Here is a 144,179-nt window from a genome sequence, read left to right as displayed (position 1 = left end):
TGTGAGTCACTGTGAATCACGCTATTATCAAAATTCAGTGTATAGTGTGCGGGAGGGGACGGGGTTTAGATCAGTGCTGCTGCTGAGTGCTGAAAGAATACCGATCGCCATATATATATTTTTTTCCCTAACTGCGCGTACAATGGGGCGGGCCAGGCTGTCAGCAAATTACAGAGACACACAATGCAAAGTGGATTTTTGCCAGATAAGCAAGGGAATGCGTCATAGGCTGTCCATGTCACATGTCTTTGCTCTATAAGATCCGGCCATTTTCCCCGTCGCCGCCATTATCTCTCTGCTGTGGGTGGGTGACAGTCACTGCTCCCGCTCCTGCTGCTGCTGTGTGCGCTAAAGCCATACAGTGCAATTTTCACAGCGCTTTAGGGATTAGGGACTCCTTGTAATTTTAGCCCTTTTCAGGGCTGCATTACAGCCGTTCATAGGCATTGTTGCTAGTAGTGATAGGCAGTCTGGCTCTTTTTGGTGATCCGGTTACCAAAAAGAGCCGGATCTTTCAGATCGTTCTTGGCTCCTTATTAAATATGTGTTCACCGCATATTTAAGATTATAGTAGCGCTGCAAAAAACCCGCCCACCCGCAGCTAAGCCCCGCCCACTTAGAAGTGCCCAATTAGATTATTGAGTAGGCGGCGGAGTTTAGCCGCAGGTGGGCGGGGTTTCAGAGGCACAAAGAGTCGTTTAGTGATTTTAGTGGCTCACACTGGTGATCCGGCTCCTGTCGGTCACTGCAGGGAGCCGGATCTTTGTGTCGGATCGTTCGCGACTGACACATCACTAGTTGCTAGGCAGGTCCGTGCATACGCTGTGCAGGGCTTTAGATAACAGCGTCTGGCTACATCAGCTCTGGCAAGTCCTTGCTGCATTTTTTTCATTGGCAGGGATAGAAACTGAGGCTTCCTTTGCAGTCCTGCTACCTACAGCACCTGTGAATTCTACCCTCCTGTCCCATTTTTGCTACGCTATTTTTATAGCAAACAGTGCTGACACTTAGTGGCATCCAAAAAGTGTCTGCTATACTAATTTAGTTTCCCACTGGTGCCAAGCAAGGTACACCACCTCTGCATTCTACGCTCCTGCCCATTTTTGCTATGGTATTTTAATAGCAAACAGTGCTGACACTTAGTGGCATCCAAAAAGTGTCTGCTATACTAACTTAGTGTCCCACTGGTGCTAAGCAAGGTACACCACCTCTGCATTCTACCCTCTTGGCCATATTTGCTATGCTATTTTTATAGCAAACAGTGCTGCCAGTTTTAGGGCCATAGTTGCATTGTCAGGGATAGTCAGTGTTGGTTCTTCAGCTGTCAATAAAGCTAGACCACCTCTGCATTGTACACCACTTCTCAATTTTTGCTACGACATTTTAAGTGTCCAATCTGGTCACAAACAAAATGAGTGGCAAAAGGACAGATGTGTTGGAAAGGGAAAAAAAGTTTGTGTCCTTGGGGGAGGTGGTAAAGCTACAGTAACATCTGCTGAAGAAAGGCCATCTGCAAGCAAAAGTAAGATGTCTACTACTTTCCGTGTACAATCCGATGTGCTCCCTTTTTTACGGAACAGAACTACTGTAACAAAGGTAAATGATGCTCAAAAAAAGAACATGCTTGAATGGATCGAAAGTGCTCCAACAAGTGACCTCTCCTTCACCTCAACTTCAACATCCAAAAAACAACAGTCCTCTGAGTTGTCACCCCAATAGCACTTGCTTTCTCCCAGCTCTCAAATCTCCACCCGCCCTGCAGAGTATGGTGTAACAGAGATGGGTGAGTCTGCAGAGCTGTTCAGTCACACTATAGCCTGGGAATCAGAGGTCTGCTCCCAAACTATAGTGAGTACAGACCAGGAAATGGTCTGCAGTGATGCCCAGAAGCTTTGTGAGTCTGATTCAGGCCCTGATGACCAGGTTTCTGAGCATAATGTAGACCCTCAATCACAAACTGTAACACCTCTTTGTGGAGACAATGAGGAACATACTGATGACAATGAGACTCAGATACCTGATTGGAATAACAACTTAACTATTTAGTCAGGGCAGGAAGAGGTTAGGTCTGAGGGCGAGGGGAGTGCAAACACAACGGTTGATGATGAAGTTCTAGATTCCACTTACTGTCAACCCACAGTCAGGCACTCGAGGAGGTCAGCAGAGGCGGTGGAGGAGGATGAGACTGACAACGAGGTTAGCTTGCGTCTTCCTGGACAAAGATGGAGTACTGGAAGCACGTCAACAACTGCATCCTCAGCCACAACTCTGCCTCTGAGCACAAGTCGGGGTGGCTCTGCAGGTTGCATGGGCTCTAATAGTTGCATTGCCTGGTCCTTTTTGACATCGCAAAGGATCACCCAACTCATGTGATCTGTAGGCTTTGTCGGCAATCTGTAAGTAGAGGCCAAAAACTCACTAGTTTGATTAATTCGTCCATTAACCATCACATGAATAACAAGCATAAGTCCCAGTGGGAAGCTCACTGTGCTACAATGCAGCCTAGAGGAGTGGGCCAACCACCATCTTCCCCTTCAACTGCATCCGCGCACTCTTCATTCTCTATGACTGTGGGGACAGCTGTCACACATGTTTTTCTACGCAGACCTTCCACCTCTTTAACCGCAACAGGCAGTTTGCTTGGCAGGTCATCATCAGTAGTTTTGGGAGGGGAAACAAGTGCTGTTGTACAGCTCTCTCAGACATCGAGAGCACCAACTTTGGATGAAGGCAATATCATGTATCCGCCTGCACTTTCCTCACAGACCAGCAATTTTCCAGGGACACCGTACTCCCCACCGTCTCCTCACAGCAGCCAGATCTCGGTCCCTTAGATGTGGAAAATTAAAAGGCCATTTCCTCCAAGCCATGACAAAGCTAAGAGGTTGACTTTCACCCTCTGCAAGCTGTTGGCTACAGAAATGCTGCCTTTCTGCCTGGTGGACACAGAGGATTTTCGAGACCTTATGTCCATCATAGTGCCCCAGTACCAGATGCCCAGTTGCCACTACTTCTCCAAGAAAGGTGTGCCTGCACTACACCAGCATGTTGCACACAATATCACCGCTTCCTTAAGAAACTCTGTGTGTGACAGGGTGCATTTCACCACCGATACTTGGGCCAGTAAGCATGGGCAGGGGCGTTACATGTCGCTGACTGGCCACTGGTTAACTATGGTGCGAGATGGAGAAGGGTCTGCTGTACAAGTCTTGCCGTCCCCACGACTTGTGCGTCAATCGTCTGTATGTGGAAGTTCCTCCACTGCTTCTGCCTCCTCAACCTTGTCTGTGTCCTCCACCTCTGCCCCAAGCCTGCCTGGTCAGGCCACCCGCGTTTTAACTGTGCACAAGGAATCCCGCACACCTCCTTACTATGCTGGCAGCAGAGCTTAATAGCATCAGGCGGTCTTTACCTTGAAATGTCTGGGAAATAAGAGTCACAACGCTGAGGAGTTGTGGTCAGCCCTTGCGAGCGAGTTTAGTAAATGGTTGTCTCCACTCAACCTGCAGCCAGAGAAGTCCGTGTGTGACAATGCTGCAAACCTGGGTGCAGCCCTACACTGGGGCAAGGTGACACACATGCCTTGTATGGCTCACGTGTTGAACTTTGTTGTACAGCAATTTTTAACCCTCTATCCCGGCCTAGATGAGCTTCTGCCCAAGGCACGGTCACTCTCTGCTCACTTCCGCCATTCAACCGGCGCAGCTGACCGACTTGCATCGCTCCAGAAGTCTTTCGGCCTGCCGGTTCATCGCCTGAAATGTGATGTGGCGACATGCTGGAATTTGACTCTCCACATGTTGCAGCGACTGTGGCAGGACCACCGAGCCCTGGTGAAGTACGTTATGACGTATAGCCTGGGTCAACGAGATGCAGAGGTGAGGCAGATCAAGCTGCTGGAGTGGTCTCAGATCAAGGACCTATGCACCCTTCTGCACAGTTTCGACATGGCGACGAATATGTTTAGCGCTGACAATGCCATTATCAGCATGACAATTCCAGTCATTTAGATGCTGGAACACACTCTAAACACTATTCAGAGTCAGGGGGTGGGACAAGAGGAAGGGGAGGAAGTACAGGAGGATTCATATGCGCAAGGGATACCAACATCTACAAAGTCCAGACGTTCAGCATCACCAAGGCGGCAGGCATGGGATGGTGGGGGAGAGGGATTAACAAGGGCGCATGGTAGCAGCCAAAATGTTGAGGAAGGTGCAGGAGACCAGGAAGAAATGGAGGATGAACTGTCAATGGGCATGGAAGACTCAGCAGATGAGGGAGACCTTGGTCAAATTTCGGTTGAACGAGGTTGGGGGGAGATGTCAGAGGAAGGAAGCACGGTTATCACTTTGTCGCCACAAACACAGCAAGGACTTGGTCCGCATGGATGCGCAAGACACATGAGCGCCTTCTTGCTGCACTACCTACAACTGACCCTCGGATTGTCCGAATTAGAAGTAATGATGACTACTGGGTTGCCACACTATTAGATCCCCGGTACAAGTCCAAATTTGGCAAAATATTTCCTGCCATAGAAAGGGACGCATGTATGCAGGAGCATCAGCAGAAGCTGTTACTCAAGCTTAGCTCGGCTTTTCCACAAAACACCAGTGGTGCACGGAGTGAATCTCCCAGTTGTAACTTGCGAAGCATGGGACTGTCTCGTCATCATCAGTCAAACCATACCAGCAACACCGTATCTGGTGCTGGTAACAGCAATTTTATGGAATCGTTTCATAATTTTTTTAGACCTTCCAGTGCAAGGCCACAAGAGACAAGAAGTCTGACACATAGTCAACGGCTGGAGTGGATGATACAGGAGTATCTCCAAATAAACATCGATGCCATGACTTTGCAACTGGAGCCTTGCTCATTTTGTGCTTCAAATCTTAAAAAATGGCCTGAGCTCGCCACTTACGCCTTGGAGATTTTGTCGTGTCCCGCAGCCAGCGTTGTCTCGGAACGTGTCTTTAGTGCTGCTGGGTGTGTGCTGACAGATAAGCGCATGCGTCTGTCCAGTGACAATGTTGACAGACTAACGTTCATCAAGATAAAGTCATGGATCCGCAAGGACTTTACTACCCCCGTGTCATCCTGGGGAGAGTAAAGGCTGGCGTATTTTGGAATGTGCTTGATGCAAATCAACCTGTCAAGTTTTCAACTGGGGGACAACTGATGCCACTGAAGGGGTGTCTGCGTGGCCCAATTTTTGGGAAAAAGGAGACTCTGCTTGGAGTCCCCTTGCGGTGTTTTTAAAAATGAGCCAAGATGAGCAAGTCATGGTTCAGCAAAGACTTTGCTACCTACCCCAGTGTCATCCTGAGGACAGTTAAGGCTGGCGTATTTTTGAATGTGCTTGATACAAATAAAACTGTCAAGTTTGCAACTGGGGGTCAACTGAGGCCACTGAAGTGGTGTGTGTGGCCCAATTTTTGGAAATTAGGGAGACTCTGCTTGGAGTCCCTTTGTGGTGTTTTTAATAATGAGCCAAGATGAACAAGTCATGGTTCAGCAAGAACTTTGCTACCTACCCCAGTGTCATCCTGGGGACAGTGAAGGCTGGCGTATTTTTGAATGTGCTTGATGCAAATCAACCTGTCAAGTTTGCAACTGGGGGACAACTGATGCCACTGAAGTGGTGTGTGGCCCAATTTTTGGAAAAAAGGGAGACTCTGCTTGGAGTCCCCTTGCGGTGTTTTACATGATTTTAGAAGGGCATGACATGCCTATATCTGTGTCTCCTCCTCTTTTTACTCATCCAGCTATTTTGTTTTCGCATGAGTATATGTCCCTGTTACTTTCCCATGTGTTTGTGGTGTCTTGGGAGTTGTTTGTCACCTTTTGGACACCTTTGAAGGTGTTTTCTATGTGTTTTTATGTGTTTTCCTCCCATTGTTTTCAATGGGGTTCGAGTGGTTCGTCGAACGGTTCTTCGAATGTTCCACGAACCGAACCAAACTTGAACGCCAGGGGGGTGGCTCATCTCTACTCCTGACCTCCCCTTAACCAATCCCCCAAGTGGGCGACCCTATTCCCTTCAGGTCAGCCACTGGTGTGTCTGGTGGGTGTGGTGTAGAGTGTTCCTAGGATTTTGATTAGCTTGTTCTTATCAACACCAAAGGTCAGGAATTTGTAACCAAGGAGGAGGTGGATATTGTACAGGTGGGCAGATTGCACAATACCCTATGATGATCTGATAGGCCAGGGCGTCACATATCCACATAACTCCCTGTCGGAGCAGCACCAATAGGAGTAGGAATTCAACAGAATGAGTTGCCTGCAACAAAAGTGTGGTGCTTCCTTGTGAGCAAAATAGAAAAATAAGAGACATGCATTGGCCTGGATGTTACAGGATGTACTAAGGGAAAGAGGTTGCCCTTTTAATGCATGGAGATATTGCATTTGCCAGTGAGTCATTTCTTGATAGTTTATGAGACATTTCGAGCAACAGCAATTTTCCTATATGTAGCATGGCTTAAGCAAATTTACAGCTTGTCAATGAACCAAATTTTTTTTTTTGCACTCATCCATATGTTCTTCAAAAGACACTAGATACATCTGAATAAAAAACACTGCTTATGCTGGCTCTTATTCTGATTGCTTTGTTCATTGTTCCGGCTCTTGGTCACAGACTTTACATACTTGGATGACTCAGTAATATATTTTAGAGTCTGATGGAATTTAATTAAATTTGGCTCTGAGTTTGCATCATGTCTACAGCCTATGAAGTGGACACTAAAATATTTTTAAAGTATCTTTTTAAACTTCAGATTTTCTATATTTTGACAACTTTTTCTCTATTTTCAATCTGATTACTAACAATCTTTCTGTTACAATAGGCTGAAATATATGATGTATATGCTATTGAAATTATTAAGGGTGTTTGTGATTTGTAATTAAATTAATTCACTGATTTCTTAGATTTTTTTTCACAAATGTAATTTTGGGTTCTGTAATTGCAGTATGATTCTTATTTAGCAACTACAGTTTTTTTTCATAGATCAATACTGCAGACAAATATATAAGACACTTTGTATTGCATTTATTTTACAGATAAATATCCCTTTCCACACTTATCAGTCTTCTCTCCACGGATAGTGTCACACGGCCATAGATTCTCTCATCCAAGAGAATGAGGTCAATCAGTTTGATCTGAGTCTAAGCATAGTCTGGTCCGAGTCTTCACCATTCCACTAATCCGCGGAAACCAGACCTCACTTGAGTTCAGTCCAATGATTTCCTATAGACTTGAAGAATGAGTCTCATCTGTTCTCATGCTGCAATTTCTTTCACTAACAGATCTTGTCAGGGAAAAAAATCAGGTCATCAGCATTGCCCCTCTGAATAACATTGGTCTGAGTGCTGTCCAATATAATATTGGAGAAAACGTATTGATTTATATGGTGGTGTGAGCGAGTCCTTAGACTGATCACTCTCAAAAATTGCTGAAATCTGTATACAAATCTGTCTTCAATGAGGAATCAAAGTACTCCTGATGCACATAGAGGTCTATGGAGTGTGGGGGGATAAGCTGAAGAGGGACAGAAGTAGACAGAATCAAAGTGAAAGTGTTACAGTTTCAATTAACTAAAGCCTGCAAAAGAGACCAATGAAAAATGCAGGATACACATTATAGTCAGGGGTAGACACAGACAGAAGAGGGCTCCTAACCATGAACAGTATATGGGCCCTTGTAGTCCTATAGTTCATCGTGATGCACCTTTTATGTATCTGTGACAAAAGATGGTTTTAGTTTTCAGAGGTAAAACTGCCCCCCTTGTGAGCATCAGGTTCCACAGGTTGCACCAATGGTATGTCTGCCTCTGAGTTAATTACAAAACACATACAGCTGCACACTGAAATGCTAACAATGAATAAGGGAACTGTGGTATTGCATTACTGCTATACGAATATTTGAAAAAAAGAGATACTTTAGCTTATGTATTGTCCAATGCATGTGAGGCTGGTCACCATGGCAAGGTATATCTCTGTAAACCAGGAACTTAACTTGAAATGCCATTATCTGGGTTAAAAACCTCGATGTCTGGGCAGGTAGACAAAAAACCTAACTTGAAGTGCCACTATCTAAGTTAGGCCTATGATACACGGTGAGAAAATCGGTGCGAGTGGAGTGCGATAAAACATCGCATTCGACTCGGACCAATATTAGCCTGTGTGTCAGCACACATGAGCAATTATTTTCTCAGACCTAATATCACCGAGAAAACAATCGCAGCATGCTGCAGGTGCAATGTGAGACTCTTTTCTCTCGCACCCATTCAAGTGAATGGGGCGAGGGAAAAAACGCACTGCACTCGCGGTACACCGGTGTACCACGCGTGCAGAGCGAGAATCGCAATAGCCGACTACTGAGGAGAGAGGGAGATAAATCCCTCCCTCCCCTCCTCTGTGCCGGCCCGCCCCTCCTCAGCACCGGCCCGCCCCCCTCAGCACCGGCCCGCCCCCCGCAGCTGAGGTCCGCATGCACAGTCGAACCTCAGATGAAGGGATACTAGCATGACACTCGGCTCCTACTGTACTGCCAGTGTGAGCCGAGCGTCCTGCAAGCATCGCAGTAGTGCCCCGTTTGGCCCCGGCCTCAAAACCTCCATGTCTGGGCATCTATATTCCAGCTAGAAAGGGAAATGAACACAGCCTTGTTATAGGGCAGAGTGCTCAATCAGAAAGAAATGCACTAAAAATATATATGTATAAAAAAAAAGATTTTTAACCCAGATAGAGGTATTTCAAGTAAGGCGGGCTTTGCACGTTGCAACATCGGTAACAATGTGTTACCGATGCTGCAGCGATAGTCCCGCCCCCGTCGCACGTTCGATATATAGTGAAAGCTGCCGTAGCGATTATTATCGCTACGGCAGCTTTACACGCACATACCTGTCATGCGACGTCCCTCTGGCCGGCGACCCGCCTCCTTCCTTAGGGGGCGGGTCGTGCGGCGTCACAGTGACGTCACACGGCAGGCGGCCAATTGAAGTGGAGGGGCGGAGATGAGCAGGATGTAAACATCCCGCCCACCTCCGTCCTTCTCATTGCAGCCGGGAGGCAGGTAAGGTGAAGTTCCTCGCTCCTGCGGCTTCACACACAGCGATGTGTGCTGCCGCAGGAGCGAGGAACTACATCGTACCTGTCGCTCCCCTGGCATTATGGAAATGTCGGAGGCTGCAGCGATGATACGATGACGACGATTTTGCGCTCGTTCATCGTATCATCTAGGATTTACACACTACGACATCGCAAGTGACGCCGGATGTGCGTCACTTTCGATTTGACCCCACCGACATCGCACCTGCGATGTCGTAGTGTGCAAAGCCCGCCTAAGGTTCCTGGTGTACAGGATATTACCTTTCTGTAGTACCAGGCTCACATGCACTAGCCAATATATAAACTAAATATCTCTTTTTTTTCAAATATTCCTATAGCAGTAATACAATACCAGAGTTCCATTAATCATTGTTAGCATTTTAGTGTGCAGCTGTATATGTTTTGTAGTTATAATGTGTTTTCAGCTAGCACCTGTTTACACCTGTTGGATGTGCAGGTCAGTCTTTAAATATATTTATAGTGCCTCTGATTTAATGGCACAAATAGTGTAATTCTTCATAATAACTTATTTTGAAAAGTTAAATGAATGGTCAGTTACACTTAACTGTACCATTAGTGAAAGCGAAAATCATTGAAACATTGTGTAATATAGTTGACTAAACAGAACCAGAAAGTGTTTATTCTTTCTGCCATTATTTTTGACATATTGGGGGTTACATAATTCTACAATGTAGTTTAATTCTGCGTTTATTATGATTTGTAAAGTGAGAGGTATGTAAGATACCACTAGTACACTTGTGCCAATAATACATCTACATCCCCTACAGCTAAAATACTGACTAAAGTACCATAGGGAATAAAGTATAATTCTGACACAATACTGAACCCAATACAGACAACTGGATTCATTTTGATAAAGTCAGTATTTAAATCTATATTTCAATTTCTTGCACTTGGTACAAGAAACCAATTTATTGAAAGAGCTCAGAAGTGCAGAAATTCATTGTGAATGTTCTTAGTATGATGAGAGAAAAAAGTGAAGAGTCTTATTGTTAGTAATAATGTATTTTAAATAGAACAAGATATTGAGGATCCTCGCTGCTGTTCTTGGCAAATGATGTTCTTGGCAATTCTGCCTGTTCCGTTGGGACGCATTTACCACATGGATGGAAAAACCTGCACTTAGTCCTATGAACTTGTAATAGTCTCTGAGTTCTGGTGGAAATCTCAAGAGTGCTATTAGCAAAGCAGTCATTTATGAATAACGAACTGGCTGCCTTATAAATCCTGGAACAATCCCCTCTATGCAGAAAAGTCATAGTCATTTACATTTTCTCTTTATAGGAATTAGGACAAGTCTATAGACTAAGAGAATACAATTTATGCTGTATATGACGTCTCAGACTGGATAGTTACAATAAAAAATCTTTATGTGATATACAGTGCCTACAAGTAGTATTCAACCGCCTGCAGATTTAGCAGGTTTGATAAGATGCAAATAAGTTAGAGCCTGCAAACTTCAAACAAGAGCAGGATTTATTAACAGATGCATAAATCTTACAAACCAACAAGTTATGTTGCTCAGTTAAATTTTAATAAATTTTCAACATAAAAGTGTGGGTCAATTATTATTCAACCCCTAGGTTTAATATTTTGTGGAATAACCCTTGTTTGCAATTACAGCTAATAATCATCTTTTATAAGACCTGATCAGGCCGGCACAGGTCTCTGGAGTTATCTTGGCCCACTCCTCCATGCAGATCTTCTCCAAGTTATCTAGGTTCTTTGGGTGTCTCATGTGGACTTTAATCTTGAGCTCCTTCCACAAGTTTTCAATTGGGTTAAGGTCAGGAGACTGACTAGGCCACTGCAACACCTTGATTTTTTTCCTCTTGAACCAGGCCTTGGTTTTCTTGGCTGTGTGCTTTGGGTTGTTGTATTGTTGGAAGATGAAATAATGACCCATCTTAAAATCCTTGATGGAGGAGCAGAGGTTCTTGGCCAAAATCTCCAGGTAGGCCGTGCTATCCATCTTCCCATGGATGCGGACCAGATGGCCAGGCCCCTTGGCTGAGAAACAGCCCCACAGCATGATGCTGCCACCACCATGCTTGACTGTAGGGATGGTATTCTTGGGGTCGTATGCAGTGCCATCCAGTCTCCAAACGTCACGTGTGTGGTTGGCACCAAAGATCTCAATCTTGGTCTCATCAGACCAGAGAACCTTGAACCAGTCTGTCTCAGAGTCCTCCAAGTGATCATGAGCAAACTGTAGACAAACCTTGAGATGACGCTTTGAAAGTAAAGGTACCTTACGGGCTCGTCTGGAACGGAGACCATTGCGGTGGAGTACGTTACTTATGGTATTGACTGAAACCAATGTCCCCACTGCCATGAGATCTTCCCGGAGCTCCTTCCTTGTTGTCTTTGGGTTAGCCTTGACTCTTCGGACAAGCCTGGCCTCGGCACGGGTGGAAACTTTCAAAGGCTGTCCAGGCCGTGGAAGGCTAACAGTAGTTCCATAAGCCTTCCACTTCCGGATGATACTCCCAACAGTGGAGACAGGTAGGCCCAACTCCTTGGAAAGGGTTTTGTACCCCTTGCCAGCCTTGTGACCCTCCACGATCTTGTCTCTGATGGCCTTGGAATGCTCCTTTTGTCTTTTCCCATGTTGACAAAGTATGAGTGCTGTTCACAAGTTTGGGTAGGGTCTTAATTAGTCAGAAAAGGCTGGAAAAAGAGATAATTAATCCAAACATGTGAAGCTCATTGTTCTTTGTGCCTGAAATACTTCTTAATACTTTAGGGGAACCAAACAGAATTCTGGTGGTTTGAGGGGTTGAATAATAAATGACCCTCATAAACTTTTCACAATTTCAAAAAAAAAAAAAAAAAAGAAACATTCTTTTTTGCTGCAGTGCATTTCACACTTCCAGGCTGATCTACAGTCCATATGTCACAATGCCAAGTTAATTCCGAATGTGTAAACCTTCTAAATCTGCAGGGGGTTGAATACTACTTGTAGGCACTGTATGTCTACCTAATCCATAAATTGTGCTGATTTACTAACTCCTTAGTGATGGAGAGAATTTTGACTTTAATGACCAGGCCAAATTTTGGAAATCTAACCAATGTCATTTTATGATGTAATAACTCTAGAATAACTCTAATTGTCTCGCCAGTAAAGGAGACAAACTCTAGCACAGCGCCACCTATTGGAAGTAGCGATCCTAAAAGTCACAAGTGGATTTTCAACAATCCTTTGCAATATGACTCAGGATATATAAACCAGATCAGAATCCCAATTTGCAGACACGGTGTTTCGGGGTGCTTGCCCCTCGTCAGTGCAAAGTATGGGGGTGTCTGATCTGGCTCATGAGAAAGCTATGTGGGGACCATGGGGGAACACTATTCTCCTTAAGGAGACTTTGCAAGCCAGTCTGGCTGCCAGGTAAGGGGACTTATAGCTGTCACGCCCCTCTAGGAAATATTCAAATTGTCTCTCCAGTAAAGGAGACAAACTCTAGCACAGCGCCACCTATTGGAAGTAGCGATCCTAAAAGTCACAAGTGGATTTTCAACAATCCTTTGCAATATGACTCAGGATATATAAGCCAGATCAGAATCCCAATTTGCAGACACGGTGTTTCGGGGTGCTTGCCCCTCGTCAGTGCAAAGTATGGGGGTGTCTGATCTGGCTCATGAGAAAGCTATGTGGGGACCACGGGGGAACACTATTCTCCTTAAGGAGACTTTGCAAGCCAGTCTGGCTGCCAGGTAAGGGGACTTATAGCTGTCATGCCCCTCTAGGAAATATTCAAATTGTCTCTCCTAATTCCACAAAGCCAAGTGATTCCAAGATTATTTCTCATGACATATTGTACTTCATGTTAAGGGTAAATTTAGAATTATATTTTTGGGGTTTATTTGTGGGGAAAAACACAGAAATTTCATGAAAAAAAATAAATTTAGCAAATTTTAAATTGAATTTTTATGCCTTTAAATCAGAGTTACAGCAAATTGGAGTTAATAAATAATATTTACCAAATGTCTACTTTTACATCAGCACTAGAGATGAGCGAACCGGCTGTGGTTCGGCTCGAGTTCGGTTCGGCGAACGTTCGACGAACCACTCGAACCGCATAGGAAACAATGGCAGGCAATCACAAACACATAAAAACACCTAGAAAACACCCTCAAAGGTGTCCAAAAGGTGACAAACAACTCACAACACAACACAAACACATGGGAAAGTGACAAGGACATATACTCATGCGAAAACAAAGGAGCTGGACAAGGAAAAAGAGGAGGAGACACAGATATGAGTATATGCAAGGGAACGTCGATGCCATTACTGTGCAACTTGAGCCCTGCTCATTTTAGGCTTCCAATCTGGATAAATTGCCTGAGCTCACCACATATGCCTTGGGGATCTTGTTGTGTCCCGCAGCCAGCGTTTTCTTGGAACGTGTCTTCAGTGCTGCTGGGAGTGTGCTGACAGCTAAGCACACGCATCTGTCCACTGACAATGTGGACAGACTAATGTTCACCAAGATGAACAAGTCATGGCTCTCAGAGGACTTTTCTTCCCCTGGCTCAGCCAGGGGAGGCGAAAGGCACGCGTATTTTTGAGAGTGCTTCATGCAAAGGATCTTTTTCATCTTGAAAATGGGGTCAACTGATGCCAGTCAAGTGGGGTGTGGGTGGCCCAATTAGTGGAAATGAGGGAGACTGTGGTTGGAGTCCCCTCGCTTTTGAAAAAGAACCAAGATGAACAAGTCATGGCTCTCAGAGGACTTTTCTTCACCTGGATCATCCAGGGGAGGTGAAAGGCACGCGTATTTTTGAGAGTGCTTCATGCAAAGCATCTTTTTCATCTTGAAAATGGGGGTCAACTGATGCCAGTCAAGTGGGGTGTGGGTGGCCCAATTAGTGGAAATGAGGGAGACTGTGGTTGGAGTCCCCTCGCTTTTGAAAAAAGAACCAAGATGAACAAGTCATGGCTCTCAGAGGACTTTTCTTCACCTGGGTCATCCAGGGGAGGTGAAAGGCACGCGTATTTTTGAGAGTGCTTCATGCAAAGCATCTTTTTCATCTTGAAAATGGGGGTCAACTGATGCCAGTCAAGTGGGGGGTGTGGGTGGCCCAATTAGTGGAAACGAGGGAGACTGTGGTTGGAGTCCCCTTGCTGTGTTTTACATGCTTTTAGAAGGGCATGACATGGCTTAGAGCTTGACTTTCAGCATCTGCAAACTGTTGGCTACCAAAATGCTTCCTTTCCAACCTTTTTAACCGAGGATTTTCGAGACCTTATGCCCATCGCAGTGCCCCAAGAGCCGATGCCCAGGCGCCACTCCTTCTCCAACAAAGGCGTGCACGTGCTACACCAGCATGTCGCACCAAACATCACCGCTTCTTTGAGAAACTGTGTGACAGGGTGCATTTCACCACAGATACTTGGCCCAGTAAGCATGGACAGGGGCGTTACATGTCGCTGACTGGGCAATGGGTTACTATGGGGAGAGATGGAGAAGGGTCTTCTGTACAAGTCTTGCTGTCCCCACGAGTTGTATCAATCCTTCCTCTGTATGTAGAAGTTAATACACTGCTTCTGCCTCCTCAACCTCGTGTGGGTCCTTCACCTCGGCCCAAACCCTGTGTGGTCAGGGCACCCTTCCTTGTAACTGCGCACAAGGAAAACCACACACCTCCTTACTATGCTGGCAGCAGAGCTCAAGGCCATCATGCGGTCAAATGTTTACTTTGAAATGTATGGGAAATGTGAGTCACACCGCTGAGAAGTTGTGGACGGTTAGCTCTGGAGACCAAGTTTCATCAATGGTTGTCTCCCCACAACCAGCAGCCAGGGAAGGCCGGGTGTGACAATGATGCAAACATGGGTGCGGCCCTTCGCCGTGACAATGTGACACACGTGCCTTGTGTGGCTTACGTGTTGAATCTAATTCTCCAGCAATTTTTAAAACACCATCCCGGCCTACATGGCCTTGTGCTCACTTCCATCGTTCACACACAGCAGCTCAACAACTTTCGTCGCTCCAGAAGTCTTTAGGTCTGGTGGTTAAACGCCTGAAATACGATGTGCCGACACGCAGGAATTTGAATCTGCACATGTTGCAGCGTTTGTGGCAGCACCGCCGAACCCTGCTGCAATACGTTATGACATATAGCCTGGCCTAACTTGATCCAGAGGTGGTGCAGATCACGCTGCTGGAGTGGTGTCAGATCAAGGACCTATGCACCCTTCTACACAGTTTACAAATGTCGACGAAGATGTTTAGCACTGGCAATGCCATTCTCAGCGTGACAATTCTGGTCATCTACATGATGGAGCACACTGTAAGCATTATTCGGAGTCAGGTGTTGGGACAAGAGGAAGGGGAGGAAGTACAGGAGGAGTCATATGCGGAAAGGATAACAAGATCTACGAGGTCCAGATGGTCAGCGGCACCTAGGCGGCAGTCATGGTGGGGGAAAGGGATTAACAAGGGCGCATAGTATCAGGAAAAAGTGTTGAGGAAGGTGCAGGAGCCCATGAAGAAATGGAGGACGAACTGGTGATCGGCATGGAAGACTCAGCAGATGAGTGAGAGCTTGCTCACATTTCGGTTGTGCGAGGTTGGGGAACGAGGGCAGAGGAAGGAGGCACAATTCTCACCTCTCTGCCACCAACACACCAAGGACTTGGTCCTCCTGGATGCACAAGACACATGAGCGCCTTCTTGCTGTACTACCTACAACATGACCCTCGGATTGTACGAATTCGAAGTAATGCTAACTACTGGGTTGCTACACTGTTAGATCCCCGGTACAAGACAAAATTTGGCGAAATAATTCCAGCCATAGAGAGGGACGCACGTATACAGGAGTATCTGCAGAAAGTGGTACGCAATCTTAGGGGCACTTTGCACACTACGACATCGCAGGCCGATGCTGCGATGCCGAGTGCGATAGTGGCCGCCCCCGTCGCAGCAGCGATATGTGGTGATAGCTGGCGTAGCGAAAGTTATCGCTACGCCAGCTTCACACACACACTCACCTGCCGTGCGACGTCCCTGTGGCCGGCGACCCGCCTCCTTGTTAAGGGGGCGGGTCGTGCGGCGTCACTGCGACGTCACACGGCAGGCGGCCAATCAGAGCGGAGGGGCGGAGATGAGCAGGATGTAAACATCCTGCCCACCTCCTTGCTTCCGCATATCCTACGGAAGCCGCAGTGAGGCCGGTAGGAGACGTTCCTCGCTCCTGCGACTTCACACACAGCGATGTGTGCGGCCGCAGGAGCGAGGAACAACATCGGACCATTGCGTCAGCGTAATTATGAATTACGCCGACGCTGCACCGATGATACGATTACGACGCTTTTGCGCTCGTTAATCGTATCATCCAGCCTTTACACACTACGATGTCGCATGCGATGCCGGAAGTGCGTCATTTTCAATTTGACCCCACCGACATCGCACCTGCGATGTCGCAGTGTGCAAAGTGCCCCTTAGATCTGATATTCCACTAAACACCAGTGCTGCACAGAGTGAATCTCAATGCTTTGTCATGGATAGGAGGAAATGGTCTTTTACTTGTCCACATCTGAGGGACCGAGGGCTGGCTGCTGTGCTGAGATGGCATTGAGTACGGTGTCCCTGCAGAGTTGCACTTTTGGTCATATACAAAATGAGTTGAAAAAGGACAGATGCTGGTGGAAAGGGGAACAGTTGTGTTGGAAAGGGGAAAAAAGTTTTTGTCCATGGGTTTGGTGGTTAAGCAAAAGTAACATTTGCTGAAGAAACACCATCTGTTACGGTGGGACTGGCAGATTTGGATAAGGTGGTATATACTATGTTACCGCTATATAACGAAAATTAATAAGAAAAGAAAGAGAAAGGTATATATCCCCATCAGCAGTCAGTGTCCACCGTGCTCCCAGATGGAAAAGGAGAGGTTGGCAACTGGAAGGTTAGGTGGAGGATACAGAGCTGTGTGGCTATAAAACTAATAGTAGCCTGAACCGAGTTAGACGCCACTCGGATCTGGAGACTGGGAGCCCTGTTAGCGTCACAGGGTCCACACGCCCACCCAGCCCAGGAACTCCCTGTTAACAACACAGGGGCCATTCAGTACGCTGCCCATGTGCATTGGGGCCACACCTGTGGACAGCAGGCGCATCAGCAGCAGCAGGCCTGTTAATGCCACTGGGCTGCACAAGCAGGACTTGTAGGACAGGAGCTGGTCTTAACCATTCTGCGTTACCAACTGTGGTGGCGGCCTGCATCGACGCCCTATCCCTGCCTACCTCTGGCCTAAAGCCACAATGGGTTCAACACATGGAGGTGTGCTCTTTCGGAGCATAATAGAATACTGCGCATCTCCTTGTTGGCTCCAGCCCGTTTTATAACCTGGGTCCGCCCCAAACCAGGGTGGACCACAATGCACCTCCTGGAGACAAAAGCAGAGTGACACGTCATGAGTGGCATAACTAGCGTCCTATTTGGAACCGCAACTTCAATAATGACCTCATGGCTGCCACGACACAAACACCTCACCAGTCATCGTCTGACCATCAATGATGAGGTGACAAGTCATAGGGGCGGGCCTCTGCAAGCCATTTGGGAGTGGCCTGATGCCCTGTGGTCTATATGGGCCCCCCACATCAGGGGCAGGGCCAAAGAGTTCATTACCGGACCTAGTCTCTGATGCAGTAAGTGCCTGAGCATGCTCAGTAGCATGAAATACAGTCTCTGAAAAAAGACTATCAGCTTTAGCATGGTGTCTAGGCACAAAACAGGACTTAGACCCGGCACGGAGTGCAAGTACCTGTGCAAAGAGGCTTTTCGCACTAAGTGTTGGAGCATGCGCTGTATCTCGAAATGAAGACTTAGCCTCAGGAATGGCACAGTCAGGCTGAGCATACTCACTAGGCGAAACACTATAGTTAGGCTGCGGCTGGGGTAAATCGGCACACGCATGCGCACTAGCTGCCTCTCCACACTTAGACGTGGAGAAGAAATTGCTCTTCGGGTATGGACTTGGAGATGCTGTCTATGAACAGAAGGAAAAGTTAAAGGTGTGTGTTACAGCAAGGAGCCACCGCGGAAACACTTCGTTCAATTGTGAGGGGAGTCATTTTGGAGTTTGGTGAAGAGTACCGTAACGCCAGTGAGCAGCATCCTGTGCCACAGACCAACATTCTTACGGTGCTGTCTATACTGCTTACCGTGAGAGGAGCGTAAAGTCTGTATTTCTGGCAACTGGACATCACAGTACCCGGGTACGGTAGGCTGTGCCAGACAATAATGCGGGCACGCAACACTGTGTTTTATTAGCAAAACACATATCTGTTCTGGGTAGGCCAACTATTTATAGACAATAAGACTTGCTGCCTCTGCACTGTCAAATTGTCATGTACAGTTTAAATCATAGAGGGACAGCGACACATGTTTGCATTGACTGTTGATTTTCAAGATTTCCATGACTGTGTTGCAGAGCTGTGTGGTTTGCATTCACACTGTTATCATCTGCCTTATCTGTGAGGCTTCAGCTAACAAGGGTATTCAGGGGGGGTAATGTGTTTTGTCTATGTTTAGGTAGATAACTGGGAAGCTCTTGTGATGCGCCACTGGTAAGTCGTGTTCGCGCACACACACACACACGCACAAACACACAATTACTGCTACGCAGAGGGATTAGCAGGTAGTAGGCAACAGAATAGATTGTTCAATTATTTAAATTGTATGCATGGTTCTTATTGTTTGTTTTGGTAAAGTTAAACAATCATTTATCAACCCAACTGACTAGAGTCCTTTTCCTGTTGCCTGGTTTTGCTGCATACTGGGGAGCCCACCCTGTACACGACTTAAAATGAAGCATAAGTCGCAATGTGAATTTCATTGTGCTACAATGCGGCCTAGCGTGCCTGTGCAACCACCGCCTGCCCCATCAAGTGCATCTGCGTGCTCTGCATCCTCTGTGACTGTGGGGACAGCAGTCACACATGGTTTTTCACACTGAACTTCCACCCCTTTACACGCAACAGGGAGTGTGATTGTCAAGTCATCACTTGTTTTGGAAGTGGAAACAGAAGGTATTGTTGAGCTGTCAGACATCGAGAAAACCAACATTGGATGCAGGCTACATTATATCCACACCTGCACCTTCGTCACAGATTGGCTGGACTACCTGCAGTTAATAATTGCATTCCAGAAATAGAAAGGAGTGTAGAATGCACATGTGTTGTACCTTGCTTGGCAGCAAAGGAACACTAACTTAGTATTACAGACAATTTTAGGAAGGCAGAAAAAGAGTCAGCTCTTTGGGCAAATTAAATAGTGTGGCAAAAGTGGACAGGTGGGTACAGTGGCCGTGTTCTGTGGGTACCAGGACAGTAAAGGAAGCCTCACTTTCTATCCCTCCGAATGATCAAATGCAGCAAGGAATTCCCTGACTTTGCTATAAAATTAGCGTAGCAAAATGTGCATGAGGGTGTCATGCAGAGGTGCTGCAAATAGCTTTTCACCAGTGGGACACTAATGGAAGTCCAACAGCCACTTTTAGGATACCACTAAGTTTACTCAGTGTTTGCTAGTATAATGGCTTAGTAACAATGAGTCTGAGTGTACAATGCAGAGGTGCTGGAAATAGATTTGCAATAGTGGGACACTAATGGAAGTCCAACAGCCACTTTTTGTATGCCACTAAATGGCAGCATTTTTTGCTATTATTATAGCTTATTAAAAACAGAGCAGGAGGGTGTCATGCAGAGGTGCTAGAAATAGCTTTGCACCAGTGAGGCACTAATGGAAGTCCAACAGCCACTTCTTGTATGCCACTAAATGGCAGGATTTTTCGCTATTATTATAGCTTATTAAAAACAGAGCAGGAGGGTGTCATGCAAAGGTGCTAGAAATAGCTTGGCACCAGTGGGACACTAATGGAGTACAACAGCCACTTCTTGTATGCCACTAAATGGCAGCATTTTTTGCTATTATTATAGCTTATTAAAAACAGAGCAGGAGGGTGTCATGCAGAGGTGCTAGAAATAGCTTTGCACCAGTGAGGCACTAATGGAAGTCCAACAGCCACTTCTTGTATGCCACTAAATGGCAGCATTTTTTGCTATTATTATAGCTTATTAAAAACAGAGCAGGAGGGTGTCATGCAGAGGTGCTAGAAATAGCTTGGCACCAGTGGGATACTAATGGAGTACAACAGCCACTTCTTGTATGCCACTAAATGGCAGCATTTTTTGCTATTATTATAGCTTATTAAAAACAGAGCAGGAGGGTGTCATGCAGAGGTGCTAGAAATAACTTTGCACCAGTGGGACAATAATGAAGTCCAACAGCCACTTTTAGGATGCCACTAAGTTTCCTCAGTGTTTGCTAGTATAATAGCTTAGTAACAATGAGTTTGAGTGTGCAATGCAGAGGTGCTACACATAGATTTGCACCAGTGGGACACTAATGGAAGTCCAACAGCCGCTTTTAGGATGCCACTAAGTTTCCTCAGTGTTTGCTAGTATAATGGCTTAGTAACAATGAGTTTGAGTGTGCAAAGGGCAGGAGGGTACAGTGGCAGGGTTGTGGGTCTGGGTAGAGGAAAGGAAGCCTCCCTTTCTATCCCTCCTAATGGGGAAATGCAGCGAGGAAATCCCTGACCTTAGCTACACAGACGCTGTCATCTTGTGTAGCTGTTAAAATCTGTTTTCACGGACCTGACTGTCACCTATGGCTCTGACCCTGCCGGTATTAGCCCTTACAAGGGCTGAAAGAAACTTCTATCCCTATTCTGTATAGCGCTGTGTATAGAGCGTATACAGCAGTATCGGAGACTGCGCCAGCGGTGACTGACACCAAGACGCAGAAGCAGATAATGGAGTGCTGGAGGAAAATGTCCGTTTTTATAATGCAGGGACATGTGACATGGACATCCTATCACACATGCCGTTGCTTCTCTGGCTAAAAGTCCACTTAGCTGTGTGTGTGTCTGGGATTGGCTGACATGCTGGCCCGCCCCACTACACACGCGCGCTTAGGGAAGGAAGACAAGGAAAAAAAAAAAATGGCGATCGCCATTATCCAAACAGCAGTGATCTGAATGCGCTGTTCTTGCACACTATACTGTTACATCTCGTGGCTCTCCTCTTGCAAGGAATGAGGTGGTCCCCCATTCCTTGTCTGCCGCGAGCCCTCTTGCTCAGCAGCGCCAAAGGCCTGGGGGACTGCAGGAGTTTCCTCCTCCTAGATGCAGCAGAAGGGTGACACCTAGTGGTTTACTCATTGTAAGGAATGGAGTGGTCTCCCATCCCTTGCCTGCCACGTGCCCTCCTGCTCAGCATCGCAGAGGGTCGGAGTGGTTGCACAATGTGCAAAGGATAAATGCTCAGGGAAGCAGCAAGACTTCCCTTAGCTCTGCACATTGTGAAACCGAAGATCCTGCCTTTATGACCCAGAGGCAGGAGGTTGAGCATGTGCCCCACGTGACCTCTTCTGATTCGCTCACTGGTATCACACGGCCAGATAACGAGGCTGGTGATGTGCTGAATCCTGACTGGCCGGGCCAGGACGTCACAGATCATGATTGGGTCACATCCGTCTCGCGCCCGCCCTTGGCTGGAGCTACATCTCCTTAAAAACCCCTCCTGCCATCATGGCGGCGCGCGACCGTCCTTCTATGTTTGGATGTCTGGCAGCGTGCTGCCACGCCACTGTACAGACGTCATTGTATTTTGCAGGTCTCGCCCCTGCCTTGCTGCTCCGGCAGTATTCCGTTTAACAGGCTGTGTTCCTGTCCCAGGTGAGCTCCTTGAATCTCTGTCGGACTCACCTGGTTTCTGAAGCACACGTGTGTGGGCACCTCTGTGCTACCCTCGTGCCATATTCCTGTGACTCCCGCTGGCACACGTGCGTAGGCACCTCTGTGCGTCCCCGTGCAACAGGTACACCAAGTTGTGAGCCCCGTGCCATACAACCCTCACGGGTTAGGGCGGACAGGTGTACGCAGATCGTCTGTGACATTCCAGACGATCGCTAGCAGCAACCCGCTCACTCTTCTCCCACCATAGCAGCGGTCCCTTACACCGCACAGTGGACCTTGACCGGCGGAAGCTGTCCATATACCATCTTGGCACGCTTCAGCGGGTCCCCCTCGTAACACTATACGCTGAAATTTCATAATAGTGTGAGTCACAGAGTGACTCACACTATTACAGCGGAAAGCCAGCTAGTAATTAGCTTGTCTTTTTGCTGCTAGTACCGTTCTCGAACGTATCTAGAACTATCGAGCTTTAGCAAAAAGCTCGCGTTCTAGTTCGATCTAGAACAGCCCCCAAAATCACTCGAGCCGCGAACTGGAGAACCTCGAACCGCGAACCGCGCTCAACTCTAATAGCCATTTCATAGCCTTAAGGTTCATTGGTTAAAGTGCACAAAGCCTGGTGCAAAGTGGCAATTTCTCACATACGTTCATGTGGGCATATGCTTGAACTTGTAAACGTTGCAAAACTGTACTTTAACTTGCTGTACTTCTTACTTTACTTTACATGGACTTCGCTACTTCTTCCTCCTCACCAGGCCTTGGGTCTGTAGGGCTGTGGCACCTGTCGTCATCATCTGTAGTGGTCTCATCAATGGGTTCTTTGTCTTTTCTTTCCTCTTCTTCTGTGTCTGTTTCTTTTCCTCTGTCTTTATCTTATAGAGTTGAGACAGCAGGGTTTCTGTAGGGATTTCTGGGACATGGTGTAACATCTAGTGCGTACCATCCGCGTTCTCCTTGGTGTTTGGTGAATTCTACCAGGTCTCCCATATACAGCTTTCTTCCTGGATGTCCTCTAGGGAGGTGTGCTCTAATGTCTCTCCTGCTTACAAAGATGCCTTCTTTCATACCAGGTGCAACTATGAAGCCATATCCTGATTACAAACTGAAGTCTTCTACAACTCCACGACAAATGGGTCCTCTGACCTGGGATTTAGCTCTCCTTAATGACTGCTTCTCCTCCAAGTCTCTGGCTGTTACTTCGTCTTTTCTATCTGGAGATTGCTGTGCAGGGAAAAACTTTGTTCTGCTACAGCGCCGTGTCTTGCAGGCTGGATTCCGCTGGGTTGCTACTTCACTGCTTGCAGGCTCCCAGGTGATATATTTACTGGTCATGTAGACAGTCAGCTCTTCTTCAGTAGAGGGTGTCGGGCTCTCCTCCCAGCGAGAATACGGCAGTATTTCTGGCTCTGGGCATGGACCAATGCTGATGGCTCTGGGGTCGTCAGCTCCTCAGCCTTCTGGCCTCCCCTCCCCCTTAGTTCTTCTGAGCACTCCTCTTGTGGCAGCGCTGGGGATGGATTTTCATCAGCATGTCAGGGCGGTGGGCTCTTTGCCGCAGACTTCACTGAGGACACTCTGGGTGAGCGCCAGGGGAGCAGATAGCGGTCCACCATCTCTTTGGGGAATCACGCCTCCAAGTCCGCTTTAAGCTTCAGGTACTCTGGACCTGCTCTTCCTGGCGCGGACGTGGGACCCAGTTCCTTAGACTGGGGAGCGGTGTCTGCTCTGGCCTTACAGGCCAGGGTAGATAGCTGTACAGCTTTGTCTTGGTGGGCCGTGCCCTGCGTGGCGGCGGCCTGGTCTTGGCGGGTCACGCCCAGCATGGCGGCGGCATGGTCTTGGCGGGCCACGCTCAGCATGGCGGCGGCCTGGTCTTGGCGGGCCGCGCCCAGCATGGCGTCGGCCTGGTGTTGGCGAGCCGCGCCCAGCATGGTGGTGGCCTGGTCTTGGCGGGCCGCACAGGGCATCGCTGCTGCGGCCTGGTCTGTGCGGGCCGGGCCTGGCATGGCGGCGGCCTGGATCAGCGTCACTGTTGTGGCCGGTTCTTGGCGGGCAGGGCATCGCCGTTGCGGTCTCAATCAGGGTCGCAGCCAGAGTCTCAGCGGGCATCGCTGCTGTGGCCGGTTCTTGGCGGGCCGGGCTGGGCGTTGCTGTGGCGGTCTGGGCTGGCGGGCCGCACCTGGCGTGGCTGCAGGCTGGTTTGGAGTTGCTCCTGTGGCATGGATCGGCGTCGCGGCTGCGGCTGGATCTTGGCGGGCCGGGCAGGGCATCGCTGCGGCGGCCTGGACTTAGCGGGCCGCACCTGGCGTGGCTGCGGCCTGGTTCAGCGTTGCCGCGCCGGGAATCTCTCCAGGGACCGCGGGCATGGCAGCGGGGGTCGGGGCACTCCAGCGGGCAGGGGCAACACAGGACTTACCCATCGGTAGCATCATCGGGGTCTGTGTCGTCGTCGCCCGGTGTGGTACTCGTCGTGCGGTTCCCTTCTCATAGGCCCGAACCGCTGCAGCCATCTCCAGAAGCTCCGTGCGTCCCTCTCTGATCTGCCGTATGATCCTGGCCTCCAGACGGTCGCAGAACTGGGCAAGCTCCCGATACCACCAGGCAGCGGAGCCTGGCTCTGGGTCTCTGCATTCATACGCCATCTCCTCTGCTTCTTCCTGTAGCTTTTCTCTCAATAGCAGACTTTCGCTTTCTCCTTTTTCTTCCACCAGCCTTGTACTTCGCCTCGGGGTAAGGTCAGAGCTCCTTCCATCACACCCGAGGTCAGTACGCTGCAGGGGTTCTCTCTCTGTAACTAGCCACACCTCTTCGTGGGCGGTAACTTCTTCCAGCGCGGGCTTCTGTTGTTTTTCAGCGCGCTTTTCATGGTAGCAATATGGCGGCACTTCAAACTTTTTAGGCGGACCGCCCAGGCACATGGTCACCTGTCTTAACAGGTCTAGTCCTTATCCTGTTCGTGACACCAGATGTGAAGCCCCACAGGTGCAGTGTAGCGGTGCATTACCTTTAGGGACTCCACGTGATGGGACGGTTCTGGTCACAGGTAGGGAACCTTTTTGGGATTGTCGTGACGCCACTCTCAGAATTGCGGTCAATGGGGACCGCCACTGCAGATTAAGGGATGCCTGAGGCTGATGGTGGGTGCAGTCAGTTGTAATAGCCTCCTGAGAGTGAGGCAAGCCCCAGGGCCCTGTGTAGGAGTGTGGAACCACAAGGCGCAGAATAACTCAACACAAGCAGAATGTCTTTCAGGGGTTTTACTCACTGTTGATGGCAGGGTGAGTAACCCGGGCGTAGCTGGGATAAACCAGGCTGGAACCAGCTGTCCTTCCGGCTGACTGGTGAGGGTGGCTACTGACTTGCCTTCCTTAGCCCTTTGGTGGTTTGTGGTAACCCCAACTTGCAGTCCCTATGGGGATCACCCAGGGAAGTTACTGCTCCCCTCGTTTCGGCCCGTTTGCTTGTAGCCTGGACCAGGTCACTCCGGCTGCTTGCCTCCTGTGAGCTATGGGCCCTCACTCTGCTACGTGGCTGCGGACTCAGTGGTGTTGTCTTGGGGGTTTGAAGTGCCCCCTCAGGCAGGTTTGGCAGAAGAAAGGTGGATCTATCTCTGCACTGGGACCTGTTACCCGTTTGGGCCTGGTTACTCCCTGGCAGTCCCCTTACTTTGCCACCTCGTTGCTCTCTAGCTTTGGGTGGATTTTGGGCGGCACTACCAGGTGACCGGTCTCCCCCGTCAGTAGTCACTGCGCGGACGCTGTTAGACTGCCACAGCTCCAGGGTCTGCTTCTGCTCTCCCGGAGCTGCACACTAAACCGGCTCACTCATGGGACCTGCACATCTGCTCTCTCCGCTGTCTTCTCACTACTCCTCCTCCCTTGACACTCCTTCACTGACTGACTCAGCTCACTCCTTTCTTCCTTTTCCCCACTCGTGCCTGCCTACGCCACCTAGCAACCAGGCTCTCTACCACACCCCTTGAGTGGACATGGAGGCCACGACACCCTCCGGGAAGATCTCAGGAGTCCTCCCAAAGGTACATGTGTGAGGCTTGATTACTATGCTCCTGTTTAGTCACACCTCGGTCAGCCTTCTGAATTACCTGTATTGCACCCCCCCAGCATGGGTGCAGTACTCAGTGGTGCCTGACCAGGTCAGGGGCGCCACATGCCCACAGAAGGGTTGAACAGTGCAGGGTACAGGTATGGTTAATTTCACCTTTATGCCACCTGTATGCCCATATTAATAACTAAAAAAATTACAAAAGGATGACAGATTCCCTTTAAGGAACAACTCTAAAATGCCAAGTGCTTTTGGATTATACCATCCTCCATGGCTTATTCATTAACCTGATACAATAAGAAAAATCTATAATGTTACACGTTTTAATGCCAACTTTTATGATTTCATATCTAGCCATGTGTGATGTATGCATTCAAGGTCTTAATATTAATCGTAGGTAAACCTTTTGGGGTTTAATTTTAATTTGTCGCATTCTCTCAGTATTTAGTTACTTTTAGTTTTGCAAAAAAAGACAATAATGAAAAGATTTAGGAACTCTAGAAATCACTAGTGAGGTGGAAGAGTTGAGTCAATAACGAATAACGTTTGGAACACCATTCTAAGTCTGAACTGGGTGCAAAAAACCTAAAAAAACATCACTATGGGGAGATAAGGTATGCACTCCAGTGACTATGTAAGGGGAATACATGGAATAGCAGAAACTGCTGTGTGAATACTGACTTGAAAAATCCAATAGCTATATGAAGAGTGAAAATGTGAAAAATGGAATCTGCATTACTGCCATGAACATATGAATCAAGAGAAATTTAGCTACTGAATTGATCAATGCAATAGAGCCCCAACACTACGCCAAAGTATTTCTCTACGTTGGGGTCCCTAGCCTGTGTGCGTCCTCCCATGCAGCTAAAAAACTTACCGTGCATGGGAAGCTGAGACCCAAGCTATCCATGCGTACCATATGGATTGGCAATAGGTGTGGTGGGGAGGGTTCACAAACGAAAAACTACTAACAATAATGAATAACGTTTGGAACACCATTCTAAGTCTGAACTGGGTGCAAAAAACCTAAAAAAACATCACTATGGGGAGATAAGGTATGCACACCAGTGACTATGTAAGGGGAATACATGGAATAGCAGAAACTGCTGTGTGAATACTGACTTGAAAAATCCAATAGCTATATGAAGAGTGAAAATGTGAAAAATGGAATCTGCATTACTGCCATGAACATATGAATCAAGAGAAATTTAGCTACTGAATTGATCAATGCAATAGAGCCCCAACACTACGCCAAAGTATTTCTCTACGTTGGGGTCCCTAGCCTGTGTGCGTCCTCCCATGCAGCTAAAAAACTTACCGTGCATGGGAAGCTGAGACCCAAGCTATCCATGCGTACCATATGGATTGGCAATAGGTGTGGTGGGGAGGGTTCACAAACGAAAAACTACTAACAATAACGAATAACGTTTGGAACACCATTCTAAGTCTGAACTGGGTGCAAAAAACCTAAAAAAACATCACCCATGCACGGTAAGTTTTTTAGCTGCATGGGAGGACGCACACAGGCTAGGGACCCCAACGTAGAGAAATACTTTGGCGTAGTGTTGGGGCTCTATTGCATTGATCAATTCAGTAGCTAAATTTCTCTTGATTCATATGTTCATGGCAGTAATGCAGATTCCATTTTTCACATTTTCACTCTTCATATAGCTATTGGATTTTTCAAGTCAGTATTCACACAGCAGTTTCTGCTATTCCATGTATTCCCCTTACATAGTCACTGGTGTGCATACCTTATCTCCCCATAGAAGAGTTGAGTCAGTCCATTGCTTTGTTTCTCTTCTAAAAAAAAGTTCTTTTGTTTGCACTTGTATGTAAGGTATCCAATAATGAATAGCTTAATAAATATGTTTGTGATTAAGTATGTCATAGCTACAGAACAGACAAATGGTCTGTTCTTGCAAATCCCATGCTAATGGTCTGATTTACCCAGTAATGCTGACCTCACTGTGCTCTTTGTTAGAGACCCTTGTGTTGTGTTTTGTTGCTAATTAATCATATGGCAAACATGGCACATGTTTTATGACAATTATTGTATTTATCTTAGTAATGCATAGTATCTAATTAGTTTGCCATCTATGTGACATTAGAGGAGTGTGACTCTGCCTATAAATTGTCACTTATGGACTATATTGAGATAATGTGCATATAAAATGAGCAATGATGAAGTACAGGTACATTCTTTCACAATGACCACTGCCACTGCTGTACTTCCATTCATTTGGCAATTACATAATAAACTATATTTTCTCTTAATGGGGATTTAATTGGCCACCTTCATTCTTATTAGTGATCTGCTTTGTTTTGAAGAATATATATGTACACACTGAAAAGTGCAGGACAGTAACTGATGTGTGACATATCACTGGAGCCTTATAATAACAATAATAATTTGTATTTCTAAAGCGAGAACATATTCCGCAGCACTTTACAATTCAGAAGGGACATATACAAACAATACAGATGTTATATAGTAACACAATTCAACTGATAACAAAAAAAATTAGGGTGCTGCTCGCAAGCTAACAATCTATGAGAAAATGGGGGGAACAAAAGTAAATGGTAAAAACTGTTTGTATTGTACATCAATATAATAAATAAGGAATTCAAATACTGCTGCATGAACTAGTGACCAGCCAACTACAGAGTACTATTAATTGCATGGATGGTGCATAAACAAATGCTTTGAGGTACCAGAATTGGAGGTAAATCTTGTAAGGGACAAGGGAGGTGTAGTGATGAATGGGCACTAAAGTGCTCAGGTTCTCGTTACTCAAATCGAGCAGGTCCAATGTTCAAACCCGCCCAATTTGAGTAACGAGTACAATGAAAGTCTGTGGGTTGAGCACTTTTCTGGCAGACACCGCTAGAGGGCCGGGGAGGGCGGAAAAATGCATGGGGAAGATTTATTAACACCTCTGACTACCAGGTTGCTGCTTGGAAGTAAAAAATAAAATAATGAAGCGAAAAAACGTTGGTTCTCTCCCATTTTTAATACCCAGGCAAACTAAAGCAGACCTGTCTGCTTTGTCATGGCTTGTTAACAAAAATAATGGGACCCCAGGACAATTGTTTTATAAGATTTATTAATAAATAAATATTTTTTAAAAATGGAGTGGGTTCCCCGCATTTTTCATAACTAGCCAAGGTAAAGCAGAAAGCTGTGGGTTGGTGTTACATGGTTATTTAGCCATTCCCAGTCTAAAAATAGCAGCCCACAGCCGCCCAAGAATTGGTGCATCACATTAGAAGTGCCAATTCTGGAGCTTTGCCCAACTTTTCCCAACTGGTGTGGTGGCAATCGGTGTAACAGGTTACTGGAGCTGATGTCTGCTGTGTATTGTCAGCTGGCATCAAGCCCAAGGGTTAGTAATAAATAGTCATCGATCAGACACCTCCATTACTAACACAGTATGTGTAAAGATAAAAAAACACACAAGGAAAAAGTTTATCAAAAATAAAGGGACCCACGCCGTTTTTTTAAATTATTTTTTATTACGCTAAACCAGTGTAAGCAGTATTTAGCCTGGTTTAACCAAATATAGTAATAAATTAAATAAATGGTGTGGCATTCCCTTCATTTTTGATAACCAGCCAAGGTAAAGCAGAAAGCAGAAAGCTGTAGGCTGATATTATCAGGCTGGGAAGGTTCACGGGGTTATTTGGCCCTTAACAGCCTAAAAATACCAGCCTGCAACCACTCCAGAATTGGCGCATCACATTAGATGCACCAATTCTGGCGCTTTGCATCGGCTCTTCCTGATTGCCCTGGTCTTGGGGCAATCAGGGTAATATTTTTTGGGGTTGATTTCAGCTGTGAATTGTCAGCTGACATCAAAACCCAGGGGTTAGTAATGAGAGGGGTTTATCAGACACCCCTATTACTAACCTAGTAAGTGTAAACTTAAAAAAAAAAACACACAAAAAATGTTTATTTGAATATAGACTCCCAAACATTATCCCTCATTCAGCAATTTATTTAAAAAAAACCCTCAAAACATTAAGATTCAACGTAATCCATTGTGTAGGGATCCCACGGCGTCCCCAAAATCTGTTCTCCATCCTATGGAGTCTAATTCAGAGTACAATGTAGCATAAGTCTCTCCTGCTCAGCGCCAGACCCAAAGTATTTCACGCATGGTGATGTCAGTAACTCAGTGATGTCACCGTGCAAAAGAAATTCCGGGTTGGTGCTGACTGAGGGTGACTCCAGAGGTCAGCACCTGACTTGGAATTTCTCATGCTGAGTGATTTAAGTGTCAGCATGAGTGAGACATTCTGCATCTGGCGCTGACTGAGAGCGACCTCTGGATTCAGCACCTCTACCGACTTTCTAAAGAGTGGTGACGTCAGAAACTCAGTGAAGTCACTCTACGTGAGACTTTCTGGGTCTGTCCACTAACATAGACTGACCTATTTGAGAGATGTAGTGGGGCAACGAAACAATGAATTAAGTTGAATCTTCGGGGCTTCTTTATTCAAATAAACTATTTTTTCCTTGTTTTTTAACTTTATGCTTACTAAGTTAGTAATGGGAGTGTCTGCCAGCAACATCAACCCCCCAAAATATTACCCTGATTGCCACCGAACTAGGGCAATTGGAAAGAGCTGGGGCGAAATGTCGCAACTAATGGATGCTCCAATTCTGGGGTTGCTGAGGGCTCCTATTTTTAGTCTGGTAAGGGCTAAATAACCTTCCCAACCTGATGATTCCAACCTGGAGCTGTCTGCTTTACCTTGGCTGGTTATCAATAATGGGGTGCCCCCTCGCTGTTTTTTTAAGTGATTTATTTATTTATTAATTTAAACCAGCCTAAAAACACCATTAGTGCCACACAAAAGGGTCTAAAGGATGCAAGTGTAAAACCCTGCCTATGTCCCTGCTATAGACTAAGCTGTTCCTCCTACATCCAACCTCCCTGAACTGCAGTGTGCTGTGCATTGCACTCTGGGTTTCATCTAAGACTTGATAACGTGATGCAGCTGGCCAATCACAGTAATGCCATTAGCTAAAATGGCTAAGGGATTATCATGATTGGCAGGCAATGCCCGCATGTTTAGTAGCTAAAAAAACAGCACCAAAACATACGGAAGAGGAACTTGAGCATGGCGCTCAAGTACCCTCAATACTCGGCTGAGTATCGATTGAGCTGAGCACTGTGATGCTTCACTAAGTTACAAGCAGTGCTGAGCACATTTGCTCATCACTAGTGGATTGATAAGCCAGTGTAAAGAAATGTGTTTTAGCGCACACTTTAGTGCATTCTACAGAATTTGTGCAGCGTGCGAGAAGTCTTCAAGACGGTAGTGGTAGGTTTGAATTATTGAGGATGTTAATCTTAGGTCATTAGTGGAATGGAGTGCATGGGTAAGATGATAGATAGAGATGAGGGAGTAGTTATAGAGTGATACAGAATTTGAAGACCTTTGTGGGTGAGAGCGATAACTTTATATTGTACTCTGTAGTGACTGGGCAACCAGTGCAATGAATGGCACAAGGTAGAGGAATTGGTGTAATGCTTGGATAGGAATATTATCTTGGCTGCTACATTCAGAATGGATTAGAGAGGGATGAGTTTAGTAAGAGGATGATTGATTCAATTAGTAAACATTGCAATAGTCAAGACAAGAATGAATAAGAGCACTGGTTTTGCCGAGTCAAAGATTATAAAATATCAAATTCTAAAGTTTTTTCAGTTGTAGGTGACATGAGTGAGCGAGTCATGTAGGGAGTAAAAGGAAAAATCTGACTCAAATATAATCCCAAGACAGTGGGCATGCTGTTTGGGAGTTATGGTGCAACCACATACTGAAAAGGCAATATTAGGTTTAAGAAGGATAGTAGAGGGAGGAAACACAAAAGTTCAGTTTTTGCCAAATTAAGATACATTTAGATAAATGGAGGACATAATGTTAGAGACAATGGACAGACAAGGTTTGGTATTGTGTATTAATGCATGGGTTATGTAAGGAGATGATGTGCATAATTTGATGTCATCACCAGCATATAGATAGTACTGAAAACAGTGAAAAAATTAACTGAAAAAAGCAAACACAGAGGAACTCCAACAGTAAGGGGAAAAGGAGAGGAAGATGTCAAGTAAAGATACAGTGAAAGAGTGGTCAGAAAGGCAGGAGGAAACTAGTGATGAGCGAGTACTAAAAAGCTCGGGTGCTCGAAGCTCGGGCCGAGCCTCCCAAGATACTCGTGTACTCGGGCCGAGCAACGAGCCCAATGTTATCCTATGGGAGACCCGAGTATTTTTGTGAAATGACCCCCCGGCAGCATGTAGAAACCCTAAAAATGTCACAAAAGTCTCAGAAGAGTGCTCAAATGACATGGCAACAGCATGGGGAAGACCCCTTGAAGCATTTATCACTCAAAAGTCACAGCTGTGAACAATTTTGTCCGCGTTTCACGCCATTTTTACGGACTCACCAGAAAACCTTCCAAAATGACCCCAAAATGATTTTTCATGGCAGAAATGTTAAGGGCACATACCCAATAGTGAGATAGAGCTGGTGTATGTTACTTTTTGAGATTAATACATGAAAGATTTTACGTGAAAACATTGTGTGGCACTCCGATGTCCCTGAGAAGAGACGTACATGAAGGCCTCTTGAGTCTAATGTGCCCATTTTGAGGAAGTGAGTCTTTGTAGTATTTTCCTTTGCCAGGGCAGTCCAAAATTGTGAGGTTCACCAATGCCCCTGCATACAGACGTGCATGAGGGCCTGTAAACCTGAAGTGCCCATTGTAAGGAAGTGGGTCTATTGTAGTATAGCCCTTAGGCAGGGCAGCCAAAAATTGGGAGGCTCCACATTGTCCCTGGATAGAGACGTGCATGATGGCCTGTAAACCTGAAGTGCCCATTGTCAGGAAGTGGGTGTATTATAGTATAGCCCTTAGGCAGGGCAGCCAAAAATTGGGAGGCTCCACGTTGTCCCTGGATAGAGACGTGCATGAGGGCCTGTAAACCTGAAGTGCCCATTGTCAGGAAGTGGGTGTATTATAGTATAGCCCTTAGGCAGGGCAGCCAAAAATTGGGAGGCTCCACATTGTCCCTGGATAGAGACGTGCATGAGGGCCTGTAAACCTGAAGTGCCCATTGTCAGGAAGTGGGTGTATTATAGTATAGCCCTTAGGCAGGGCAGCCAAAAATTGGGAGGCTCCACATTGTCCCTGGATAGAGACGTGCATGATGGCCTGTAAACCTGAAGTGCCCATTGGAAGGAAGTGGGTCTATTGTAGTATAGCCCTTAGGCAGGGCAGCCAAAAATTGGGAGGCTCCACGTTGTCCCTGGATAGAGACCTGTTAGGTTCTTAGTGCCTCCGTGCTTGCATTTAAAAACCGCACGTGTGTGCCTGTTGGTGGCAGCTTTCCGCTGCATTTGTGTGAGTTTTGCAAAAACTTGGATATAACGCACAAGTCTAGTGAATACACATCAGCACAGCATTGCAAAATGTGCAAGGGCGTTGTCAACGAACAAGGAAGTGGACGTGATGGTGGTGCAGGCAGAGACCGAGGTTGTGTGCAAGCTCTAATTTCGCCACAACAAAGGGCCACATCTAGTCGCTCGCACGTCCTGTCCCAAATTCTTGGGGACCGCAGCAGTACACCGCTCTTGAACCAAGACCAGTGTCAACAGGTTGTTAGTTGGATAGCGGATAATGCTTCCAGTCAGATTGGCACCACCACAAACACTCTGTCTTCCACACGGTCAAGTGTCAGTAGCCGTGATACTGCACCGCACATTTCAGAACCTGATCCTCCTTCCTACCACCAGGCCGAGTACACGTCCACGGACATTACTGATCCCACACTTGGACACTCGGAAGAGCTGTTCGTTCACGTTTCCATTCACAAATTCTGGCCTCTCGCCAGCTCCTGTTGAAGTGGGCCATGACGAGATTGTATGTACAGATGCCCAAATATTTGAGCAGCCACGTTCTCACGAAGTTGGCAACGTGTCTCAACAAGGGGTGGACGATGATGAGACACAATTGTCAGGAAGTCAGGAGGAGGAGCAGGGTGCGGAAGAGGAAGACGACGTGGTGGATGATCCAGTAACTGACCCAACCTGGCAGGAGGATATGCAGAGCGAGGACAGCAGTGCACAGGGGGAGGGAGGCGTAGCATCCCAACAGGCAGTAAGAAGCAGAGTGGTGGCCCCAGGCAGACGTCAGGCAACTGTTCCCCGGAACAACACGACACAAGGTGCCTGTACAAATGTTAGGTCTTCCCGAGTCTGGCTGTAATACTATTGTATGTATTGAGGATTTCGATTGCGTTAGGGCAATGACAACCAGAGACGAGTTCTTGGTGCAAGACGTTTATAATATGCAACCAGCAAATATGTACATAAACGGAACAAAAACACAGTAGAACATAAATACAGGAAATACCTTCCAGGGACGGAGCGAAAGGGAATTCCCGGGACCGCGCACCGGACTCCCCCAGGGAGACCACCAAGAGCGAACCCCTATACAGGGACTGTCTGGCAATCACCCCAGAAGCCCTAAATGCGCAGCAGCCGGGACACAAAAGGGCAATAGGTAAGTCCAAAAATGTCCGTACGTGATGTGAGTCCAGAGTGGTATTAAACGGAAGGAACCGGGCAGAAGTGCCGACCAAAGACGGCAAACGGAGTCCGGGCACAGCTAGATGATACCAGATGAAGTCCAGAGTCGGTGTCGGTTGTTTTCCAAGAAGATCCGAATAACAATCAGGAACCAAAAGCAGCAGGGCAGGAGCACACAGGAAGCAGTATACTCAGGCACTGGACTAAGCTTTAGGGGCGGCTTTTAAACAGATGGACAGGAAGTAGGGCAACAGAACAGAAAACTCCATGTTAACAAAGGGCAAGCTCTTTCAAAAGAAAACTGGAAAACCCGGAACTCTGACACTGGCAGTTTTTTAAAATGGCTCCAGATGATTCTAAAAAGGCCATTTGCAACACCTGCCATGCCAGCATCAGCAGGGGTACCAAAACTAGCAGCCTGACCACCACCAGCATGATCAGGCACATGTCAGCCAAGCACCCGACTTTGTGGGAAGTACAACAGAGTCGAGGAGCAGTGCTTGCTGATGTCACTGCTACGTCTTCGCTGGTTGTGCATGCGAGCCAATCCCCTTTCCATGCTGCCTGAGAACAAGCCTCCTCCACTCCTGCACCTGCAGTTGCCTACGCAGAAAGAACACCATCATCAAGCACGTCCTTGTCCCAGCGCAGCGTTCAGTTATCCATTCAGCAAACCTTTGAACGCAGGCGCAAATACACTGCCAACACCCCACATCCCACAGTTCTAAATGCTAACATTTCGCGACTGCTTGCGCTGGAAATGTTGCCTTTTAGGCTGGTTGAGACAGAAGCATTCCGCGACCTGATGGTGGCAGCTGTCCCACATTACTCGGTCCACAGCCGCCACTATTTCTCCCGGTGTTCCGTCCCCGCATTGCATAACCACGTGTCACAAAACATCACACGTGCCCTGAACAACGCTGTTTCAGCCAAAGTCCACCTAACCACAGACACGTGGACAAGTGCATGTGGGCAAGGCCGCTACATCTCGTTGACGTCACACTGGGTTAATATTGTGCAAGCTGGGACCCAGTCTGAGCGAGGGACGGAACACGTCCTTCACACACCAAGTTTTGCAGGCCCTACCTCAGTCAGGGTTTCACACACACTCTACAGCTCCGGAATGTCATGCTCCTCAGCCTCCTCCTCCTCCTGCGCATCCTTATCCACTTTACCCTCCACACCAGTCCCAAGCTGGAAGTGTCGCGGGCGGAGGAGGGGACGGTGCGCTCTCCCACTGCTCGGGTCCGGCTGACGCTGCTCTACGGCTGCTGCTGCTCGTTGGCTCGAGCGATGGCCGGATCCCGGGGACTCGAGCGGCGCTACTCGCCCATGAGTGAAAAGGGGTGGTTTGGGTTTTGGGGATATTGTCCGTGACGCCACCCACGGTTGTGGTGATTGTGTGGACACCACCGCTGCTCTGGACGGGGATCCCGGGAGCCTGTGACAGGGAGCAGCTTTGTTGTTATTTCTCCCCTCCGTGGGTAGGGGGGTTGGTTGTCCCGGGGCCTGGTGATGGGGTAGAGATGGATGACAGGTGGGTTGCGGGGCCTGATGAGGTGCAGGGTCGCAGGGGCAGCGCTGTGCCGCACGGCACGGAGGTACTCACTCAGCCCAATGATGATGACACAGTTCACGGTAAAACAAGTGGCTGGATGGACGGGTCACTCGGACGGCTGCGGTTGTTCCTCCCTGCAGGTTAGTGATGACTGTCTCTCCCTGCACCTAAGTTAAGTGTTGGTAGTGATGGTTTCCCAACGGTAACCCGCTCCCCGACCTGGATATGGGCCGGAGGAGCCCCTTTTGCCCACAGGCGCTGGCCCTGGGAGACGGTTGCCCTTGGCGGTGGCGGTGTCTCCCCTTCACGGTTGTACGGTTGCCTTCTATCTGGACTTGGCTGTTTGGAAACCCTGAGGTTCCCTTCACTAACGGATTTGGCAAATTCACGGCGACACCAAGCCTTGCCGGGATCCGAAAGTCCTCTGCCAATGGTGCTGGCTTCTCTTTGTATACCGGTCCGGTACGGCCGGGTCACCACCCGTCCACGGTCCTTACGGCAGACTCCAATCGGCCTCCACTGCAGACGGTCACCACATCCTGCCAACCTTGCTGTCCTGTCCGGGCCACACACCCGGACCAACTTCAGGCTCTTTGCTGTCACTTTTCTCCTCTCTACTACTTTCCTCCTTCCACTTCCTTAGCTTAACTCTCACTGCCTGTGTTTTCCCTCCTCCTCGGTGGGTGGAGACCAACCGCCTGGCTGCACACCCTGGTGTGGACAACAGCCCCTGGGGAAGGCAACAAGGATTTTGTGTTTTGACTATGATATGCCTGCAGGGAGTGTGGGGTGTTTAAGTGTTGTGCTCTGTGGCCCCTGGCTTGTCCAGGGCGACACAGAAGCACTGCAGCACTGCCTCGGCGAAGCGGCAACAGGCAGTGCTGAAGCTAATCTGCATAGGTGACAAACCCCACAATGCAGAAGAGGTGTGGACAGCTCTGAAACAGCAGGCAGATCACTGGCTCACAACTCTGAACCTAAAGCCAGGAAAGGTCGTGTGTGACAATGGCCGGAACCTGGTGGCGGCTTTGAGGCGAGGCCAGCTGACACATGTTCCATGCGTGGCCCATGTGCTCAACCTCGTGGTTCAGCGGTTTCTAAAGTCATACTCAGAGCTGTCTGATCTGCTGGTAAAAGTTCGCCGCCTGTCTGCACATTTTCGAAAGTCACCTACTGCTTCAGCCGGCCTTGCCGGCTTAAGACGCCGTTTGCATCTTCCGGCACACAGACTGGTGTGTGATGTCCCCACGCGTTGGAATTCAACTCTGCACAAGTTGGTCAGGATATGTGAGCAGAAGAGGGCAGTTGTTGAGTACCTGCATCACCTAAGCCGTCGGGAAATGGGTCAAACTCCACACATAACACCTGAGGAGTGGAGATGGATGTCCGACCTATGCACCATCCGCCAAAACTTTGAGGACTCCACCAAGATGGTGAGCGGCGATGACGACATTATTAGCGTCACCATACCGCTTCTCTGCCTTCTAAAATGGTCTCTGCTCAAAAAACAACCATGATGCATTGCAGGCGGAGCGCGATGAGTTTGAGCAAGAAACAGTAGTGGGTGTGGGTGATGATAACACACAGCCCAGCCTCGTCTCATCACAACGTGCAGTGGAGGACTATAACGAGGAGGAGGATGAAGACATGGAGCAACTCTCTGGCCAAATTGAGGATATGACATGCAGTCATATCCTCGGTTCAGCGTGGCTGGCCAGAGGACAGGGTAGATGATGAGGAGGAGGAGGAGGAGGACAGCATGTTCAGTCATCGTGTTGGTCAGGATACTGAAGTGATGGCTGTTAAGAGTCTGGCACACATGGCTGACTTTATGGTAAGCTGCCTGTCTCGTGACCCTCGCGTTAAGAACATCTTGGCCGACAATCATTACTGGTTGGTAACACTGTTAGACCCACGCTAAAAGGAGAACTTTATGTCTCTTATTCCCGAGGCGGAGAGGTCAGGCAAAATGCAGCAGTTCCAGAAGGCCATAGTCACGGAAGTAGGCAAAGCATTCCCCTCACAAAACGCTAGCGGCATAGGTCAGGAATCAGTGGACAACCAAGGCGTACAGCCGAGAGGGGCACAAGTCCAATCCGCCAGAGGTAGGGGAACAGTCTTTAAGATGTGGGACAGTTTTCTCAGCCCCTCACATACCACAGCCCCTGAGGTGAGGGGTAGTGCCACAAGAAATCCTAAGTTTGCCCAGATGCTCAAGGAGTACCTTGCAGATCAAACAACTGTACTCCGACATTCCTCTGTGCCTTACAATTAATGTGTATCCAAGCTGGACACGTGGCATGAATTGGCTCTCTACGCCTTGGAAGTCCTGGCCTGCCCTGCCGCTAGCGTTTTGTCAGAGCGTGTTTTTAGTGCCGCAGGTGGAATCATTACAGATAAATGCACCCGCCTGTCAACTGTAAATGCTGACAGGCTGACTCTGATCAAGATGAACAAGGGTTGGATTTGGCCAGACTTCACCACACACACCAACAGCAAATTACAGCGGAATTTAAAGTTTGTAACGGGAATTTGCCATGTACCTCCACTCACCCATGGTAACACACTTCTGGACTTTGGCTAATCGCTGGACTGCTCCTCCTTCTCCTCATGTGCCATCATGGTGACCGTTACAATAGTTAAGCCGTTGTTTCAGGTATACCCCCAGTGGTAAATTTTTTCGCCCATTCTTTCTGAATGGGCATTACAACGACAGGAGACCCGCTCCTTTGCAATGGGAACAATGTTTTGAGGCCCTCATGCACATCTCTATCCAGGGACAATGTGGAGCCTCCCAATTTTTGGCTGCCCTGCCTAAGGGCTATACTACAATAGACCCACTTCCTTACAATGGGCACTTCATGTTTACAGGCCATCATGCACGTCTCTATCCAGGGACAATGTGGAGCCTCCCAATTTTTGGCTGCCCTGCCTAAGGGCTATACTACAATAGACCCACTTCCTTACAATGGGCACTTCATGTTTACAGGCCATCATGCACGTCTCTATCCAGGGACAATATGGAGCCTGACGCTGCCACCGACTGCCACACACGTGCTGTTTTTAAATGCAAGCACGGACGCAATAAGAACCTAACTGGTTTTTAGGAGCGACAATTACTGAGAAGTCTGACACTATCAGACACTGCTGACTGACGTGTATTATACACTAGACTTGTGCGTTATATAATAGTTTGTGCAAAACGCGCACCTGTACGCTGCCACTGACTGCCACACACGTGCTGTTTTTAAATGCAAGCACGGACGCAATAAGAACCTAACTGGCTTTTAGGAGCGACAATTACTGAGAAGTCTGACACTATCAGACACTGCTGACTGACGTGTATTATACACTAGACTTGTGCGTTATATAATAGTTTGTGCAAAACGCGCACCTGTACGCTGCCACCAACTGCCACACACGTGCTGTTTTTAAATGCAAGCACGGACGCAATAAGAACCTAACTGGTTTTTAGGAGCGACAATTACTGAGAAGTCTGACACTATCAGACACTGCTGACTGACGTGTATTATACACTAGACTTGTGCGTTATATAATAGTTTGTGCAAAACGCGCACCTGTACGCTGCCACCGACTGCCACACACGTGCTGTTTTTAAATGCAAGCACGGACGCAATAAGAACCTAACTGGTTTTTAGGAGCGACAATTACTGAGAAGTCTGACACTATCAGACACTGCTGACTGACGTGTATTATACACTAGACTTGTGCGTTATATAATAGTTTGTGCAAAACGCGCACCTGTACCCTGCCACCGACTGCCACACACGTGCTGTTTTTAAATGCAAGCACGGACGCAATAAGAACCTAACTGGTTTTTAGGAGCGACAATTACTGAGAAGTCTGACACTATCTGGACTGTTTTACACTGTGTACACCAGCCCCAGATATGATGAAGGCTGGTATACGGTCACCACTACCCTGCCTGCCTGCCTGCCTGTATACTGCTACAATAGTCCTGACAAGGACTCTTCTGGTCAATAGCCTGTATTCCGACCTGGCTATACCCTGCCTGTATATAGCAACAATAGTCCTGAGAAGGACTCTGCTACTGTACTCCGACCTGGCTATACCCTGCCTGCCTGTATACAACTAGAATAGTCCTGAGAAGGACTTCTGGTCACACTGTTTGCAGCCCTGCTCCGGAACTAACTATAAAGGGCCGCAAAGCTTTCCCTGAATCAGCGACACTCTCCCTGCACTGACTGTCTGGATAGCTGTGAGCAGAGCACAGCGCGCCGGCCGGTATAAAGGCTCGGTCACGCTGTGCAGGCCGGCCAATCACTGCAATTCCACAACTAACAGGGCTGTGGCATTGCAGTGGTCTGCCAGCCAATCCCTGCATGAGGGCTGGCTCTCAAAAGAGCGCCAACATGCAGAAATGAAGACCACGAGTACAGCACGAGTATCGCGAGATTACTCGGTCCCCGCCGAGCAGCCCGAGTACAGCGATACTCGTGCGAGTACCGAGTAGTTACAAGCATGCTCGCTCATCACTAGAGGAAACCCATGAGAGAGCAGTATCCTTGAGTCAGATAGAGTGGAGCATAGTGAGGAGGAGCTGGTAATCCACAGTGTCAAATGCTGCAGAGAGATCCAGGAGAATCTGCAAGGAGTAGTGGTCATTAGATTTAGTTGTTAGTAGATCATTAAAGAGTATCTGTCATAAGGTTTCTGCCACCTAATCTGAGAGCAGCATAATGTAGGGGTACAGATCCTGATTTGAGCGGTGTTTCACTTACTGGGCTGCTTAGTGTAGTTTTGATAAAATTGCTGCTTAATCAGCAGTAGATTATCATTAGAGAACTAGTTGATGTGCTACCAGGTAGTCCAGCACATTCATGAGCTCTGCATAACTGCTAGATCTGCAGCAGAGAAAACATTGATTCTATAATAAAAAAAGGCCAGTAGACAGCTCTGTGCTGCTAGTCAGATATCTTAGCTAGAGGTTTGATGAGTGCTTGCTAAAAATTTGCCAGTAAATGATTTAAATAGGTAGCTATATAGTGTCTCTCCAATTTACGCATTGAACTACATTTCTAGGTATTGGTACTTTTTAGTGCCTTCGCAATATTGCTATCTCAGGCAGGAAATAAAGAATTTATCTTTTGTGTCAGGTATCTGACTGGTGTGGACATAGGGTTGCAAAACATCTGTTTGAAAGGGGAAAGGTACATCAGCCATGAGAGGTAAATCATGACGAGGTTGTGGTGGAAGGGTGAATTTACGTATTTACGTGTGGGACGTTCTAATGTTAGTCAAAGCTCTCGTGAGCAAACACCGGCTTATCCTATCCCAAGAGAAATTAGAACAACTTTCTGTTACTGTACAGCCTACTCTACTAGATTTCTTTGGTAGCCACAGATCACTTCAACTTCAAAATTAGGATAATAAACAGCATGTGCTAGAGTGGATGGCAAGCGCTGCATCAAGTGGCCTATTTTCCTCTTCTTGCACCTCAATATCTCACACAGTTCATTCCTCAAAGGTGCAACCCCAATTTCACTTGTTTGCCCCTGCATCACAAATCTCCAATTAGCAAATTGACTGTGGGGAAGCAGACATGGGCGAGTTTGTAGAGCTGTTCACACATTCTATCCCATGGGCATCAAAGGTCTGCTGCAAAGATTCCCAGACCCAAGAGGTGAAAGCATCTGCACCGATGCCCAAAATCTTTGTCAGATGGATCCTGGCCCGGATGAAGTAAGGCCCGAGCAGGATCCCAACCATCATCAAATTATTTTAACCCCTGGAGATGGAGGTGATGATGATGATAAGACTCAGATATCTGAGATATACATATACTGTCCTGACAATATAAAGCATATAGATGAAATTCTAAATCCCACTTGGTGTGAGCCCAGAGACACGCAGCTGAGTAGCTCAGCAGATGAGAAGGAAGACAAGGATTTTCTGTTGGTGATTGCCGCACAAACATGTCATGATGTAACCATGAGAAGCACTGCACCCTCAGCCACAAGTCTGGCTGTGGCTAGCAGTGGTCACAGGTTGACATTTCACAGGAAGGGTTACCTAGCCTGTGCATTTTTTGAGACCATAAAGGATGACTCAACTTTTAGTATCTGCCAACGTTATAAACAACAACTCAGTTGAGGAAAAAATTCAAATAATTTGACTAATACATGCATGAACCAGCACATCCACAACCAACATGCATTACTGTTGGAATCTAACTGCACTAAAATGTGGACTTCTGGGCCTAATCAACTACCAACCGACACATCAACGACGTCTGCTGCTTCTTCCACCTACTGCGTCACCATTGAAACTATTCTCAAATAGGTCTTTAACTGCAGAACATCCAATTGTTTACCAGCTACAGTCGGGGTGAGTGAGAGTCTGTCAGCTGTTATAGAAGTGACTATGTTGGCTGCATGGGGCAGGTGGGGAAAGGGCTGCTTCCCGAGTCCCATGGCTTTCAGGACAAACCATTGGATCTACCTCTTCTCCCACTGCTTCTGCTTCCTTTACCTCCTCTAGGGCTACTACCAACCTGTACCTTAATGTAACTCGTGTTCCAAGAGTGCAGAGAGAATCCCCCCACCTCCTTACAGCTTGGCCAGGGCTCAATGCAATCAGGCAGTGATAAAATTAATATGCATTGGAGAAGCAAGTCACATAGCTGCGGAGTTGTGGACTGCTATCTGGGCTGAGTTTGATAAATGGCTTTCTCCACTGAAACTGCAGCCAGGGACGACCATATGAGATAATGGTACAACCCTGTTGGCGACCCTAAGACTGGACCACATCACACTTGTACCTTGCATGGCTCACGTTCTTAACCTGGTTGTACAGAAATTTCTAGCCCACTAGCCCGGCCTTGATATGCTGCTACAAAAGGTATAGTCGCTCTGTGATCACTTCCGCGATTCGCACCCCACGGCCAATCGACTTGCAATGCTAGAAAGGTTGTTCAGTCTACTGTTAACCAGTTGATATGCGATGTGCTGACACAATGGAAGTCCACTCTGCACATACTGCAGTGACTGTGGCAACAACAGCGAGCCCTGGTGCACTATACCATGAGGCATAGCTTGGAGCAAGGTAATGCAGATGTGGGGCAAATCACGACTGCAAAATGGGCACAGATGAAGGACCTCTGCACCCTCTATAGTTTTGAAATGGCTACAAAGATGGCTAGTGCTGACGATGCCATCATCAGCAAGACTATTCCACTCATTGATGTCCTGCTGTCTACCTAAAATGTTTTTAAATCGCAAGACTCCAAGATTGGTCTCCAAGCTGTGTCTTGTCTGTACTCGCAGAGGTGTGGGAACAGAAAGCTTAATGATTTCACTCATCTCACTTTTTACTTTTAAAATTGAAATTCTAAGTTACATCCTGTATGTTGCATGGACCATACATCACTGATGTGCAAAGATTCTATGGGGGAAATGGGAGAGTGCAATTGATGCCACTGTCCTGCTGTCTGCCTCAAATATTTTTAAATCTCAAAACTCCAAGATGGGTCTCCAAGTTGTGTCTTATCTGTACTAGAAAGGGGTGTGGGAGCACTAGCCCTATAATTGTCTCTCATCCACCTCAATATTTTTTATGTCAATAGTCTAGGAAGCTAATGGCTATGCCAAAACAGTGGGGCTACAATGTAAAATGTATTTTTGCTGTTTTAGGAGCTTTTCTACCCCCTAAAGGTGTTTTCTCTGCCATAGGTTTGGCCTCCCATTGAATCCAATGGAGTTTGAAAAGGTTCGGCAATATGGCAAGTCTGACAGTCAATACTAGGTGACTAAAAAAATGTCAGCTCCTGAGCTGGATCAAAGAAGGGGACCTGAGATATGACTTACCTGTACATCATATGTTGGGAAGAGGTTAAAAAAATATATAATGTAGTCAGCTTGAATATCTGTTTGAAAATTGATCAGAGATTCTATAATTCTACAGGCCATGTAGTTCTGATGGGCCACATAAAGGTGTGTATAGTATGTCAATTCTTCATTGCTAAGAACAAGTGATTTTAAATCTGACACTGATAATTCAAAGAGAAAGATGAAACTTACATGCAGACAAACTTGCATTGTTTAAACCAGTAAGAGATATGCATCCTGTCAATCAAAACTATCAATAACTATTGGTACCTATTTTGAAGCTATTTCCCCAAAGATAATAACATTATCGTTGCGATCACCAGAGTTTATGCAAATGATCAGTAATGAGTAAGGACATGTTTATGTTCTTTCTTTACTGACAATGCATATCATTATCATTAAAATGAGCAATTAGTGTCTTTTTCAGGGGGTTAGTAGGCTATATACAAATGGAAATGCTTATAGTCACCAAATTATTAACAACTGCAGGCAAGTCTAAACAAAACTCCATTAACAGCAGAACCTTTATCTTTCCAAGTGCTCATGAGCATTTCTTGGTGTAGAAAACCTGAGACATTAAGAGGTCATTATGATATTATTTGAATTTAAAGGAATTGACTGTGGAGACACGGGGCTCAGTGGGCGCTCTCGTCCACTAAAACCCGCCGCCTTTAGAAAGACAGCGTGGCTCAGGGCTCATCCCAACTGAACGCCGGCCACCTTAACCGTGGGCGTAACACTACTCAGACAACACAGGGTGAGGGAACCACAATAATTAGACTTTATTGGATCCCCAAACAATCAACGGCACATAACACATAACCAGCAAAACACACAAATGTAACCGGCAACAGAGTCTCACCCTTCCGCTGGCTCACCAGGGATTAGAATGTCCATGCCTCACAGGTTCCAAGCTGTCTGAGGTCTGAAAAGTCTGTAACAGGTGACTGAACTGTCCCAACCTGAGTTTCCTCCTTAGGTAGTCCTGGTTTGATGTTAAAATCCTGGCAGCCAGAGTCGAAATCCCTAGGCTGTGGATATGGTCTCCAACCGGATCCGGAGTCCCTAGATTGAAGCCATAAGATATTCTGATCCTCTAGTCAGCTCCAAAGAGCTTAGACTGGATCCATCAGCATCCATCAACAACCCCTGGTGGCTTAAAGAATTCCTTTTTATAGCCACAACCTTCCACTTGGATACACTGCGTCCTCATCGATTGGTTGGACAAGATTGCTTCTCCCATTGGAGGAATTTCAAGCTGCATGGATAATGATCATTTAAATGATGTGCATAGAAAGACTGAGGGTGTACATGTAAACTGGGAGTCACCGACAAGACAATGGCTACTAAGGTAATTACATTATCAATACACAACTACAATATAATGGTTACTGGAAATGTCTGGAGAACAATACGTCTAGCTTTCAGTAGCCAACACAATTACATTGAGTCAACAAGAGTCTTGTAAAAACAATGAGGGACTTCTCCCCCATCTATAGACAATGTATCATGCTGTCTGGCTGGATTTTAAGAAACTTTAACCCATGAGAGTCCATGTCGTCACATTCCTCCCCCTTCTTAATATTAGCCAGACATGATAGGCTTCCGATCATCCTTCTCCTCTTGACGGCATTGTCCTTTTTAATGGTGAGGTCAGCAACAGAGGCTTGCATCTATACACCTCCCCCTGATTACCTCCCCCAAGTTGAGCAGCCATATTGTGGGCAAGCACTAAGGTGGGGTCCATGAGTTGGGCCTGCACAAATCTCCCACTATCAATCCTCCCCCAGTCAATAGCCACAGTGTGGTTAGGCTTACTCACGGTTCTTGGCTCAGAAGTCAATGATGGAGACCGGGAATGCAAACCATCCCTGGAAAAGATGTTAGAAAGATCCACATCAGGGTCCTGCTTGGCTTGGAGGTGGGTGATGGCTTCTTCAAACTGACTGGCTAGTCCTTGTCCTAGGTCATTCTCCAAAATGACTGGTGTGAGCAGGTAATTCACAAGCCCCACTTTCACTTCCCTTTGAGTGGTATCCGAAACAACAGGCTTGGTGGGGCCATCTATGAACCCCACTTCAACTTCCTCCTGGCTAGTCCCTGAAACAACAGGTGTTGTGATGGTGTCCATAAGCTCCACATCAGCCTTGCTCTGGTCAGTCTCCACAATGTCAAAAATGGGGAGGCTGTTCACAATCCCCACATCGATCACTTCCTGGATGGTCCCTAAAATACCAGGTGTGGGGAGGCTATCCACAAGCTCCACCTCGACCTCTCCCTGGTCGGTTTTTAGGTCCAACTGCACACATGCCAGAGGGACGTCTGAGCGCTGGCCCTCAGCCAGGGACATGGATAATTGGGAATCTGGTACAGGGTCTTCTGGAGAAACAATAACTGGGCTTACCAGAGTGATGGAAGATCCAATGTCTCGAAGTCCCTGAGCCTGTATATCACCGACCTTGACCGTCTGGATGTGGGGATGGAGGTTGGCTGGTGTACGGTGTCCGGCCTGCCGTAGGGTGTGGACTGGATAAACCACTTCCTCAACTATTGGTGTTTCTTGGGAGTAGCATTCCTCAGGTCTCGTTGGTTCATCTCGGCATATGTTGACTGGTTGGAGTGGCAGACGGGCTCCAAGCATGCGGCCTCGGTTTTGGAGACAATCTTTATCTAGATGTCCATTGCGCCCACATGTATAACAGCACCATAGATTGGGCGAGTCACAGGCCCTGTTTGTAGTCCTGCGTTTTGGCGCAGCTTCTGCTGGGTAGCGGGACCATCCTTCTCTACCGGCTGGTGTTAGCAGTACTGCAGCTGGAATCCCATAAACATATTCCAGAACATAAGCCCTCTCTTCTCTTGAGGATCTAGGCCCCAATGCATCCAACAACGCTGTGGCTTGGGCCATTTTGGACAAAGTTGGTTCCCGATTGTCACTAGATCCATGATGTGGCACATAGTCTACATCCTCTGGGTCAATATCGGCGGGATCCTCATCGTCCTCTGCATCATTCTGGGCATCCCAACGGACTAATTTCCGGATCAAGTCCGACCGAGTCTCAGCGCTCCAGCAGACAATCTCTCGCCTCCGGCACAGATCCTGCAGCATCCATTTACTGCAGCGGTCGTAACTCCTCTCTTGTCCTTGTCCCATGGCTGAGCTGGTGGGGTTGGACATGGCAGCGTCCGAAACCTGAATGCCTCCCCTATGGCTTGCTGGGTATGCTTATGTGCCTCCCTGGTTGTTGAGCCCTGGACGGTGTCCGAAAACACCAGTCCACTGCAGCTCCCCTGGGTAAACCAGGCTGAGTAGTATCCCACCGCTGCCACCAATTGTGGAGACACGGGGCTCAGTGGGCGCTCTCGTCCACTAAAACCCGCCGCCTTTAGAAAGACAGCGTGGCTCAGGGCTCATCCCAACTGAACGCCGGCCTCCTTAACCGTGGGCGTAACACTACTCAGACAACACAGGGTGAGGGAACCACAATAATTAGACTTTATTGGATCCCCAAACAATCAACGGCACATAACACATAACCAGCAAAACACACAAATGTAACCGGCAACAGAGTCTCACCCTTCCGCTGGCTCACCAGGGATTAGAATGTCCATGCCTCACAGGTTCCAAGCTGTCTGAGGTCTGAAAAGTCTGTAACAGGTGACTGAACTGTCCCAACCTGAGTGTCCTCCTTAGGTAGTCCTGGTTTGATGTTAAAATCCTGGCAGCCGGAGTCGAAATCCCTAGGCTGTGGATATGGTCTCCAACCGGATCCGGAGTCCCTAGATTGAAGCCATAAGATATCCTGATCCTCTAGTCAGCTCCAAAGAGCTTAGACTGGATCCATCAGCATCCATCAACAACCCCTGGTGGCTTAAAGAATTCCTTTTTATAGCCACAACCTTCCACTTGGATACACTGCGTCCTCATTGATTGGTTGGACAAGATTGCTTCTCCCATTGGAGGAATTTCAAGCTGCATGGATAATGATCATTTAAATGATGTGCATAGAAAGACTGAGGGTGTACATGTAAACTGGGAGTCACCGACTAGACAATGGCTACTAAGGTAATTACATTATCAATACACAACTACAATACAATGGTTACTGGAAATGTCTGGAGAACAATACGTCTAGCTTTCAGTGGCCAACACAATTACATTGAGTCAACAAGAGTCTTGTAAAAACAATGAGGGACTTCTCCCCCATCTATAGACAATCTATCATGCTGTCTGGCTGGATTTTAAGAAACTTTAACCCATGAGAGTCCATGTCGTCACATTGACCACCTTTGCATACAATTTATTTATTTAAATACATGGGCTACAAATCATTTTGCAAATGCATTTATATTAGAAATTTTGCATGATTTTGATTTATACAGGCTTTTGTTTCCCTGCACATTCAACTTTAATGCGGTCTGTGGAAATCCATAAATCAACTGGAGTTTAAAAAAATATTTTTTTAAAAAAAAAACAAAATTAGCAATCTTGTAATATTCACAGTGGCCATTGGTACTTTTTAGACTTAAAGGGGTTCAATGACATCAATGACATAAAATGGCATCTCTGGTATAATTCAAACTGAAGCCTGTCTGTTATGAATACGTTTTCCAGTTTGGGGCTCCCTCTTGTGGTCAGTGTTGGCAGTGCAGTTGATGTTTGGGACGATAGCCACACACCGGTGGAGGACTGGCAATCAGGGTCAGTTTGCGCTATTTAACTGAGTAGTTTTCTCTGGTTACTTGCCGGTGGTCAATTGTTCCTGTGTGTTAAGGACATTCTGTAACCAGCTCTGCTCACTTCCAGAACTCCTCTGAGATAAGTGGTCTTTGTACCCCTGCTGTTTGTTTTCCACTTTCTTGTTGTTTTCTCTGCTTTTATACTAATGCATGATTCCTGTGGAATTGGATCATTCCCTGCTGAGAGTGTCTGTATACTTAGCTCCATGATTCTCCAAGGTTTGTGTTTGTCATGCTTGGTATTATTTCAGTCCCTCATCTGTATTAGTGTTTTTGGATCCCAGTACCATCTGAGTGCTGGTACAGTGGGGGAGAGGTTTTGTGACTTCAGGATTTTTCCATATTATATATATATGTATATATATAAATATTTAATTTATTTATTTTTTTAAGATAGATAGATATAGCCATGATATATGATAAGATAAAAAAGTGCAGGTGCATAAGGCATTTTATTATATAAGCAGCAGACCTTTATTATATAGCATCAAACAGCGATGTAGAAAATTGTAGAAGTGCAATTAAATTAATGTTAACTAATAAATAAGAGTGCCAAAACTGGAAAAAATATAGGTAATAAAGAGGGATCCTTAAAAGGATCTTTAAAAGAATATAAACACGTGTCGAAGTTATGACTCTAGAAGTATATATTAATTGGATTCATAGGATTTAACATATTAAGCGAATATAATACATGAAATATATAAAAGACTGACAATATAAGAACACTCAACCAGAGAAGATGTGAAAAAAAAATTGCATCCCCTGTGGTGAATATACACTGCTGTGTAAAAAAGTGTATGACCAATAATGCTAAAAGATAAATCTCATACAAAATGTAGACTCATGTGACACCTAGTGATTAAACGGACAACAAAATTACAGTGTGACCTGGTAAGAAGTCATATACAAAAAGCGGGACATATTAAATATGACTCATGTAATAATATAATTCATACAAAATCAAATGAAAAACTGATAAGATAAAAAAGTGAATATACATAGAAAGATAAGAAAGTAAAACAGCTATTATTATCGGTACCGTTTCACTAAACGACATACCAGTGATTCCGACCACTTTAAGTCCTGGTCAGGATCGCTGGTGCGTCGCTACATGGTCGCTGGTGAGCTGTCAATCAGGCAGATCTCACCAGCGACCAGTGACCAGCCACCAGCCAGCAGCGACTCGTGGAAAAGATGCTGCGCTTGGTAGCCAAGGTAAATATCGGGTAACTAAGCAAAATGCTTTGCTTGGTTACCCAATATTTACCCTGGTTACCAGCGCACACCACTTAGCGCTGGCTCCCTGCATTCGTAGCCAGGGTACACATCGGTTTACTTAGGAAAGCGCTTTGCTTAGTTATGCGATGTGTACTCTGGCTACATGTGCAGGGAGCCAGCGCTGGCAGCCTGAGCGTGGCGTACGCTAGTAACCAAGGTAAATATCGGGTAACTAAGCAAACAAGCAAAGCGCTTCATTTGGTTACCCGATGTGTACCTTGGTTACCAGCGTCCGCAGCTTCCAGACACCGGCTCCTGCTCCCTGCACATTCAGATCGTTGCTCTCTCGCTGTAAAACACAGCGATGTGTGCTTCACAGCGGGAGAGCAACGAGCAAAAAATTAACCAGCACTGTGTGTAACGATCAGCGCTTTCACAGCAGGGGCCAGGTTGCTGCTTAGTGCCACACACAGCGAGATCGCTGATGAGGTCACTGGTACGTCACAAAACCTGTGACTCAGCAGCGATCTCGCTAGCGATCTCGTTATGTGAGAAGTACCCTTAAGGCTAATTCCATCAAATTTATTGATTTAGGGTATCCAAATGTACTCATAAATGTGATATATAAGTTAAAGAATATACGTTTGAAATCAGGAAGATCACTGATAAAAAATATCAAGGAGACATTGTGCATACAAGTATCCCATAAACGACAGGAAAAAGGACAAAACCCTCAGTAAGTTGATGGCATCAAAACCTAAGGGAGCATACATACAAAGAAGGCATGTTATTTAAAAATAAATGAAAAACAATCAAAAACATAAAATCAAATACTGTCCAAATAAAGACAGAATTTATTTCAAAATAGATCGCCAAAAGGAGAATACTTATACAGTAAGAAATGGTGCAAAGGTATTATGATCATTTAGACCTTTTGGAGATACAGCATTTAGCTTGTAGATCCACATGGATTCTCTCTGTGCTAAGACTCGCCTCCAATTACCTCCTCTGGGTCCAATAAGAATGTTGTTTATTCCTCTAGCCAACAAAGGTGAACTGTCACAATTAGGTGTAAGTATAAAATGGTGCGGGATTGATTTGAGTTGGACAAATTATCCTCTTGTTTCGCGCACTCAATGTCCAACATGTTCTCACGGATTCTGTGTTGCAATTCTCTAGATGTCATGCCGATGTATATCACACCACAAGGGCAAGTGGCATAGTAAATGACTGCATGAGATACACAGTTAAAGGTAACCTGTCAGGTCCAAAATGCGTTCTGACCTACAAGCAGGGTGATGTGTGGCCTAGAAATCCCTTCCTACCCATCCCTATGTTGTAATAGTGTGTAATATGAATGTAGACAATTATTTTTTATTACGTACATGTTCCCTATGTAAATGAGCAGAAGCTCTAGCCCCCTGGGTGTCGGATTGCTCTGTGGGCGTTTGCATGGCTTTCGTGGTATCACGCCCCTGTGGTCGTGATACTGTGGTCGTAATACCATGGATTTACATGAGCGGCGACACCATTGCTCCTTGAGATCCCACGCATGCACACTCACCATTCCTGCAGCCTTGCTATCCGTGTGCTTGCTTCTTGGCTTCAGACTCGCTATGTGCATGGTCAGAACCGCAGGAGTCTTCTGAGCATGCGCAGTGCACGTCTGAAGCCGAAAACCAAGCCCCCAGATAACAAGGTGGCAGGAATGGTAAGCGCACGCATGCGGGATCTCAAGGAGCGATGGTGACGTTGCTCATGTAAATCCATGATATCATACCCACAGGGGCGTGATACCACGGAAACCATGCAAATGCCCACAGGGCAATGCGACACCCAGGGGACTAGAGCCTCTGCTCATTTACATAGGGAACATGTACTGTAAGTAATAAAACATATTTGTATACATTCATATTACACACTATTACAACACAGGGATGGGTAGAAAGGGGTTTCTAGGCCACACATCACCCTGCTTGTAGGTCACAATGCATATGGGATCTGACAGGTTCCTTTTAATGTTGTGTGATGGTATTGGTCCTATTACCAGAAGAATCAACAAAGTCCACACACATCTGGATATTAACACAAACTACATATTTGTAATATGGGGAACATCCGCATTGGGTTTACGGCTATCAAAGAGATATCCCGTATGTTATGCCCATGATAACTATGCCCCAGGTGGTCCTTGAGATTTTTGAATTTAATGTAAGTTATTGTAAGAGATACAGATAAATGGCTTGACAAAGGTTTAAATAGTAACAAAATTGGGCAATATTTACGCAGGGCTTGGACCACTTAATCACTCTGAGTTGAATTCAAGTATGTAACGTACCTGTGGTGGTTATTTCTCTTTGGGGCCTTTGCTCCTCAGAAATTTGCTTAGACTTCTACAGTATGCACTCTTATAGGCTCAATATATATTTCTCCTACTATAGCCACAGTCACCAAATCGCACCTGTAGGTCATTTGCTTGTTTTTCAAAGTTTTAATGGTTGGAGCAAACCTTTCTCGCACATAGGAATTGACTAACGGGAATGTTATTGATAAGATGTCAAGAGTGTTGTGATGAAGCACAAAGCAGGGTATTGGCAGCGATGCTCTTGCGAAAGAGATCAGTTTGAATATAGTCCCAGTCGTCCACCTGAATGGAACTGTTTGGAAAATGAATACTTTACTGACTCACCGTGAGTCAATTTGATATTTAATTCATTGATATTAAGTTCTTTTATCAAGGTTTCCAATTCAGAAAGGGGACTTTGCCAGATCATAAGTACATCTTTGATATATTTGGATCTCTTTGGATCTTTTGTAGTAAATAAATATGGGCAACTTGCTCACTGACCCAAAGGCCATCCTTCTTTTATAACGTAATGTTTCCTTGGTCGACCACATGACATAAGATGGAAAAAAGTTCAAGCCTGTATTTTGAAAGAGGATTAAATGTTACTCTTTTGTAGAAAGATTTATTTCTTAGCTATCTAATCATCTTTTCATTAAGGCCCTTTGGCCAGAGAACCATGTTTCCACCTTTATCAGATAGTTTAATGGTTCCATCCTTAAGTTTTGCTATCTATTTAAGAGCAATTCTTGCCCCAGGATGAAGATTGTCATATTTAGTAGTTTCAGGGATTTTTTCCAATTCTTTACTAACAAGTGAACAAACAAGTCAATTTCAGGTACGGTTGTAATTGGTGGAAAGATGTTGGATTTGGGTAGAAGGTACCCTGGAAATGTACTTCTACATTATGTAGTAGATTCCTCTACTAGTTCTTACAGGATTTGTAATGCTTCTTACTCTGCAACAGAGGGAAAAAGATCATCTGTGGTTTTATCAGCATATAATTTTTTGTAAATTGGTTTCCTAGCAAATAAATGTAAATCTTTAACTACTAAAAACTGATTAAGATTAGAAGGGGAAAGGATAAACTACGACTTAGAACTGAAATTTGATATATAATTGGGCTCGCATTTTCCCCTCCTTCTTATGTATATATTCAATCTGCAGCCCATACAGACTCGTGACTAGTATGAGCTACAGTTTGAATTATATAATGGACACCATTTTAACACATTCTCAGAGAACCTCTTTAAAGTCCCAAACACAATAACCTAAAGTTGGCTAAATCCATCAAAATCGGTGTAATATGTATGTGGCTACCCTGTCAGCCGGTAATATGTCTATCATGCATGTCCTATTTGGGACAGTTGATGGCATATGTCAGTTTGTGGCTTTATAATAGCTGACAGGAGAACTAGGCTGAATGAATGCTCTTGGTATGGGAGAGATGGCTGAGATGGCTGACAGATGAACACTCGACCAAAGAATTGTTCGGCTGACAGACATCTGATGTGTATGGTTGGTCTTAGACCTAATGTATTTTAAGGAAGATTTTACAGGAGTTTCGCATATCAGCAAAGGTAGGATTACAAATAAAGCTGAGACCTCTAGACACAAATGATAACACAGGATCCACAAGTCACAATAGGTGATGCCACAACATACCTTGCCTCCTTTCTCTTGCAGAAGCTCATTATATGCTTTAATACAAAAGATAGGGTCAGAGTCTGTTCATTGCTGCTAATATATATATGGATCAAGAAACCAGAGGTGTATCTAGGTTTTCCTGCACCTGTGGCAAAGAAACCAATGGGCGTCCACCACTCCACCTCCACCACCTCCTTCCCATTTGAAGCTTAACTCCGTTAAAACTCTATTTTACCAAGTAAAGGTACAAGGCTTTATTTAAAATAAGCGAAAATAAAAAGTTGTGTATGTATATATTTCACACTATACATGTATACTGTACTGTATATGGTATTTTCACAAAAAAACATATTAAATTAAACACATCAGTGTCCATGACTAAAACTTATGTATCTATGTATCACATATTTTACAAGTTTTGGATTGTTGCATGTGTCCTCTCACACTATATACCCTTGTACTGCCCAGTCTCTATACTGTCATCACACCCTTCCTCCTCAGCATACTGTACCCTCATTACTATGGTCTCATACATCCCCTCGCTTCCCATACTGTTTCCACACTCATCCCCTTTGCTCCCTATACTGTGTCCATAAACATTCCCCCCTCACTCCTCATACCGTGTGCTCAACTTTATTCCCCTGCTCCCCATACTGTCAGCATCCATCTCACCCCCTCGCTACTCATACTGTGTCCTCAAGTTTCTTCCCCTTTCTCCCAATACTTTGTCTGCACCCATCCCCCACTCATACTTTTTCCTCATACATATCCTACCCCATATCCCCTTGCTTCTCAAATCATGACCCAAAATTTCTCCAGCTCTCCATATTGTGCCTGCAACCATCCCTTCCTTCCTCCCAAAATTGTGTCCTCAAATCTTCCCCAACATCATTACACTAAGTCTTCAGTGTCTTAAGCTCTATTGGAGCACTTAGCACCAACGTTGCATCTCTGCAGGGCCATCAAGTAAAGTTACCAACGTCATCAGCTGATCTGATTACACTGGTGAAGTTACCTTGACCCAAAAGTGCTGGCACTCAGGGGGCTCAATTGTATTTGTATCTGAAGGATGCAAGCATGTTGCACCTTCTCCCTTCAGTCTGACAGCCGTCTCACAGAAAAGCCGAATCCCAGTCGGCAAATGTAGCTACCAGGGAGATACCTCAGACCACCGCATCAGGCACACCGGCAGTGCCCCCCAACAGCTGTGCCTGGGATTATGCCCCACTCACTGTCTAGAAATCACAGGTCCAAATAATCACAACTGTGTTGAGAGGGCTTTGTGCAGGCCACTCAAGTTCCTCCACACCAAACTCATCAAACCAGGTCTTTACTTTATGGATCTTACGTGGACCACTGGGGCATAGTCAAAATGGAATAGGAGTGAGGCAATGGTACTGGATTAAAAAACTAAATTCAATAGGTATGTTGTAATTATTTAATCCATTTACTGTAAATATAACAGAAATAGTCTGTTTCTGTAGATTGATTCATTTTTATGTCATAATACCTATTGGCCATATTTATATATTATTAGAACTTATTATTCTTTTTTACAGTTTTAATACAGAAATTAAGCACACTGGTTTTGAAAGCCTTTGTTTTCTCTACTTTTTTAGTTTCTGATACCTGGTATATAGATGCCACGTCTAACACTTCAAATCAATGCAATAGTATAAAGACAATGTTACGAGTACTTCAAATAATTCAGTGATATCACATAATTCCTGATTAAGCAAGTAATATAGTGCATTAGGCATGAGTATATAAACAACTGAACTGTAGAATTTGTTTTCAAAATTCCGGAGTCGCCAAAATGCATATTTCTTTTTAATTTGCTTCTGCATAGACTCTTCAAAATGATAGCCACTGACCACCAATCTTTCTAAACTATAATGTGCCATTAAAAGGTTTAAAGAAAGCAAAAAAAAAATCATTATTTTCACCTCAACTCTTACCTTTCCAGCTTCTCTGCTCGTCCTCACCCATGGTCCTCACCAGATCTTCTAATCCCACGCCACGTGAATCTTCAATCTTCTAAAGTCAATGGAGCTGGGAACGGATCTGTTATTATAGACTCCTATTTTAGACAGAGCAGGAGACACACAGAGACCGACACACACAGAAAGAGAGACACACAGAAAAAGACACACAAAGAGAGACATACACAGAAAGAGGCACACACACAGAACGAGACACACACAGAACGAGACACACACAGAAAGATGCACACATCGAAAGACGCACACACAGAAAGATGCACACACAGAAAGAGACACACACAGAAAGAGACACACACACAGAAAGAGAAATACACAAAAAGTGACACACAGAAACTGTTTGGATGTGTGAGGTAATATATTGGCTGTTTTGACAATTACCCTGGATATTTATCAGGTGGCTTATAGAAACCAATCACAGGTATGGTTCTATTTTGTTACAGGTTAAGGAGCTCTGATCTGGTTGCTATAAGCAATAAAGGACATTCTTAGTCTTATGTCTTATGACAGCTTATGTGTCAGTTAATATGATTTCAGTGGTGAGGCTTAGGCTAAGTTCACACTTCCGTTGTTTTGCATCAGTCACATGCGTTGCTTGACGCACGTGACTGATGCGTTGTATAACGGATGACAACGGTGACAAGTAAAATAATTTCTTTGTCGGACTCCGTTGTGTGCGGGGGGCGGAGTTCGGGGGGTGGAGCTGAGGACGTCAGTGCCGCGGTCTGCATGGCTGGGGACAGGTGAGTGAGTGTGTATATTTGTGTGTGTGTGTGTCTACATGCGTGTGTACATGCGGAGTGCGGGAGGGGGCGGAGCGCGAGGGGGTGGAGCCGAGCGGGGCCGTGGAGCTGAGGATGTCAGTGCCGCGGGGACTGCAGGGCTGGGGACAAGTGAGTGTGTGTGAGTGTGTGTGTGTACACATGCGGAGTGCAGGAGGGGGCGGAGCCGAGTGGGGAAGTGTCGGCCTCCTTGCACACTGTATCCAGAGTAAATATCGGGTAACTAAAAGCAAAGCACTTTTTGCTTGGTTACCCGATATTTATCTTGGTTTCCAGCGTACACCGCTTAGCGCGGGCTCCCTGCACCCATAACCACTGTAAATATCGGGTAACTAATCAAAGCGCATTGCTTGGTTACCCGATGTTTATCCTGTTACGGGGGCGGGGAGCCAGAGAGCGCATGCGCAACGAAATCCTACGGATCGCGCTGCTCAAAAAACGTTACAGGCTGCGTTGCTTCCGCCCGGCGGTCAGTTAAAAAATGACTGACCGCGACGCAGCGGATGCAACGCAGCATAATCAGTCACAATCCGTCACTAATAGAAGCCTATGGGGATAAACAGGATTCCTGCAAAATATTTTGCAGGATACCGTAATTCCTCAAGGCTACGGATTGTGACTGATGCAAAACAACGGAAGTGTGAACTTAGACTTAGCCAACACTGTTGTAGAGGCTGATGTAAGTCACGTGACCTTACCTGTATACTAACTGTGTGTGGTTTTATGAGGCAATATATTGGCTGTTTTGACAGTCAGCATGGATGAGAGAGACATAAAGAGAGAGAGACAAAAAGAGACAGAGAAAGAGACAGACAGTGAGAGAAGCAGAGAGAGAAACACATAGACAGACATAGAGACAGAGAGACAGGCAGAGAGGGAGAGTGTGAGAGAGGGAGAGTAGGAGAGAGACAGAAAGACACCTAGTTATTATCCCAGGCGACGCCGGGTACTACAGTATGTCAAAATATAAAATCAATTTATCTGATCAGTACATGGTGTAGCAAGAAAAAAATTCCAAAGGCCAAAATTATGTTTTTTTTGGTCGCCACAACATTGCATTAAAATACAATAACAGGTGATGAAAACATTGCACCTGTTCAAAATTGGTATAAATAAAAATGCCAGCTCAAGACTAGAGATGAGCGAACCGGTCGCGGTTCGGCTCGAGGTTGGTTCGCCGAACGGACCTCCCGTTCGAGTTCGGTTCGTCGAACGTTCGACGAACCGAACTCGAACTGCATAGGAAACAATGGCAGGCAATCACAAACACAGAAAAACACCTAGAAAACACCCTCAAAGGTGTCCTAAAGGTGACAAACAACTCAAACACATTGGAAAGTGACAAGGACATATACTCATGCGAAAACAAAACAGCTGGACAAGGAAAAAGAGGAGGACAGACAGATATAGGCATGGCACGCCCTTCTAAAATCATGTAAAACACCGCAAGGTGACTCCAAGCGGAGTCTCCCTTTTTTCCAAAAATTGGGCCACACACACACCCACCCCTTCAGTGGTAGCACTTGTGCCTCAGTTGCACACTTCACAGCTACATTTGCATCAAGCACATTGAAAAATACGCCATAATTAACCATCCCCAGGATGACACCAGGGTAGGTAGCTAAGTCTTTCCTGATCCCAGCTCTGTTCATCTTGGCTTCTTTTAAAAACACATCAAGCAAGGGTTACTCCAAGCGGAGTCTCCCTTTTTTCCAAAAATTGGGCCCCACACACACCCACCCCTTCAGTGGCAGCAGTTGTGCCCTAGTTGTACACTTCACAGCTACATTTGCATCAAGCACATTCAAAAATACGCCATTCTTATCCATCCCCAGGATGACACCGGTGTAGGTAGCAAAGTCTTTGCTGACCCATGACTTGTTCATCTTGGCTTCTTTTAAAAACAATGTAAGCAAGGGTTACTCCAAGCGGAGTCTCCCTTTTTTCCAAAAATTGGGCCCCACACACCCACCCATTCAGTGGCAGCAGTTGTGCCCCAGTTGTACACTTCACAGCTAGATTTGCATCAAGCACATTCAAAAATACGCCATTCTTATCCATCCCCAGGATGACACCGGGGTAGGTAGCAAAGTCTTTGCTGACCCATGACTTGTTCATCTTGGCTTCTTTTAAAAACAATGTAAGCAAGGGTTACTCCAAGCGGAGTCTCCCTTTTTTCCAAAAATTGGGCCCCACACACCCACCCATTCAGTGGCAGCAGTTGTGCCCTAGTTGTACACTTCACAGCTACATTTGCATCAAGCACATTCAAAAATACGCCATTCTTATCCATCCCCAGGATGACACCGGGGTAGGTAGCAAAGTCTTTGCTGACCCATGACTTGTTCATCTTGGCTTCTTTTAAAAACAATGTAAGCAAGGGTTACTCCAAGCGGAGTCTCCCTTTTTTCCAAAAATTGGGCCCCACACACACCCACCCCTTCAGTGGCAGCAGTTGTGCCCTAGTTGTACACTTCACAGCTACATTTGCATCAAGCACATTCAAAAATACGCCATTCTTATCCGTCCCCAGGATGACACCGGGGTAGGTAGCAAAGTCTTTCCTGATCCCAGCTCTGTTCATCTTGGCTTCTTTTAAAAACACATCAAGCAAGGGTTACTCCAAGCGGAGTCTCCCTTTTTTTCCAAAAATTGGGCCCCACACACCCACCCATTCAGTGGCAGCAGTTGTGCCCCAGTTGTACACTTCACAGCTACATTTGCATCAAGCACATTCAAAAATACGCCATTCTTATCCGTCCCCAGGATGACACCGGGGTAGGTAGCAAAGTCTTTCCTGATCCCAGCTCTGTTCATCTTGGCTTCTTTTAAAAACACATCAAGCAAGGGTTACTCCAAGCGGAGTCTCCCTTTTTTTCCAAAAATTGGGCCCCACACACCCACCCATTCAGTGGCAGCAGTTGTGCCCTAGTTGTACACTTCACAGCTACATTTGCATCAAGCACATTCAAAAATACGCCATTCTTATCCATCCCCAGGATGACACCGGGGTAGGTAGCAAAGTCTTTGCTGACCCATGACTTGTTCATCTTGGCTTCTTTTAAAAACAATGTAAGCAAGGGTTACTCCAAGCGGAGTCTCCCTTTTTTTCCAAAAATTGGGCCCCACACACCCACCCATTCAGTGGCAGCAGTTGTGCCCCAGTTGTACACTTCACAGCTAGATTTGCATCAAGCACATTCAAAAATACGCCATTCTTATCCATCCCCAGGATGACACCGGGGTAGGTAGCAAAGTCTTTGCTGACCCATGACTTGTTCATCTTGGCTTCTTTTAAAAACAATGTAAGCAAGGGTTACTCCAAGCGGAGTCTCCCTTTTTTCCAAAAATTGGGCCCCACACACCCACCCATTCAGTGGCAGCAGTTGTGCCCTAGTTGTACACTTCACAGCTACATTTGCATCAAGCACATTCAAAAATACGCCATTCTTATCCATCCCCAGGATGACACCGGGGTAGGTAGCAAAGTCTTTGCTGACCCATGACTTGTTCATCTTGGCTTCTTTTAAAAACAATGTAAGCAAGGGTTACTCCAAGCGGAGTCTCCCTTTTTTCCAAAAATTGGGCCCCACACACACCCACCCCTTCAGTGGCAGCAGTTGTGCCCTAGTTGTACACTTCACAGCTACATTTGCATCAAGCACATTCAAAAATACGCCATTCTTATCCGTCCCCAGGATGACACCGGGGTAGGTAGCAAAGTCTTTCCTGATCCCAGCTCTGTTCATCTTGGCTTCTTTTAAAAACACATCAAGCAAGGGTTACTCCAAGCGGAGTCTCCCTTTTTTTCCAAAAATTGGGCCCCACACACCCACCCATTCAGTGGCAGCAGTTGTGCCCCAGTTGTACACTTCACAGCTACATTTGCATCAAGCACATTCAAAAATACGCCATTCTTATCCGTCCCCAGGATGACACCGGGGTAGGTAGCAAAGTCTTTCCTGATCCCAGCTCTGTTCATCTTGGCTTCTTTTAAAAACACATCAAGCAAGGGTTACTCCAAGCGGAGTCTCCCTTTTTTTCCAAAAATTGGGCCCCACACACCCACCCATTCAGTGGCAGCAGTTGTGCCCTAGTTGTACACTTCACAGCTACATTTGCATCAAGCACATTCAAAAATACGCCATTCTTATCCATCCCCAGGATGACACCGGGGTAGGTAGCAAAGTCTTTGCTGACCCATGACTTGTTCATCTTGGCTTCTTTTAAAAACAATGTAAGCAAGGGTTACTCCAAGCGGAGTCTCCCTTTTTTCCAAAAATTGGGCCCCACACACACCCACCCCTTCAGTGGCAGCAGTTGTGCCCTAGTTGTACACTTCACAGCTACATTTGCATCAAGCACATTCAAAAATACGCCATTCTTATCCATCCCCAGGATGACACCGGGGTAGGTAGCAAAGTCTTTGCTGACCCATGACTTAATCATCTTGGCTTCTTTTAAAAACAATGTAAGCAAGGGTTACTCCAAGCGGAGTCTCCCTTTTTTCCAAAAATTGGGCCCCACACACCCACCCATTCAGTGGCAGCAGTTGTGCCCCAGTTGTACACTTCACAGCTAGATTTGCATCAAGCACATTCAAAAATACGCCATTCTTATCCATCCCCAGGATGACACCGGGGTAGGTAGCAAAGTCTTTGCTGACCCATGACTTGTTCATCTTGGCTTCTTTTAAAAACAATGTAAGCAAGGGTTACTCCAAGTGGAGTCTCCCTTTTTTCCAAAAATTGGGCCCCACACACCCACCCATTCAGTGGCAGCAGTTGTGCCCTAGTTGTACACTTCACAGCTACATTTGCATCAAGCACATTCAAAAATACGCCATTCTTATCCATCCCCAGGATAACACCGGGGTAGGTAGCAAAGTCTTTGCTGACCCATGACTTGTTCATCTTGGCTTCTTTTAAAAACAATGTAAGCAAGGGTTACTCCAAGCGGAGTCTCCCTTTTTTCCAAAAATTGGGCCCCACACACACCCACCCCTTCAGTGGCAGCAGTTGTGCCCTAGTTGTACACTTCACAGCTACATTTGCATCAAGCACATTCAAAAATACGCCATTCTTCTCCGTCCCCAGGATGACACCGGGGTAGGTAGCAAAGTCTTTCCTGATCCCAGCTCTGTTCATCTTGGCTTCTTTTAAAAACACATCAAGCAAGGGTTACTCCAAGCGGAGTCTCCCTTTTTTTCCAAAAATTGGGCCCCACACACCCACCCATTCAGTGGCAGCAGTTGTGCCCTAGTTGTACACTTCACAGCTACATTTGCATCAAGCACATTCAAAAATACGCCATTCTTATCCATCCCCAGGATGACACCGGGGTAGGTAGCAAAGTCTTTCCTGATCCCAGCTCTGTTCATCTTGGCTTCTTTTAAAAACACATCAAGCAAGGGTTACTCCAAGCGGAGTCTCCCTTTTTTTTCCAAAAATTGGGCCCCACACACCCACCCATTCAGTGGCAGCAGTTGTGCCCTAGTTGTACACTTCACAGCTACATTTGCATCAAGCACATTCAAAAATACGCCATTCTTATCCATCCCCAGGATGACACCGGGGTAGGTAGCAAAGTCTTTGCTGACCCATGACTTGTTCATCTTGGCTTCTTTTAAAAACAATGTAAGCAAGGGTTACTCCAAGCGGAGTCTCCCTTTTTTCCAAAAATTGGGCCCCACACACCCACCCATTCAGTGGCAGCAGTTGTGCCCCAGTTGTACACTTCACAGCTAGATTTGCATCAAGCACATTCAAAAATACGCCATTCTTATCCATCCCCAGGATGACACCGGGGTAGGTAGCAAAGTCTTTGCTGACCCATGACTTGTTCATCTTGGCTTCTTTTAAAAACAATGTAAGCAAGGGTTACTCCAAGCGGAGTCTCCCTTTTTTCCAAAAATTGGGCCCCACACACCCACCCATTCAGTGGCAGCAGTTGTGCCCTAGTTGTACACTTCACAGCTACATTTGCATCAAGCACATTCAAAAATACGCCATTCTTATCCATCCCCAGGATGACACCGGGGTAGGTAGCAAAGTCTTTGCTGACCCATGACTTGTTCATCTTGGCTTCTTTTAAAAACAATGTAAGCAAGGGTTACTCCAAGCGGAGTCTCCCTTTTTTCCAAAAATTGGGCCCCACACACACCCACCCCTTCAGTGGCAGCAGTTGTGCCCTAGTTGTAGACTTCACAGCTACATTTGCATCAAGCACATTCAAAAATACGCCATTCTTATCCGTCCCCAGGATGACACCGGGGTAGGTAGCAAAGTCTTTCCTGATCCCAGCTCTGTTCATCTTGGCTTCTTTTAAAAACACATCAAGCAAGGGTTACTCCAAGCGGAGTCTCCCTTTTTTTCCAAAAATTGGGCCCCACACACCCACCCATTCAGTGGCAGCAGTTGTGCCCCAGTTGTACACTTCACAGCTACATTTGCATCAAGCACATTCAAAAATACGCCATTCTTATCCGTCCCCAGGATGACACCGGGGTAGGTAGCAAAGTCTTTCCTGATCCCAGCTCTGTTCATCTTGGCTTCTTTTAAAAACACATCAAGCAAGGGTTACTCCAAGCGGAGTCTCCCTTTTTTTCCAAAAATTGGGCCCCACACACCCACCCATTCAGTGGCAGCAGTTGTGCCCTAGTTGTACACTTCACAGCTACATTTGCATCAAGCACATTCAAAAATACGCCATTCTTATCCATCCCCAGGATGACACCGGGGTAGGTAGCAAAGTCTTTGCTGACCCATGACTTGTTCATCTTGGCTTCTTTTAAAAACAATGTAAGCAAGGGTTACTCCAAGCGGAGTCTCCCTTTTTTCCAAAAATTGGGCCCCACACACACCCACCCCTTCAGTGGCAGCAGTTGTGCCCTAGTTGTACACTTCACAGCTACATTTGCATCAAGCACATTCAAAAATACGCCATTCTTATCCGTCCCCAGGATGACACCGGGGTAGGTAGCAAAGTCTTTCCTGATCCCAGCTCTGTTCATCTTGGCTTCTTTTAAAAACACATCAAGCAAGGGTTACTCCAAGCGGAGTCTCCCTTTTTTTCCAAAAATTGGGCCCCACACACCCACCCATTCAGTGGCAGCAGTTGTGCCCTAGTTGTACACTTCACAGCTACATTTGCATCAAGCACATTCAAAAATACGCCATTCTTATCCGTCCCCAGGATGACACCGGGGTAGGTAGCAAAGTCTTTGCTGACCCATGACTTGTTCATCTTGGCTTCTTTTAAAAACAATGTAAGCAAGGGTTACTCCAAGCGGAGTCTCCCTTTTTTCCAAAAATTGGGCCCCACACACACCCACCCCTTCAGTGGCAGCAGTTGTGCCCTAGTTGTACACTTCACAGCTACATTTGCATCAAGCACATTCAAAAATACGCCATTCTTATCCGTCCCCAGGATGACACCGGGGTAGGTAGCAAAGTCTTTCCTGATCCCAGCTCTGTTCATCTTGGCTTCTTTTAAAAACACATCAAGCAAGGGTTACTCCAAGCGGAGTCTCCCTTTTTTTCCAAAAATTGGGCCCCACACACCCACCCATTCAGTGGCAGCAGTTGTGCCCTAGTTGTACACTTCACAGCTACATTTGCATCAAGCACATTCAAAAATACGCCATTCTTATCCGTCCCCAGGATGACACCGGGGTAGGTAGCAAAGTCTTTCCTGATCCCAGCTCTGTTCATCTTGGCTTCTTTTAAAAACACATCAAGCAAGGGTTACTCCAAGCGGAGTCTCCCTTTTTTCCAAAAATTGGGCCCCACACACCCACCCATTCAGTGGCAGCAGTTGTGCCCCAGTTGTACACTTCACAGCTATATTTGCATCAAGCACATTCAAAAATACGCCATTCTTATCCGTCCCCAGGATGACACCGGGGTAGGTAGCAAAGTCTTTCCTGATCCCAGCTCTGTTCATCTTGGCTTCTTTTAAAAACACATCAAGCAAGGGTTACTCCAAGCAGAGTCTCCCTTTTTTTCCAAAAATTGGGCCCCACACACCCACCCATTCAGTGGCAGCAGTTGTGCCCCAGTTGTACACTTCACAGCTACATTTGCATCAAGCACATTCAAAAATACGCCATTCTTATCCGTCCCCAGGATGACACCGGGGTAGGTAGCAAAGTCTTTCCTGATCCCAGCTCTGTTCATCTTGGCTTCTTTTAAAAACACATCAAGCAAGGGTTACTCCAAGCGGAGTCTCCCTTTTTTTCCAAAAATTGGGCCCCACACACCCACCCATTCAGTGGCAGCAGTTGTGCCCTAGTTGTACACTTCACAGCTACATTTGCATCAAGCACATTCAAAAATACGCCATTCTTATCCATCCCCAGGATGACACCGGGGTAGGTAGCAAAGTCTTTGCTGACCCATGACTTGTTCATCTTGGCTTCTTTTAAAAACAATGTAAGCAAGGGTTACTCCAAGCGGAGTCTCCCTTTTTTCCAAAAATTGGGCCCCACACACCCACCCATTCAGTGGCAGCAGTTGTGCCCCAGTTGTACACTTCACAGCTAGATTTGCATCAAGCACATTCAAAAATACGTCATTCTTATCCGTCCCCAGGATGACACCGGGGTAGGTAGCAAAGTCTTTCCTGATCCCAGCTCTGTTCATCTTGGCTTCTTTTAAAAACACATCAAGCAAGGGTTACTCCAAGCGGAGTCTCCCTTTTTTCCAAAAATTGGGCCCCACACACCCACCCATTCAGTGGCAGCAGTTGTGCCCCAGTTGTACACTTCACAGCTACATTTGCATCAAGCACATTCAAAAATACGCCATTCTTATCCGTCCCCAGGATGACACCGGGGTAGGTAGCAAAGTCTTTCCTGATCCCAGCTCTGTTCATCTTGGCTTCTTTTAAAAACACATCAAGCAAGGGTTACTCCAAGCGGAGTCTCCCTTTTTTTCCAAAAATTGGGCCCCACACACCCACCCATTCAGTGGCAGCAGTTGTGCCCCAGTTGTACACTTCACAGCTACATTTGCATCAAGCACATTCAAAAATACGCCATTCTTATCCGTCCCCAGGATGACACCGGGGTAGGTAGCAAAGTCTTTCCTGATCCCAGCTCTGTTCATCTTGGCTTCTTTTAAAAACACATCAAGCAAGGGTTACTCCAAGCGGAGTCTCCCTTTTTTTCCAAAAATTGGGCCCCACACACCCACCCATTCAGTGGCAGCAGTTGTGCCCCAGTTGTACACTTCACAGCTACATTTGCATCAAGCACATTCAAAAATACGCCATTCTTATCCGTCCCCAGGATGACACCGGGGTAGGTAGCAAAGTCTTTCCTGATCCCAGCTCTGTTCATCTTGGCTTCTTTTAAAAACACATCAAGCAAGGGTTACTCCAAGCGGAGTCTCCCTTTTTTTCCAAAAATTGGGCCCCACACACCCACCCATTCAGTGGCAGCAGTTGTGCCCTAGTTGTACACTTCACAGCTACATTTGCATCAAGCACATTCAAAAATACGCCATTCTTATCCATCCCCAGGATGACACCGGGGTAGGTAGCAAAGTCTTTGCTGACCCATGACTTGTTCATCTTGGCTTCTTTTAAAAACAATGTAAGCAAGGGTTACTCCAAGCGGAGTCTCCCTTTTTTCCAAAAATTGGGCCCCACACACCCACCCATTCAGTGGCAGCAGTTGTGCCCTAGTTGTACACTTCACAGCTACATTTGCATCAAGCACATTCAAAAATACGCCATTCTTATCCATCCCCAGGATGACACCGGGGTAGGTAGCAAAGTCTTTCCTGATCCCAGCTCTGTTCATCTTGGCTTCTTTTAAAAACACATCAAGCAAGGGTTACTCCAAGCGGAGTCGCCCTTTTTTTCCAAAAATTGGGCCCCACACACCCACCCATTCAGTGGCAGCAGTTGTGCCCCAGTTGTACACTTCACAGCTAGATTTGCATCAAACACATTCAAAAATACGTCATTCTTATCCGTCCCTAGGATGACACCGGGGTAGGTAGCAAAGTCTTTCCTGATCCCAGCTCTGTTCATCTTGGCTTCTTTTAAAAACAATGTAAGCAAGGGTTACTCCAAGCGGAGTCTCCCTTTTTTTCAAAAAATTGGGCCCCACACACCCACCCATTCAGTGGCAGCACTTGTGCCCTAGTTGTACACTTCACAGCTAGATTTGCATCAAGCACATTTAAAATCCACAAGCATTTACTCTCCCCAGGATGACACAGGGGTTGTAAATTCCTTCTGGATCCATGACTTGTTCATTTTGATGAACGTCAGTCTGTCCACATTGTCACTGGACAGACGCGTGCGCTTATCTGTCAGCACACACCCAGCAGCACTGAAGACACGTTCAGAGACAACGCTGGCAGCTGGACACGACAAAATCTCCAAGGCGTAAGTTGCGAGCTCTGGCCATTTTTCTAGGTTTGAAGCCCAAAAGGAGCAAGGCTCCAGTTGCACAGTCATGGCATCGATGTTCATTTGGAGATACTCCTGTATCATCCTCTCCAGCCGTTGACTATGTGTCAGACTTGTTGTCTCTGGTGGCCTTGCAAAGGAGGGTCTAAAAAAATTATGAAAAGATTCCATAAAATTGCTGTTACCAGCACCAGATACGGTCCTACTGGTACGTGTAGACTGTTGAAGATGACGAGACCGTCCCATGTTTGTCAAGTTACAACTGGGAGATTCACTCCCTGCACCTGCACGGTTGTTTGGTGGAAAAGCAGATCTAAGATCGAGTAACAGCTTCTGCTGATACTCCTGCATACGTGCGTCCCTTTCTATGGCTGGAATTATGTCACAAAATTTGGACTTGTACCGGGGATCTAATAGTGTGGCAAGCCAGTAGTCATCATCACTTCTAATTTTGACAATACGAGGGTCATGTTGGAGGTAGTGCAACAAGAAGGCACTCATGTGTCTTGCGCAGCCATGTGGACCAAGTCCACGCTGTGTTTGTGGCATAGAGGTGCTAACCGTTCTTTCTTCCTCTGACATCTCCCCCCAACCTCTTTCAACTGAAATTTGACCAAGGTCTCCCTCATCTGCTGAGTCTTCCATGTCCATGGACAGTTCGTCCTCCATTTCTTCATGTCCTCCTGCACCTTCCTCAACATCTCGCCTGCTACCATGCGCCCTTGTTGATCCCTGTACCCCATGCTCCCATGCCTGGCGCCTTGGTGATGATGAACGTCTGGACCTTGGTGATGTTGTTGTGTCTTGCGCATATGAATCCTCCTGTAGCTCATCCCCTTCCTGTTGTCCCACCCCCTGACTCCGAATAGTGTTTAGCGTGTGTTCCAGCATGTAAATGACTGGAATCGTCATGCTGATAATGGCATTGTCAGCGCTAAACATATTCGTCGCCATGTCGAAACTGTGCAGAAGGGTGCATAGGTCCTTGATCTGAGACCACTCCATCAGGGTGATCTGCCCCACCCCTGCATCTCGTTGGCCCAGGCTATACGTCATGACGTATTGCACCAGGGCACGGCGGTGCTGCCACAGTCGCTGTAACATGTGGAGAGTTGAATTCCAGCGTGTCGCCACATCGCATTTCAGGCGATGAACCGGCAGGCCGAAAGACTTCTGGAGCGATGCAAGTCGCTCAGCTGCGGCGCTTGAACGGCGGAAGTGAGCAGACAGTTTTCGTGCCCTGTTCAGAAGGCCATCTAGGCCGGGATACTGTGTTAAAAATTGCTGCACGACAAGGTTCAACACGTGAGCCATACAAGGTACGTGTGTCACCTTGCCCAGGCGAAGGGCCGTACCCAGGTTTGCAGCATTGTCGCACACGGCCTTACCAGGCTGCAGGTTGAGTGGAGACAACCATTTATTAAACTCGGACCGCAGAGCTGACCACAACTCCTCAGCTGTGTGACTCTTATTCCCAAGACATGTCAAGCTAAAGACCGCCTGATGCCGTTGCGCTCTGCTGCCAGCATAGTAATGAGGGGTGCGTGATTCCTTCTGCGCAGTGAAAACGCTGGTGGCCTGACCAGGCAGGCTTGGGGCGGAGGTGGAGGACCCAGATGAGGTGGAGGATGCAGAAGCAGTGGCGGAACTTGGACAGACAGAGGATTGACACACAAGTCGTGGGGACGGCAAGACTTGTGCAGCAGACCCTTCACCATCTATCACCATAGTTACCCAGTGCCCAGTCAGCGACATGTAACGTCCCTGTCCATGCTTACTGGTCCAAGTATCGGTGGTGAAATGCACCCGTTCACACACAGAGTTTCTCAAGGAAGCGGTGATGTTGTGTGCGACATGCTGGTGTAGCGCGGGCACACCTTTCTTAGAGAAGTAGTGGCGACTAGGCATCTGGTACTGGGGCACAGCGACAGACATAAGGTCTCTAAAATCCTGTGTGTCCACTAGGCGGAAAGGCAGCATTTCGGTAGCCAACAGCTTACAGAGGGATAGAGTCAACCTCTTAGCTTTGTCATGGGTCGGAGGAAGTGGCCTTTTATTTGACCACATCTGAGGGACAGAGATCTGGCTGCTGTGTGTAGACGGTGTTGAGTAGGGTGTCCCTGGAAAAATGCAGGTTTGTGAGGAAAGTGCAGGCGGAGACATGATGTTGCCTTCATCCAACGTTGGTGCTATCGATGTCTGAGAGAGCTGTACACACTCACTTGTTTCCCCTTCCAAACCAACTGACGACCTTACAAGCAAACTGCCTGTTGCGGTTACAGTGGTGGAAGTTTTGTGTGGAAAAACAGGTGTGACAGCTGTCCCCACAGTCCTAGAAGATGAAGAGCGCGCGGATGCACTGGAAGGGGCGGGCGGTGGATGGTTCGCTCCGCTAGGCCGCATTGCAGCACGGTGAGCTTCCCACCGGGACTTATGATATTTAGTCATGTGACGATTCATGGAAGAAGTTGTCAAACTGCTGAGGTTTTGACCTCTACTAACAGAATCATGACAAATGTTACATATCACATGAGTTGGGCGATCTTTTTCGATGTGAAAAAAGGACCAGGCTAGGCAAGGCTTAGAGGCCATGCGACCTGTTGATCCACCCCGAATAATGCTCATAGGCAGAGTGGTGGCTGAGGATGCAGTTGTAGACGTGCTACCAGTGCTCCGACTCTGTCCAGGAAGGCGCAAGGTAACTTCGTCGTCGGTTGCATCCTCCTCCACCGCCTCTGTTGACCTCCTCGAGTGCCTGACTGGGGGTTGACAGTAGGTGGGATCTAGAACGTCATCATCAATTGTTGTGTTTGCACTCCCCTCCCCCTCAGACCGAGCCTCTTCTTGCCCTGACCGAATATTTAAGTTGTCATCCCAATCGGGTATCTGCGTCTCATCTTCATCAGTATGTTCCTCATTGTCTATAACCACAGGTGTTACAGTTTGTGACAAAGGGTCAACATTATGCTCAGAAACTTGGTCCTCACGGCCTGAATCAGAGTCACAAAGGTTCTGGGCATCACTGCAGACCATTTCCTGTTCTGTACTCACTGTAGCTTGGGAGCAGACCTCTGATTCCCAGGCTATAGTGTGACTGAACAGCTCTGCAGACTCAGCCATCTCAGTTCCACCATACTGTGCAGGGCTGATGGAGACTTCAGAGCTGGGAGAAATCAAGTGTGATTGGGATGACAACTCAGAGGACTGGTGTTTTTTGGATGCGGTACTTGAAGTGGCTGAGAGGGCACTTGTTGGACCACTTGAGATCCATTCAAGCATTTTCCTTTTTTGCCCATCATCTACCTTTGTTCCTCTTGTTCGTGTCCGTAAAAAAGGGAGCACATCGGATTGTCCACAATAAGTAGTAGACATCTTACTTTTGCTAGTAGATGGTCTATCTGCAGCAGATGATAATGGAGCTTTGCCACCTTCCCCACTGACAAAACCTTTTTTGCCTTTTCCACCACGCCTCTTCCCCTTTCCACCAGCATCTGTCATTTTGCCACTCATGTTGATTGCGACAAGATTGTGGACTGAAAATGTGGTAGTAAAAATTGAGAGGTGGTGAAGATTGCAGTGTTGGTCTAGCTTTATTAACAGCAGAATAATAAAGAATAAATATCCCTGACAATGTAACTTAGTTATAATTAGTTGGAGTGTGCAACGCAGGCAGACGTGCTGCAAATGTCTTGGCACTAGTGGGACTAAAGCAAAGTCCAATAGCCACGTATAGGATGCCACTAGGTACACTGAGTGTTTGCTAGTATAATGGCTTAGTTATAATTAGTTGGAGTGTGCAACGCAAGCAGATGCGCTCTGCAAATGTCTTGGCACTAGTGGGACTATAGCAAAGTCCAATAGCCACGTATAGGATGCCACTAGGTACACTGAGTGTTTGCTAGTATAATGGCTTAGTTATAATTAGTTGGAGTGTGCAACGCAGGCAGATGCGCTCTGCAAATGTCTTGGCACTAGTGGGACTATAGCAAAGTCCAATAGCCACGTATAGGATGCCACTAGGTACACTGAGTGTTTGCTAGTATAATGGCTTAGTTATAATTAGTTGGAGTGTGCAACGCAGGCAGATGCGTTCTGCAAATGTCTTGGCACTAGTGGGACTATAGCAAAGTCCAATAGCCACGTATAGGATGCCACTAGGTACACTGAGTGTGTGCTAGTATAATGGCTTAGTTATAATTAGTTGGAGTGTGCAACGCAGGCAGATGCGTTCTGCAAATGTCTTGGCACTAGTGGGACTAAAGCAAAGTCCAATAGCCACGTATAGGATGCCACTAGGTACACTGAGTGTGTGCTAGTATAATGGCTTAGTTATAATTAGTTGGAGTGTGCAACGCAGGCAGATGCGCTCTGCAAATGTCTTGGCACTAGTGGGACTATAGCAAAGTCCAATAGCCACGTATAGGATGCCACTAGGTACACTAAGTGTTTGCTAGTATAATGGCTTAGTTATAATTAGTTGGAGTGTGCAACGCAGGCAGACGTGCTGCAAATGTCTTGGCACTAGTGGGACTAAAGCAAAGTCCAATAGCCACGTATAGGATGCCACTAGGTACACTGAGTGTTTGCTAGTATAATGGCTTAGTTATAATTAGTTGGAGTGTGCAACGCAGGCAGATGCGCTCTGCAAATGTCTTGGCACTAGTGGGACTATAGCAAAGTCCAATAGCCACGTATAGGATGCCACTAGGTACACTGAGTGTGTGCTAGTATAATGGCTTAGTTATAATTAGTTGGAGTGTGCAACGCAGGCAGATGCGTTCTGCAAATGTCTTGGCACTAGTGGGACTAAAGCAAAGTCCAATAGCCACGTATAGGATGCCACTAGGTACACTGAGTGTGTGCTAGTATAATGGCTTAGTTATAATTAGTTGGAGTGTGCAACGCAGGCAGATGCGCTCTGCAAATGTCTTGGCACTAGTGGGAATATAGCAAAGTCCAATAGCCACGTATAGGATGCCACTAGGTACACTAAGTGTTTGCTAGTATAATGGCTTAGTTATAATTAGTTGGAGTGTGCAACGCAGGCAGATGCGCTCTGCAAATGTCTTGGCACTAGTGGGACTATAGCAAAGTCCAATAGCCACGTATAGGATGCCACTAGGTACACTGAGTGTGTGCTAGTATAATGGCTTAGTTATAATTAGTTGGAGTGTGCAACGCAGGCAGATGCGCTCTGCAAATGTCTTGGCACTAGTGGGACTATAGCAAAGTCCAATAGCCACGTATAGGATGCCACTAGGTACACTGAGTGTGTGCTAGTATAATGGCTTAGTTATAATTAGTTGGAGTGTGCAACGCAGGCAGATGCGTTCTGCAAATGTCTTGGCACTAGTGGGACTAAAGCAAAGTCCAATAGCCACGTATAGGATGCCACTAGGTACACTAAGTGTTTGCTAGTATAATGGCTTAGTTATAATTAGTTGGAGTGTGCAACGCAGGCCGATGCGCTCTGCAAATGTCTTGGCACTAGTGGGACTATAGCAAAGTCCAATAGCCACGTATAGGATGCCACTAGGTACACTGAGTGTTTGCTAGTATAATGGCTTAGTTATAATTAGTTGGAGTGTGCAACGCAGGCAGATGCGCTCTGCAAATGTCTTGGCACTAGTGGGACTATAGCAAAGTCCAATAGCCACGTATAGGATGCCACTAGGTACACTGAGTGTGTGCTAGTATAATGGCTTAGTTATAATTAGTTGGAGTGTGCAACGCAGGCAGATGCGTTCTGCAAATGTCTTGGCACTAGTGGGACTAAAGCAAAGTCCAATAGCCACGTATAGGATGCCACTAGGTACACTAAGTGTTTGCTAGTATAATGGCTTAGTTATAATTAGTTGGAGTGTGCAACGCAGGCAGATGCGCTCTGCAAATGTCTTGGCACTAGTGGGACTATAGCAAAGTCCAATAGCCACGTATAGGATGCCACTAGGTACACTGAGTGTGTGCTAGTATAATGGCTTAGTTATAATTAGTTGGAGTGTGCAACGCAGGCAGATGCGTTCTGCAAATGTCTTGGCACTAGTGGGACTAAAGCAAAGTCCAATAGCCACGTATAGGATGCCACTAGGTACACTAAGTGTTTGCTAGTATAATGGCTTAGTTATAATTAGTTGGAGTGTGCAACGCAGGCAGATGCGCTCTGCAAATGTCTTGGCACTAGTGGGACTATAGCAAAGTCCAATAGCCACGTATAGGATGCCACTAGGTACACTGAGTGTGTGCTAGTATAATGGCTTAGTTATAATTAGTTGGAGTGTGCAACGCAGGCAGATGCGTTCTGCAAATGTCTTGGCACTAGTGGGACTAAAGCAAAGTCCAATAGCCACGTATAGGATGCCACTAGGTACACTAAGTGTTTGCTAGTATAATGGCTTAGTTATAATTAGTTGGAGTGTGCAACGCAGGCCGATGCGCTCTGCAAATGTCTTGGCACTAGTGGGACTATAGCAAAGTCCAATAGCCACGTATAGGATGCCACTAGGTACACTGAGTGTTTGCTAGTATAATGGCTTAGTTATAATTAGTTGGAGTGTGCAACGCAGGCAGATGCGCTCTGCAAATATCTTGGCACTAGTGGGACTATAGCAAAGTCCAATAGCCACGTATAGGATGCCACTAGGTACACTGAGTGTGTGCTAGTATAATGGCTTAGTTATAATTAGTTGGAGTGTGCAACGCAGGCAGATGCGTTCTGCAAATGTCTTGGCACTAGTGGGACTAAAGCAAAGTCCAATAGCCACGTATAGGATGCCACTAGGTACACTAAGTGTTTGCTAGTATAATGGCTTAGTTATAATTAGTTGGAGTGTGCAACGCAGGCAGATGCGCTCTGCAAATGTCTTGGCACTAGTGGGACTATAGCAAAGTCCAATAGCCACGTATAGGATGCCACTAGGTACACTGAGTGTGTGCTAGTATAATGGCTTAGTTATAATTAGTTGGAGTGTGCAACGCAGGCAGATGCGTTCTGCAAATGTCTTGGCACTAGTGGGACTAAAGCAAAGTCCAATAGCCACGTATAGGATGCCACTAGGTACACTAAGTGTTTGCTAGTATAATGGCTTAGTTATAATTAGTTGGAGTGTGCAACGCAGGCAGATGCGCTCTGCAAATGTCTTGGCACTAGTGGGACTATAGCAAAGTCCAATAGCCACGTATAGGATGCCACTAGGTACACTGAGTGTGTGCTAGTATAATGGCTTAGTTATAATTAGTTGGAGTGTGCAACGCAGGCAGATCGTTCTGCAAATGTCTTGGCACTAGTGGGACTATAGCAAAGTCCAATAGCCACGTATAGGATGCCACTAGGTACACTGAGTGTGTGCTAGTATAATGGCTTAGTTATAATTAGTTGGAGTGTGCAACGCAGGCAGATGCGCTCTGCAAATGTCTTGGCACTAGTGGGACTATAGCAAAGTCCAATAGCCACGTATAGGATGCCACTAGGTACACTGAGTGTGTGCTAGTATAATGGCTTAGTTATAATTAGTTGGAGTGTGCAACGCAGGCAGATGCGCTCTGCAAATGTCTTGGCACTAGTGGGACTATAGCAAAGTCCAATAGCCACGTATAGGATGCCACTAGGTACACTGAGTGTGTGCTAATATAATGGCTTAGTTATAATTAGTTGGAGTGTGCAACGCAGGCAGATGCGTTCTGCAAATGTCTTGGCACTAGTGGGACTAAAGCAAAGTCCAATAGCCACGTATAGGATGCCACTAGGTACACTGAGTGTGTGCTAGTATAATGGCTTAGTCATAATTAGTTGGAGTGTGCAACGCAGGCAGATGCGCTCTGCAAATGTCTTGGCACTAGTGGGACTATAGCAAAGTCCAATAGCCACGTATAGGATGCCACTAGGTACACTAAGTGTTTGCTAGTATAATGGCTTAGTTATAATTAGTTGGAGTGTGCAACGCAGGCAGATGCGCTCTGCAAATGTCTTGGCACTAGTGGGACTATAGCAAAGTCCAATAGCCACGTATAGGATGCCACTAGGTACACTGAGTGTGTGCTAGTATAATGGCTTAGTTATAATTAGTTGGAGTGTGCAACGCAGGCAGATGCGCTCTGCAAATGTCTTGGCACTAGTGGGACTATAGCAAAGTCCAATAGCCACGTATAGGATGCCACTAGGTACACTGAGTGTGTGCTAGTATAATGGCTTAGTTATAATTAGTTGGAGTGTGCAACGCAGGCAGATGCGTTCTGCAAATGTCTTGGCACTAGTGGGACTATAGCAAAGTCCAATAGCCACGTATAGGATGCCACTAGGTACACTGAGTGTGTGCTAGTATAATGGCTTAGTTATAATTAGTTGGAGTGTGCAACGCAGGCAGATGCGTTCTGCAAATGTCTTGGCACTAGTGGGACTAAAGCAAAGTCCAATAGCCACGTATAGGATGCCACTAGGTACACTAAGTGTTTGCTAGTATAATGGCTTAGTTATAATTAGTTGGAGTGTGCAACGCAGGCAGATGCGCTCTGCAAATGTCTTGGCACTAGTGGGACTATAGCAAAGTCCAATAGCCACGTATAGGATGCCACTAGGTACACTGAGTGTGTGCTAGTATAATGGCTTAGTTATAATTAGTTGGAGTGTGCAACGCAGGCAGATGCGTTCTGCAAATGTCTTGGCACTAGTGGGACTAAAGCAAAGTCCAATAGCCACGTATAGGATGCCACTAGGTACACTGAGTGTGTGCTAGTATAATGGCTTAGTTATAATTAGTTGGAGTGTGCAACGCAGGCAGATGCGTTCTGCAAATGTCTTGGCACTAGTGGGACTATAGCAAAGTCCAATAGCCACGTATAGGATGCCACTAGGTACACTAAGTGTTTGCTAGTATAATGGCTTAGTTATAATTAGTTGGAGTGTGCAACGCAGGCAGATGCGTTCTGCAAATGTCTTGGCACTAGTGGGACTAAAGCAAAGTCCAATAGCCACGTATAGGATGCCACTAGGTACACTAAGTGTTTGCTAGTATAATGGCTTAGTTATAATTAGTTGGAGTGTGCAACGCAGGCAGAGGCGCTCTGCAAATGTCTTGGCACTAGTGGGACTATAGCAAAGTCCAATAGCCACGTATAGGATGCCACTAGGTACACTGAGTGTTTGCTAGTATAATGGCTTAGTTATAATTAGTTGTAGTGTGCAATGCAGGCAGACGTGCTCTGCAAATGTCTTTGCACTAGTGGGACTATAGCAAAGTCCAATAGCCACAGATAGGATGCCACTAGGTACACTGAGTGTTTGCTAGTATAATGGCTTAGTTATGAGTTGGAGTGTGCAGAGGACAAGAGGGTACAGTGGCAGGATTGTGGTGCTCTGGGTAGAGGAATGGAAGCCTGCCTTTCTATTCCCTCCTAATGGTGAAATGCAGGGAGGAAATCCCTGACCTTGGCTGCACAGACGCTGGCGCTGTTTTCAGGACCTGTCACCTTAACTCTGACCCTGCCGGTTTGAGCCCTTAAAAGGACTGCTATAAAGTGCTCTCCCTATGCTGTCTAACGCTGTGTATGCAGCGCATACAGCTGTATCGGCTATAGGACTCAGGATGACGGAGCTGCGACAGTGATGTCTGACACCAAAGACGCAGAAGGCAGATAATGGCGTCCGTGAAGAAAATGTCCGGTTTTATAATGCAGGGACATGTGACATGCAGATCCTATCACACATGCCGTTGCTTCTCTGGCTCAAAGTCCACTTAGCTGTGTGTGTGTCTGTGATTGGCTGACATGCTGGCCCGCCCCACAAGACGCGCGCGCTTAGGGAAGGAAGACAAGAAAAAAAAAAAAAAAAATGGCGATCGCCATTATAGAAACAGCAGTGATCTGAAGGCGCTGTTCACGCACACTATACACTGAAATGTGATAATAGTTTGATTCACAGAGTGACTTACACTATTACAGCAGAAACCAAGCTATGATTTAGCTGTTTTTTGGCTGCTAGAACCGTTCTCGAACGTTTCTAGAACTATCGAGCTTTTGCAAAAAGCTCGAGTTCTAGTTCGATCTAGAACATGCCCCAAAATCACTCGAGCCTAGAACTGGAGAACCACGAACCACGAACCGCGCTCAACTCTACTCAAGACAAAAAATAAACCATCACTGAGCCCCAGATCCCAAAATGAGATTGCACAATTCTTTTCTGGACAAACTTTTCACCACTTAGTTTGGTATCTACAAGCTCATACCAACCTGAGGCATCATACAGACACATCCTTTTTACCATATAGTGAACATGGTGAATAAAGAAAACAAAAAAACATTGTGGAGTTTCACTTTTTCACAATTTCGCCACATTTAGAATATTTCTCCCATTTTCCAGTACACTATATGGTAAAATGGCAATATTGATGGAAAAATACAAAACTTATGGCTCTCAGAAGAACAGGAGGAAAAAACAAAAATAAAAAACAGAAAATCGCCCGGGGGTGAAGGGGTTAAAAGACTCTCAAAAGACTGATCATTTGAGATAAGCGACTCTTTTGAAACTTGAATTCGATTACTATTTTTTTTTTTTAAAAAAATGATTTGCAGAGAACAAGTTTTCATAAATCTCAGTACTGAAAAATTTGTAATTGCTTGGAAAATTCATGTTGGAGAGAGGAGAGAGAGAGAGAGAGAGAGAGAGAGAGAGAGAGAGAATACTGCTGACCATAAAAGCTTAAAGTCTACAGGAGAGAGGCTTATCCAGTGACTCTGGAGATGGAAAAAATCTACCATATAAACGGTGCTCAATACGGAACCGCTGATCTGCAATGGTCCAGGTACTGACCCCCCTATACAAGGTGTGATAATCAATAAGATGTCATAGCTGCAACACCACAAAAGACATTATCCTGCTGTTTGAGGCTTCACTAGTTTAAAAAATTGTGGCACGCAAGTTGTTTTTTTTTTGCAATCCATGATTTGATGGTCAAAGTATTTGAACTCAAGTGAAACCACAAATTTCAGAAAATTTAACTTCATCGTGATCCTCCGTGGATCAATCAGACCATCTCTAATGAATATAAACAACATGCCATTTTGACATAGAAATGCATTTTTTTTATATTTTGAGCAGTTTAAGGGTGCTTTTTCAGGCAGATTTCATAGTGGAAGTATCTGAAAAAATGTGTGTACTATCATGTCCCACGACTTGGGAATCATACACTATTGTATTGTTGTTGTTACATTGATATGCAATAAGGTTCGTCCTCCTCTCTCTGCAGCTGCTCTAATATCAATAACTCTTCCCTTCTTCTTCATTCTGTGCGCGTCAGCCATATTAGAAGCTTATGTCTTTGCATCTCTGGATCAGAACTGTTTTTTTTTACCTGCTATAACTGTGCATAATTACAAGAGTTCAGCTAGAAAATAAGCCTTCTTCTAGAATCTTCATACGTGCCTCTGCAGTCTTGTTAAACTATTTGATGACGTTCTTCCTCTGAATAATGATAAATAGAGACACCCACAGATACTGTTTCAAGCGTATTTACTGTATGAAGTCAGAATATGCAAATACCCTCAGTGTTGGGAGTTCTGATCATGAAAGGAAATCTGTCAGCAGGTTTTTGCTACCTCATCTGAGAGCAGCATGATGTAGGCAAAGAAGCCCTGAATCCAACAATGTATCACTTAGTTTACTGGATGAAGCCATTGTGACACAGAGTACTTGGATCTACCAATGCAATAAAGTTGAAAAAGATGTCCCTGACCACACGAGGCTCTCTATGTACAATGTCTATGGACAGTGAGCTTCTAATCACAGCTGGGGTGTACTGGACTAGCTGACCTAGTCTGGCAATGATAATTTCCTGAAACTAAAATAAACATTGCTGGCAAATAACACCACTGACAAAAAACCATTGCTGAAATTGTCTTTTAACCCCTACAGCATGCTGTCTTCAGATTACATAGCAAAACCTGCTGACAGATTCGCTTTAAGGATCTTGCATACTTCAGTGCCGTCTCATAGAGTCAAACAGATAAACCTTATTATTAAAGGGTTTGTCTCACCATGATAAACAGTTAAAGTAATAAAAAAATGGTTGTCAATATGAGATATTTTGCAATTTTTCATTAAAAATATATATTCATACATAGAGCCGAGTCTTGTTGGCACAAAGTGGAGGTAGGTTACTAAAGATAGGAACACTCCTGATTGGTTACGCCTTGTCGCAGCAAAATAACTTTTACGCTTTTTTTTATTAAAAAAAATTCAACTTAATACTTCTTGTTTTTAACATGTTACTATTAATTTACTGCAGTGTTTCTATTAATCGTTTTTATTCTAGGTTACATTTGTCTGATAATGGGTACAGTGTTTATGTGCACCTTCATGTTGCTCTTATACTAATAGCTACGATGGCCCTTGTTTTTGTTGTTTTCACTTTAGTTTTTCATACTCGGTACATTTGAGGGTTTGGTCGCCTCCTTAAACACCATCAGGCACAGGTACTGCTGTGTGTCCATCTTTGAAACCTCTTAGGCACATATTGAGATGAGTTAATAGAGATAGGGACCTTTTTGATTAAGTACACCCAGTTGCAGTGGAATTGCTTTGTTGATAAAAAAAAGTTAACTAAGTATCCTATGTACAGGGTGAATATAAAAGATTCATCAGATTTTGAAGAGGTGTGTTTCAAAATGTATTACATGCACAATAGTGAATGGTACATGATAACGAACATAAACTCTCCAACACATGTATGCGGTAATCCAGATCGACCCAAACTTGCTGCAACATGTCCCCATCGATGGTCATTAGATCGGCGGTAATGTGGTCCCTGAGCTCATCCAGGGTTGTTGGCAAAAACAGCACATAAACAAAGTCTTTGACCTACCCCCAAAGGAAAAAGTCACATATTGTCAGATCGGATGACCTGGGGGCATTCTAACAAGTGCCAAGTAAACACCATTACATCACCCAATCCAACAGTTTGGAAGTTTTTTGTTGCGATAGTGACACACCTCTGAATGCCACTGAGGTGAAGCTCCATCTTATTGAAAAATTAAGTATCTGGAAGCAATTTTCAGTTGCTGAAACAACCATTATATCAGAAAACTGACCAGCAGCTTCCACAAATATGAACAGGCGCCAACTGAAAAACTACCGTAACTACAAAAGCATATCCATTGGCACTCAATAATATAAGGATACATTGGCATTGTATTACTGCTATATGAATATTGGAGAATGGAGAAAAATACATAGCTAATGTGAAAAATGAGTAAAAAGACATAGGCATTGCATTACTGCTTTGTAAATATTGACAAATAGAGATTCATAGCTTATATATTGGCCAATCCATGTAAGCCGAATAACCTTGACAAGGTTATCTCATTATATCAGGATCCTAAGTGTAAATGCTTCTATGTGCGATTAAAAATCTACGTGTCAGTGCAGATAGGTCCCTGGCTTAATAATATGGTGAGCACACCCTGGCTATAGACTGCAGTGCTTTGTCAAAACACATCGCACATAGAGGCAATTACAGGTAGGTTCCCAATATAATAAGATCACCTTGTCGAGGTTATCAACCTGACATGGATTGGCTAATACATAAGCTAAGAATCTCAATATTTCCAAAGCAGTAATGCAATATCTATGTCTTTTTACTCATTTTTCAAATTAGCTATGTATTTTTCTCCTTTCTCCAATATTTGTATAGCAGTAATGCAATACCAATGTATCCTTATATTATCGAGAGCCACATAAACAGCCATAACATATAGAGCCTTTTCAGTGAAAAAAAAAAAGGACCCTTACACCTTTGTTTTTGAGATGGCACAGAAAACATTTAATTTCAGATAATCTCTTTTGATTTCTACAGTAGCATTGGGATTCTCCATTTCCCATATTCGGATATTGTGACTCTTCACCTTTCCACTTCAGTGGAAGATTGCCTTGTCAATAAATACTAGCCATGAAGCAAATTCATCATATTTCAACGCTGTCTGAAAAAGTGCACAGAATTTGTATTGGCTGCCATAGACGGCAGACCATAAATGTTGCAATAGCTGTAAGCAATTTCTGGCACAGTCGCCATCACAGAATATTCCAAACAATCAGCTGTTTGACTAGTATCCTACAATAAAACGTTCAATTCTAGACAAAGATACGATGTGTTTGCAATCAACGTTTTTGCGTTCAATCTTGATCGCACGTAGGTGTCACACGCAAATATGTCACAAATGATGCCGGATGTGCGTCACGTGTGTACGGTATACGGCCAGTGTGTCAGAGCTGTGTGCGGTATACGGCCAGTGTGTCAGAGCTGTGTGCGGTATACGGTCAGTGTGTCAGAGCTGTGTGCAGTATACAGCCAGTGTGTCAGAGCTGTGTGTGGTATACGGCCAGTGTGTCAGAGCTGTGTGCGGTGTTATGATCCGGAACCATGGCAGACCACCATAAATCATTGGTAAAAGGTGACAAGAGCATTGGCAACTAATCTGGCTGCCATCCCTTTACTAAACATCAACACTAGAAGTAGCCGAGGGGTGAACTAACATCCTGTGCACGTCGAACCCAGCCGGAGAACTAGCTATCCTAAAGGAAGGAAAGATGAATAACTCTCTGCCACAGAAAATAGATTGCCCAAGAAGAGCAAGCCCCCCACATTCAAAGACTGCGGTGATATAGGAAAACACAATACACAGATAGAGGATAGGATTAGCAAAAGGTGTGGCCCTACTGACTAAATAGGACAGGATAAGAAAGGGACTGATGGTGGCCAGAGAAAAACCCTACAAAAATCCAAAAACCTGATAGTACAAAAAGCCCTCAGATCGCTCGCTAGATCTGAACTCCGTCCTATACTAGGCGCTCTTGTCAAACCAATGAACAGAAAGCAGGAACCATTACAAATTCAAGAAGCAACAAACCCATGGACTTATAGGAGCAATACTCCAAACATAGCTGCAGGGAGCTTCCCAGATAAGCAACTGACAGGGAAGATCCCTGCATGCAAATAAACTGACAATAACCACAGTAAATGACAAACTCAGATAAGAGCAAAAAAAAACAAACAACAAATAAAGAGCCAAGCACTTATCTGGGGTAGATGTAGTCTGGAGCAGGATGAAGCAGGCTGGTGAACAAAGAACAACTGACATCCGGCATAGCCTGCTAGCAGACCAGGGTTTAAATAGGCAGAGAGTTAGCAATGGAAACGCCAATTGCTCAACACACCTGGTCTCTGTCCAAACCATTCATGGCCACAAGAGGGAGCCTCACAGCAGCAAAAGCATAACTGACATTCACAACAGTACCCCCCCTTGAGGAGGGGGTCACCGAACCCTCACCAACGCCACCGGGTCGCTCAGGATGAGCCTGATGGAAGGCGTGAACCAACCTGTCCGCATGAATGTCAGAAGCCACAACCCAAGAGTCATCATCCTGCCCATAACCCTTCCATTTCACAAGGTACTGAAGCTTTCGCCAACTGCAACGGGAATCCAGAATTTTTGCAACCTCATACTCCAGATCCCCTTGTACCAAAACAAGGTCAGGAGGTACTGCTGCAGGAACTGTTGGCTCCACATGTCTCTTCAACAAGGACTTGTGGAAGACATTGTGAATCTTAAACGACACAGGCAGAGTCAAACGGAAAGATACAGGGTTGATAATCTCCGAAATCTTCTAAGGTCCAATAAATCTGGGCTTAAATTTAGGAGATGGAACTCTCCTAGGATATTTTTAGAGGACAACCACACCATGTCCCCCACTTTAAACCGGGGACCAACAGTCCGACGCCGGTTGGCAAATTTCCGGGTAGATTCTTGGGATTTAAACAATTTATCCACTACCTGCCCCCAAATCTGCTGCATTCTGTTTACCACCGAATCTACCTCTGGACAGTCAGACGCCTCAAGCTGCCCCGAGAGGAACCTGGGGTGATACCCAAAATTTCAGAAAAATGGGGACACCAATGTGGTAGAGTTAGCTCTATTGTTAAGGGCAAATTCAGCCAAAGGCAAAAACGAAACCCAGTCATCCTGATCCGCAGAAACAAAACACTGTAAATAGGTCTCCAGAGTTTGGTTAGCCCTTTCAGTCTGACCATTGGTCTGAGATGAAACGCCGAGAAGAAAGACAGCTGAACACCCAATTTGGAACAAAAAAATCCTCCAAAATCTGGATACAAACTGCACCCCTCTGTCAGAAACAATGTTTTCGGGAATACCATGCAAGCGAACAACATGTTGGAAAAACAAAGGCACCAACTCTGATGAAGACGGAAACTTAGATAGGGGAACCAAGTGGACCATCTTGGAGAATCTATCACAGATCACCCAAATCACAGTCATTTTCTGAGAGACGGGAAGCTCTACAATAAAATCCATAGAGATGTGTGTCCAAGGTCTCTTAAGTACCGGCAAAGGCAATAATAGCCCACTAGAACATGAACAACAGGGCTTGAACCTAGAACAAACTACACACGACTGCACAAAACTACGGACATCCCGGGACAGGGAAGGCTACCAAAAAGAGCCGCTCACAAGATCCCGAGTACCAAAAATGCCAGGATGACCCGCCAAAACAGAGCAATGAACCTCAGAGGCAACTCGGTCTCTCCATTGGTCCAGGACAAACAGTTTCCCCGTAGGACATCTCTCAGGTTTATCCCCCTGAAAATCTGCCAAGGCCAACCGCAGATCAGGTGAAATGGCCGAGAGAACTATACCATCATTCAAGATAGTAGACGGCTTGACAACCTCCAAAGAGTCAGCACAGAAGCTCCTGGAAAGGGTATCGGCCTTAACATTCTTAGTGCCTGGCAAAAAAGAGACCACAAAATTAAACCGGGTAAAAAACAAAGCCCAACTGGCCTGCCGAGGATTCAACCTCTTGGTATATTCCAGACAGGTAAGATTCTTGTGGTCCGTAAGTAGAGATAAGCGAACTGGTCGCGGTTCGGCTTGAGCTCGGTTCGCCGAACCGAGGTCTGGTTTGCGTTCGGTTCGGCGAACCACTCGAACCCCATAGGAAACAATGGGAGGCAATCACAAACACATAAAAACACCTAGAAAACACCCTCAAAGGTGTCCAAAAGGTGACAAACAACTCACAACACAACACAAACACATGGGAAAGTGACAAGGACATATACTCATGCGAAAACAAAAAAGCTGGACAAGGAAAAAGAGGAGGAGACACAGATATAGGCATCCAATAGAAAATAGTTCTGGCACACTCAAAAGGTATATGACAAAAGAGAATGCTTAAATGGTTTTATTCGTGCATAAGTCAAAAAAATGATAATTCATCCAACGTTTCGACCATTAAATTGAAGATCTTTATCAAGGACAAAGTTATCTATATGAACAACTGTGCGGTGTATGTTCTATAGTATGTGGACATCACCATAGGGTCAAAATGAACAGAAATGCAATCCTTATGCGCTGAAGAAGGTAGGTGGTAAATGGTAGAGACCGTTTCCAGAAAGAATGAGAGCGTTGTGGAATGTGGACAATTCTGGAAAACTGAGTGGTTGTCAAAGGTGGGTACCTTAGGGAATAGGGAAGAGTATCGTGTTTCCTTCACTGATAGTTTCTCAGTTGCCTCAGAAGACAAGGGAATGTTCTGGAATGCAGAAAGAGTATTCTGATACTTTACTGAGAAATTCCCAGTGGCCTCAGGGTGACATGAGTGCTTAGTATTGTTCAAGAAAGAATATATATTGACTGGATCATGGCATGAAAAAATCCTTCTGGAAACGGTCTCTACCATTTACCACCTACCTTCTTCAGTGCATAAGGATTGCATTTCTGTTCATTTTGACCCTATGGTGATGTCCACATACTATAGAACATACACCGCACAGTTGTTCATATAGATAACTTTGCCCTTGAAAAAGACCTTCAATTTAATGGTCGAAACGTTGGATGAATTATCATTTTTTTGACTTATGCACAAATAAAACCATTTAAGCATTCCAAGAGTCTCTTTTTTCATATACCTTTTGAGTGTGCCAGAACTATTTTCTATTGGATTTGTTATTATTTTTCTGAGCACCTACTATATTTACGCAGTGAGCCAGGAATAATCGCTTTTCACAGATAGAGGCATGGCATGCCCTTCTAAAATGATGTAAAACACAGCAATGTGACTCAAAGCAAAGTCTCCCTTTTTTCCAAAAATTGGGCCACACAGACACCCACCCCTTCAGTGGCAGCACTTGTGCCCCAGTTGTACACTTCACAGGTAGATTTGCATCAAGCACATTCAAAAATACGCCATCCTTAACCGTCCCCAGGAGGACACCGGGGTAGGTAATAAAGTCTTTGCTGAACCATGACTTGTTCATCTTGGCACCTTTTTAAAAACACTTCAAGCAAGGGTTACTCCAAGCAGAGTCTCCCTTTTTTCCAAAAATTGGGCCACATAGTCACCCACCCCTTCAGTGGCAGCACTTGTGCCCCAGTTGTACACTTCACAGGTAGATTTTCATCAAGCACATTAAAAAATACCCCATCCTTAACCGTCCCCAGGATGACACCGGGGTAGGTAGCAAAGTCTTTGCTGAACCATGACTTGTTCATCTTGGCTCCATTTTAAAAACACTTCAAGCAAGGCTTACTCTAAGCAGAGTCTCCCTTTTTTCCAAAAATTGGGCCACACAGACACCCACCCCTTCAGTGGCAGCACTTGTGCCCCAGTTGTACACTTCACAGGTAGATTTGCATCAAGCACATTCAAAAATACGCCATCCTTAACCGTCCCCAGGATGACACCGGGGTAGGTAGCAAAGTCTTTGCTAAACCATGACTTGTTCATCTTGGCTCCTTTTTAAAAAACACTTCAAGCAAGGATTACTCCAAGTAGAGTCTCCCTTTTTTCCAAAAATTGGGCCACACAGACACCCACCCCTTCAGTGGCAGCACTTGTGCCCCAGTTGTACACTTCACAGGTAGATTTGCATCAAGCACATTCAAAAATACGCCATACTTAACCGTCCCCAGGATGGTACCGGGGTAGGTAGCAAAGTCATTGCTGAACCATGACTTGTTCATCTTGGCTCCTTTTTAAAAACACTTCAAGCAAGGGTTACTCCAAGCAGAGTCTCCCTTTTTTCCAAAAATTGGGCCACACACACACCCACCCCTTCAGTGGCAGCACTTGTGACCCAGTTGTACACTTCACAGGTAGATTTGCATCAAGCACATTCAAAAATACGCCATCCTTAACCGTCCCCAGGATGACACCGGGGTAGGTAGCAAAGTCTTTGCTGAACCATGACTTGTTCATCTTGGCTCCTTTTAGAAAAACACAGCAAGGGTTACTCCAAGCGGAGTCTCCCTTTTTTCCAAAAATTGGGCCACACAGCCACCCCATCAGTGGCAGCACTTCTGCCCTAGTTGCAAACAGGATGTTTTGATTTGCATCAAGCACATTCCAAATCCACAAGCATTTACTCTCCCCAGGATGACACAGGGGTAGTAAATTCCTTGTGGATCCATGACTTGTTCATTTTGATGAACGTTAGTCTGTCCACATTGTCACTGGACAGACGCGACCGCTTATCTGTCAGCACACACCCAGCAGCACTGAAGACACGTTCAGAGACAACGCTAGCAGCTGGACTCGACAAGATCTACAAGGCGTAAGTGGAGAGCTCTGACCATTTTTCAAGATTTGAAGCCCAAAATGAGCAAGGCTCCATTTGCAAAGTCATGGCATCGATGTTCATTTGGAGATACTCCTGTATCATCCTTTCCAGCAGTTGACTATGTGTCAGACTTGTTGTCTCTGGTGGCCTTGCAAAGGATGGTCTAAAGAAATTATGAAAAGATTCAATAAAATTGCTGTTACCAGCACCAGATACGGTGCTGCTGGTAGGGTAGACTGTTGAAGATGACAAGACCGTCCCATGTTTGTCAAGTTATAACTGGGAGATTCACTCCGTGCACCACGGTTGTTTGGTGGAAAAGCCGAGTTAAGATCGAGTAACAGCTTTTGCTGATACTCCTGCATACGTATGTCCCTTTCTATGGCTGGAAATATGTCACAAATTTGTACTTGTACCGGGGATCTAATAGTGTGGCAAGCCAGTATTCATAATCACTTCTAATTTTGACAATACGAGAGTCATGTTGGAGGTAGTGCAGCAAGAAGGCGCTCATGTGTCTTGCGCAGCCATGCGGACCAAGTCCACGCTGTGTTTGTGGCATAGAGGTGCTAACCGTTCTTTCTTCCTCTGACATCTCCCCCCAACCTCTTTCAACTGAAATTTGACCAAGGTCTCCCTCATCCGCTGAGTCTTCCATGTCCATGGACAGTTCGTGCTCCATTTCTTCATGTTCTCCTGCACCTTCCTCAACATTTTGCCTGCTACCATGCGCCCTTGTTGATCCCTGTCCCCCATGGTCCCATGCCTGCGGCGTTGGTGAAGATGAACGTCTGGACCTTGGTGATGTTGTTGTCCCTTGCGCATATGAATCCTCCTGTAGTCCCTCCCCTTCCTGTTGTCCCACCCCCTGACTCCGAATAGTGTTTAGCGTGTGCTCCAGCATGTAAATGACTGGAATTGTCATGCTGATAATGGCATTGTCAGCGCTAAACATATTCGTCGCCATGTCAAAACTGTGCAGAAGGGTGCATAGGTCCTTGATCTGAGACCACTCCATCAGGGTAATCTGCCCTACCTCTGCATCTCGTTGGCCCAGGCTATACGTCATGACGTATTGCACCAGGGCTCGGCGGTGTTGTCACAGTCGCTGTAACATGTGGAGAGTCGAATTCCAGCGTGTCGGCACATCGCATTTCAGGCGATGAACCGGCAGGCCGAAAGACTTCTGGAGCGATGCAAGTCGCTCAGCTGTGGCGGTTGAACGTCGGAAGTGAGCAGACAGTTTTCGTGCCCTGTTCAGTAGGCCATCTATCTAGCCGGGATAGTGTGTTAAAAATTGCTGGACAACAAGGTTCAACATGTGAGCCATACAAGGCACATGTGTTACCTTGCCCAGGCGAAGGGCCGCACCCAGGTTTGCAGCATTGTCGCACACGGCCTTACCAGGCTGCAGGTTGAGTGGAGACAACTATTTACCATGACAGAAAATAGAAAAAGTAGTTCAGCTCACCCTTCCTAAAGTCCAGGTCAGGATCGGTGTTGGTGCACGGAGCTGCCCTGGCCTCAGGCAGAACAAGGACAAGGTAACTAGAGTATGATCTCCAGCACTGCAAAGAAGGTTAAAAATATTTATTGAGGTTCTATTAAAAAAGATCCATCGATCATGAAAACAGTGAGGGGGGACACATTAAGAGAAATCCAGATTTCTCTTAATGTGTCCCCCCTCACTGTTTTCATGATCGATGGATCTTTTTTAATAGAACCTCAATAAATATTTTTAACCTTCTTTGCAGTGCTGGAGATCATACTACAACTATTTACCAAACTCAGTCTCCAGAGCTGCCCACAACTCAGCCGCTGTGTGACTCTTATTTCCCAGACATTTCAAGACAAAGACCACCTGATGCCGTTGCGCTCTGCTGCCAGCATAGTAATGAGGGGTGCGTGATTACTTCTGCGCAGTTACAACGCTGGTAGCCTGACCAGGCAGGCTTGGGGCAGAGGTGGAGGACCCAGACGAGGTTGAGGAGGCAGAAGCAGTGGAGGAACTTGGACAGACAGAGGATTTACGCTCAAGTCGTGGAAATGGCAAGACTTGTGCAGCAGACCCTTCACCATCTATCACCATAGTTACCCAGTGCCCAGTCAGCGACATGTAACGCCCCTGTCCATGCTTACTGGTCCAAGTATCGGTGGTGAAATGCACCCGTTCACACACAGAGTTTCTCAAGGAAGCAGTGATGTTGTTTGCGACATGCTGGTGTAGCGCAGGCACACCTTTCTTAGAGAAGTAGTGGCGACTGGGCATCTGGTATTGGGGAACGGCGACAGACATAAGGTCTCTAAAATACTGTGTGTCCACCAGGCAGAAAGGCAGCATTTTGGTAGTCAAGAGCTTACAGAGGGATAAAGTCAACCTCTTAGCTTTGTTATGGGTCGCAGGAAATGGCCTTTTATTTGTCCACATCTGAGGGACAGAGATCTGGCTGCTGTGTGTAGACGGTGGTGAGTAGGGTGTCCCTGGAAAAATGCAGGTTTGTGAGGAAAGTGCAGGCGTAGACATGATGTTGCCTTCATCCAACGTTGATGCTATCGATGTCTGAGAGAGCTGTACACACGCACTTGTTTCCCCTTCCAAACCAACTGATGACCTACCAAGCAAACTGCCTGTTGCGGTTACACTGGTGGAAGTTGTGCGTGGAAAACCAGGTGTGACAGCTGTACCCACAGTCCTAGAAGATGAAGAGTGCGCGGATGCACTGGAAGGGGCAGGCGGTGGATGGTCCGCTCCGCTAGGCCGCATTGCAGCACGGTGAGCTTCCCACTGGGACCTATTTATGTGATGATTCATGGAAGAAGTTGTCAAACTGCTGAGGTTTTGCCCTCTACTAACAGATTCCCGACAAATTTTACAGATCACATGATTTGGGCGATCCTTTGCAAGGTCAAAAAAGGACCAGAATAGGCAAGGCTTAGAGGTCATGCGACCTGCTGAGCCACCCCGACTAGTGCTCAGAGGCAGAGTGGTGGCTGAGGATGCAGTTGTAGATGTGCTACCAGTACTCCTCCTCTGTCCAGGACGGCGCAAGGTAACTTCGTCGTCAGTTGCATCCTCCTCCACCGCCTCTGTTGACCTTGAGTGCCTAACTGTGGGTTGACAGTAGGTGGGATCTAGAACTTCCTCATCAAGCGTTGTGTTTGCACTCCCCTCACCCTCGGACCGAGCCTCTTCCTGCCCTGAACTAATATTTAAGTTGTCATCCCAATCTGGTATCTGCGTCTCATCGTCATCAGTATGTTCCTCATTGTCTATTACAACAAGTGTTTCAGTTTGTGAATAAGGGTCAACATTATGCTCAGAAACTTGCTCATCACGGCCTGAATCTGAGTCACAAAGGTTCTGGGCATCACTGCAGACCATTTCCTGGTCTGTACTTACATCTATGTACTGTCCATAGTGTGCATGGTGGATGGAGACTTTAAGAGCTGGGAGAAAGCAAGTGTGATTGGGATGACAACTCAGAGGACTGTTGTTTTTTGGATGCGGTAGTTGAGGTGGTGGAGAGGGCACTTGTTGGACCACTTGAGATCTATTCAAGCATTTTCTTTTTGTGGCCATCATCTACCTTTGTTCCAGTTGTTCGTGTCTGTAAAAAATGGAGCACATCGGATTGTCCACGGAAAGTAGAAGATATCTTACTTTTGCTGGAAGATGGTCTATCTTCAGCAGATGTTAATGGAGCTTTGCCACCTTCCCCACGGACAAACCCTTTTTTTCCTTTGCCAACACGCCTGTTCCCCTTTCCACCAGCATCTGTCATTTTGCCACTCATTTTGAATGCGACAAGATTGTGCACTTAAAATGTGGTAGTAAAAATTGAGAGGTGGTGCAGATTGCAGCGGTGGTCTACCTTTATTGACAGCAGAATAAACAACAATAACCATCCCTGACAATGCAACTATGGCCCTTAAACGGGCAGCACAGTTTGCTATTATAATGGCATAGTAACAATGAGCTTGAGTGTGCAATGCAGAGGTGCTGCAAATAGCTTTGCACCAGTGGGACACTAATGAAGTCCAACAGCCACTTTTAGGATGCCACTAAGTTTCCTCAGTTTTGCTATTATAATGGCTTAGTAACAATGAGCTTGAGTGTGCAATGCAGAGGTGCTGCAAATAGCTTTGCACCAGTGGGACACTAATGAAGTCCAACAGCCACTTTTAGGATGCCACTAAGTTTCCTCAGTGTTAGCTATTATAATGGCTTAGTAACAATGAGCTTGAGTGTGCAATGCAGAGGTGCTGCAAATAGCTTTGCACCAGTGGGACACTAATGAAGTCCAACAGCCACTTTTAGGATGCCACTAAGTTTCCTCACTGTTTGCTATTATAATGGCTTTTTAACAATGAGCTTGAGTGTGCATAGCAGAGGTGCTGTAAATTGCTTGGCACCAGTGGGACACTAATGAAGTCCAACAGCCACTTTTAGGATGGCACTAAGTTTCCTCAGTGTTTGCTATTATAATGGCTTAGTAACAATGAGCTTGAGTGTGCAATACAGAGGTGCTGCAAATATCTTTGCACCAGTGGGACAATAATGAAGTCCAACAGCCACTTTTAGGATGCCACTAAGTTTCCTCAGTGTTTGCTATTATAATGGCTTAGTAACAATGAGCTTGAGTGTGCAATGCAGAGGTGCTGCAAATAGCTTTGCACCAGTGGGACACTAATGAATTCCAACAGCCACTTTTAGGATGGCACTAACTGGCAGCACTCTACAATTAAAATGGCTTTGTAAAAAGGGCAGGAGGGTACAGTGGCCGGGTTGTGGGTCAGTGTAGAGGGAAGGAAGCCTCACTTTCTATCCCTCCTAATGGTGAAATGCAGCGAGGAAGTCCCTGAGCTTAGCTACACAGACGCTGTTATCTGTAGCTGTTAAAAACTGTTTCCAAGGACCTGACTGTCACCTATGGCTCTGAGCCTGCTGTAATTAGCCCTTATAAGGGCTGAAAGAAACTTCTATCCCTATTCTGTATAGCGCTTTGTCTAGAGCGTACACAACAGGATCGGCGACAGGAGCTGCGCCAGCGGTGACTGACACCCAGACGCAGAAGGCAGATAATGGCGTCCAGACGGGCGGTTTTTATAATGCAGGGACATGTGACATGGACAGCCTATGACACATGCCCTTGCTTGTCTGGCAAAAAGTCCACTTAGCTGTGTGTGTGTCTGGGATTGGCTGACATGCTGGCCCGCCCCGTCACACGCGCGCTTAGGGAAGGAAGACAAGAAAAAAAAAAAAATGGCAATCGCCATTATCCCAGGAGCAGTGATCTGAACGCGCAGTCCCCGCACACTATACGCTGAAATTTCATAACAGTGTGAGTCACAGAGTGACTTACACTATTACAGCGAAAAGCCAGCTACTAATTAGCTTGGCTTTTTGCTGCTGGAACCGTTCTCGAACGTAACTCGAGCTATCGAGTTATTAGCAAAAAGCTCGAGTTCTAGTTTGATCTAGAACACCCCCCAAAATCACTCGAACCGCGAACTGGAGAACCATGAACCGCGCTCAACTCTATCCGTAAGCACCACAACTTGATGTCTAGCCCCCTCTAACCAATGTCTCCACTCTGCAAATGCCCACTTCATAGCCAATAATTCCCGGTTCCCCACATCATAATTCCATTCAGAAGGAGCAAAATTCCGAGAGAAAAAGGCACAGGGCTTAAGTTTACCCGAAGTAGCGTCTCGTTGAGACAGAACAGCTCCTGCTCCGATCTCTGAGGCATCGATCTCAACCGGAAATGGGCGAGACACATCAGTTTGCTGCAGGACTGGGGCAGAAGTGAATCACCTTTTAAGCTCCTGGAAGGCCACAATTGCCTCTGGGGTCCAATGCTCAGCATCAGCTCCCTTCTTGGTCAAATTTGTCAGAGGTTTGACAATGGCAGAAAAATTGTCTATAAATTTACGGTAAAAATTAGCAAACCCAAAAAACTGCTGCAGGGATTTTAGAGAAGTCGGTTGCACCCAGTCTTAAATAGCCTGAACCTTAACCGGGTCCATTTCGATAGCGGAGGGAGACAAGATGAAGCCCAAAAAGAAAATCATTTGCACCCCAAAGAGGCACTTTGACCCCTTAACGTACAGTGCATTATCCTTAAGTATCTGAAAAACAGCCCGTACTTGCCCAACATGAGAGTCCCAATCATCAGAAAAAATCAAGATGTCATCCAAATAGACAATCAAAAATTTACCAATAAGGTCCCGAAAAATATCATTCATGAAGGCCTGCAAGACAGAGGGGGCATTAGTGAGCCCAAAAGGCATCACTAGGTACTCAGAATGCCCCTCAGGAGTATTAAAAGCTGTCTTCCATGCATCACCCTCCTTAATACGGACGATATTATATGCACCCTTAATATCCAGTTTCGTAAACCATTTGGCACTCTTCACTCTAGAGAAAAGATCAGACATCAGAGGCAAAGGGTACTGATATTTGATCGCAATTTTATTAAGAAGACGGTAATCAATACAAGGTCTCAACGACCCATCTTTCTTAGCAACAAAGAAAAAAGCAGCACTCAAAGGAGAAGAAGAGGGCCTGAATGTGCCCCTTCTCCAATGATTCCCTGATGTATGACCGCATGGCATCATGTTCGGGCACAGACAAGTTGAAAATCCGCCCCTTGGGAAATATACAACCCGGCACCAGCTCAATGGCACAGTCACAGTCCCGGTATGGGGGAAGAGAATCAGATTCCTGGTCATTAAATACATCACGGAAATCAGACAAGAAGGCCGGAACATCAACTGCCTGAGCAGACGTGGGCGACACGGAAAGGTCCTGATGCACACCTTGACAACCCCAACTAGCTACCGACAAGGATCTCCAGTCAAGAACTGCATTATGGGTCTGCAACCATGGAAATCCCAGTACCAAGGTATCCTGTAGATTATGCAATACTAAAAATTTACAAGTTTCCTGATGTGCTGGTGCAACTCTCATAGGCACCTGGGTCCAAAATTGGGGTTTATTTTCTGCCAAAGGGGTAGCATCAATGCCCCTTAAAGAAATAGGAGTTTGCAAAGGAACCCTGGGGAAACCACAATCCCTAGCAAACCCAAAATCCATCAAATTGAGCGCTGCCCCTGAGTCCACAAAGGCAATGCAGAAAAGGAAGACAATGAGCAAATCAATGTGACAGACAAAAGAAACTTTGGTTGCAAAGAACCCACAGTAACAGAACTAGCCAATCTCCTTTCACATTTAGGGCAGACAGAGATGTTATGAGAAGCGTCTCCACAATAGAAGCACAGTCTATTCTTCCATCTGAACCCCTGCCGACTAGCATTAGAAAGGACCCTATCACACTCCATTGGCTCCAAAGGCTGTTCCACAAGCACAAAACCAGCAGGTATCTTCCTGTGCTCATGTAACCGCCTATCAATCTGAATGGCTAAGGTCATAAAGGCATCAAGACCAGAAGGGACGGGGAATCCCACCATTACATCCTTCACAGTATCAGCAATACCCTTCCGAAAAAGAGCCGCAAGAGCGTCATCATTCCATTTGGTAAGGACCGCCCACTTTCAAAATTTCTGACAAAAAGTTTCTGCAGAATCCAGACCCTGAGTTAAGGACAAGACCTTTTCTGCTTTGTCCACAATATTGGGTTCGTCATATAATAAACCCAAGGCCTGAAAAAAGGAGTCCACATCACTGAGAATCGGATCATCAGACGCCAAAGAGAAGGCCCAGTCCTGAGGGTCACCACGCAGCAGGAAGATGACAATCTTGACCTGCTGTACGGGATTCCCTGAAGACTTAGGGCGCAGGTCAAAAAATAATTCACAATTATTTTTGAAGCTCAAAAATCTCGACCTATCTCCTGAAAAAAATTCAGGACCGGGAATCTTAGACTCTGCAAGGGGAGTCTGTGCAAGATAAGACTCTATACGACGAACCTTAGCATCAAGATGAGCAACACGCTCACTCAATTCATCCATGCTAGAGAAAAGAAATCTTCCACGGAACCCAAAGAAAAAGAGGAAAAACACCAACAAAAAAATCTTTCAGCAGACTTTTTTTTTTCCCTTCTTAAGAGTACCCTTTAAATTTGTTGGCTGGATGTACTGTTATGATCCGGAACCATGGAAGACCACCATAAATCATTGGTAACAGGTGACAAGAGCATTGGCAACTAATCTGGCAGCCATCTTCTTACTAACCATCAACACTAGAAGTAGCCGAGGGGTGAACTAACATCCTGTGTACCGCGAACCCAGCTGGAGAACTAGCTATTCGAAAGGAAGGAAAGATGAATAACTCTCTGCCTCAGAAAATAGATTGCCCAAGGATAGCAAACCCCCCACATTCAAAGACTGCGGTGATATAGGAAAACACAATACACAGATAGATGATAGGATTAGCAAAAGGTAAGGCCCTACTGACTAAATAGGACAGGATAGGAAAAGGACTGATGGTGGCCAGAGAAAAACCCTACAAAAAAACAAAAACCTGATAGTACAAAAAGCCCTCAGATCACTAGATCTGAACTCCGTCCTATACCAGGCGCTCTTGTCAAACCAATGAACAGAAAGCAGGAACCATTACAAATTCAAGAAGCAACAAACACATGGACTTATAGGAGCAATACTCCAAACATAGCTGCAGGGAGCTTCTCAGCTAAGCAACTGAGAGGGAAGATCCCTGCATGTAAATAAACTGACAATAACCACAGTAAATGACAAACTCAGATAAGAGCAAAAAGAACCAAACAACAAATAAAGAGCCAAGCACTTATCTGGGGTAGATGTAGTCTGGAGCAGGATGAAGCAGGCTGGTGAACAAAGAACAACTCACATCCGGCATAGCCTGCTAGCGGACCAGGGTTTAAATAGGCAGAGAGTTAGCAATGGAAACACCCATTGCTCAACACACCTGGTCTCTGTCCAAACCATTCCTGGCCACAAGAGGGAGCCTCACAGCAGCAAAACCATAACTGACACTAACAACAGTGCGGAATATGGCCAGAGTGCAGAGCTGTGTGCGGTATAAATCCAGTGTGTCACAGCTGTGTGTGGTATACGGCCAGTGTGTTGGAGCTGTGTGCGGTATACGTCCAGTGTGTCAGAGCTGTGTATGGTATACAGCCAGAGTGTCAGAGCTGTGTGCAGTATACGGTCAGTGTGTCAGAGCTGTGTGTGGTATACAGCCAGTGTGTCTAATCGGCCGGGGTCCAGCAACTGGTACCCTTGCCAATCGGCTAGTTTTGGTGCCGGAGGCAGTTGTAGACGGCCAGAGTGCTCAATTCCAGATCTGATCCGTCTTCTGATAGTGGCTGTGGCTGGGTAGTACACATCAGCTCCTATCCAGAAATGTAATATATAATATATCCTCCTGAATGATGCCACCTCTTTTGACCTCATATTTCATCTGTCTCATCCTCAGGTACGTCATTGTAATACTATTGTATGTTTTGAGGATTTCGATAGCGTTAGGGCAATGACAGCCAGAGACGAGTTTGTGGTACAAGATGTTTATGATATGTACCCACGGTAGATACACACGGAAATACACAGGATAACAAACACATAAAAATACCTTTCTGAAACGGAGCGAAGGGGATTCCCGGGGCCACGCACCGGACTCCCCCAGGGAGACCACCAGAGCGAACCCCTATACAGGGACTGTCCGGCAATCAACCCCGGAAGGCCTAAATGCGCCGCAGCCGGGACACAAGGGGCAAGCGGTAAAGTCCAGAAGTGTCCGTACGGAATGAAAGTCCAGAATGGTTATGAACCGGAAGAAACCGGGCAGACGTGCTGACAAAAGACGGCAGACGGAGTCCGGGCACAGTTTGAAGAAACCGGGTATGGTCCAGAGTCGGTCGGTAGATTTTCAGGAGGATCCAAAGGTAATCCAGTAGCAGCAGCAGCAAAGCAGGAGCACACAGCAAGCAGTATACTCAGGCACTGGACTAAGCTTAGAGGCGGCCTTTTAAGCAGCTGGACAGGAAGTAGGGCAACAGAACACAAAACTCCATGTTAACCGAGGGCAAGCTTTTTCAAAAGAGGACTGGAAAACCCGGAAACCTGACAGTCATATTCATTCTACAACTGCTCCCCCACTGAAGACTATTCTTTCCTGTATGTTTATCTGCCTTGGTACATCATATTCATTCTACAACTGCCTCCTCTCTCTGACTTTCATAATTTTCTAACTCTTTGAACCCAGTTCAAACCTGTCCATATCTTCTGCATCTTAAGTATTTCTTTCTTTCCTGCTGTGAAGTAGTCCAAATGTTTCTCTTGGTTAAAACTTACTAATTCACCCCTAGTGTGTTCCTCAGAGCTCTCTTCCTGCCACCCCTCCCTTCTGCTCACACCTGAGCCATCTTCTATGCCTCTAGAGTTGTATAAATCAGATGGCACTGGTCTGTTATGACCATGGTCTGTGTGATTCCCAAAGTGGGATTTCTAAGTGGGCAATCAGAAATATTCCAGAAATGTCCCAGAAGTGACCAGAAGGTGAGCAATACCTCTATCACTGTCTGTCGCTAGCATTTTTCCCTCTTCCCCCCCCCTTATTCACATGTGTAAACTTTATTCTCACTATGTTCACCTATGCCCTCACAGTCTTTTCCCCTCTCCTCCTCACTCTACTTTGCTATCCCCAAACCCCAGCACTCTACAAACAATTATTTAACTCCCCTTCACTCTTACCTCCCCACCTGTCCTCATCTGCTGACCTGCTCCTAAATCTCAGATCTCTCTTAATAACACGCAAACCATGCCGTCCAATCTCCATTTCCCACCTGCTCTCCCTTTCTCTACTTCTCCTCACTGCTGGTGACATATCTCCCAATCCTGGACCCCCACAGATGAGACACTCCTCTTTTTCACCCCCCTATCACTCCCCACCTCGTAGTAACTACTGCAACCTCTCCAATATATAATCCATTCCCCTCTCACCCACCCCGCCGCCCCCTCTCTTCGGAGCGCTCTGGAATGCCTGTTCTGTCTGTAATAAACTGCACGTCATTCACGATCTCTTTACCTATAGCAATCTATCCTTTCTGGGCCTCACCGAAACATGGCTGACACCTTCCCACACAGTCTCCCCTGCTGCGCTGTGCTACAGTGGCCTTCACTTCACCCACACTCCTCGCCCTGGCAATAGACAGGGTGCAGGAGTGGGCCTCCTTCTTTCTAACAACTGCAGCTTCAACCTAATCTCACCTCTACCCTCCCTTGTCCTGCCTTCCTTTGAAGTGCACTCTGTCCGCATCTATTCTCCCTTCAACCTTCAAGTGGCCATCATATGCAGACCCCCGGGCCCAACCACTGCCTTTATCGACCAGTTCTCTGCCTGGCTTCTACACTTTCTCTCTGCTGACATTCCCACTATCATCATGGGTGACTTCAACATCCCTACTGACACTCGCCAGTGAGCCGCTTCCAAACTCCTCTCCCTCGCTTCATCTTTTGGTCTAACTCAGTGGTCCGCCTCTGCCACCCACAAAGATGGACACACACTAGACCTTATCTTCACCCATCTCTGCTCTCTATCTAACGTCACAACCTCCCCTCTCCCCTTATCCGACCACCATCTACTGACTTTTTCAGCCTTGTCCTCCTCACCTGCCCCCCCTGTCCAGCACCTAGCACCCCCCCGCATAAACCTTGCACACATCAACATACACACCCTTTCTGATTCTATCCTACCTCTGTCCTCCATATCTTCACTCCACGACACAAACAGTGCTACCAGTTTTTACAATGCCACTCTCACATCAGCTATTGATTCAGTCGCTCCCCTTGTACACGGCAGAGCGAGAAGAATCAATAGACAGCCCTGGCACAACAGCCTCACTAAAAAACTACGGCAAGTGTCTAGGACTGCAGAGCGGCGCTGGAAGAAAACGCACTCCCAGGAAGACTTCACCACATTCAAAAATGCTATTCATACATTTCGCTTGGCCCTCACCTCCGCTAAACAGGATTACTTCAGAAACCTCATATCCTCTTTAACACACAACCCCAAACAGCTATTTAATACTTTTACCTCCCTCCTTCGCCTACCGCTGCCCCCTCCAACCTCCCTCATCTCCGCAGAAGAATTTGCTACACGTTTCAAAGAAAATATCGACCAAACCAGGTCTTTTCTGCTCAACCACCACAACCCCCTTATAGAACAGACCATTGCCCCTCCCCCATAAACTTCCTCCCCACCATCACCGAAGGAGAACTTGCGCATCTTTTCGCAAAAGCGCACCTCACAACCTGCGCACTTGACCCCATCCCACCTCCTCCCCAACCTCACCACTATGCTTATTTCATCCTTAACCCATCTCTTCAACCTATCTTTAACAACTGGTACCTTCCCTTCTGCCTTTAAACATGCAACAGTCACACCCATCCTAAAGAAACCTTCCCTTCACCCAACCTCTGCTGCCAGCTATCGCCCCATATCGCTACTCCCATTCGCCTCAAAACTCCTGGAACAGCACGTCCATGCTGAACTTTCCTACCACCTCTCCTCTAACTCTCTCTTTGACAACCTACAGTCTGGCTTCCGTCCACATCATTCCCCTGAAACTGCCCTGACTAAAATCACAAATGACTTACTTACTGCCAAAGCTAACAACCACTTCTCTATACTCCTACTTCTAGACCTGTCCTCAGCCTTTGTCACTGTCGACCACTCCCTGCTACTACAAATCCTCTCTTCCCTTGGTGTCAGAGACCTCGCCCTCTCTTGGATCTCTTCATACCTCTCCAACCGCACTTTTAGTGTCTCCCACTCCCACACAACCTCTTCATCCCGCCATCTCTCTGTTGGCGTCCCTCAAGGATCTGTCCTGGGACCCTTACTCTTTTCCATCTATACATTTTGCCTGGGACAACTCATAAAGTCCCACGGCTTCCAGTACCACCTATATGCCGATGACACTCAGATCTACCTCTCTGGTCCAGATGTCACTTCTCTGCTGTCCAGAATCCCAGAGTGTCTATCGGCTATATTTTCCTTCTTTTCCTCTCGCTTCCTAAAGCTCAATGTGGCCAAAACTGAACTGATCATCTTTTCTCCGTCTCACCTACACCCTCTACCTGATCTACCTATTACAATAAATAACACCACGCTCTCCCCAGCACACAAAGTTTGGTGCCTCGGAGTGACCTTTGACTCTGCCTTGTTCTTCATACAACACATCCAATCCCTGACCACCTCCTGCCGTCTTCAACTCAAAAATATTTCCAGGATCCGCCCTTTCCTCAATTCCCAATCTACAAAAATGCTAGTGCATGCCTTCATAATCTCCCGCCTCGACTACTGCAACATCCTCCTCCGTGGTCTCCCTGCTTACACGCTCGCCCCTCGCCAGTCCATCCTTAACTCTGCTGCCCGAATGATGCACCTCTCTCCTCAATACCACCCTGCTTCTTCTCTCTACAAATCCCTCCACTGGCTCCCAATCTTCCACCGTATCCAATTCAAACTACTAACACTGACCTACAAAGCCATCCAAAATCTATCTCCTCCGTATATCTCTGAACTAATTTCTCACTACTCTCCAAAACGCAATCTCCGATCCTCCCAAGATCTCCTTCTCTCCTCCTCTCTCATTCGCTCGTCATGCAACCGACTCAACGACTTCTCCCGAGCATCCCCAGTCTCCTGGAACTCGCTGCCTCAACATGTCAGACTATCTACTACACTTGCAAACTTCAAACAGAACTTGAAAACTCATCTGTTCAGAGACGCCTATAACCTTTAATGACCTCACTGCTTCACCACCACCACAGCTGCCGCCCCACCACCGTGCGGAGCTGCCGCCCCACCACCGTGCGGACCTGCCGCCCAACCTACACCCCACCTACCGTCTCCTCCCCAAAATCCTATAGAATGTAAGCCCGCAAGGGCAAGGCCCTCTTTCCTCTGTACTAGTCTGTCTATTGTAACTTATATATGTATTCTGTATGTAACCCCCTTCTCATGTACAGCACCATGGAATCAATGGTGCTCTATAAATAATAATAATAATAATAATAATAATAAAAAAATATCCAAATTAATGAGGCTGCAGTACCCAGCATACTTGAGCTCACATGACAGTCTACTCTCAACACTGGCATGGGAGAATCCTAAGGGTGCAGAACATGCATTGTGAGAATTCAGAAGCCTACAGTCACCTAGAGTGACTTTAGACTTTCATCATAAACCTGGACAACCCCTTTACCTATAAAATTAAGTAATCTAGCCCAGTCCTAACAGAGTGTAATATACTCCCTGTAAGGGTATGTGCCCACAATCAGGACTCACTGCGTCCTGAACGCAGCGGGTCCTGACCGGCGGGGCCGCACGTCTCCTCAGCAAGGAGAACGCAGGAGACTACAGCTGCTCGTACCCACGATCAGGGTTCAGTGCACTGCAGTCTTTTGCTTGTGTTCTGCCTAAGGAGGACGCATGCGAATCCACAGAAAACAATTGACATGCTGCTGTGACGCCCTGGGCAAGCCAGGGGTCACAGGTCATCACACCACCACACCCTACATCCCAGTTAGGAACACCAAAGCTGCTAAAATCCTTGTTGCCTTCCTCCAGGGGCTGATGTTCACACCAGGGGGTGGGCCAGGCGGTTGGCTCCGCCCACCGAGGAGTACACAGCCCTGGAGGCGGGAGGAACCAGGCAGAACAGTGAGGGAAGTGAAAGTAGAAGGAAGTGGTAGAGGAGCTAAGTGAAAGTGAAGTAGTAGTGGAGCAAGGAAGAAAAAGAGTAAAAGTGAGCGTAGAAAGCCCTGAAGTTGGTCCGGCTAAGTGCAGGACAGTGTCAGCAAGGTCAGCAACAGCGGTGATTGTCTGGAGGGGGACTGCTCGGAGGTTGCTGGAAGGACCGCGGACGGGTAGTGGCCCGGCGGTCTGGAGCAGTATACGAAGGACAGTTAGCACCAGGGCAGGGGCCTCTCGGACCCCGGCAAGGCTAGGAGTCGCCATAATTTGCCAAATCCGTCAGTGAAGGGGACGTCGATCCCCCAACAACCAAGTCCCGACTGAAGGCAAAAGTCCAACCATTAAGGAGGAACACCGCCACCGCCAGGGCACCAGTTCCTCGGGGCCAGCGTCTGCGGGCAAAGTAGGGCTCCTCCGGCCCATATCCAAGCCGGGGAGCGGGTTACCGGTGGGAACCCATCGCTACCAACACAGAAACACTAGGTGCAGGTCAAAGGGACATCACCGTTACCTACTGGGAGAGCAAGTGCAGCCGTCCGTGGGAACCGTCTTTCCAGCCATGTGGTTTACCGTAAAACTGTGTCAACGTCTCAGGCTGAGTGAGTACCACAGTGCCGCAAGGCACCGCGCTGCCCCCGCGTCCCTGCGCCCACCAAGCCCTGCATCTCCCATCTCATCACTGGGCCCCGGGATCACCAACCCCTACCCACGGAGGGGCAACACAACAACTGGCTGCTCCATACCACCCTTCCCGGGATCCCCATACAGAGCAGCGGTGGTGCCAATAAATCACCACAACCGTGGGTGGCGTCACGGACAATAAACCATCCCCACACCCAACTACCCCCTTTTCACTCACGGGCGAGGAGCGCCGCTAGAGTCCCCGGGATCCGGCTCATCGCTCGAGCCACCGAGCAGCAGCAGGCCGCAGCAGCCGCGGCGGCCGGACCCGAGCAGCAGTGGGAGAGCGCGGCGTCCCCTCCTCCGCCCGCGACAACTTGGCGTCACGAACAGGATCTTACCGCTCTGCCGTTGGGTAGAGGTGTGCCTTGTGACCGCCGGAGGTATCCGGCTGAAAATTTCCAGAAGTCGCCATCTTTGGCGCGAAAAGTTCCCACTCGAGCGTCTTCTCGAGTAGCAGAGGCGCGAAGGCCAAAACTCCGCCCCAATAAAGGAGGGGCCGGAAAGAAGCTAAGGGGGATGGAAACAAGATGTCTGCGCCCGACGGAGCCGCTGGAGGAGCGGTGGTCGCAGCCTCAGTGGCACCCGCGGACGGGAATGGGCCTGCCCAGGTCCTGGCCGCACTGGCGGGAGGTGCCGCGGCCCCCGCGCTCACTCAGGTCATGCCGTTCTCTTTGCCCTATGCGCCCGGAGCTGCCTGGCTACCGCAGTATGACGGGAAACCGGATGCCTTACAGGCCTTCCGGAAAAAGCTTAACCCGTTGCTAGAGCTGTACCCCCTGACTGATAAGCAACGTGCAGCGATAGTGCTAGGTCAGCTAACCGGTGCGGCTGAGCAGGAAGCGGAGACCTGGGCCGAGGGGGACCGGCTCTCTGTAGCCACCATCTTTGAGAAGCTACAGACTGCCTTCGAGACCCGGACTGAAGCTGAGCTGAGGATGCAGTTCTACCAGTGCCGGCAACGGGCTGTGGATAGCATTCGGGACTATGCTTTACGTCTGCAAACCGCCCTCCGCACGCTGAAGCGGGTGAATCCTATTAATGAGGCGGATAGCAACAAGATGTTAGTAGAGCAATTTGCGCAAGGGATGAGGTCCCCTGAGGATCGTAAACAACTCCGGCTGTGGGCCCTGGAACACCCTGATGTGGACTTTGCTGTGTTAAAGGAACGGGCCATTAAAGCACTACAGCCCCCAGCCTCAGAAGCCCTGGAGCCAGCCCCATGGCCCATCGAGACAGCTCCCGTGGTGGTGGCCCCTGCCCTACCGACCTCTCCAACACCTGCAGCCCCAAGCAGCACTATGGAGGAACTGGCAGCCCAGGTCCGTCGCATGGACGGAGACCTCGCCAAGATTCTTGCTGCACTCCAACCGTTGACCAGATCTCAGCCTTTAGCACCGATACAGCTTGCCGACAGCCCTGGAGATGTCCCCTGGATGCAGCGGAGAAGTAATAGCAACCCGCGGGGCAGGCCTCCCATCTGCTACAAGTGCCGTAAGCCTGGGCATTACATCCGAGAGTGCCCGTTAAACGAGCAACCCCCGGGGCCCCGGGCCAACCCTCAGAAGTAGAACCCCGTGGCCCCCCGGACTGGCGGGACCGGTATATCGGGGCCCGACCCATCATTCCCGTGGTTGTGGACGGCATACCGGTGATGGCTCTCTTGGACACTGGATCCCAGGTAACTACCATACCATATACGTTGTACCAGTGGTATTGGGGGATAGACGAGCTGGCACCCCCAGATACTAGTATAACGCTAATCACTGCCAATGGACTCCCATTGACCCAAGTGGGGTATAAACAGGTGGCTATGACGGTAGGGCAAGCTGAACTGCAACACCAGGGTATGATTGTGAACATGAATGAACCCAGTGATCATAACCTGAAGATAGTGCTAAGAACCAATGTGATGGAGCACTGTATGGGTGATGTGTTGGCCCTACTGCAGCAGCTGGCTGCCACGGCAGCGGGGAGCCGACAGAGGGCTGTGCAGCGAGAGATCCGAGCCTTGATGTACCGCCAGCATGTAAACTCAACAGGAGGAGAGATTGGTGGAGTGAGAGTGATGGATGTGGCCCCGTTGCTTGTGCCCCCTAGGAGTGAGATGATGATCTGGTGTAGAGCAGTGGTAGGGCCTCAGGGGCGTGACTACCCTGCCATGATGGAGCCCATACCCTCTGAGCACTGGCCCACGGTAATGGCTGCCCGAGGGGTGGTAGACGTGAAAAAGGGGAGCGTGCCCGTGAGGGTATTGAACTGTGGGGAGGAAGAAGTCAGGCTTCCCCGGTATGCCACCATTGCCAAGCTACTCACCCTAGATCCCCACACCATCCATGAAGCCAGTCCCTCAGTCCCCCCACCTACTACCAGCACTTCCCCGCCGCAAGGGGAGGTAAATGAGTGGCACCAACAGCTACACGTGGGCACTGACGATACCCCTACACATCACAAAGCAGGGGTATACAGGGTGGTGCGGGAGTACGAACAGGTTTTCAGCAAACACCCACTAGACTTTGGGCAGATCAAGGGGGTTCAACACCATATCCCCACTGGGGAACACCCCCCTATCAAAGAGAGGAACAGGCCTATTCCCCCTGCACATTATCAGTGTGCCAAAGATATATTGAGGAATATGAAAGAGGCAGGGGTTATTCAGGACAGCTGTAGTCCCTGGGCCGCTCCGTTGGTACTGGTCAAGAAGAAGGATGGTACCATGCGGATGTGTGTGGACTACCGGAAGATTAATCAGATAACCCATAAAGATGCCTACCCACTGCCCCGGATTGAAGAGTCTTTGGCCGCGCTGAGAACTGCAAATTACTTCTCCACCCTTGACCTCACCAGTGGGTACTGGCAAGTGGCCATGGCCCCGGAAGATCGGGAGAAAACCGCCTTCACCACCCCGATGGGGCTCTGTGAATTTAATAGTATGCCGTTCGGGCTGTGCAATGCCCCAGGAACCTTCCAACGGCTGATGGAGTGCTGTCTGGGACACCTAAACTTCGAGACCGTCCTATTGTACTTGGATGATGTGATTGTTTACTCCCAGACGTATGAAGCCCATCTGGAGCACCTGGCTGAGGTGTTTGCGTCCCTTGCCAAATACGGGATGAAGTTGAAGCCCTCTAAGTGCCACCTGCTGAAGCCCAGAGTGCAGTACCTGGGGCACGTGGTGAGTGCAGAAGGTGTTGCCCCTGACCCTGAGAAGATCACTGCCATCCAGGGCTGGCCAAGACCAACCACCGTGAGGGAAGTAAGGCAGTTTCTGGGTCTGGTGGGGTACTACCGGCGCTTTATCAAAGGGTATACGAAGATGGCTGCCCCCATGCAAGATCTCCTCGTGGGACAGACCAAAGGTGGTAGACCCATCGGAGCCCCACTGGTGTGGGAAGAAAAGCATGAGGAATCCTTCTGCCAGCTGAAAGCGGCCTTGACCGGAGAAGAGGTCCTGGCGTATCCCAACTATGGCTGCCCGTTCATCCTCTACACAGACGCCAGCAATGTGGGAATAGGAGCAGTCCTGTCCCAGGTCCAGGATGGGAAGGAGAAGGTGATTGCTTATGCTAGCCGGAAGCTTCGGCCAACTGAAAGGAACCCGGAGAACTACAGCTCCTTCAAGCTCGAGCTTCTGGCATTGGTATGGGCTATCACAGAGAGATTCCGTCACTACTTGGCCGCAGCAAAATTCACCGCTTTCACGGACAACAATCCGTTGACTCACCTGGATACGGCCAAGTTGAGCGCGTTGGAGCAGCCGTGGGTGGCCCGGCTAGCCAACTATGACTTCACCATCAAGTACCGTGCTGGTCGTGTCAACATTAATGCTGATGCACTCTCCCGAATGCCCCATTTGTCAGAAGAAGGGTGCGAGGATGATGACCTCAAGGAGATCGAGTTGCCTGCATTTCACCAGCCCTCAACCGAGAGGGTACAGGTACACCAACAACGGGTGGACTTGGACCCACGGCCCAGTCAAGAGTGGCAGGAAGCTCAAAACCAGGCGCCGGCTGTCCGCCTCGTCAAGACCCTGGTGGAACAAGGTGCTGTTGGGATAGACCCTGCCGCCCCGGCTGAAGCCCTGCGCTTGTGGAAAGAACGGAAGTGGCTGTATCTACATCAAGGGAAGCTGTACCGTGAGCTGATCAACCCGAAGACTCATGAGAAAATCTGCCAGTTGGTTATTCCCCAAGCTGATGTAGCTACTGTTTTGCGGGTATACCATGATGGTGCCGGGCACTTCGGGTGGAAAAAGCTGGAGATGCTGTTGAGAGAACAGTTCTACTGGAGTGGGATGCGGGAGTCGGTAGAAGCCTGGTGCCGGGAGTGTGGCCCTTGCACGCTGAGGAGGAAGGATGAGACCAGCCAGAGGGCACCCCTGCATCCAATCATCACACATCAGCCGCTGGAACTGGTCGCTCTAGACCATGTCAAGCTCACCCCCAGCCGAAGTGGGTACGCCTACGCGTTGACCATCGTAGACCACTATTCAAGATTCATGGTGGTTGTCCCCGTCAAGGACCTAACTGGTCGAACTGCTGCTCGAGCATTCCAGGCTTATTTCTGCCGCCCACATGGATATCCAGAAAAAGTGCTTACTGACCAAGGCCCGGCTTTTGAAGCGGAGGTGTTCCACGAGTTTTGCCAGTTGTACGGCTGTAAGAAGATCCGGACCACCCCTTACCATGCCCAGACCAATGGCATGTGTAAGAAGATGAACCACTTGGTCCTGGAACTCCTCCAGACTTTACCGCTGGAAGAGCGGAACCTGTGGCCGGAGTGCTACCCGACTTGGTCGATATGTACAACAATATCCCGTCCAGCTCGACAAAGTGCACCCCAGCATACCTAATGAGGGCTCGTCCCGGCCGCCTGCCGGTGGACCTGGAAATAGGGTTGGAGTCCCCGGAAGCACTCCCTTCGACAGCTGAATGGGAAACTTGACGGTGAGCACAATACCGGCAGATTCAGGAATATGTGGAGAAGAACCTAAGTCGAAGTCGAGAACAGCAAGAGCAGCGATTCAACCAGAAAGCGTCTGCGGGCCCTTTCCAGCCAGGAGATGTGGTGTTAAAGCGGAAGAGGAAGACCCACAAGCTGGATGATCAATGGGAACCAATCCCATACGTCATACAACCCACAGGGTGGGAAGATGGGAAGGCCTACCAGATCAGTCGTGACCAAGGGGGCACTTTGGCCACGGTTTCCCGGGACCATCTGAAAAGGTGCCCACCAGCATTGAGGGCAACGGCTGACAGACCAGTTCCTCCACCAGCAGAGAAGGCAAAAGAGGTGATCCACACTGTGATGGGTGACTTCCCAGCAGACTGGCCTACACAGAACGGCGCGGTGATTCTTCCAGTGATACTGTTCCCACAACCTGTGGATGAAGAAGTGGTGGAAGCGATCGACCGTGAGCCAGAACCAGTGCCAGTGCCCAGGGATGAACCTGTACCCAGCTCCCCTATGCCTCCGCCTGCCCCAAACGATAGAAGGGAGGAGGAACCGGTTGTTCCCTCTGCCCCACTGCATAGCCCCACTGACACCGGACCCCGAAGGTCCACCCGTCCCAACCTAGGTAGACCCCCACTTAGGTACAGGGAGACTGTCCTTTAAGAGGGGGATCAGGAAGTCTGTGTGAGTTCATGTTTAAAAGTGTTTGAAAGTTTTGAAAATTGATGAAAATGATGATTACCGTGTACTTCACCTGATTAACAGTGATTGAACCGGCCGGAGCCGGCACCGTTGTCCCCGTGGGGACCGTTTAAAAAAAGTTAGCATGGGAACTATCCATGGACAAGCCCGTGAACTTGCAGGGCAACCACAAACGTTAAGTGGCTTGTAAATAAGTTGTTTTACCGTACCGTTTTCCGCAGTTGCCACCTCCGGAGAGGCAGGTTGGAGGGAGGGCCCTCAGCAGAGCAGGCTGGGGCCCAGCCACCAAAGGAACCGGTGGCTACCCTCTGGAGGGAAAGGACAGATCCCGCTCGGGTAACGTGTGCTGGACTGTGGGTCAAGGGGTGCTGCCTGGGCTTTAGGGGCAGCATCAGGGCCAGGTTGCTTGGGTGGGAGAGAGCGGAAACCGTACCCGTAAAACCGTTTAGTAACGTTTAAGAAATGTGCCTCCCGTTGTGGGATGATGTTATGATTTATCTGTTTACTTTTTATACATTTACAGAAAATAAAACCGGTGTTGGACGGGCAGCCCGCGGACGGTCTGCATTTTGCTAAGGGGGAATGTGACGCCCTGGGCAAGCCAGGGGTCACAGGTCATCACACCACCACACCCTACATCCCAGTTAGGAACACCAAAGCTACTAAAATCCTTGTTGCCTTCCTCCAGGGGCTGATGTTCACACCAGGGGGTGGGCCAGGCGGTTGGCTCCGCCCACCGAGGAGTACACAGCCCTGGAGGCGGGAGGAACCAGGCAGAACAGTGAGGGAAGTGAAAGTAGAAGGAAGTGGTAGAGGAGCTAAGTGAAAGTGAAGTAGTAGTGGAGCAAGGAAGAAAAAGAGTAAAAGTGAGCGTAGAAAGCCCTGAAGTTGGTCCGGCTAAGTGCAGGACAGTGTCAGCAAGGTCAGCAACAGCGGTGATTGTCTGGAGGGGGACTGCTCGGAGGTTGCTGGAAGGACCGCGGATGGGTAGTGGCCCGGCGGTCTGGAGCAGTATACGAAGGACAGTTAGCACCAGGGCAGGGGCCTCTCGGACCCCGGCAAGGCTAGGAGTCGCCATAATTTGCCAAATCCGTCAGTGAAGGGGACGTCGATCCCCCAACAACCAAGTCCCGACTGAAGGCAAAAGTCCAACCATTAAGGAGGAACACCGCCACCGCCAGGGCACCAGTTCCTCGGGGCCAGCGTCTGCGGGCAAAGTAGGGCTCCTCCGGCCCATATCCAAGCCGGGGAGCGGGTTACCGGTGGGAACCTATCGCTACCAACACAGAAACACTAGGTGCAGGTCAAAGGGACATCACCGTTACCTACTGGGAGAGCAAGTGCAGCCGTCCGTGGGAACCATCTTTCCAGCCGTGTGGTTTACCGTAAAACTGTGTCAACGTCTCAGGCTGAGTGAGTACCACAGTGCCGCAAGGCACCGCGCTGCCCCCGCGTCCCTACGCCCACCAAGCCCTGCATCTCCCATCTCATCACTGGGCCCCGGGATCACCAACCCCTACCCACGGAGGGGCAACACAACAACTGGCTGCTCCATACCACCCTTCCCGGGATCCCCATACAGAGCAGCGGTGGTGCCAATAAATCATCACAACCGTGGGTGGCGTCACGGACAATAAACCATCCCCACACCCAACTACCCCCTTTTCACTCACGGGCGAGGAGCGCCGCTAGAGTCCCCGGGATCCGGCTCATCGCTCGAGCCACCGAGCAGAAGCAGGCCGGACCCGAGCAGCAGTGGGAGAGCGCGGCGTCCCCTCCTCCGCCCGCGACACTGCAACTTGGAAAGACTCACCACAGGTCAGTGTTTGCTGCGGAAAAAACAAACCCAGTGGGCACGGGATGTCTAAAAATCCATTCACTATACTTGTACTGTACAAAGCAGCGTTTTGGACACAGCAAAAGCACGTTACATCCTAAACTTTGCAAACACTGATCGTAGGCACACACCCTTAGGATTCAGCTCCGCTCGCTGTTTCCAGCAGTCATCACATGGCAGCTCCACTCATGCAATTTTCTTATTTAGTCATGTGACAATTCACTTCTTTCTACTTTTGTTTTTCATTGAACATTGAGAGAGTTAGGAAAGCAGCTTGTCTGCGTGTGACTGTGTAAATCATATATGAATGAGCAGTCACATGACAACTACCCAAACCACAGGGGCGGGGGGGCGCCAAACAGAATTCTTGCCCCAGGTACCAGAAAGCCTAGATACACCTCTAGGTAAAGCAGCCTCTGCCAGCAGCATTCGAAAGCATGCAGTTCGAACCAGTGATACAACCATACTGCCAGGCCAAACTGTCAATCCTTAGGAGTGAACTGCTCCCCAATCAAGAAGGAAATTGGGAGTCTAGGAAGCGGTGCACTCTTATAAATGATGTTTAGATTATTGTTTCCATTGTCTAGCAAAAAGTCAACAGGCAGCAGTTAACATGTATTAGAAAAACCTAGTAGCCCTTATTGCAGTGCATTTGGGAAAAACATTTAATAGATATGGAAGTGGTTCTAGAGGTTTATATACCATTCTTCATAACAAGTTTCTAACTTTGTCCCAAAAGGACTTGATTTGTTGGCATTGTCAAAAAATGTATACCCCCAGCAGGATTAAGCCTATGCTGATGATACAGAACAGGATACCATTAAATGAATAATTTATATTTTTTATTAATAACTAGGGATGATTGAATACCAAAATATCCGCTTCGACGAATATCCGATGAATAGGTCTGCACTATTCGACTATTCGTGAATATTCCATGGTCAATGTAAGCCTATGGGAAACTCGAATAATTTTACATTGGACCTAACAGCGAGCTGTGGTGACTGAGGAAAAGGCTGAAATGGATGGGAAAAGGCAGAAACAGTATGGGCACAGCCTGTAGAAGGTGCTTGACTGCATTTCTGATGTCTTGGAATAACGTGCTCAGAGCAGCACGCAGTGTTTACGTACTCGCCAGAACAGCTCTCACACCAAAATAATCGCTTTTTTAACAAACAGAATGCAGGTCTCTCGGTCTCTCTCTCTGCCTGCTGGTCTCTCCCTCTCCCCTCTCTCTCATACTCACTGATCACTGACCGATCACCGGTGCAGAGCTGCACAGCTGTCACACTGCTCCGGCGGCTTCTCCTGCTTTTGAAAATGCTGGCCGCTCATTATTACATCCCATATTCCCTGCTTCCCCCGCCCACAGGTGCCTATGATTGGCTGCATTCAGACGCGCCCCCCCACGTTGAGTGACAGCTGTCTCACTTCAACCAATCACAGCCGTCGGTGGGCGGATTATGTAGTGCAGTAAAATAAATAAATAATTAAAAATAACTGGCGTGCGGTCTCCCCAAATTTTGATACCAGCCAAGATAAAGCCACACGGTTGAAGGCTAGTATTCTCAGGATGGGGAGCCCCACGTTATTGGGAGATCCCCACAGCCCAAAAATATAAGCCAGCAGCCACCCAAAATTGCCGCATCCATTTGATGCGACAGTCCCAAGACTCTACCTGGCTCATCCCAAATTGCCCCGGTGCGGTGGCAATCGGGATAATAAGGAGTTAATGGCAGCCCATAGCTGCCACTAAGTCCTAGGTTAATCATGGCAGGTGTCTATGAGACACCCCCAATGATTAACCTGTAAGTGAAAGTAAATAAACACATACACCTGAAAAATCCATTATTTGGAATAAAAGACAAAAAAAAACCCCTCTTTCACCACTTTATTAAAATCCCCAAATACCCCTCCAGGTCCGTCATAATTCTCACGAGGTCCCGCGACACATCCAGCTCTGCTACATGAAGCTGACAGGAGCGGCTGTGGAACACCGCCACTCCTGTGAGCTCCATGAAGCAAATGAAGTGAGCCATGCAATCAGCGGTGACGTCACTCATGGTACTCACGTACACAGCTCTAAGGTGGAGGACTGCAGCTGGCCGCAGGTCACCGGAGTGACGGCACCGCTGATCGTGGGGATTTGCGGTTATTGGTGAGTCCTTCACCTGTGATCGCAAATCAGGCCGCGGCACACAGACAGAGCCGCACGATGACAATGAAGTCGGGTGAAGTTCATCCAAGTTCATTCTGATTGCACTGCTCTGTCTCTCAGCCTGCCATGTTGTATGGGAATGTAGCAGAGCCGAGTGTGACTGCACTGTCAAAAATGCATCCAAAACACTGATCGGAAATGTTTCCATTCACTGACAGCAAGCAGAGATGGTGGGGAATGTTTCCATTCACTGACAGCAAGCATATGTGTTGGGGAATGTTTCCATTGAATGACAGAAAGTAGAGATGATGGGGAATACTTCCACTCACTGACAGTGAGTGGAAACTTTCCCCACCATCTCTGCTTACTGTCAGTGAGTGGAAATATTCCCCATCATCTCTGCTTGCTGTCATTGAATGGAAACATTCCCAAACATGTCTGCTTACTGTCATTGAAAGAAAACATTCCCCAACATGTCTGCTTGCTGTCATTGAATGGAAACATTCCCCAACATGTCTGCTTGCTGTCAGTGAATGGAAACATTCCCCAACATGTCAGCTTGCTGTCAGTGAGTGGAAACTTTCCCCACCATCTCTGCTTACTGACAGCAAGCTGACATGTTGGTGAATGTTTCCATTCACTGACAGCAAGCAGACATGTCGGGGAATGTTTCCATTCAATGACAGCAAGCAGACATGTTGGGGAATGTTTCCTTTCAATGACAGTAAGCAGACATGTTGGGGAATGTTTCCATTCAATGACAGCAATCAGAGATGATGGGGAATGTTTCCCCTCACTGACAGCAAGCAGAGATGGTGGGGAATGTTTCCATTTAATGACAGCAGGTAGAGATGATGGGGAATGTTTCCACTCACTGACTTCAAGCAGAGATGGTGGGGAATGTTTCCATTCACTGACAGCAAGCAGAGATGATGGGGAATAATTCCACTCACTGACAGCCAGCAGAGATGGTGGGGAATGTTTCCACTCACTGACAGCAAGCTGACATGTTGGGGAATGTTCCATTCACTGACAGCAAGCTGACATGTTGGGGAATGTTTCCATTCACTGACAGCAAGCAGACGTGTTGGGGAATGTTTCCATTCAATGACAGCAAGTAGACATGTTGGGGAATGTTTCCATTCAATAACAGCAAGCAGAGTTGATGGGGAATGTTTCCACTCACTGACAGCAAGCAGAGATGGTGGTGAATGTTTCCATTCACTGACAGCAAGCAGACATGTTGGGGAATGTTTCCATTCAATGACAGCAGGTAGAGATGATGGGGAATGTTTCCACTCACTGACAGCAAGCAGAGATGGTGGGGAATGTTTCCATTCACTGAGAGCAAGCAGAGATGGTGGGGAATGTTTCCATTCAATGACAGGAAGCAGAGCAAAGAGCATGGCTGGCTGAGAAACAGAGCCGCGTGATCAGAATGAACTTCACCCGACTTTATTGTTATCGCATGGCTCTGTCTGTGCACCGCGGCCTGATTTGCGATCACAGGTGAAGGACTCACCAGTGGCCACAAATCCCCTGACACTGAGTGACTGAAGTGAGCCGGGTGATCAGCGGTGCCATCACTCAGGTGACCCGCGGCTAGCTGCAGTCCTCCATCTGGGAGCGGTGGCCGCGAGTCACCTGAGTGACGTCACTGCTGAACGCGGAACTCACATCAGTTGCTCCGCAGAGCTCACAGGAGCACATTGTTCCACGGCCGCTCCTGTCAGTTTCATGTAGCAGAGCTGGATGCATCGTGGGACCTCGTGTGGATTACGCCGGTTCTGTGGGGGTATTTGGGGACTTTAATAAAGTGGTGAAAGAGGGTGGGTTTTTTTTCTTTTATTCCAAATAAAGGATTTTTTCGGATGTATGTGTATATTTATTTTCACTTACAGGTTAATCATTGGAGTGTCTCATAGATGCCTGCCATGATTAACCTAGGACTTAGTGGCAGCTATGGGCTGCCATTAACTCCTTATTACCCCGATTGCCACCGCACCAGGACAATTCGGGATGAGCCAGGTAGAGTCCCGGGACTGTCGCATCTAATGAATGCGGCAATTTCGGGCGGCTGCTGGCTGATATTTTTAGGCTGCGGGGCTCCCCATAATGTGGGGCTCCCCATCCTGAGAATACTAGCCTTCAGCCGTGTGGCTTTATCTTGGCTGGTATCAATATTTGGGGGGGCCGCACGCTGTTTTTTTTTAATTATTTATTTGTTTTACTGCACTACATAGACCCGCCCACCAGCAGCTGTGATTGGTTGCAGTGAGACAGCTGTCACTCAGCGTGGGGGCGCATTTGAATGCAACCAATCATAGTTGCCGGTGGGCGGGGGAAGCAGGGAATACGAGATGGACTAATGAGCGGTCGGCATTTTCAAAGCAGGAGAAGCCGCCGAAGCAGTTTGACAACTGTGCAGCGTCCACACCGGTGATCCGTCAGTGATCGGGGAGTATGAGAGGGGGGGGAGAGGGAGAGACCGACAAACAGAGTGACCAACAGACCTGCCATCTGTTTGTTAAAAAAGCGATTTATGGAGCTTCTAGCAGCTATTGGACACTGTGTTCAGCCCTTACAAGGACTATTTATTAGTTGGATCTAAGAACGCTCTCCCGCACACAATACAGTCTATCTACACCGCCAGCTATGGCTGTGTGTTCACATAATGGTCACAGGCTTATATAGCCCCTATGTTGTTTTGCAGCCAAGCCAATCACAGTAACACCACAACAAAGATGGCTATGGCGTTACTGTGAGGGCAAGCAACATCAGATGTGTTCATTGGCTGGAAAAGAGGCGCCAGGAAGTCAGAAATGAAAGTGAAAGTATCGGAGCGGATGTTGTTTTATCCGTCGGATACCGAATGGTGCGAATAGCCTGTTATCCATCGGATACCGAGTAGTGATGAATACATTCGCTCATCCCTATTGACAACCCAGAAGGATGTCTTTGTGGCTCTATTCCAAATCTGTCCTCATGGTGCATCTGTTAAAGTCCTACACAAGAAGTCCTCCCACTTGGTCATATTTATATATACAGTATGCATGATCAGCCTCTCTGCTTTGGGATCAATAAGAATACGTATTTGTCAAATATGATGCATTTTATCAAAGTGAACTATCTACAAAGGAACTCAAAGGATGGGTAGAGATACCTGGGACCATTACAATCAGTATTAGGCAAAGTGTTTGGTTTATAGGTAATGAAATACATAATGAGACATCAGGCAGTTTTTATGCTATTTTACCAGGCATCACTGACAACACAGATTTATGTGTAGAAATAAAGTCTCGTAATAACAAATGGTTAAGTATGAGTCATCAGGTTGTAAGTAAATTACTTCCGTTTGTTATATAACCAATGACAGATGCATTAAAATACGTAGGTTGAGAATCAAAATTGTGAATGACGTCTGAGCTATAGAAGTTCATTCTTAACTCTATTGGAGATTACTTCAGCATCTGTGATGTAATCTTTGTGGATTAACCTATTTTTGAAGTATAATCTGATTTCATAAGCCACATATTTCTGAACTTCTCTATAACATCTTATTTTCTAGTGTTATGTCCAGCAATGACAAAATCCATTCTACAGCAAGCTCAGATTTATTGTCTTAGAATAGCATAATCGTCATTATCGTCAATTCAAGGACGCTTTATTCTTGACATTTTTTTTGTAATGCAACATAAACCTTTGTGGTTCAGGCCTCAAAATACTTCATCGTGCTTTTCATTTTTCTTCCATATTCCAGGAAAATCAAATGCTGTGCAGTCATTATAGAAAATATGCTTTTCAGTATTATGAATCAAATATCAAAACAACAAAAAGCAAGTCAAGTTCCTTATCAATCATACATAGTATATATGTACATAATGCAAATGGTCAGGACAAAAGAATGATATATACAAAAATGGCCTTTCTTAGACACTACTAGGTCTAGTGTGAATGCTTCGTTTGTGCCATCTCTATACATTGCATAAACTTCATCTATAATTGTAGTTTTCTAAACACATTAATAAAAAAAAGTTAGGTCTCAAAGATGGTGTCTAGAGATGAGCAGATCTTTTCACATTTGATTTTATCAACTTCCCCAAATTTTCCCCCAAAATTTGAATTGAAGGGAATAAATAAGTGTGAATTTTAATACTGGAATGTTTGGAATTTCTCGTAAAATACACGTGAGGGAGGGGAGAGAAAGTTAGAACCCAGCCGACCATAAGAGGGTACAATTTCAGGTGAGAGAGAAGAGAAGACCCCGCTGACCATAAGAACTTACACACTACAGGTGAGGGAGGATCCAACTAACCATAAGAGCTTACACGCTACAGGAGAGAGAGGACCCAACTGACCATAAGAACTTAAACTCTACAGGAGAGAGCGGACTTTGCTGACCATAAGAGCTTACACTCTACAGGAGAGAGAGTGACCCCACTGACCATAAGAGCTTACACACTGGAAGTGAGGGAGGACGCTAGTGACCATAAGAGCTTACACACTGGAGGTGAGGGAGGACCCTGCTGACCATAAGAGCTTACATGCTAGAGGAGAGTGAGGACCCCTCTGATGATAAGAGCTTACACGCTAGAGGAGAGGGAAGACGCTACTGACCATAAGAGCTTACACTCTAGAGGAGAGGGAGGACAATAAAAACCATTCTGTTAAGATTTTTATAGATCCTTCTCAGAATACAGTATGAGCTGTAGAATGTCCTGCTGCAATACTTTTTAACAAATATATATATATATATATATATATATATATATATATATATAATATATATACATACATACATACATACATACATACATACATACATACATACATACAGTGGCTCAGTGGTTAGCACTGCAGCCTTGCAGCGCTGGGGTCCTGGGTTCGAATCCCACCAAGGACACCATCTGCAAGGAGTTTGTGTGTTCTCCCCATGTTTGCGTGGATTTCCTCCAGGTACTCCGGTTTCCTCTCACATTACAAAGACATACAGACAGGGACTCTAGATTGTGATCCCCAATGGGGACAGTGTTACCAATGTATGTAAAGCACTGTGGAATTAACAGTGCTATATAAATGAATAAAATTATTATTATATTTTTCATAATTGTAATCTTTATTGAAAGATTTTCATTATTAACAAAAATTATGTTTCACATGTAAAGTATAACTTAAGAAATTTCAAAGAAAATGCAATAAAACTGTTTTATAGAGAAATGGAATAAACCAATGCAATATCCAAATATCTTATAAACATGTATAAAAAAATACAAAAAGAATCAGATGACACATAAAGCAGAGATGCAGTCGGGGGGGGGGGGGGGCGCAGGATGATTAAGTGTACTAGGGGTGTGGAAGGGGATCAGTTATACGACCTCAGGTTCTAAAGGTACCGTCACACTAAGCAACATCGCTAGCAACATCGCTGCTGATGCACAACTTGCTAGCGATGTTTCTGTGTGTGACGTCCAGCAACAACCTGGCCCCTGCTGTGAGGTCGTTGGTTGTTGCTGAATGTCCTGGGCCATTTTTTAGTTGTTGCTCTCCCGCTGTGAAGCACACATCGCTGTGTGTGACAGCGACAGAGCAACAACTAAATGTGCAGGCAGCAGGATCCGGCTTCTGCGGACGCTGGTAACCATGGTCAACATAAGATAACCAAGAAGCCCTTACCTTGGTTACCCAATATTTACCTTCGTTACCAGCCTCCGCCGCTCTCAGCTGTCAGTGCCGGCTCCCTGCTCTGTGCACATGTAGCTGCAGTACACATCGGGTAATTAACCCCATGTGTACTGTAGCTAGGAGAGCAGGGAGCTAGCGCTAAGTAGTGTGCACGGCTCCCTGCTCTCTGCACATGTAGCTGCAGTACACATTGGGTAATTAACCCGATGTGTACTGTGGCTAGGTGTGCAGGGAGCCAGCGCTAAGCGGTGTGCGCTGATAACCAAGGTAAATATCGGGTTGGTTACCCAATATTTACCTTAGTTACCAAGCGCAGCATGCTTCCATGTGTAGCGATGCTCCAGCGATCCCTGCCAGGTCAGGTTGCTGGTGAGATCACTGGAGCGTCGCTTAGTGTGACATCTCACCAGCGACCTCCTAGCAACTTACCAGCGATCCCTATCAGGTTGTATCATTGTTGGGATCGCTGGTAAGTTGTTTAGTGTGACTGGGCCTTAGGTACTCAGAAGTGCACAAAGGGAATCCCAGGGGAACCAAATGTGGTTAATTCTCTCTACTATTTCATCTTTCATAGCAGTGCCATATTAAAATTTCTGACATCTTTGATTCTTGTATATACTGTGGATTATATATAGATGGAGGAGAAGTTTGCTTCCAATGAGAAGCTATCAAGCATTGTGCAGCTGTGAAAATGTGTAGCAGAAGTCTAATAGTTCTCTTTAGGTAAATTCTGTTGGAAGATATTAAGTAAAAAAAAGTCTGAGGTTCTAGAGGTAAGTCTAAAGGCCACTTTACAAGCTGCGATCTCGGTACCGATATTGCTAGCGAGCGTACCCGCCTTTGTCGGTTGTGCGTCATGGGCATATCGCTGCCCATGGCACACAACATCGCTCGGACCCGTCACACTACTTACCTGCCTAGCGATGACGCTGTGACCGGCGAACCGCCCCCTTTCTAAGGTGAGGTTCCTCGTTCCTGCGGTGTCACACATATCGATGTGTGCTGCCGCAGGAACGACGAACAGCCTGCGTTCTGCAACAGCAACGATATTTGGGAAATGGACAGCGTGTCAACGATCAACGATAAGGTGAGTATTTCTGATCATTAGCGGTCGCTCGTATGTGTCACACGCAACGACGGCGCTAACGAGGCCAGATGTGCGTCTCGAATTCCGTGACCCCAACGACATCTCATTAGCGATGTCGTTGCGTGTAAAGCGGCCTTAATTCAAAGATCTGTTTAACTATTTTGAACTTCTGAACTTTTGTCCTGAATGGTCTAGTCAAAGCACAATCCCAAAAAACATCGAAGATCGATCCTCCCAATGGCGTGCACCTCCAACATAAAGGAGAAAAAGATGGATTCAACTTAGGTATAAACTCAGGAGTGTGATACCAAAAATGGAGGATATTGTACTGGTTTTCCTTATAGGTGATACAAGATGCTGAGAATGCTGCTCTCGACCAAACAATCATTCAGTCAGAATCACTTAGGGGTACTTTGCACGCTGCGACAGCGCTAGCGATCTCATTAGCGATGTGAAATGCTAGATCACAAGTGCGATCTTTCGAGATCGCACATGCGTAAAATGCCCTATGTGCGATCTCGAAAGATCGCACTTGCGATCTAGCATTTCACATCGCTAACGAGATCGCTAGCGATGTCGAAGCGTGCAAAGTACCCCTTATAGAGTGCCACCCAAATATCGCTCCCATCTGAGCATGTATGGGTGTTAAATCAGGCAATTTCCATTGGGATTTTGTAAAATACTATAGACATTAGAGATTAAGCTTTTTGTTAAAGGTGTATTTCTACATAGTCTTCCAAAGGGTGTTGGGGCAGAAACTTTAAACTGTAAAATAAGGTTGAGGCAACGTACCTAATCTTAATGTATTGGAATAATGGAAGGATATAAACAGATAATTTGGACTTCATCTCATCATATGTGAGTATAGATAGTTATGTTTGCAAAGTTATACAGATCGGTATGAGCCCACTCTCCTGTTAGTGAGGAGATCAAAATATTCAGGGAAATGTGAAGGAAGTCAGAACCAAGTTAGAGGAGAGTTTGATACCAGACTTACTTACCAAGGTACGATGTATTAGCGCCCATTTCCGCAAGTCATTTCCCTCTTTTGCCGGCCTGGCAGTGCTGCAGCAGCGCTTACACTTTCCTCGGCGCAGACTAATATGTGATCTCCCTACGAGATGGAATTCAACCTATCATATGTTGGCCAGGATCCATGAGCAGCAGAGGGCACTATCCCAATTCCAGCTGGAACATGCCCGTTAGATGCAGCTGACAGACATAAGTACTGCAGAGTAGGTGTGGATTGCAGACATTTGTCAGGTCCTAGAGAATTTTGATTACTGTACCAACATTGTGAGCAGTGATGATGCTCTTATCAGTATTACCATTCCACTGATTTGTTTATTGAAACGCTCTCTGGATGGTCTGACTGACCAAAGTGTTAATGCACCCAAGGTGTCTATGGATCCAGACTTCACAATGGTTGCTAGTAATCCGCACAACCTCGGCCAACAGGCTCAGACCACCTTTGGTCAGCATCATGAGGATGAGGAGGATGATGAAGAACAGGAATGCTTTGAAGTTGGTAACCAAGGGATTGATAACCCACGATTCAGGGCTGTCTAGCATGGTTGCCCTGAGGAAGAGCAGGAGGAGGAGAGAGAGACTGAGGAGGAGAGGAGGTTTAGGGAGACAGAATGTATTCTTAGCAATGACACTCAAAGGTTTCCAGTTCGGAGTCTAGGACACAGGGCACAGTTCATGTCACACTGCCTTTCTCATGACTGTCGGTTAGTCCACATTTTGGCAGACAGCAATTACTGGTTATGTACCTTCCTTGACCCATGCTACAAGGACAAATTCGCTTTGCTTCTTGTCGAGGCAAATAAAGATTGTACTACGGAAACATTTTTGAGGGTTGTAGTAGAGCAGATGATGAAACGATTACCCTCAGATCATGCTGGTGTCAAAGGTTGCATATCATCTCACGCAACAGGATTACCTGAGAGAGCTACGCATAGTAGGAGCAACACAGGCAGGGGACTAATGTGCCAAAACTGTTCCATTTTCCACAAACCATCAACTCAGTACCAGATACCGGTTGGGGGAACTATGGCAAGGAGGGAACACTTAAGTAAGATGGTGATGGACTATGTAGGTGACCATATCAGCGTGCTATCAGAGTCTACAGTTCCCTTTAACTATTGGGTTTCCAAGCTCAACACTTGGCCAGACCTCGCTTTATACGCTTTGGAAGTGCTAGCTTGCCCTGCTGCGAGTGTGTTGTCTGAGCGTGTTTTCAGCTCAGCGGGGTCAATAATAACAGATACTCGCACACGACTATCCACGGAAAGCGCAGACAGTTTGACGATGATCAAAATGAACCATAGATGGATTGCCACAGAGTATCTCAGGCTGCCTGTTAACAAGACCCAATAATAAGTGTAGCCCCAAAATTTGTATTTCTTAAGTTCAAATAAGTTCCATAGTTTCTCATTCAAGACTATTTTTTCTTCTATCATCTAATGAGACCGCATGACTAATCTAACTTGTTATGCTGCTGCAATGTAATTGTTTGGCCCAATCACCCAGGGCAATATTTTTCAAGCCTTTGTACATTATGCACTGGCACAAGCACTGTCGAGGCTGCACTGTCTATAACAATTGGTCAGGCAGTCTCTATTTGTGTTCTTTATTGATGCTGTGCTCCACGGTGTCTTACACATAGCCCCCTGCAGAATCAGTTTTTTTAGCTCTTTGGCATGTTATGCACTGTTGCTTATCCTATCAATTTTAACAAAAAAGCTGTTGGGAGTACCTTCTGATGCTTTGCTCCATGGTGTCTGAACCATTACACACTAGGGGAACTGAATGTGTTAAACTCCTTGGCATGTTATGCTCTATTGCAAATCCTACCAATTTTTTAAAAAAATCTGTTGGTTGTACCTTCTGATGCTTAGCTACATGGTGTCTGAACCATTACACTCTAGAGGAACTGAATATATTAAACTCCTTGGCATGTTATGCTCTGTTGCTTATCCTACCAATTTTTTGAAAAAAGCTATTGAGAGCTATTGAGAGTACCTTCTGATGCTTTGCTACAGGGTGTCTGAACCATCACACCTTAGGGTAACTGAATGTATTAAACTCCTTGATATGTTATGGTCTGTTGAAAATCCTACCAATTTTTTTAAAAAAAGCTGTTGGGAGTACCTTCTGATGCTGTGCTACATGGTGTCTGAACCATTACAGCCTAGGGGAACTGAATGTATTAAACTTCTTGGCATGTTATGCCCAGTTGCTTATCCTACCAATTTTTTTAAAAAAAGCTGTTGAGAGCTATTGGGAGTACCTTCTGATGCTGTGCAATATGGTGTTTGAACCATTCTCCCCTTGGGAAACTGAATTTTTTTAAAACCTTGGTGTTAGCTAGTGGACTAAAGCCTGAGTTTCAGAGTGAAACAACTGCCACTTCCATGGTGCTGCATGCTTCACAAACTGCTGTCTAGGAAGTAGGCGATGATGCCTCCTGCTCCCAACCTGCTTTTGGTCAGATGCAATCATCATCAATAACATCAGCTTCGATGTCCCAGCGTGGCATTCATTTTTCCATAAAACATACATTACTGAATCATTTGAATAGAATTTGAGGGCCACTTTAGCCAGTGGTGTTGGTGGAGGAGGAGGAGAAGGGCCAGGCCAACACCCAAATGGCCACATTGGCAATAGCACTGAAAAGTATTATGGAGTATGTATTCCAATTTTCACACTAATGATATAGGGGATGCAGAAAACTACAAATGACTGCCATCCCTCCCCAATGTATGTTACAGGGCCCACCTGAGAGCCCTAAGAAGTCTGAGATATGAGGACAGCCAGTGGCCCTTCCTACATTTGAGTAGAGGGCCACTGGAGCCGGTGGTGCTGGTAGAGGAGGTGGAGGGCAAGGTCAACATCCCAAAGGGCACATTGTAGCTGACCTTTTAAAGTGCTGTCAAATATGTCCCAAAGAAGGAGGTGTGAGACAGACACCAATATAATGTATAAGTTACAGCACTTTCTAATCAAAAAAAGAAGGAAAAATGTAAAAAACGAAACGTGTGAACATATGCTAAAGTGGTTTTTTTTTGGAGGTCGGGGCTTGATTTGACATTTTATTACAGTGAATAGGCCCTAGAAACTGTTTCTTAGCAATTTCCCCTCTTTTACTTTGGTTTGAGAGCTGTTCTGGCGACTACGTAAACGCCGCGTGCTGTTCTGAGCACGTTATTCAAAGACACCAGAAATGCAGTCAGGCACCTTCTACAGGCTGTGCCCATACTGTTTTAGCCTTTTCCCATCGATTTCAGCCTTTTCCTCATTCGCCACAGGTCACTGTTGAGTCCAACGAAAAATTACTCTGGTTTCCCATAGACTTACATTGGGGGTCGAATATTCACGAATAGTCATATATCGGCGAGGTATTCGCCGGATAGTCATCGAATATTAGGGTATTCGATCATCACTAATGGTTGCCTTCATTCTTGTGCTTTTATTTAATAAATTCTCACACACAGTGTCCAACTATGATATAGGTGATCAGAAACTCCTGGCTGTTCAGAATACTTTTGAGGAATGGAGGCATTGGTTGGAGGGGGCTAGGCATAGAGTAACAGTCTTTACTGATCAAAAAAATGTACTATATGTTGATGCCGTTAAATGCTTGAATACTAGACAAGCCTGGTGGACCCTCTTTTTTGTTTGATTTGATTCCTCTATGAGATATCGCCTTGGTACTAAAAATACTAAAGCTGATGTTTTTTCACATAGTTATAATTCAGAGTTGAGGGACAAAAATCAAAATTCAAAAGGTCAAAATTCTTAGTGAAGGGGTGGTGATGGGTGCTCTGGGAATTGATCTCAGACAGCACACTTTGAAACCTCAGGTTGCTGCATTGGATGGCTTACCACCTGGCAACCTGTTTGTGCCATTGTCAATTCACAATTCATACTGACTTTTTTAATAAAGTGCATGATTATGTGATAGCCTGATATCTTGGCTCCTACACTACCTGGAAAGCTGGTTCCAGGTCCTTTTGGTGGCAATGTGCTCGAAAGGATGTTGATAGGTATGTTCGTGGGTGCCAAGTTTGTGCTAAGTCAAAAGCTACCTGGCAGGGTTTATTTTGCTAAGTGAGGTTTCGTCTTAACCTTGGACTGATTTGTCCATGGATTTCATAACAGATTTCATAATTTCTGGTGGTAATATTGTAGTATAGGTGGTGGTGGACTGTTTCAGTAAGATGGTTCACTTAGTTCCTCTACCAAAATTGCCTATGGCTAAAAGGTTAGCTACATTGTTTATCTCTCACATAGATAAGTTACTTGGATTTGCTAAAAATATCATTTCCGATAGAGGGGTTCAGTTTATAGCTAGCTTTTGGATTAGCTTTTGCCATGGGTTAGGAATTAAGCTTTCATTGTCCTCAGGTTATCAACCTGTGACTAATGGTCATACAGAGAGAATGAACCAAGAATTAGAATTAGTGATGAGCGAGTATGCTTGTCACTACTCGGTACTCGCACGAGTATCACTGTACTCGGGCTACTCGGCGGGTACCGAGTAATTTCACGATACTCGTGCTGTACTCATGGTCTTCATCCCTGCATGTTGGCGCTCTTTTGAGAGCCAGCCTTCATGCAGGGATTGGCTGGTAGACCACTGCAATGCCACAGCCCTGTTAGTTGTGGAATTGCAGTGATTGGCCGGCCTGCACAGTGTGACCGAGCCTTTATACCGGCGGGCGCGCTGTGCTCTGCACACAGCCATCTCATATTCCCTGCTTTCCCCGCCCACAGGCGCCTATGATTGGTTGCAGTGAGACACGCCCCCACGCTGAGTGACAGGTGTCTCACTGCATCCAATCACAGCAGCCGGTGGGCGTGTCTATACTGGGCAGTAAAATAAATAAATAAATAATTAAAAACGGCGTGCGGTCCCCCCAATTTTAATACCAGCCAGATAAAGCCATACGGCTGAAGGCTGGTATTCTCAGGATGGGGAGCTCCACGTTATGGGGAGCCCCCCACCCTAACAATATCAGTCAGCAGCCGCCCAGAATTGCCGCATACATTAGATGCGACAGTTCTGGGACTGTACCCGGCTCTTCCCGATTTACCCTAGTGCGTTGGCAAATCGGGGTAATAAGGAGTTAATGGCAGCCCATAGCTTCCACTAAATCCTAGATTAATCATGTCAGGCGTCTCCCCGAGATACCTTCCATGATTAATCTGTAAATTACAGTTAAAAAACACACACACCAGAAAAATCCTTTATTAGAAATAAAAAACAATAACAAAGTCCCTCATCACCAATTTATTAACCCCGACAAAGCCCTCCATGTTCGGCGTAATCCACGGACCTCTAGCGTCGCGTCCAGCTCTGCTGCATGCAGGTGACAGGAGCTGCAGAATACACCGCTGCTCCTGTCAGCTTCACACAGCAACTGAGGTGAGTATCGCGATCAGCTGCTGTCAGTCAGGTAACTCACGGCCACCGCTGGATCCAGCGGTGGCCGCGATTAACCTCAGTGACAGCTCAGCTGATCGCGATACTCACCTCAGTTGCTGCGTGGAGCTGACTGGAGCGGCGGTGAGTAGTGCAATCAGCTGAGCTGTCACTGAGGTTACCCGCGGCCACCGCTGCATCCACCGCTGGATCCAGGTAACCTCAGTGACAGCTCAGCTGATTGCGCGGCTGTCTTCAGTTGCTGTGTGAAGCTGACAGGAGCGGCGGTGTATTCTGCAGCTCCTGTCACCTTCATGCAGCACAGCTGGATGCGACGCTGGAGGACTGTGGAGTACGCCGGACATGGAGGGTTTGTCGGGGTTAATAAATTGGTGATGAGGGACTTTGTTAGTGTTTTTTATTTCTAATAAAGGATTTTTCGTGTGTGTTTTTTAACTGTAATTTACAGATTAATCATGGAAGGAATCTCGGGGAGACGCCTGACATGATTAATCTAGGATTTAGTGGCAGCTATGGGCTGCCATTAACTCCTTATTACCCCGATTTGCCAACGCACTAGGGTAAATCGGGAAGAGCCGGGTACAGTCCCAGAACTGTCGCATCTAATGTATGCGGCAATTCTGGGCGGCTGCTGACTGATATTGTTAGGCTGGGGGGCTCCCCATAACGTGGAGCTCCCCATCCTGAGAATACCAGCCTTCAGCCGTATGGCTTTATCTGGCTGGTATTAAAATTGGGGTGACCGCATGCCGTTTTTTTTAATTATTTAATTATTTATTTCACTGCACAGTATACACACACCCACCGGCTGCTGTGTTTGGGTGCAGTGAGACACCCGTCACTCAGCGTGGGGGCGTGTCTCACTGCAACCAATCATAGGCGCCGAAAAGCAGGAAAGCAGGGAATACGAGATTGATTAATGAGCGGCCGGCTTTTTCAAAAGAGGAAAAGCCGCCGGAGTTTAGTGAACAGCTGTGCAGCACCGCGGCAGTGATCGGGGAACGGTAAGTAAGAGAGAGGGGGGAGAATGACCGACAGACTGTGAGAGGGGGACAGACAAGACAGAGAGAGACAGACAGAGCGAGACCGACCGACGGGAGATAGAATGAAAAAAAAAATGACCGACATCGCTAGTAAAAAGCACAAAACGTGCGTTTTGGACATCGGAGTGCCACACAATGTTTTTACGTAAAATCTTTCATGTAATAATCTCAAAAAGTAACATACACCAGCTCTATCTCACTATTGGGTATGTGCCCTTAACATTTCCGCCATGAAAATTCATTTTGGTGTCATTTTGGAAGGTTTTCTGGTGAGTCTGTAAAAATGGCGTAAAACTCGGACAAAATTGTTCACAGCTGTGACTTTTGAGTGATAAATGCTTCAAGGGGTCTTCCCCATGTTGTTGCCATGTCATTTGAGCACTCTTCTGATACTTTTGTGACATTTTTAGGGTTTCTACATGCTGCCGGGGGTCATTTCAGAAAAATACTCGGGTCTCCCATAGGATAACATTGGGCTCGGTGCTCGGGCCGAGTACACGAGTATCTTGGGATGCTCGAGCACCCAAGATTTTTGGTACTCGCTCATCACTAATTAGAATAACATTTAAGATATTTAGTTTCATCAAATAAAGAGGACTGGCTGGATTTCCTTCCTCTGGCTTAGTTTCCTCTCAATAACTGCACCTCTGTGATAACGTTCCTGGACCCCACAGAGGAAAGATGGCGGCTGAGCGGTGCTGTTCCCGGGACCGTGACCTGGATTGAGGAAGAGACAGAGCAGCTTTGCAGAAGGATGCGGACGCAGTTCCTGTTCATACTGGACCACTGGAGGGAAGAGATGGGGAGCTTGGCGGTGGCGGTGCGAGCCCATGAGATCGAAATCCCACGTGAAGAGAGGGTAAGCGGTTACCCAGTCCCTGTTGAATTCCCTAATATGGCCAATGAGGCTGTAGGATCCGGACCGCCCTCGCTCCCAGCAAGCATTCCGCCGCCACCAACCCCATTCTCAGCGGACGCCGAGCTGCCCATTCTTATCATGGCAGCGGAACCTTCAGCCCCCGTTCGTGAAGAATTAGCTGCAGAGCCCCCGATTCCGTCACCAGACCAGGTCATGACAGCAGTCACCCCGACACCAGCCAGACCAGACCCGGCCGCATCACCGGGCCTGTCCTTAGAGGCGGAGCACCCAGACTCTGCAACCCCAGCTGCGGAGCAGTCAGTTCCTTTATTCACAATGGCGGAGGTGGAACCTGGGGAGCTGCCGATTCCGCCACCGCGCGGCATCCCAACGGCTGTTGAGGCTGCAAAAGCACAGCTAAAACCTATGCCAGCTAGGGAGCCGAGGCCGGATGCTGACACCCCCTACTGGGAACAACACCAGCAAAAGCTGTGACCGGTGATGACAACACAAGACCAGAGGCAGCGGAAGATTGTTGCCCGTGCTCGGAGACAGAAGGAGCATTTAAGGAAGGCCACCTTCCGTGTCAGAGGGCTCTGGCGCAAGGGCCATATAAGGTGTTTCGACCTCGACAAAGGATGGGGGTTCCTCTGGGAAGCGAGCCTCCCGGAGGAGGTGTTTGTCGCTCGGAGAGATATAGAGCAACATCTCCCGAGGGACCACCTGTGCCGTAACCTGGACCCGGGAGAGGTGGTCATCTATACTCGCCATTGGAGTGAGCGGGGTTGGTATGCCCTGGATGTGAAGAGGTTTGCTATGGTTAACGAGCAGATTTTACCAGCCCCTGCTGTTGATTACTGACCTCCAAGTGAGCGGTACCTGTAATGTGAAGGTATAAACTGTTAAGTATCTGTGTTTTCTTTTATTGTTTTACAAAGTTTGTTATTTTTCATATAGACTAATGTTATGAAACAACAAAGTTTTAATCAACCAGGTTAAATCAATAGAGAAAGTCACCTGATTAAGAAAAAGTTGATATAGTGTGTGCACCAGGTGCATGGACCCCGTTATTCATATTATGCACCAATGTTTAGTAGTAAAAATGTACCATGGTCATAGGACTGGTTGTGACCAACACAGACTTGTGTATTGTAAATAGTTGCACCTCCTGTGCCCACCAGAGTCGTCTTTTGCAACACCCAAGACCTTAACCTGGTCACAGACCCACGAATAAGTATGCAGCAGGTCAGGGTGTTTGGGTGGTGGGTTAATGGGATCCGGGTCATTGGGACTTGACTGTCGCAGGAAGAGTCTGCAACGTAACCGGTAGCGTTCCATTGTTGATATGATGAACTCAAAAGTTACCGTAACGTTCAAGTGCAAAGCCTCCCTAATGTGGGATGAAACCTGTAAATAAACAAATGTTCTTCTTTTTCGATTTCTATAGTTTTGAAAAAAAAAAACCCCCTCTGATGTCCTGTAGCTCGAGGACGAGCTATGTTTAACCAAGGGGGAATGTGACTCCCCTAGACTATCGGGTCATCACAGGGTATTTCACAATCTTCCCTCCCATGCAGTATCTAGCTCCTTCTTGGTTTAGGATCCCTTACTACATGGTGTTGGCTACATCAGCTAATCAAATCCTAGATATACCCTGCACCACACCCACCAAACACACCAATGGATAGCTTGAGTGGAATAGAGTCGCCCACCTGGGGGTTTGGGGAGGGGAGGTCAGGAGTGTCAAGAGGAGAGTTGGGTCTGAGAAGTGAAAGTGAGAGGAGGTCAGGAGCAGGGCTCCTGGGAAGCAATCTAGGTGGCAGACGGTGGTCTGGGCTTAGAGGAGCTGGACCACCGGTCGCTGGGGATCGTGGCAAGGGGCACGGATCTGTCAAGGAGGACAGCCGGCAGCCTTGCACCATCACCGGGCTGGGACCAAGGCACGACGGGGTACATGGACCCTAGGTTGGGGATTAGCTTTAGGAAACCCGATAATTTACCCGAGAAGGGAGTCTTCAAGATCCGTTCCCACCCGCTCCAAAATCGGGGCATTAGCGCAACGAGGGGGACAGGACTTTCCAATTCAAAACGGTCCAGAAAATCCCAAGTGTGAGCCATGAGAGCAAGCTCCCACACTTATCCATAGTGGGGAGCAAGTTTCACACTACCGGGACCACCAAAGAAGTAAACTTAGTGCCAGGAGGCAGGTCACGGATCACCAGGCAGCACCATTGGGCATGGGACTCAAACTAGCTCCCCTCAGCGGCAGCGGTGTCCAGAGACTTGTTTTACCAGTTGTCGGTGTCTGCTTAATGGACTGAGTGAGTACCAAAGTGACCCCCTGCATCCCACGGCACCCCCCTCATTGAGTCCCGGGGTATCCCCCCTACCCGTGGAGGGTCACAAAACCTGGCTGCCCCATTCAATCATCCCCGAGTACTCCCAACTGCAGCGGTGGTACTCCTAATTACCACATACCACGGGTGGCGTCACAAACTCTATAAAATCCCTTGTAAATAACCCCCTTCATTTGAGTGGCCGCATGACCCCCGGGTCCAGAGACCCTCGAGCCACTGAGAACCCGGATCCAAGCAGCTCGGCTGCTGGCACGGGGGTGGCACATTAACATTACACAGACGGTGTGGCAGCCTACTTAGAAGGGCTTAGAAGTTCTGCCGATGTAAACAGCTAAACCAATAACAGCCGAGATTGACTGCAGTGATGTTGACATGAAGTCACTATTGCAGTGGATAAACAATAAATAATCACCAGCGATGGAGACACAACATTACACCTGGGGAGGGGTGAGTACTGGCTCATTTTATTATTTTTAAACACTAACATGTCAATGGTGTGCAGAAAGATGGAACTGAAAAAACCCTTGAAGTTAATTTTCTTAACAAAAACATTAATGATGCATCTAGAATACAAATAAATGTTTTTATTTAAAATGTTCATATTTAGCTATTTTTACATAAATTTTTATTTACTAAAGCATGGCAATGATGGCAAACCATAAAGTGAGTTGAAGTTTTATGTAAGGTGCCTGTTTTCTTGCTTTGTTTTTTATTTCTCACTTTTAGTTGCAATCATAAAAAATAGATTTTACTAGAGCGGCCTTTTGCATGCTCTGGAGAATGCCTCAGGCTGCTCTGGGATTGACATGATCGATATAACAATACAGAATGCAGTTTAAATAGAAACTTGGTTTTAACTCTTTCATTTCTTGAAAGCCTAAAATATATAATAAATATATAATAAATAATATATATAAAACCACTGTAACCACTACTATCTTGCAAATGTGTCCAACAGTATGTTGCAAATGTGTCCAACATTTTGAGCTGCCATAGCTCCCAAGAGGATTCTTATTTATTAGCCAATATCTCATTTTGTGATTAAATTTGGTGATTTTGATGATATCAAACTTTAAAGGGTTTGTCAACTACTTGGACAACCCCTTATCAATCCGTATATTTTCCCTTTTCAAAATAATAACACTTATACTCACCTCCGGTGCTTGCACCATTCCAGTGGTTTTGGCCCTGTCTTTCCCCTGATTGCGTAACAGTGTGGAGTCACGCAACCCCTGTCACCATCAGCGGCTGCTTCCCTGTCCCTGCCTTTGGACAAATTGCTTACATCAGGAGGAAGCGAGCGCTGCTGTTCATTGACTTCCTTCAGATGTATGTGATACGTCCAAAGATGGGAAGAGTAAAGCAGCTGCTGATAGGCCACAGGGATCATGTGACGTAACACTGTTAAGTGATCCTAGAAGAGATAGTGCTAACACCACTGGAAAAGCACCAACACTGGAAATGAGTAGGTATTATTATTTTAAAAAGGGGAAACATACAGATTGAGAAGCGGTTGTCCGAGTAGTGGACAACACCTTTAATTTATTGTTGTTTGTTCTAATTTATGCAGCATTGAGGAAAATATCAAATCCAATTACCACTTATCTAAGTGCTTTCTCTGTATGTAAAGAAGCACAAGTTCACGTAACTTCCGGTATCAGTCGGTAAGTAAATGTTTACTTCTGATGCTGTTATAATGGCGCTGTCACATATTGACAGCGCCATTTAAGGGGTTAAACGGCACGAGCAGATAATGATTCTGCTCAAGACTAGCAAACACACATCTCAGCTGTGAAAATCAGCTGAGTTGTGCGCCTATCGCGGCATGCTGCCGGCGGCAGACCGCGGGCAGTAATACTATGACCGCTAGGACGTAATATTACTCCCCGTGGTCGTTAAGGGGTTAAAATCCATATTATCTTCGGTTTTGTATGTTTTATTGCCAGCAGTGGCCTGGAAGTCAGAGATGTGTCCACTCTCGAGGCATTTTCCCCATGCTGTTTCCATTCCATGTCAGTAGTGTTTCCAACCATTTCAGAGATTTTTTCATTTTTTCTATTATGCTAGTTACTCTAGATGAGCACTTGAGCATTATGAATTGCTTGACTCCAGTAACGAGAACTCAAGCATTTTAGTGGTCGCCCATCACTCCACTCTTCTTTTACAACTGTTTGTAAACATCTGGAAAGTGAGGAGACTAATTACTGGAGTTTTAGGACAGGAATGTTGTCCCATTCTTGTCTGATGTAGGATTCTAGCTGCTCATCAGTTCTGGATCATTGCCAGATTTTTCATTTCATAATGACCCAAATGTTTTCTATTGGGGAAAGGTCTGAGAACTGGTGGCGGCCAAGTCCGGTGCACCTTTCTTATGTTCCTTCCCTGGTGGTCTTCCTGCCCTAACTTCTCTCCCGCCTGTCCCGCGTCTACGCGCACACTGCCCTGAGTCGGTGTCTGCAGGCCCTGACGGGTACTTGAAGCTCTGTTCCTTGGCCCTATGTGGTCAACTTACAGCGGATTCGAGGTGCGGAGTTGGCTTTGGTACTAGATGTGTCCTCAGCCTCTGGTTTTACTAGCAGAGCATGTTGGTTCTTCTCCTCTAGTCTAGTCTGCCTGATTGCAGTGATGGAAGCGGGATGATATATATAGGGATCCATGTATAACGATCTGTAATATTGGGTATAGCATAATATTCTTGAGAACCTACAACTATAAATCAATGATGGAAAGAAAAAGAAAAAGAAGAAAAAATGTGTTCCATATAAATGATATATGATGTCCGGTGCATATGGAATTTGGAAATAATATATAACTGTTATGTATGTGCTTTGATATATTTGTAGTAAATGATGCCAGATATATACCAAGGTTGGTTTTTACTAAGTGTTATCTATTGTTACATGCTGGTTTGAAATACTGTTAAGGGACACATATATGTTTATGGAACAATGGATATAAAAAATTCTTTTTCTGGTGGATAATGTATGGAATTTATATTCGGCAATTTATGAAGCCTGTGTTATATGGGGATCACCGATACAGCGCTGATGGTTTACTGGATATGATAAATGTGATTGTTTTTTGGGGCTGTATCGGTCATCCTCTTATTATATTTTGTATTGTGTCTGCATTTGAACACCATAGTGGATGTGTATATGTGCTGCATTCTTCACGCGTAATATCCATTACATATGAATGTTATTCTAAGATGTGACATCATTGCCGGTAGTGCACATGCTCTGTTCCGCTACTCAGACTTCCGGACGTGCGTACATCATGTGCCCTAAAGCATGATGACATTTGCGGGTTAGCGCGCGCAGCCCGGAAGTCCCTTTATAAAGAGGAAGCGGCAACATCGTCATGCGCCTACGCACACCGGAAGTAGCTCACGCTACGTAATGATGAAGGCACGTTATGACACTGTTTATTGGCTGGATTACAATATATAAACACAGACGTTTCTCCACCTTGACACGCCCTCTTTTGATAAAGCATGTGGCGAAACGTACGTCAGGGGGGGAGGGACGCATGGCCAGATAATTCATTGCACAATGTAAGTACTTTCTGTCTTTTTGATGTTAATTATTCTATAATTAGTGGCATTGGTTTGCTGTGTTATTCCATATAGATAGTCTTATAATTGCTCAGCCGGATGATGGATTTCCTGTTGCTAAATGAGTGTGACATGATGGGATTATTCACCCGGGGTGATGGAAGGTGGTGTGGCATATAGTATGGCGGTATCGGCTAGTACTATATAATATGTCAGCTTGTGCTGAGGATTCACAAGTAATAGGAGAGCCGATCCAGCCATATAATTGTGACCTGCGACCATATATCATTGCCCTAGATGAAAATAGACCTCTTTTGTCCCAGTATGTGTCACACTGTAGTAGCAGAATAGTAGGGGGTGTGATATATATTACTGTCCTATGTGATATTTTAACAACACATGTTACAAAGGATAGGAATGATATTTTAGATTCTGGAACCATGTGCCCCCCAGGTGGCTCTCTTGTTTGATATTGTTAATTACATGAATTTATTGAAAATAAAATAAGATTTCATAGTAAATTGTATCGATTCACTTCATTCTTGGTCGGTACTCCGGTGCCAAGTTGTGGTAGTTCAGTTTAAAAATGAATAGCAAGCTGGACGTGGTATTGGAGATATTAGACAAATTAGCGATATACCACTAACTGAGCAAAATACGCCTAAAATATACCTTTTAATAAGAAATGTTTAAAAACGTGATAGTGCATAGTAAAATCCAAGCAACTAGCACATGCCACCGTATGGTAAGACGGGAGGATAGTACAAGGAAAAAATCCAAGCGATTATGGCCTCCCCGTGTACCGACCTACACAGCCATGACGGTGGGTGGTTGACAGTGATTGATCATTGCTGTATACTATATGAGTCATTGTTTTTTGTGTAGGCTGTGGATATACATAGAAGGGGCAAAACAGTGATATAAGGGTGTGTTGATCTATCCTGATTCATCAGTTTCCCTGTAGTGAGATGTTGTGCATTGCACACGGATGGTATATCTAAAAAAACAGCTGTGTGTATGGTACATTGAGTGAGGGAGAACCTTGGATTTTTTCCTTGTACTATCCTCCCGTCTTACCATACGGTGGCATGTGCTAGTTGCTTGGATTTTACTATGCACTATCACGTTTTTAGGTAGTTCAGTTTAACTGAAGTGTGTATAGGTATTGGACTTAGGTAACCAAAAGCACCTTTCTGACCGGGCCTTTTTTTCAATTCTGACCAGTGTCACTGAAGTTATAACTCTGGAATGTTTTTTCCTGATATATTGTACATCATGATAGTTGTAAATTTAGGCTAATATTTCTTACAATTATTTGTAAAAATATTGCAACATTTGTGAAAATTTTGCAATTTTCAAACTTTGACACCATGTCACATTTGGAGACCCCCTGAGGTGCCTAAACAGTGGCGCTCACCCACAAGTGGCCCAATTTTGGAAACTAGACCCCTCAAAGATTTTATCTAGATGGTTGATGACCACCTTGAACCACTGGGGGCTTCACAGAATTTTATAACGTTGAGCTGTGAAAATAAAATAATATATTTTTACCACAAAATTGTTACTTCAACCATATATCTTTTTTCACAAGAGAATCAAGAAAAAATGCACCATAAAATTTATTGTGCAATTTCTCCTGAGTACGCCGATATCTCATATGTGGTAGAAATCAACTGTTTGGGTTCAAGGCAGGGCTTAGAAGGGGAGGAGTGCCATTTGAGTGCAAAATTGGCTCGAATCATTAGCGGATACCATGTCACGTTTGGAGAGCCCCTGATGTGCCTAAACAGTAGAGCTCCCCCACAAGTGACCCCATACTGGAAACTAGACCCCTAAAGATATTTATCTAGATAGTTGGTGACTACCTTGAACACCCGGGGACTTCACAAAATCTTATAATGTTGCGCCGTAAGAAAAAAATACATTATTACTAAAAAAATTGTTAGTTCAACCAGATAGCTTTTTTCACAAGGGCATCATGAAAAAAATGCACCATACAATTTATAGTACAATTTTTCCTGAGTACGCCGATACCTCATATGTGTTTGAAAACTACTTTTGTGACACAGTGCAAAGTGAAGAAGGGAAGGAGAATCCTAGATTTTTCTTCTGGTTTTCATTCTGGTTTACAACCACCCTCTGTATGTCCATATTTTTTCTCACGCTAACCCTGCTGGGTCTCAATGTTACAGCCCCCATGAGTCACCCAAAGAATGTGACCAAAACAACCTGACGGACCCTTACATCTGCACTCAAGTCTGGAAGTTCCCCAACTAAACTATAAGATAAAGTCTGTCTCTCTCCCTCAGCACTAGCTCCTCCCCCATGGGCTGATACCAACTCTCAAATGTTAGGTCCCTTGCAGTCAGTAGCCGGGCAATCAATCTTACCAACATCCTATGTTACAACCTTATATCACTACCAGCACTACTACATCTATACATTACACTACATCCTATGTTATATTACATTACTTAACTCACTCTAATAACTATTACTTCTCCCAAAAATGGCCAGCCCCACAGTTAACCCTATAATGGTTCTAACATGAACTGTGGCCATAGGGATAAGACAGTGAAAACACTAAAGCCCATATATTTACAATGTAACATATACTACACAGTCATATTAAAACAACCAATAACAGAGGGGAAAACAGGACCACTGGTCCAACTCCTTACATTAAAGTGACAGTACCACACTATGTGCAAAAGACTGGAAGATGGAGATCTCTGATCCCGAGTTACACCTACACACTCAAAACCCAAACACTCAATTTTTTGTATCATGTTCTTGTGATGCCCTGGCAAATCCAGGTAGTCACAAATAGGCCCCCGCATAACACCGTTCCCTCACTAGGAATCACACAGCCAACCAGAAACCCTTGTCACCCCCCTTAGGGAAAGATAGACACACCAGTGGGAGTGACCAGGTGGTTGGGACACGCCCACCCAGGGGTCTAGACAGCCCATTGTGGGAAAACAAACAGTTTAGTCTGGAGTTCAGTTTGTAGTTCAAGTGGAGAGGAATGTGGGCTGGAGCTAAGTGTAGCTCCAGCAGGAAAGTTCAAGTTGAACGGTACCAGGGTAGGAGCCCTGGAGCCACTGGCTAGGAGGCAGACGGTGGTCTCCGTCAGCAGGAGACGGGAAGAGGGCTCGTCAGAACCAAGGTGGACCGGGGCAGGGTTGTAGCCCGCCGGTACTGACACGGAGAACCGACCCGGAAACTGTAGCACAAAGGAGGGTAATCGGACCCTGAAGCCAGAACCGGAAACAAGCGGACTGGTTAATTCACAGATTGAATCCAGGACTAGAGGTCCTGTCCCATCCAACGTCCCTCATAGAAGACAACAGCCCACCGATAGGGATAAGAGGTCACCGCCAGGGCCCAAAGATGCCACGGGCCAGCGTCTGCGGGCACGGCTCCTTAGGCCACATCCAGCCGGGAGCGGACTCCTGAGTTTCACACTAGGAAAGTCCACCTTACACAAACAGTGCACAGGAAAAGCATAGATACCACCAGCCAGGTGGGGGACCCGAATGCAACTGGACTCGACACCGGCCACCATCACCTTGGTTTACCAGAAACTTGTGTGGTTTCTTCACAGTGAGTACACCAACACTCCTTGCGGTCACTATCCCCTGCACTGAGCCACCGGGTCCCGGGGCCACCATCCCTGCCCACGGAGGGGTTAACAAATTGCTGCATAACATCTCCCCCGGGTGCCCTACAACAGCAGCGGTGGTGTACCACTTCACCACACACCATGGGTGGCGTCACGAACTTACTACGGCCTAGCCCGTACATCTATGTCCCCCAATTTATTCGGCATGTCCGCGAGACCCCCGGGTCTGGAGACCCTCGAGTCACTGCCCCAGAAGGTTCGGACCCAAGCAGCGCCGGCTGCTGGCACGGGGGCGGCACATTCTGGCAAGGAGAATGAAGTCATTTCCCACAGCTACCACATTGGGCCATGCTACATTTAGCGAAGTCGGCAGGATGCCAGTCCCTCGCATGAAACCGGGGAAGATGGGACCCATGGCACAGATGAAAAGCACCTAAAGTTGAGTAGTCTAAAATGATGCCACATAAAGATTCTAAAATGGTGACCTGTGACCCAGATATGGCAGTGTCTGAAACAACCTAAGATGGCGGACAGCAACATTGATTTCAAAATGGCAGTGACTTGTGGTCTGAGGTGGAGAATCCAGCCCATCGTGGGTGTGGATGGCACCCGATAGTATGACAATGTGCCCAGCCTGAGAAAGTGTTGGTCCAGATATGCTAAAGCGAAGGTCCGGCACAGGATGGGAGGTGTGGTCTGCAAGATGTAGTGTGGCGTGGTGATTAAGAGATGACAAGAGCAGTGGGAGCAGTCAAGAGCAGAGCAGATGAGTGACTGGTGACATGTTAGCAGACCAGATCGGGAAAAGACCTGGAGCAGAGCTGGGAGAAAGTGCTCTGTGGCTATTTTCTTTGAGACTCATGTCTCATGGAGCTACTGAAAGGGACAAAAGAAGAGCCTGTCATGTCACTAATATGGGCACTAGCGGTATGGAGTTGATTGAACAGGAAGAGCACAGTGAGTAACCAGCCAGCGCCATTTTCACTGGGACTCGTGTAAAGAGAAGAGCTGATAGACTCTGACTATGCAGATATAAAGCGTGCTGATAGAGGTATCAGAAAGCGAGGAGGCAGCAGAGGAGGTACTACATCTAATAACCCCTGGGGAGAGGTAACCCCCACAGTCATGGACTTAAACTCCCCCCTACATGGATTTTGTACAAATTCTCCCCCATAGATTCTGCCAAAATCACCCATGGACAAAAAAAGCTACCTTGTGTCCTATGTAACACTGTTGGAGAATGAGGAGATTGGAGAACCTAATGCGGTGCCCATTGAAGAAGAAGCCTAGAATGTCACGTTGGTGACTGTTGGGCCAAGGGCCTCATTTTTACGAATTTCAACTCTTTGGTCCAGGATCCCAACCTATTGGGACCGGAGTTGTGATGACTTGAAGCAACCGAGCCGCTCTGATCCAGGCTCGCTGGTGGGTGGCTCGAGCGTCTCCGGACCCGGGGGCCCCGTGGTCCACTTTGATCTGAAAGGGGGTGTTACAAACCGGCGCCGCCATAGCCGCAAGCAGCCTGCTGCGGTTCCTGTTGCGCCCAGGCGCCGGCTGCCGTTCTTGGCCGTGCCTCGGGTCGTCCAGTTGGCTGTTCCTTCCACCACGTCTAAGTGTGGAGAGGCGGCTAGTGCGCATGCGTGCGCCGATTTACCCCAGCCAGAGTTTAAGCCCGGTGTTTTGCCCAGTGAGCATGCTCAGCCTGATTGTGTTATGTCTGAGACTAAGTCCTCAGTTCAGGCTACTGGGCATGCTCAGGCACTTAGTGCACCAGAGGCTAGGTCCGGTAAGGACCTCACTGAGCATGTCCGTGAGGTGGCAGGCCCTGATAGGGCAAAGGGTGTCAGGTGTCCTGATGACGTGGCAACTCCGGACTGGCTCGCAGAGGCCCGCCCCTATGATCTGGCACCTCAGTATTGGTCGTCAGACGATGACTGGTGAAGTGTTTGGGGCGTGGCTGCCATGAGGTCATCAATGACGTGGCGGTTCCGGATAGGTCGCATGTGACGTCACTGATGACATGGCACTCTGCTATTGGACCTTGGTGGTTCCACCCTGGGTTTGGGGCGGACCCAGGTTATAAAAGGGGCTGGAGACAACATGGAGGTGCGCAGTCTTCACTTTTGCTCAGTCAGAGCACACCTCCATGTTAGAGCCTCATTGCGGCATAAGCCTATGTTGGGAAGCAGTAGGTAGGGTTAGGCGAACGGTGACTGTCACGCCAAGATTCATGGCTCGGCACATCAGGGTCAGGCGCCGTGCTTCCCTCCTGCCGTTCCAGTCTTGCTATAGCAGCCCAGTGGCGTTAACTGGGCTGCGGCTGCTGTGCTTCCTGTCCGATTGTGCTCCCTACGCACACGGACAATGCACCTGCTGCGCCACCTGTCCGATTGTGCCCCTACGCACACGGACAACGCACCTGCTGCGCCACCTGTCCGATTGTGCCCCCTACGCACACGGACAACGCACCTGCTGCGCCACCTGTCCGGTTGTGCCCCCTACGCGCACGGACATCGTACCCCAGGACCCCTGTGGAGTTAACAGGGTGTTCCTTATCCTCCTCGGCTTCCCGGTCAACGCTACTGGTGTACCCATCTGGCCTGACGTGTCCTACACACACGTGGCCAGTCGAGAGGTGGCCAGAAACGCTAATCAGAGGACCGCTCGGCCTGACGTGTCCTACACACGTGGCCGACAGGGCGCTTTCGTGGCGGTCTTCCGGTCAACGCTACCTGGTTACCACCAGGCCTGACGTGTTTCCTGCACACGTGGTTGGTGTAGCGCTAGGTGCACCAAAACGCTAATCGGGTTGTCGTCCGGTCTGACGTGTCCCAACACACGTGACCGGTTCCCAGAGTTCCTGGGTTATCTCAGAGCCATCCAGCTCTATAGTCTCCGCCTAACCCTCAGGTGCCCGCAGCTCCTTTGTCATCTGGAGCACGGTAGGCCCCGACTGGCGATTAGGATATATACCCCCTGGTCCTAATCTGCCGGTCCCCCCGTAACAGTAAGACAGCGCCAGGGTCTGTCTGGCATGGCGGAGATGGAGCAGCTACGTCAGTTCATGCTGCAGCTTGATGCCAGAGTGAGGTCTCTGGAGAAGTCTGCTCTTGCTGCCGATATGGATGATGTGGTGGCTCAAGCGGCTGCAATGGTGTCAGTCACCAAGCCTACTCCAACCCTCCCTCACTTCTCGCTGCCCAACAAGTTTACGGGGAACAGCAAGGCATGTAGGGAATTCGTGAACCAGTGCTCAGTCCATCTAGAGCTGTTGGCTGCACGGTTTCCTACAGAGAGGTCGAAGGTGGGGTTTATCATCTCCTTGCTCTCTGATAGAGCACTGGAGTGGGCTACACTATTGTGGGAGAGGAATGACCCCGTAGTACAGGACTCTAAGGAGTTTTTGGAGTCCTTGCGACAAGTGTTCCTGGGGCCTCAGGTCACTCATGACTCGGCCCTACAGCTACTGACTTTGGAGCAGGGGCGTACCTCCTCAAGTCAATATGCTGTGAGTTTCAGGACACTTGCTGCAGAACTGGGGTGGTCAGAGAGGACTCTCATTCCACTGTTCTGGAGGGGATTAGCCTCGCACGTGAAGGACGCATTAGCGTCGCGTGAGGTACCAACTACCCTTGAGGGCCTCATGACTCTGGCTACCCGCATTGACCTGCGGACCTCCGAACGTCAGCTGGAGTGCAGGTCAGAGGGTCGTTCAGCCACTGTAGTGGTCTGTCCTACTGCACCTCCCTTAGAGGACATCTCTGTCCCTATGGACATCGCTAGGGTTGGTGTTGCTAGGTCTTCGAGTCGCAAGGGTATTTCCTGTTTCGCTTGTGGGCAGTATGGTCATTATGCCAACCATTGCCCAAAGCGTCAGGGTAAGCGACCGCGATTGGTGACCATAGCTGAAGGTAGACTGGACTCTGCGTCATCCATTAGGGTGACGTTTCCCGCGTCCATTTCCTTTAAGGGGTCAACATGGTCCACAAGGGCAAGTGTGGACACAGGTGCTGGGGATAGTTTCATCTCCTCCTCTTTTGCCCGGTGGCATGCCATCCCACTGGTGCAAATGCCAAGGCCAGTGAGAGTCCGTGTATTGGATGGGTCCTTCTTGCCCAAGGTAATTCACCAGCAGACAGTGCCCATTACCCTTGCCATGTCATCTGGGCATAGGGAGACCATTTCATTTCTGGTTCTCCCTAAGGGTGCAGATGATATTCTGCTGGGTATTCCTTGGTTGAAGCAACATTCTCCACATATCGACTGGTCGTCTGGGGTGATTACGCGGTGGAGCGAGTCTTGTAGCTCCCATTGCATGTCTCCATCTTCCGCCCGTCACTCAGTGGTATCTGTGGCGACTATAGACCATTTGAGTGGGAGGGACGCTAGAGGGGGGGGTACTGTTACAAACCGGTGCCACCATAGCCGCAAGCAGCCTGCTGCGGTTCCTGTTGCGCCCAGGCGCCGGCTGCCGTTCTTGGCCGTGCCTCGGGTCGTCCAGTTGGCTGTTCCTTCCACCACGTCTAAGTGTGGAGAGGCGGCTAGTGCGTATGCGTGCGCCGATTTACCCCAGCCAGAGTTTAAGCCCGGTGTTTTGCCCAGTGAGCATGCTCAGCCTGATTGTGTTATGTCTGAGACTAAGTCCTCAGTTCAGGCTACTGGGCATGCTCAGGCACTTAGTGCACCAGAGGCTAGGTCCGGTAAGGACCTCACTGAGCATGTCCGTGAGTTGGCAGGCCCTGATAGGGCAAAGGGTGTCAGGTGTCCTGATGACATGGCAACTCCGGACTGGCTCGCAGAGGCCCGCCCCTATGATCTGGCACCTCAGTATTGGTCGTCAGACGATGACTGGTGAAGTGTTTGGGGTGTGGCTGCCATGAGGTCATCAATGACGTGGTGGTTCCGGATAGGTCGCATGTGACGTCACTGATGACATGGCACTCTGCTATTGGACCTTGGTGGTTCCACCCTGGGTTTGGGGCGGACCCAGGTTATAAAAGGGGCTGGAGACAACATGGAGGTGCGCAGTCTTCACTTTTGCTCAGTCAGAGCACACCTCCATGTTAGAGCCTCATTGCGGCATAAGCCTATGTTGGGAAGCAGTAGGTAGGGTTAGGCGAACGGTGACTGTCACGCCAAGATTCGTGGCTTGGCACATCAGGGTCAGGCGCCGTGCTTCCCTCCTGCCGTTCCAGTCTTGCTATAGCAGCCCAGTGGCATTAACTGGGCTGCGGCTGCTGTGCTTCCTGTCCGATTGTGCTCCCTACGCACACAGACAACGCACCTGCTGCGCCACCTGTCCGATTGTGCCCCCTACGCACACGGACAATGCACCTGCTGCGCCACCTGTCCGGTTGTGCCCCCTACGCGCACGGACAGCGTACCCCAGGACCCCTGTGGAGTTAACAGGGTGTTCCTTATCCTCCTCGGCTTCCCGGTCAACGCTACTGGTGTACCCATCTGGCCTGACGTGTCCTACACACACGTGGCCAGTCGAGAGGTGGTCAGAAACGCTAATCAGAGGACCGCTCGGCTTGACATGTCCTACACACGTGGCCGACAGGGCGCTTTCGTGGCGGTCTTCCGGTCAACGCTACCTGGTTACCACCCGGCCTGACGTGTTTCCTGCACACGTGGTTGGTGTAGCGCTAGGTGCACCAAAACGCTAATCGGGTTGTCGTCCGGTCTGACGTGTCCCAACACACGTGACCGGTTCCCAGAGTTCCAGGGTTATCTCAGAGCCATCCAGCTCTATAGTCTCCGCCTAACCCTCAGGTGCCAGCAGCTCCTTTGTCATCTGGAGCACGGTGGGCCCCGACTGGCGATTAGGATATATACCCACTGGTCCTAATCTGCTGGTCCCCCCGTAACAGTGGGGCTGGCACTTTTAGGGGGGATGTAGGTGTACAGCTGGAGCCGTGTTTGAGTTTCTGACGCCACTCACAGGATGTGGTGAAGGTAGGACACCACTGCTGCAGTTACGGGGCACCCGTCTTCCACTGCCTGCAGTGCGGGTACAGTAAACCGGACTCTGTAGCAGGAACTGTCCTCACTCCCACTGAACTGGCTTGCCGTCCTCCACCAGGTGCTCCTACACCTGATGGCGCCTTCTGGGACTCCAACCGCAGCGGCGTTCAACAAGTCGGGCAAGGTCCTCTTCCTGCCATTCAGTATGCTGGATGGCGCCCCCGGGAACCTAGGGTCGTTCAACAAAGGTCGAGGTGCAACGGGAGCGAGCCCTTTACTTAAAACTGTTCAACTTTAAAACTTATAACTTCGGGGGTTAACTTACAGATGCGGCTACCATTGCAGGGGACCGTACTGCGCTATCCTCTGACGGGACACGTGACTCCCCTTCCAGGTGCAATACATTCCCGGGCTTTGGACCTCAAACGGGAACAGTGGCGGTGGCACCATGGATGGCACCGCTTCCTCCAGGAGCTGTGCCACGCAGGCTTCACTTGTCACGGTGCTGGCAGGCTCCAGCTCCCAGCTGATAAGGGATGACATGGGGGTCTGCGTGGCTTTATCCCGGCGCGGCACGGCTGTGATGTCCCTGTGCTCACGGGCCCACACCACGGCAACCATCTTCCAGACCTTCGCTTTCCAGTCGAGCACCTGCTGCAGCGTTTGTGCTCTTACCCAGACACAGAATCGCACCAGCTCCCGCTCTAGCCAGGCAGCGGTTCCCTCGGGTAGCTGGTTCAGGCTGCGGTCCTCCGCATCAAAAGCCACTCCGCCTCTGTCGCTTCAGGGCCCCGCCACTCCATCCGCTCCCCCTTGGTCTTTTGCCGGCACTTCTTTTTTTCATTTTTTGCTGGAAGTTTCGTTTTGCGACTTCCGGCTCACTTTCCGGCCGTGTTCCCAGGGGGCAGGGCTTCAGCTTTTGCGCCCTTTCTGCGGGGAAGAAGACTCTGGCGGGAATCTTCGTGCCAAAAGATGGCGGCAAGATGGCGGATTTTCCGAAATTTCACAACGGATCACCGCTGACTTCACTTCAAGGCGCACTTCACTAGGTAAATGAATGGGTAAGTATCCTGTTCGTGATGCCAGAAGAGTCGATGTGTATCGTGCCGTGCTCGGCGGCAACCGAGCCGCTCGGATCCGGGCTCACTGGTGGGTGGCTCGAGCATCTCCGGACCCGGGGCCCCGTGGTCCACTTCGATCTGAAAGGGGGGGCTGGTGCTTTTAGGGGGGACATAGGTGTACGGCCGGAGCCGTGTTTGAGTTCGTGACGCCACCCACGGGATGTGGTGTAGGTAGGACACCACCGCTGCAGTTACGGGGCACCCGGGGGAGATGGTATGCAGCAAGTTGTTAATCCCTCTGTGGGCAGGGATGGTGGCCCCGGGACCCGTTTTGGGGAGCTTTGGTGGTGCAGGAAGATGGGCGGCCGGAGGGCACTGGTGTACTCACTATTAGGCCTCTGACACACATCCATGAAAAACACGCACGTGTGTTACGTTCCGTTTTTCGGGTCCGTTTTCCATTTTTAAGTCCGTTTTTATGGTACGTGTGGCATCTGTGTGAATTGCGTATGCTAGCCGTGTGTGCGTGTTGTATGTCCGTGTGTGCGTGAGATATGTAAGTGACATGTCCGTGTGTTGCCCGTGTGAAATGTTCCGTGTGATGCACAATGTCATTGATACATACTCGCTGACAGCAGACGGGGGCGTGCGATAAGAATGAACTAGGGTGAACTTCACCCGACTTCATTGTCATACCGCGGCTCTAT

The sequence above is a fragment of the Anomaloglossus baeobatrachus genome, chromosome 1 (genome assembly GCF_048569485.1).
Source record: "Anomaloglossus baeobatrachus isolate aAnoBae1 chromosome 1, aAnoBae1.hap1, whole genome shotgun sequence".
Classification (NCBI taxonomy): domain Eukaryota; kingdom Metazoa; phylum Chordata; class Amphibia; order Anura; family Aromobatidae; genus Anomaloglossus; species Anomaloglossus baeobatrachus.
This window is presented reverse-complemented; position numbering follows the sequence as displayed.